A 144,179-nucleotide genomic window follows, 5' to 3' on the forward strand; every position below is an offset into this window, starting at 1 on the left:
TTTTGTTAGAATTTCTATACTTTCAAGATATTTCTTGACTCTATAGATTGTCACCAAAAATACTGGTCAATATTGCACAATGCAATATTATTGTACCACATTATATAGAAGGAAACAAAGTTATTTCCCTGCTTTTTTTGTTTGTTTGGTTGGTTGGTTTTGTTTTTCCTCACACTTATCAGTTCCTTTTTCACATTGGTCTTTCAGGGTTCTTTCTTCAACCCAATTTTCTACTCGACAAACTCATCCAGAGCAATGTATCTCAGTTTTCAAAATCCATCTCTCTGCTGATTAATCCCCCAATTTAGAACCATCCCACTTATCCAACAGTGGGGTTGCAGGCTCCCCCTGGACAGCCCCAGGCATTAGCTACTGATGAATTCATCCAGAGAAGTTTCACTTTTCTTTTTTTTTTTTTTTAATGTTTTTTATTTTCCCATCAGAACGTAACACTCCATATTAAGAAAAATAGGATATTATAGAAAAACAGAAGGAAAAAGGTAATCCATAATACCATTATCCAGAAGTAATGGGGTCCAAAGAAGGACCTAATTCTAATATGCCCCGTCTTTGCACAAAAGGCAATACAGCATAGTGTTGAAGAGCCTCAAGCACCAGCTTTGTTTGGTTTCACAATTCTGGTTCAGTTATTCTCTGACTGTGCAACCCTATTTGTGAAATGTGCATTGATTAAAATAATGCAAATAGCCTGGTGCACTGGCGCACATGCATAATCAACTCCAGGGAAGACTTGAGGCAGGATTCCAGGTTTCAGGCTAGCCTGGACAACTTAGCATGACCCTGTCTCAAAATACACAATAAAAAGGGCTGGTGATGTAGCTCATTGATAGAGCACCTGCCCACATGTGTGGGGCCTTGGATCCAATCCACAGTACCACCACCACCAACAGCAGCAACAATGACAAAAAGAATATAAAGTACCTGCCAGCAAGAAGGTGATACATGCTCATTCAAAATTCCTGCTTTAGGAGCAAAACAAGAAAAAAGCAAAGGCAGGCAAGGAGGATTTTTTAAATTCTTCTTTTGAAGGCTGATTGATCTTAGAATTTCCACCCTCTCCTGTTCTGAGGTCCCCTGGGTCTAGGCTCCTCCTGTCCCAACAACCAACTGAGCTAGAGACAGGGCAGTTTGTGGGTAAATGAGAATTCTTTGCCCCTTTAACTCAGAATTCCTAGGCTCATGGGTTTCCAGCCTTTTAACCACTAAAAACTCAGTTATTTTTTCCTCCCACTGTTATGGAAGATTTGTGTGCAAAACAAATCTATATTTTAAACTAATAATTGCTTCATTTTCCCTTAAAAATGGAATCTAATTGTATATAACAGACAATCCAAGTTTCTACCCCGCCTGAACCTACCAGCTTTGCGTCATTGCATGTAACAATTCCTGCTGAAAGCGAAGAAGGAGCCGTTAAGGACCCTGAGCAGGCTGAGGAAAGGAGAACCTTAACATGGGGACTTGGCCAATAATGGAACAATTCCAATGCCACTATCACTGTTGAGGACCTGGAGTTAAGGACCCCAAGTTGCAAACCATTCCTTCAATTGAGAGAAAGGCCTTAGAATAATGTCATTTTTAAAAAGTAAAGTAAACCAATAAAACAGAAGGCATACACACTGTAACTGTAAAATCCACCTTATTCACTTAGAAAATATGGGTGTTAGGCAGTGTTAGTAAATTGGAATTGTGCTACTATCTAAAAAATATTATGGTTGGGATAAAAATGTTTCTATATATTTATTATTACTTTTGAGGTACTAGGGATTGAACCTGGGGCCTAGCACATGATAAGCAAGCTCTCTACCACTGAGCTACATCCTCAGCACTGTCCCCCTTCCCTTTTTTTTTTTTTTTTTTTTTTTTGGCACTGGGGATTTAATCCAGAGCCACTTTACCATTGAGTCACATTCCCAGTCCTTTTTAAAATTTATTTTTATACAGGTTCTAAGTTGCTTAGGGCCTTGCTGAGTTGCTGAGGCTGGCGTTGAATATGGTATCCTCCTGTTTCAGTCTCCCAAGATGCTGAGGTTACAGGCATGCGCCACCAGTCCCTTTTACTTGAAGACAGAGTCTTGCTAAGTTAACCAGGCAGGCCTTGAATTTTATCCTCCTACCTCAGCATTTCAGGTAGCTGGGATTACCAGCACCATAGCACCCAACCTTATACATTTTTATCTATAAAAATATGATTTTTTAAAATATTTTTTAGTTTTAGATTAATACAACATCTTTGTTTTATTTATTTTTTACTGGTGCTGAAGATTGAACCCAGTGCCTCATACATGCTAGGCAAGTGCTCTGTCACTGAGCTACTGCCTCAGCCCCCAAAATCTAATTTTTGATTGAAGTGCCTGGTTGAATTACCCATCCCAAGTTAGACATTATCTCTACTAGGCAGCCCTTTTCCCTCTATCCTATAATTCCCCCATGCTTTCATCCACTGTGGCATTTAGCACTCTGTGGACTGTGGCAGTTTAGAGATGGCATCATTTTTACTGTTGTAAACTCTGTCCCAACAGGGTTGGCCCTGAGCAACTCATTGAATGGATGAGTGGATGAAAGAGGAGTACCAGGAAACAACAGGAGGAACACTTCTTAGTTCAAGGGCTCCCTATTGTGAGTTGGGGACCGCAGGAACCAATGTTTCCCTCTGAACCGTGCCCCCCAACGTGATGAGGGATGTGTCCCTCCTCCACTCCATGTCCTTACCTAGTCCTGCTCTTGATAGCTGCTCTCCTCAACAGAACTCCCACAATCTACCATCTGAGTCTTTCTCTCCTGCAAACTTCCCTGCCCTGACCCAGTCCCAGCTCATCATTTCCTTTGTCAAATTTCCCCCTCCCCCACCCTATGCCCTTCATCTGGCTGACTGCCCCCAACCCCATACACTCATTTGACCCTTGTCTGGTTCACATAGCAGGTGTGCTTCTCTCTACCAGGGCACCTTGCATCCCCAGTAGTTGTGACCCATGCTTACTTGTTCATCACCCCAGTAGATCACGAGCTCTTTCTAGACAGGGACTGGGTCACTCATCTCTGTCTAGCATTAACACAGTACTCAGCACTCAGCAGGTCCTCACTCAATATTTGTTAAATGGATTAATCTATACTGAATGTTCTTGTAAGGCCATGTTTTTTAGGGGTTTTTAGTACCAGAAATTGAACCCAGGGGTGCTTAGCCAGTAAGTCACATCCCCAGCCCTTCTTGTTTTTTATTTAGAGACAGGGTTTCACTAACTTGCTTAAGGCCTTACTAAATTGCTGAGGCTGGCCTTGAACTTGCAATTCTCTTGCCTCTGCCTCTCAAGTCACTAGGATAGAGGCCTGTATCACCACATCTGGCTTTTATGGAACTTAAGTTATAGTGTGGAGATAAACAATAAACGATCCATGTGCCATTGTGAGGTCCTATGCTCTGATTCCAGAGGAAACAGGAAAGACCTTATTTGAGAATTATTGAGTTCTCACCTGTCTGAAGGCTACCTAAAAGACTAAACAGAAGATGCTCATTTCCATTTTGCATCACTCAGAACCAGGACTAAAAAGCAGTGGGTATTGCTCAAAAACACTGCAAGGTGAACCTATTATCTACAGATTCCTCTAGAAAATGATTACAGGTGACATGCAACAGACTGTGAAGGCTTGGGAGGAAAGACTGGGGGAGATTCTTTGGGAAATTAAGACATTCAAAAATTCCTGTGCTCAGGGAAAATTTTAGAAAGCCACGCACATGCCCAGGGCAAGATGCTTACACAGAAAAGCCCAGAAGGACCCTAAGGTTTCACCTTGGGCTGATCCCTAGGCTCGGAGCAAGCCTAGCTAAATGTTGAGATCTCCAGCACAGAGCCAGTGGTCAAGAACTGGGAGAAGTGTTCATCTTATTTTCCCTCTCTTTTCTTTTTGTTTTCAACATGGTTTTAGAAGTTCTAGTCAAAGCAGTTAGACAAGAAAAAAATAAATAAATAAAAGTCATCCAAGTTGGAAAGGATATCTATGCACAGGTGACATGATTCTATGTATTAAAAAATCCCAAAGATTCCACAAGAAAGCTACTAGAGCTAATAAATGAATTCAGCAAAGTCAAGACAGTTGTGTTTCTATATACCAACAATGAGCAAACAAAAAGGAAATTAAAAAGCCATTCCATTAATAACAGTATCTAAAAGAATAAAATGTCTAGGAAAAAAATAAACAAAGAAGGTGAAAGTCCACAGGAACGAACTAATTCAAGACTTCTGGGATGGCATCAGAAGATCTAAAAAGTTACCATCTCTCAAATTAACAAGTAAATTACAACTCTGGATAGAGAACACCTGGAATGTAGCCTTTGAATCACCTCTTTAAAATCTCCCTGTTCCTCCTAGTGGGCAGAATCACATCATCTAGGATAGGAGTCCCATTTTTCTCCTTTGCTGGCAAAGCAGTAAAACTTAAAAAAAAAAAAAAAAAAGTGAAAGATTTGCAGAAGAAAACTACAAAATATTGCCTAAAGAAATTAAATTAGGGGCTGGGGATGTGGCCTCAAGTGTAGCACGCTTGCCTAGCATGCATGAGGCACTGGGTTTGATTCTCAGCACCACATAAAAATAAAATCAAGATATTGTGTCCACCTAAAACTAAAAAATAGTTATTAAAAAAATAAATTAAACTAAATAAGACCTAAATACTTGGAATGAGACATCTTGTGCTCATGAATAATAAGAATTAATACTGTTAAGATGTCAGTATAATGCAAAGCAAACTGCAAATTCAACATAATATCTATAAAACTTCAAGCAGTGTTTATTTTTTTAATGGACAAGTCAATTCTCAAATTCATACAGAATCATAAAGTGAACCAAACAGAATCCCCCAAAAAAAACTTGAAAAAAGAAGAAAGTTAAGAACTCACACTCCCAATTTCAGAATTTTTTACAAAGCTATAAAAATTCTTATGCTAGCATAAAGATAGAAATATAGACCAATGGAACAGAATTGAGTTCACTTAGTGAACAGATTCTGGCAAGGATGCCAAATTCATTCAATAAGGGGGAAATAGTTGCTTCAACAATTGGTGGTGGGACAATTGGATTATCACATGCAAAAGAATGAAGCTGGACCCCCTACCTCATACCATATACAAAAACTAACTTGAAATGGATTGATGAACTAAATCTCAGTTAAATCCACAAAACACTTAGAAGTAAATATATGGGTTAATCTTCAAGACCTTGGATTTGGAAATAGCCTCTTAGATATGATACCAAAAGCATAAACAACAAAAGAAAACATATATTGGACCTCAGCAAAATTAAAATTTTTGTGCACTGAAGGACATTATCAAGAAAGTGAAAATACAACCTATACAATAGATAAAATGCAACCAATTGTCATTATTCATAGTAATTCTGCCCTATAAAGGCCCAAATGCTCCTAGGGTCAGGGTCCTGGAAGCCCCTGCTCACAATATTTTCATCAATCAATATGTAATCTTGCTTTATGAATTTATGTTTATACACATTTTATTTCATATATACTATTGATTAATTAACATTGAACAGCATTATAACTCCTGCCTAAATAAAGCTTATCTAATCATGCATTTTCTCCATAGGACAAACAATTGTCTTCTTGCCTTTAGCAATACTAGGCAGCAATTTAGTACAAAACTTAAGGACTATTTTAAACAGTGAAATCACCAGCAAAAAGCACAAAAATATGGGAAACATAACACAAAATAGAAAGTTAAAAGGATGTTTCTTTACAATTTGAGAAACAAAAAGGCAGAGATTTCTTTGGTTGACCTCAGCTAGGATTGTGGGCATTTGGCAATTCAAAATTTTTTCCAATCTGTACATGTGCAGGAATGACCAAGAAGGTACCATTTGTACTGATTTTAAGCTTACAAATAAATTTTAGTGAGTAGGAAAATTTGCATATGCTGAATCCATGAATAATGAAGATGGATTATATTTGCCAATCATGTATCCAATAAGGCTGTAACATCTAGAATATAGAAAGCACTCCTATAACTCAACAACAAAGAAGCACCCAAAACTAAGCAAAGGACTCTCAGAGACATTTCTCCACGAAGGATAATCAAATGGTCAGTAACTGCATGACAGACAGTATCCTTAGAGCAATGCAAATCAAAACCACAATGAGATACCACTTCACACTTACTGAGGTTACTATAAGTTTTTGTCCCCTCCTCTCCATCCCCCTATGTTTACTATACAATGTAATAATTTATTTAAACTGAAAATAAAAGGTGTGGGCAAGGATGCAGAGAAACTGGAATCTCTGAACACTGATGGTAAAATGTAAAATACAGAGATGCTGTGGAAAACATTTTGGCACTGTGGGAAAGAGTTTAGTAGTTCCTCCAAAAGTTAAGCAAAATTACCATAGGGCTAAAGAGTTCCATTCTTAGATATATATCCAAAAGAAATGAAAACAGGAATTCAGATACTTGTGTGCCAAAGTTCACTGAAGCATTATTTACAACAGCCAAAGGGTGGAAACAACCTCAGTGTCCATCAACAGAGTGTGGACAGCCAAAGTATGTGTGCAAAATATGTGTGTGTGTGTGTATGTATGTGTGTGTGTGTGTGTGTGTGAGAGAGAGAGAGAGTGTGTGTGTGTGTGTGTGTGTGTGTGTGAGAGAGAGAGAGAGAGAGAGAGAGAGAGAGAGAATTCAGCCAAAGAAAGGAACAAAGTTCTGGTATATGCTACAACTATGGATAACCTTGAAAACATTATGCTAAAGGAAATAAGCCAGACACAAAAGGACAAATATTGGACAATTACATTTATCTGAAATATAAAAAATAGGCAAATCCACGGAGACACATTACTTACTATAGTCTACTAAGACGATACTTCTCAGAGGTTATAGGAGCCAGGGGGAATTAGGAGTTATTGCTTAATGGTTACAAGTTTCTGTTTAGGTTCATGAAAAAATATTGGAAATAGTGGTAATCATTGTGCAACACTGTGAAGATAATTCAATGAAACTGAATTGTACACTTAAATGTGGGCATAATGGCAAATTTTATCCATAATTTTTAAAAAAACTGATGTTGTTAAAATGGAAAAAAAAGTCACTGAAAACTACTAATCACTGCTAACTTTTATTTGTATTCAAGAACACAATCAACCAGGAGAGAAGAGTTCTTTTGCTCTGTCAAATAAATATATTTAAAAGCTAGCAAACATCAGAGCAGAATTTTATCAAGCCTATAAAAGAGATGGGAAATTTTTATTAATAGTTATTTACAGCTATATACAGAGTTAACATATTGCAAGGGAAACATAATATAAATATATTCAAAGGCTTCATTTCCAATACTTGACATTTCAAATTTTGAAAACATTAAAATTACTATCGAACAAAACTCAGACCACATTAGCAATGGTTTAAAAAAGGGAGCAATTTAATCATTATAATACAGAGTGCTTTAAGAAGTTTTAAACGTGTAAAAGAAAAAAAACAGTTTAGTGCATTCAATTGTTACAGTCTTTACATTGCTTCTTTTTAAAAAATGTTAACAGTAGTATGAAAAAAGCCACCCACAAAGCCAGCTGTCTGAGTGAAGAAATCAGCTAAATTGCAGCATTTTGGAATTACTAATAAAGCTATAGTTAAAAAATAAACAGTTTATAAAAATGAAAGCAGCATGCATATTCAAGGCTTTTTCATAACATTTCCATTAGCTGACACATTTAACCAAGAGCTTAATATTTATTATTCATTAAATTAGATAAAATAAACTGGCCAAGCCCACTACATGTGATCATTCAGAAAAACATTTTAAAATCCAAAGCTAATTAAACTGAACATTTCTTCCATGAAGAAACCACATTTTGAAAAATGGTCCTATGATCACAAAATAAAGGGTCCTCAACATGAATGAACAGCACCGGTCTTTACAAAGTTTATAAATCAGTATGAACTTTCAGTCTCCTGGTATGATAAGAGTTAACAGTTAACACTCCCATGATTCATAAGTGAAAAGCTAACTCTTAACTTATTAGGATCAGTTCAGAATTTTTTCTCTAGTCAACGAAATTGTTATACAATGTAGAATTTCACTGAAAGAAAATGAAAATTCTGATCTGACATCTGTAAGAACATTTCTGATTCCCACATGATTGTAAGAAAACACTACATATATTTTACATGATTCTGTTTCACATTTTTTTGGTACAACACTTATTTTAGAGTTTCACCCTATTCAACTTCTTACCAGTTTCTTTTCCTTCTTCGGTATTATCTTCTATTTAATAAAAAGCAAATTGGCTTCTAATGAGAAAAGTAACAGAAATATTACAAGTAGAGATTATGGCATCCTTGAGTGTGTTTAATTAAAGATCCGATCATTAAGGGCCAGCGATACCACAAAACTTATTGTTTCAACATGTGTATAGAGGCTATTTTAATACTTGAAGTTGTATAAGCCCACATACATCTTTTAATCTTGGCGCAGGGCCTGATACATAAGACACAAAATAAATCAGGTTTGGTTTTTCTGTTTTCCCATTCCTAACAATTTTTACTCTGTAAAATGTTTGGTCACTCAAAGCTATAAGCTTAATCACATATCAAAGAATACAGGCAATCCAGCCCTTCTTACCAGACACACAGTAGTAGTAAGCTGGACTAAATATGAGGACAAGCTCTAGTGGTCATTAAACTCCCTCAGAAAGTCCAAGATTCAGAATGTCTCTATCATATCAGAATAAAAATGTACTGTATTAAAATCTGAATTTTTACAAGTCGTTTTTTAATTAGTGTTCTATTTACATTGCAGAACTTCCACCAACTGCAGTAGTTTAACTTTGGCACAATATTAAGTTCCATTTCTTTTGGATATTGGATCCTGTTTTTTGAGAGCCCCAAAACATTTTCAGTGTCATCAAAGATTGGGCCCCTTCACAGTAAACCAGACATCTTGAGTTGAAGAACTGATTCTCCTTCAACATTTTAAGCAGCTATAAAAGAAAAACATAAAAAACTGAAACTTTAAGGAAAACCAAACTTTAATTTTACGACTTTTAGATCAAAATGACTATTAACCATGAAAATACATCCTCTGTGCCCTAACACTGAGCTCACCACACACATATCATATAATGCACTATACCTTGTTTGTACCTCATATAGCTATATTCTTCATATGCCAGATTTGCTTATAGACATTTATCACCTCTCTCTAGTCATTTATAAAAATTATGAATAGGAAGTCTATATATCATTATCAGTATCTATAATAAACAAGCTGTGAAATCTAAAGACCTATATTTTTCTGTTTATATACAAAATTGGCAGGTACAAATGTTATATATGTACTTCACTTTTTGCAAAAACTGTTCGAAAAAGTTTGAGTGACTTTTTTTTTGTAAATTGAACCATATTTAAATACAATAAAACTGTTTGTGAGAGAGAGAGCGAGAGAGAGAGAGAGAGAGAGAGAGATACTGCAGAGTGAATCAAGGAACATTTTAGTATATCTGAGCTATATCTCTTGCCCTTTTTAAAAAATATTTTTTTTAGTTGTATATGGACACAATACCTTTATTTTATTTATTTATTTTTATGTGGTGCTGAGGATCAAACCCAGTATGTCACACATGTTAGGCAAATGTTCCACCACTGAAATACTGAGCTACAATCCTAGCCCTTCAGCCATTTTTATCTTATTTTAAGACAAGTTTTTTGTTAAGATGCCCAGGCTGCACTCAAATCTGGCTGTCTTCCAGCCTCAGTCTCCAGAGTAGCTAGGGTCACAGGCATGAAACACACAACTTTTTAAAGGAAACCTAGAGTGACTTCTCTTATAAATGAACAATTATTTTATTAAAATAATAACCCAAATTAAGGTTTTATAATTGTAGACTTTTGTGCATTTGAAAAGAAAGGCATTCTTCTATACATACCATAAAAGTGCACATATCAAAGTTGCAATATAAATTTTTTAAAACTAGCTTTATGTGAATTTTCTGACCATAATACCAGTGTGAATATATAATATAAGAATTTTCCACACAAATTTAAAGTATGGTTAAAGTAAATCATACAGAAAAGTTCACATTATTTTTAGAAGATTATAACTTCCCAGAAAGTCGCTGCAGAGGCTGCAACAACAATTCACGGCAGCAACAAATTTGTTGATTTAATCTTGGCTGAGTGTGCACTCTTGTGTTTAGCAATAAAAAAAAGTGACTGTTAAAAATATTTTATGCATCTAGGTCAGAACAAAGCCTGTCCTGAAGCTTTCCAACAGGAGGAAGTGGAGGGCTACACTTCAGGGCAAAGCTGTACAAAATTTTTGAGCTTCTAGTGACTTAAAATGTGCTCTCTAACCTGGAACGAGATTTGTACAGCTTTGTAAAAGCATCAATATTTTCAGTTCATCTGCTTTTCTGCCTTAAAAAATGTTGATGAAAATAAAACCTGATAAAAAAAATTGCTAAGAAATAAGGACAGTATCTTGCATATACTGAGGTCTCAAAAATAATTGCTAAAATAAATAAATGAGAGAGAAAATATGGGAAAATTAAGGAAATTACGAGAAAGAGAGAGAAAGTAAGAGGGCATAAAAGTAAAGCCTGGGTTAGGGATGTAAAAAGCTATGGAAACAGGCAAGCATGTTCATACATAAAATAATAATGACGGTCTATGTCTCATTTCCTCCTTTACTGTTTGAGAACACTGCAATGATTTCTGATAGGAGATGCTATTTGTACTACAGACAGATATTTCATGACAACTACAATATTTTCTGAAAACAATATACTTTTATACTGGAACACTCCAAAACAGAATACAGAAAATAATAAATCCATGTTGCTGAATTGCAGAAGTAGTAAAACTTGAAGTCCTAACTCTGAATCAGATAAATGATTCGTAATAAAAGCAAAATTTTAATTAATCGAATTGATAAAGAATAAAGATTTAAAGAGCATGTCAAAATCTTTCAAATTTAATCCACATTTATTTGTACTCTTAAGACTATAAAGATATATATTTTAATCAAACACAGTACTTGTGCTGGTAGATTTGTTTTATATCAAAAAGATATTTTAAGTGACTGAGCTAATTTAATATCAAATATGTTATTTGCCTTTTGATCTCTAAAACAGAAATAATTTACATCACGGTTTTCAAAAACAGATGCCACCTAGGCAAACATGAAATTTATATAGGGTTGAGAATAGAACTTTGGCTTTTAATAGAAAAAGATACTAGAAGCTGGGGGTGGTGGCACCTGCCTGTAATCCCAGCAACTCAGGAGGTTGAGGATCACAAGTTCGAGGGCAGCTTCAGCAAATTAGTAAAACTCTGTCTCAAAATAAAAAATTTTTTAAAAAAGGCTCAGTGGTAAAGTGCCCCTGGGTTCAATCCCTAGTATGGGCAGACAAAAAAGATACTGAATGATTTTAATACAGAAAGCCACTTTAAACTCTAGCTAAAAATCTACTAAATTTAGAAAGCAATATGATGACAAGAAAAAAAAATCAGTTTTTACTTAGTTTCCTAAAACTGAGTAATCCTCACTCTTGTGGTAAGTCTTCCCTTTGATGTACTTCCCCCCTTCTTTTTAGTTTTAGTTTTTTAATTATTTCTTTGAATAGGCAAAAAGAAAAAAAATGAGGTTTTAGTGAAGGAGGGTTGCAGGAGAAGCATTTTCCTTAACTTTACTCTGTGTGTGTGTGTGTGTGTGAGAATCTCCTCTTCCCCTGGTCTGACAGAAAAGGTATCTTTCCTCAGAAAGAAACTTAAAATATTTCATACAGGGGCTAGGGATGTGGCTCAAGTGGTAGTGCACTCGCCTCGCATACTTGAGGCACTGGGTTCAATCCTCAGCACCACATAAAAATAAATAAGTGGAATAAAGGCATTAAAAAATATTTCATACAAAAAATAAAGCAACATTAAATTCTACATAATAATCATAGTAATCGAACAACATACATTAATCATCTATATTTTGACTCTATTAGTGGTACCTAGTCTTATTGGGGAAAAAGAAGTGTTTTGGAAAAAAAATTATCAAAATTATCAAAAGTGAAGATGACTGATACAACAAGATGGTTGTTAGAAATGCAAGTGGGAAAAAACTACCAGGTTAAAAACTTACATTTCAGTCATCTGATTTAGAAAGCTTCCGCTTCACATGTCGTGGGGGTTCCCAAGTATCACTATCATCTGTTTCTTCTTCATCTTCTTCCTGATCATCAATGACTTCCTCTTCCTCTTCATTTTCTTCAAATAATTCTATTCCTAACTCCGATCTTCTCTGTCTTTCTGCAAACCACTCTCTGACCTGCTCATAACCCATATGTGATCTGTTGACAAGTTCATCAAGGTCTTGCTCATTAAGAAACTTGTGCTTCAGGTAATAATCCTTCAGTATTGCAGTTCCAGTTTTAAATTTTATGAGTGATGGTGGCCTGTCCCAGTTGTTGATTCGTTTGCCTCCTCTAGGCCGTCCACGAGGTCTTCCTCGGCCCCGTCCTTTGGGTCTCCCTCTTCCTCTTTTCCTAAGGGATGACAGACCATTCATACTGCTCGAATTGGCGCTTTGATAGTAGTAGTACCATTTCAAGTTTCCATTCTTCCAAGCATAACGGGTGTCCCCAAACCAACTAACTATGTCTGTCCTAGCAAGCCCACTTTCTTCAGCCAACTTATCATACTCTTCTGGTGATGGCCACTGTGTTCTGACAAACGCACTTTTAAGCATGTGCAGCTGCTCAGGTGTCTTTTTACAAATCTTGCCTGTATTCCCGGATTTAGGTGGGGCAGATTCATCTCCAGGAGAAGTTTCTCCAGCTTCTTCTTTGGAACTACCTGCATTGCTTTCATCTACTTCGATTTTCTCTTCCTTTAAAGCTTTTGATTTCTTCTTCTCTGTAAACCATGCATCAATTTCCCTTCTAGTAAGTTTGGTTTGCGCTCTTAACCTATTCAATTCTTCCTCCGTAAGTACGGAGCTATTGAGAAAACTGGCCTGAAGGACCCGAAGTTGCTCGGCAGTTTTCTCTTTAAACTTCTGGGGAGTGAAGTCAGGAAAAGGATTCCAGGATGGCTTATGGTGTGAAGTAATCACAGTTGGGGATTCAGTGGTTTCGTCACTGGAGTCTATAATGATAGTGGTAGCGGAATCATTGTTGAGATGTAAGCACTGATTACTCTTTGAATTTCTCTGGTTGTACCTTGTGTCACTAAACCATTTTTTAATCTCACCTTTTGTCAGGCCTGTTATTTTCATAAGTCTGATAATTTCAGAGTCATGGGGAAACTGATTTTTAAGGTAGCTAACTTTTAATTCTGCCAGTTGCTCCTTAGTCTTTTTTGCTCGAATGCCAAATGAATCAGGGTTTACCAGTGCAGTTTCATGTTTGACATTTTGAGAAGGGGGAACTGCTGCTGTTGCTGGCTTTGTTTCTGCAACAGGCGGAGCAGCAGGCCCCTGACTTTTCTGTACATTTGTTTGGTTTGGAACCCCTGCCACGGTCAAGGCTATAGGTGCTGTTACTGGCAAAGTGTTTGTTCCGGCTACTTGAGTGAGAACCAGACCCGGCTGACCAACTATTTGGCATGTCTGTAAAATAGATGGTAAACCATTACTCCCTGTGGAAATGTGTGTAGGAATGACAGTTATGGTCTGAGGTACAGTATGTACTGTCCCATTGAATTGTTTCCTTCTTGCCTCTTCTACTTCCTCAGGAGTCCAGCTAACACCATGTTTAAGACGTTGGGCTGAAAACCATATCTTGATCTGTTCCTCTGTATATTTTGCTTGAGCAGAAAGAACTGTAATTTCTGACATTGTTGGATAAGGGAATTTGTTGTAGGTGTTAAGTAAAAGGGGATTGTTATCCAACGCAGCATTGTAGGTGGGAATGCTACTAACAGGGATTAAGACTTTGGGAATCAAGTTAGAGTTCTGCTGAGCAGACACTGCAGTTATCACCTGTGCTAGTCCAGGAAGAACAGCCGCGGGGGTCACTACTGTGCTGGCAGTATTGGGGTGCATTCTGTTTACAACAGAAGTACTTGTATTAGATTCTGAAGCTGAAGAATTTGCATTTTCCACATTTTCTTCACGGTCTGGCTTGATTTCATTCTCTTTCTCTTCAGGAACATCCTCAGCTGAGTTATGATGGACTGTGATCCGTTTGTTTTCTACTTTATTTTTCATCATTTTCATGATAGGAGTTTTACTGATAGAGATACCTGAAGAAGAAACTTCTATGGATTCTGCTTGCTCTGCATTTTCCTCTTTAACAAAACTACCATCAAAAGTCAGATCATTTATTGTTTGCTCAAAGATTGTCTGGTTATTCCGTTTCACCATAGTCAACTTGAAATTCTCTTCTCCTGGGTGATATTTCAGATTATGTTCAGAAAGTGCATCATACCTTTTGGTAAGAAAGTTGCATTCAACACAAACATACGATGAATTTAGCACTACATTGGGATGTTCTGAATCCACATGGAAAGTAAACATATTTAGATCTGGAGTTTGAAAAGTACAATATTTACATTCATAGCCACCTTCAACTTTTTTATTTTGCTGATTGTCAGAATCCAGAGATTCATGAACTTCTTCATCACTTGAGATACTCTCTGCCCTGGTGTTTTCTATGGGCGTAAGTACAGGAGGGCCTTCATCCAGATCTGATATTAACTCAAGGTCTGGATCCTGTTCACTGGCGAGGACCATGCAAGGTATTGTTGATTTTCTCCTGCTTGCCATGCTGATGTTACAGGGAAAATTTCAGTGGTGATTAAAAAGCATTGAAGCTTAAAAATGTTCAGGATTATTCATTTGAAAACAATGGCTTTTGGTTCTGCAAGTCCTCTTTTGTGCTCAACAAGTCTCATTAGCAGCTTTTTCATGGTTCAATCAAGTAAAGAGTTTATTGTTGGCAGATAAAATACCGCTGAACTGCTGAAATTTTTGAAGCACAACTCCAATCACCTACATTAAAATAAATTTAAAATGAGTGACTATGATCTTTTAAGCAAATTAGTTATATTTCACTTATATTGATGCATAGCTCAATTATAAAGATCTAGAATAAGGTAAGAATCAGGGAAAAAAAAAAGTCCTCTAAAGATGAAAATAGATACCTCCAAGCCAACTCACTGAAAGTTATGTACTATTCTTATCATCAGATCCAAACTTTTTTATTTCAATCTTATAGCCATTTGAATCCTATAAGAGAATGAAGAGTAGGTCTGCTTTTGTAAACATGCTACTATCAGTGTAAAATGACAATCTCTTAACAAGGTATGGATGGGGGTGTAGTGTAGCTCAGTGGTAGAGTGCTTGCTTAGAGTATGAAATTTGCTGGGTTCAATTCTCAGTGTGGCAAAAAACAAACCTAAAACTATAAAAAGCAATCACAGTTACTCAAAAATGATCACCATTACATCCATCAGTTATGTCCTCTTTTTCCTACAGGTCTGTCTCATTAGCCCAAAAAGGAAGTTCACACATGGCAAAAAATGGTAAAGATGAAAGATGAATGATCAAAGTTTCATAAACAATTATTCTTAATCATTCTATAAAATGCTATCAGGATTTATTAAATATATCTAATCATCTAAATCTGCTAATATGGGTCCCCAATGCTGGAAGAATAAGTTTGAGCCCCATAAGGTACATAATTCCCTTCACTGTGGCCCCAACCTTGCTTTTCTCCCTCAGCTCTGCCATCCTTCTCCTTCTTCCAATTTCCTTATGCTTTCCACACACCAGAAATGACTGCCATTCCAGGGACACTCAGTACACTTTCAGACCTTTGTCCATGCCATTCCTGATGTTATGATACTTGTCTGTGTACCTGCTATGATGATCTCTCTGTACCATAAGTTACTTTTTTCTCTTGTGTTTTTTTCTAGTCTGCAACTTACCATACAGCAGAGGCAACATTTCTGTTCCCACTCCCCATCTACATCTGTGGTCTTTATATTATACATAATGTATCCCATTCCTTTATAAGTAACAGCTTTATTGCTATAAAACAAAGTCTCCAAAACTCTAGATTGAACAAACAAGCAAAAGAGCTTTTTTTTTTTCTTTTTTCATTCTGTGTTCAGTGCTCAGAAGAAACCAACATGCTCTTTGCTAAGAGAGCTTGTAACAGCAGTTCTTTTTAAAAATATTTTTATTGGTGAATTATAATTATACATAATAGTAGCCTTCAGTGTGATTTATTCGTACCTGCACACATCATAATTTGGTCTATTTCATCCCCTGTACTTCCCCTTTAAGCAAAGAACCTTTATATCTCAAACGCATTCCCAGATGAGCTATTTTGGTTTATATCTCATTCATATTTGCATCTCTAGTGCACACAAGAAGCCTGTACTCGAGTAGGTAATCGCTAAATGTTTATTAATTTGAATTAATATGAATAGGAAAATAGTCCCGCAAAACTCAATGGAGCCTGAGGGCATCACCATAGAGAACAGAGGCTAAAATTCACAAGACTGAGTTTGAATATCAATAAAACATGAATTATACAGATTCATTTTAATAAATTTTGCAATCAAAATATTTCAAATAAAAATAAGATTCCAAATTAAGGTTTACATGTCTCTGAAATCTAAACCAAATGACAATGAATAAAATGAATAAGAGGTCTCCCATATTTGCCACTGTAATTTAGAATCTTTGCATTTATTAGCACCATCCTTATTACAGATGAAGTAAAGAGAAAAGAGTTTGCTAGATGGACATGATATCACATGCCTGTAATTCTAGCAACTGGGAAGGCTGAGGCAGGGGGATCACAAGTGTTTCAGCAACTTAGTGAAACACTTTCTCAGAATAAAAAAATTTAAAAGGGGTGGGGGGGCTGGGGATGTGGCTCAAGCGGTAGCTCGCCTGGCATGCGTGCCGCCCAGGTTCGATCCTCAGCACCACATACAAACAAAGATGTTGTGTCCTCCAAAAACTAAAAAATAAATATTAAAAATTCTTTCTCTCTCTCTCTTTAAAAAACATCTGTGTAACTCTTTAAAAAAATAAAAATAAAATAAAAAGGGGTGGGGATGTAGCTCAGTGGTATAGTGCCACGGAGTTAAATCCCCAATAGTAACAAAATAAAACAAAACAAAACAAAACAAAAAGTTTGCTTAAAAGATTATAAAGCGGGCTGGGGTTGCAGCTCAGTGGTTAGGCACATGCGTGAGGCACTGGGTTTGATCCTCAGCACCACATAAAAAAATAATAAAGATATTGTGTTCATCTACAACTAAAAAAGAATTATCAAGCAGAGTCTGGCCCCTATGAGAAGATATACAGACTCAGTAAAGGGAGATACATTTTTAGGAGACAGCTGTGCAAAGAGAAAATGCCTTAACTTGAAGGTGGTAAGATCCCCCGCACTACAATTACTCAAGTACAGACCACAGATCCATTTGATGGATTCAAGCAGCAGATGGAAGAGCTGGACTAAATGTCCCTATTCCCTGATTTCCCAAATTACAAAACAAAAAGTGCTTTGCTTAGTAATACCAATAGTATTGACAGTCCAAACCCCTACTCTTAAAGTTGTCCTACTTTTTTTTCCTACAAAATTCCTTTTAATTTCTAAAAGATTGTAAGGAAATGTAAAACTATTTTATAACTAAATGTTATAAACTAAGCTAATGTCATCTTCTAATCAAATAGAGGTCATCAATTTTTTTTCTTTTAAGTATCAACATTTCTGTTAGATCAATATTTGAACAGGAAATTCCTAGGAATGTAGCTCTGTGGTAAAGGTAAGGCCCTGCATTCAATCCCCTACGCACACACACCCACACCCACACCCACATACACACACAAATAAATAAGAAAGAAAGAAAGGGAATTCCCCAAATAGCTCTAAATGGATAGAAGAATAATAAATGAGCATCATTCACAATGTGGATAACAAAGAAAAACTGTTGAAAGGCAGGAGAGTTAGCTATCTTGACTCATTCTCCTGAAATTAGAGACATACTATATTAATTTGGGGGAAGCTAATAGCCAGATAGAGGGTTTCTGGGCACTTGCCAGTTACACACACTTGTAACCCCAACAGCTCTGGAGGCTGAGACAGGAGGATTGCAGTTTGAGGCCAGGCTCAGCAACTTAGTGTGGCCCTAAGCATCTTAGTGATACCTCATCTTAAAATAAATAATAAAAAAGGGTTAGGGATGTAACCCAATGATAAAGTGCCTATGGATTCAATCCTCAGTGTCTCTCCATCCTCAAAAAAAAAAAAAAAAAAAAAAAAAAAAGATGATGAATTTTTTCTGAAACAACCTATAAGTGATAGTTTAACAATTTGTTTTAAGCAAGGGAGACTTTAAAATAAAATTCTATGAGAAGCACCAGCTCCAGAGAACTCCAAAATATAGAAGAGTAGGTATCTGGTCAGAGAGGGTAGAGGCTGAACTACTCCCTGAGCCCTATGGATCCCACAACCCCATTTACATCTCCAAGGAGTTCCAAGATGTGTTTGAAAGACTGTCTTAAAAACTTAAATACTTTCAAGACACTATATAAATTCCAAAAATCCTTCTCACCTTGGCACTGCTAAAATTTTCAATGGAATTTTACAACTAATACACAGTAAACTGAATGTGCCTTCACTGGCCAAGGCAGGCCAGGGCTTCAGGATAGAGCAAAGTAGTCAGCAGAAATAAAAGACACAGAGGAAAAAGGGAGCAGCCTCAATCTCTTTATTCTAGGAGGAATAAAGAGATTGGCTTTCCAGCTCTCAAGGTTAAGCATTTTATGTTTTATCTGGCATATAAACAGTAATATGCCACCAAACTATTACTTTTATTTCTCCTCCTCCTATTTCACTAGTTCAGATTGCTCAGTTGATAAAAATTTAAGCAGATATAAGTGAATTTTAAAAGCTTATTTTTTTTGCTAAAGTCATGAAAAGCATAAAATACTCATATTCTATATTATGATCTTGTAATACATATCAAAAATTGTGCTTTTTCCTCTGAAAATACTGGTCTTGGCCATATAGTCAAGTTTTAAATAAAGTTACTTAAGAGATGTTTTTTAAAAAAAGACTTCAGTAATTGAAAAGCTGAACACCTGGGTGTTTCAGATTGCCTCAACATCTGGTTACTTCTATATCCAATACATAGACCCCCAAAATACTATTCTTTCCTCTTCTAAAACTTTTGCTACCACGACCTACCTTCAGGTTCTCCATGACTCTGCTAACAAAACCAGAGTCAGAGTATTAGTTAACATGCTCCTAAAGGAAATATGATATTCCCTGAAGAGCTGCAAGATTTGGCCCAATGGCTTAATTCTGCATAATACACATAGTCTAAAAAAGACCAAAGAGGGAAAAAGGAATGTTCAGGGTTCTTATTATAAAGTCATAATTTTGGAGGAAACAAGGACCTTAGAACAATTAACCTGTTCTGTGGAAGAAGAAACCTGGTCGAAAGTAATTAATTCTTAGAGGGGCTAAACTACAGGGGCTAGGTTCCCTTCTGTAAGATATCTGGTAAAGCCACTCAGTTTCAACCTGAGACTCCTCACGTATGAAACCAAAATTCTTCATCAAATTCATTGAACAACGACTTGTTGAATGTCGACCATGTGCCAAGTACTGTCCTAGAGACTAGGGAGGCACTAATGATCAAGACAGACTGCTCTATCAGGTATTAGCAAGGGAGCAAAGGAAGATAGGCAGCCAACAATTAGAATAACTATGACCAAAGCAATGAGAGAAACAAGTAGCACAGTGCAGGACGCTTCTAGAAAGAGAAGAAGTTTCCCTGGGGAAAACAGGAATAGTGATATCTTGCCCAGAGGCTGTACAAGTAAGAATACTTCCTTCACCCATTCTGATACACAATATGTGTTATCAGAATTAATGTTATTTTCCAGTCTTTGAAAAATTCTTTTGAGAGAATAAAAATACCATCTATTAAATATTATACACTTTACCACCTTATTTTTTTAAAGTAAATTAATCAGCTGACAAGACATACAAATTGAATGAAAAAGCAGAAGAAAAAATATAGAGTAAGAATTGCTATGATGTTGTTCCAATTAATCTCTCTTTTTCATTAATGTGCAATGGGGCCAGGACAGGAAAACTGTCATACAGAAATCACTATTAGCTGACAGGCATCTCATCCTCTAGTTGAAGGTCAACTCAAAACAGGGCTCAAAATCAATTTGGGGGACCTTGCACTATTCGCCTGTAAAAAAGGGGTTAGAGGTCAGTTGCACAACTAAGTGGTTAGGTGACTTTGCAATTAAAACACAATAAAAATATCATATAAATTCATCCAGCACTGTAAATACAATTACTCATAAAAACTATTTTTAGTTAACCTTTCCTTGGAGAAATACGTTAAAAATTTTTTAATTAAATCAATTGTTACACTATTGATTTTGTTATTATTTAAAATGCTAACCAAAAGGTGAAAAAATATTTACCTAAACTTTTTCAAATTAGAACAATTTTTTTGTATTAATTATAATAACTGGGAGGAAATATGTATGTACACGGACAAAGATTTGATGAGCAAAATTTTATAGACAGTGAGATTTTTATATGAGTTTATAGATGGGATTTTTATGTGTGACATTTACACAGTTTCTTTAATATTGTTATAACTTTGCTTTATTATAAAATACAATAAAAACAGTTACAAGTCCTTAAAATTGCAAATAGACTAAAATATTCCTATGGTCATTTGCCTCAAGCCGGAAACAAAGTTTCCTTTCTATTTTTAAGGCAAAAACCATGTGTTCTATAAAGGTTTTTCCACCAGGAGCAGGCATGTCTCGGTATGTATAGCCTTCAGGTATATTCCAGGAATTTTTTTGGAGGGGCCAGGTATATTCCAGGTATTTTTTTGGAGGGGCTGCTCCACACTTTAAGGAATCAAGCTGGTTCTAAAAACCCTCAAAATCACCCATATTCTCTAGGGTTTAAATCTGGCCAAGCCAATTTCTAGGGATCCATCTGCATCCTGGCTCCTCTCCTGAGAGGAGGATGCTCCTCCATATCATGATTCTGATATAATCAAAATAATTACAACAAAGTTTCTCTACAGAAAAGGACTTAATGAAAGCAAAATTTATTCATGATACTACAAAAATTCTGGCAATTCTTATACAAGTTATTTTTTTTTAGAGAGAGAGAGAGAGAATATTTTTAATATTTATTTTTTAGTTATCGGCGGACACAACATCTTTGTTTGTATGTCGTGCTGAGGATCGAACCCGGGCCGCACGCATGCCAGGCGAGCAAGCTACTGCTTGAGCCACATCCCCAGCCCTTATACAAGTTATTTTATGGTCAGAGGAATGTCTGCTTGGCTTTCCATTATATCCCTAGGGCCCAACAAAGTGCATATTAGGGCTTCAATAATATCTGTTGAAAAAAAATATATATATACATCCTGTGTATTATAATATGCATTTTATTTCATTAATCACTTATTTACAAAGGAATTAAATATAACCATGTTTGCTTTACAGATTATTTGTGATGGTAAAATCCTTACTGATAAAAAATCACCTTAGTCATTACAATATTAAAATACCCTGTGATCTAAAGCATTCAATTCACTAAAGTAGTGAACATTCTACAAACTCCAGTGACATTCAATAAACATTTGCTAACATCTAAAATTTGCTTGTAATAAATCAGTTTTGTGTATGAACAGTATATATCTAAATTTGTGGACTAAGAGTGAAACAAGGTAGATAAAAACATTCAAAGAATTATTCCTACAGGAAAATCAGGAAAAAAGGATATAGATCTTAAAAAGACAGTAAATACAAATTCATATTTAGAATCGCTACTTCTCTGTCCCATGAGAAAACTATATTTTAAGTGGTGTTCTATGACCTTTTTTAAAATTAAAAAGTAAGGTATCAATATAATACAGTACCAAAAAAAGCTAGTAGATGGTTTTAAATTCTACTTAGTACTAAAAAATGTATAATTAAGTAGCTATAACTGCACTGAATTTGTTAGCTTTTCTTTCTTTCTTGACTGTCTTGTACTTTAAATTAAATGATTAATGGATAACGTCATGTTGGCCTAGTTAGTCACAAAAGCATGATATTTTAGTTAAGATTTTAAGTGAACGAAAACAAACTTTGTTTTCTACACCAATTCTTGATCAAATAAGAAAATTTTAGAAGACACTACAATTTTTAAGGTTTGTGTTAATTTTGATCTAGCATCAACTAAACAAAACAGTTTACAAACCAAAAATACACACATTGAGAATTCTTAGGAATCTGCATTCATATATATTCCCTGAGAATTCTTAGGCTTTGTATTCAATTTAGTTTCAATTCTCTCTCAGAGTTCTGTTTAGCCAGCTGAAAATACTTATTATTACATGTTTGTATTCAAACTAAAAGTTAACAATCTACCAATATCATAGAATGCCTGAAATAAAGTAGGAACAAAGAATAATGTGGTCAAATTAAAATAAAGGGTATCCACTGTGTTTAGAGAGAGAGAGAAAAATAAGGTAGACTTTCCAAACTTAAGACATTCACATTTAAAATCTGACATATTTAAAAATCATAGTTAAGTGATAACTATGATAGCCATAGTTAATTTTCTTGAGAAAATTGTTAAAAATGGACAAGACAATAACAAATCAAGTATTAAAGTGAATTTGGAAAAATAAAAATACTTAAAATTTCTTTTTTAAATGTAGTGAATATAGACTGGACTGAATGTAATAAAAGTGAAAGCATCTAAGAAACTGTGGTTAAAGATAATCTAATTTCAGAGGATCCTTTTATTAATGCTAATTAATGCTGAAGGGTAAAGAAACTATCTTCTGTTTTTTGTTTTTTGCTGTGGGGGTGGGGGGGATCAGGGATTGAACTCAGGGGTGCTCAACCACTGAGTGACATCCCCAGCCCTTTTTTGTATTTTATTTAGAGACAGGGTCTCACTGAGTTGCTTAGCACCTCACTGTTAATGAAGCTAGCTTTGAACTCAGAATCCTCTCACTCTGGGTTTATAGGCCTTCAGCCAGGCACCCAGCCTTATTTGTTTTTGTCCACCTAAGAAATGATACTAAAGATTAAAAGAAGAAATTAAGATCTACAGATTTCTCCTGGTGGGGCTGGGGATGTAGCTCAGTTGGTAGAGTACATGCCTACCATGCACAAGGCCCAGTACCACACACACACACACACACACACAAAAAGCAGATTTCTCCTGGCAATCTCTGACCCCAGGTTTTAGGAGCAGAGAAAAATTTTGAGAGATTCTAGGACATTAACAACCTAATTTTCTTAGCCCTGCTGTAATGTAGGTAGGCACATAATTCACTGAGCAATATGTAAACTAGTACTATTGTAAAATTTTCTAGCTGGTTAATAGTTTTTGACTATTACAAAAGTAATTTTCTTCTGAAAAGAAATTTCTCTACTTTTCTGAAGGAGGTGGTACATCTTTCACAGCCAGTCTAACACAAGAATGCCATTCTTAGTTCCAAGAGAGATTTTCTATGAGACCATTCTTGTCCATTATAGTCCCTATTTATAAAACAAAGCAACTATTACATACTTCACTGAGGATATATTCATTCAATTTTTAAAAACACTTTGAAAGAAAGTAATGATTAGTATTGGTAGTATCAACTTGTATGACCTTTATAATTTTTTTTAAATATAAGCGATCATCACATTAATGGTTGTTGAATCTTTCCTAATACTGTAGACTCATTTAAATAACAATTATACTAAAATATAAATATTTCAAACACATAGTATGTAATCTAAATAGTACGTGAAAAATATACTATTTATTTAAAATATACAAGTATGTATTTTTTTTAAACTTTATTTAAAATATAAAAATATGTATTTGACTATACTTACAGTCAAGCATTTAAATATTGGTATGATTAATAAAAATATTTGTATCATAATTTTCATAACTATAATGAACTATTTCTAATAGCCTATACATTAAAAATATATTTTTAGAAATTGTTCTTGTAGCTGGGCACAGTGGGATTTGGGAGACTTAGGAGGATCTCAAATTCCAGGCCAGCCTCAGCAACTTAATGAGACCCTCAGCAACTTAGTGAGACTGTCTCAAAATAAAAAATTAAAAGGGTTAGGGATGTAGCTCAGCGGCAAAACACCCCTTGGTTAGATCCTTAGTATCCCACTCCACCCCCAAAATATGTTCTTGTAAGTCTTGAATCCTTTTTTGGATAGAAAGAAAAAACTAGTAAAATTTCTAGATCAATTTCCCCACACTAAAGGTACTGTCCCCGTGATTTTATTTGTCTTATTTACTTCTGTTATCACAGTATCTGGAATGGTGTCTCATGCTCTGCTGATTTTGGCAAATATTAATTGAAAAATCAATTATAAATAAACCACATAAGATTTATTAAGAAGTGTGATACTGTTTCCTTTGAAGTTAGTCAATTAAAAGTAGATAAATTTAAAGTAGTCAATTTAAAGTAGTTAAAGTTTAAAAGCACATATTTTTAAAAAGTATTAAGCATAAGTTTTTTAAGAAGAGCTTTTACAACATTAGTCAAATAAAGTATCATGGAATATAAAGTGAGTATATTGGCATCTTAGCTTTACATGCCCAAACAGTTAAACACATACTTGCCATAGCTTCCTCAGCATCCTGTTCTTTGAAACGGAAGGGTAACCCTTCAAATTAGGTGTGTAGCTCAGGCCATCATTACCAACAGGTCCAAAGTACTTATCAGTCTTCTCCTATAAAAAAAAAATTATCCTTTTATTATTCAAAACATGATCCTAGTCTTAGGAAATTTTACAGTTCATGCTATGACTTTTTAAAAATAAATGCAAATTTTTTTTTTTTTTTGTATGTGGTACTGGGGATTGAACACAGAGGTGCTTTACCACTGAACTACATTCCCAGTCCTTTTTGTTTTTTATTATGAGACAAGGTCTCACTAAGTTGCAGAGGCCACCCTCAAACTTGCAATCCTCTGGCCTCAGTCTCCTGAGGTGTGCACCACTATGTGCAGCTAAAAATAAATGCAATTTTGAAAAAAAACTGAAAAATTTTAAAATCATCTAAATGCCAACTCAAATATTGATAGAAAACACAAAATTCATAACTACACATTAACAGTTTTACTTATATAGAACAGCCAAGTAGCAGACTAGTTCAATAACATTTCAAAATGTGAATAGATGCAGTCTTTAATGTAAAAATAAGGATGTCAAAATTGGGAATTCTTTAAAATTAGTACATAAAGGTTATGAAAGACAACTTAGCCAAAGAAAGAATTGGGAGTAGGTGTATATATGTTTGTGTTTGCACATATACCTAAGTTAGGATATCTGCATCCTAAATATGTATTAACTGGAATGAAAGAAATATTAATGCTGGCCACACAAACCAACAAAGACTTGAATATATTAATGCTATTCTACCCTAACATAAGTCTGACAAAATGGCTAGAGTTTAACCATTTAGTTTTTATTAGAAAGCTACCATCAAATGGTATTATAATTATTGTGTTGTAAGCACTGGTACTGAATAATCAAAAAAAACTGAAAATCTTTCTCTGAAAATTCAGATTAATATACAAAAAAAGGTTTTGTATAGTACCCAGAGTAGTTAAACCAATCAGGAAATTTTAATAAAAACTATAATTGCCTCTCCTATGAGAATAACAATAAATAATGCTTTTGAAGGTGAAAGAATTTTTATTGTTCTTGAAGCACAGATACTCCATATATCACAGTAAATGGATAGTAAGGAAAATGATTTTCCTAAAATAGCTTATTTTTTAATATTTATTTTTTAGTCATAGTTGGACACAATATCTTTATTTATTTATTTTATGTGGTGCTGAGGATTGAACCCAGGGCTTCACATGTGTTAGGCAAGCGCTCTACCACTGAGCCACAACCCCAGCCCAAATAGCTTATCTTTTGATTCCTGCTAACATTATACAAGTTTATGAAGAATCCTATTAAGTAAAGAAATAACAAATATACAAAAACTTTGTCTAGTAAAATACTTTTGAATTAATGTTTAGGCTAAATAAGTACATTATTTTCATGGAAAGCAAGAGCATTTTCCTGCAGGGCCCAGTGGAGCATCTTGTTATCTCTCTAGCCTGGGATTCTTCAATTTCATTTCCTGCTATCTCCTTATTCAGCCACTCCTTAGCTATCCATCTATACAGGATGTGGACTAGAAAAGAAGATAGGAAACAGCTGCCAAAGAGGAGAGGTTATTTTCCGAAATGAATTATTAATACTGTAGGATATTAGTAACCTATTTCAATCCATTCTTGAATCACACAGAAAAAGCAAGATGTTTTGTGGACCCAAAGTCTCTTAAGAGCTACCAAGACATATAAAGGTGCAAGGCAACCAGAAAATGAATGAGCTCTTTGATACTTCTGAATTAAACCCTATTACTTTAGAATATTTCTACTTCAAAATATTTTTTTAAAATATAGCATGAGTAGATTTCAAAAATTAAGGAATCATCTCAACCATATATCTTATATTTATATATATTTTATAGTTGCTTAGGCTGACCTCGAACTTGTGATCCTCCTATTTCAACCTCTCAAATTGCTGAGATTATAGGCATGTGCTACCATGCCTCAGCAAGCAAACACAAAAAGCTGTTCTGGCAGTAGATAGATTAAAAAAAAAAAAAAGAAAAGAAAAAAGAAAGAAAGAAAAAAAAAGTGCCTGGGCTCTGGAACAGACCGAGTTCAAATATCAGCACTGTCACTAGCTGTGCAGCTCTAGAAAAGTGACTTAGCCTATCTGTGCCTCAGGCCTCTCATTTATAAAATGGAGCAAATAATAGTTTATTTATTTATTTTATTGGTTCTGAGGACTGAACCCAGGGCTTCGCCCGTGTTAGGCAAGCGCTCTACCGCTGAACCACAACCCCAGCCCAAATAGCTTTATTTAGTTAATAAAGCTTTGTGAGGATTGAAAGAAATAACACATGTAAAGTTTTTAGAATATTTCCTGGTACTTAGTAAGAACAAAAACAAGTGTTAGATTTTTCTGATTTTATTTAAGGTTTTAACTTCAAGTTACATAACAAAGGAATTCTTTGTTTAAAATTTGCCAAGTGTTGACAAACTGTAAAATATTTTAAAATCTGAGTAAATAACAACCAATACATTTTATTTTCCATTTCATACCTTTGAGCATATTAAATAATTCTGTAACAAGTTAGCTTTAACAGGTAGACATTAATCAATGATAATTTAATATCTTCTCTCTCCCCACTCTCTCTCTCTCTCTCTCACACACACACACACACACACACACACACACACACACACAACTTTCTTTGACCTCAGTTTCAAAATGAATAATTTTGAACCATTTTAACATGTATTTCTTGGGCTGGGGTTGTGGCCCAGTGGTAGAGCGCTTGCCTAGCACGTGCAAGGCCCTGGGTTCGATCCTCAGCACCACACAAAAATAAATAAAAGAAGGTATTGTGTCCAACCAAAAAAATAAATAAATAAAATATTAATTAAAAAATTTTAAATTAACAGGTATTTCTTAAAACAAATCTCTGATATAAATAATCTTATAGTAATGAAGAGAAATTGTTCTTTTCTCATCAACCCTCATACTCCCAAGCCCATGCCCAGTGATGTTCTAACAAACTTCTATTTGACAATATTGGGCTGTAAAAGGGAAGACACCGAATAAAAGAAAAACATAATTCTAAATGAAGTGCTCAGAAACATCAAACCTCCCATCTCTTTTCATTTCTAACAACAAACAGAAATGGGAAAGATCTTTAGGAAGGAGAAAATTGAAATCACTAAAATGTAATGACAGATATTTTACTCAAAATGATAAATGCATATGATATGGCTATGACAATATTTTAATTTTGGTAGATAAAATTTTTTAAATCTAAGAACTTCATAAAAATCCTGCATTAAAAATGACTTATTAAGTTAGACATGGTAGCACATGCCTATAATCCCAGCAATTTGAGAGGTTAAAGCAGGAGGATCACAAGTTCGAGATCAGCCTCAGCAACTTAGTGAGCCTTTGTCTCAAAAAATAAAAAGAACTGAGGATGTAATTTCAGTGGTAGAGTACCCCTAGGTTCGATCATTAATAATGCACCCCCCCACAAAAAAAGATTTATTCAGTTGACTCCCTTAAATAAATTTCATTCTGAAATTGCTTTTCCAAAGTTTATCATTGTATTTGTGTAGGCCAAAGCTATATATGCATCGATTATATAGCTTTATGTGTGTGTGCATATCTTTGTACTTCTTAAATTCATTATGGAGGGCTGGGGATATAGCTCAATTGGTAGAGTGCTTACCTCACAGGCATAAGGACCTGGGTTCAATCCCCAGCACCAAAAATAAAAAATTCAAAAATACTGCTTATATAAAATGCCAAGATTAAGTATCTTTTAAGACCAAAAGCGGGTAAAAAAAAAAAAATTACTTTTAAAATACATTGTATAAAATGCCTATCTCCAAAATGTCAACTCAAATTAATATCCTGACTAGTAATCTAAATCACCAACTTCATTATGCAAATATGGTTACTCACAACTATAGATATATCCGAGCAACAAAGATCCAATAATATATTTCAGTGATATTACAGAAACACTGGCTGTTATTCAAAGGGTAGTAATCAGTTTTCTAAAATAAATTTAAATTACTTTTGACATATATAGTATAATTTAAAAGAATTTTGTTACAAAATTTAGACTTCAAATTAAATATGCTTGCCATAATATAAATGAATAAAAAGATGTCTTAAAAATAGGCAATATGGGCTATTACTATGAGCAGTACAATAGTTAATTCTAGACAGCTCTCTGAATGATTGCATTGACTCTACTAGATTAAAAACTTGCTTAGGTATTTAACTTTCAACACTGTTAAAATTAAAATAATGGTCTTTTGAGCCCAAATCCATAATGCTGCAACATAAATAAAAAGATTACTTTTTCAACTACATTTGTGATCAATTTCATTATTTTAAAAGCACTTTAAGTATTAAGCCAGAATTTATGTCAAGCTAAGTCCAAATATCATATTTTATGCTCAATGTAAGAAAGAAAATATATAATATATCATACCATCACCTTTTCAATTTACTGTGAAATATAAAAAGGAGAAACTATGCAAGATTTACCACCACATATATGCTATTAATTTCATTAATAACTGTAAAATATTATTCACATTTATTGAAAAAAAGAACTTACAAGGACCATTAAAGGTAAAATCACTGCTACCTCATTCATGACCTACCCTCCAAATTAAGTGAAATAATAAGCTCAGCTATAAGGGGAATAAATCTACTAATGAGCATCTACCACACAGGCACATTTATGTTTTCAGCCTTAGCATATTTTCAAACCATCTGGCATCAATGCCTCTCTGGTTCACCCAGTCTAATCTGTTCAGAACTGAATATAAAACTAGAGTTACATGCACTTTGGGGAAACCAAAGAACAGCACACATGTATACTAATGTTCCAAATGTGAAGCTCAGAACTAGTTTATACTGTATCTTTAAAACATTTCCACTAAAGACATTAAAGCTCTTTTGAAAATGCAAGAATGGCTCAAGAAATCTGAATGAATCATAACTCTATCATCAGTTACCCAAGTCTTACTTTAATTTTTTCTCATTTTAATTACAACTGTTAAATAAATCATGTGAGATATACTTCTATAAAAAAATCATCAATGCAATCATTTTTATGTTGAAAGGATTCAAGGTTAGACATTTTATTTGCCTAAAATTAGTCTGCATAACCCTAAAATGCTTAGAGGAAGGAGAGAAACTAAAAGGAAAAAATATCATGAAAGCCTTTCTTTTTCTGACCTGTTACTGCTGTATTGTTGTTGGCAGCATTCTCAATTCTTTTGCTTAAGATCAGGAGTCACAATTGCTACTTTAGAAATTAAAAAATCTATGAATATACTAGTGCCAATATCCCCATTAAAACCAACTTTTTAATTCTCACTACAAGCTTAAAAACAAATGACTTTTTTAATATATATGTTTTTATGACTTTATTTTATTTATTCATTTTTTTATGTGGTGCTGGGTATCGAATCCAGTGCCTCACTCGTCCTAGGCAAGTGCTCTGCCACTGAGTGCTCTGCCACTGAGCTAAAGCCCCAGCCCCCCAAACAAATGACTTTTTGAGGGCAATTTTTTTCAGAAACAAAGATAATTCATGTAGCACCATATAACAAAACTAAAAGCTTTTAGACAAAGACAGAAATAATGACCAACATCAACAAATGTAAAGGTACACTTACACACACACACACACACACACACACAAACTCCAGTCCAAAACAGTCACTATTCCTGGGGCAGGGGGGGCTGCTTCATCCTAACTGTGAACTACTGTACATTTCATCTTGTGATTTTCCTTTTTTTTTAATAATATTACCCTCCAAGAGAATTTATCAAGTTACATTAAACCTCAACTTAATCACATCACAAGTTCCCTATCAGCCTTTTTAACATTTTTCTCTGAACGTGAAGCTCTTCTCATATGTCTGTCTTTTTAGAAAGCTGGGCTCATGACAGAAACGTGCTGTGGAATTTCTGCTCTACCCAACCTCTTCCCTGCATTCCTATCCTACCGTCCCCCTTCTCGCTTCCTAATTCCCCTGCCCTGGGTCTCGCTGATGCCTTCCCAGAGGCTTGATCGCTCGCTAAACTAAGCTGAACATATCAAACGGAATCTTTTCTTTCTCCGGGCTTTTTGCTCTTTCCTTACCGCTATCCACGGAGGGAAGAAGAGGGGGAAACATACTGAAACAAAGACTTTCAAGTCCCCTTGGAACTTTGGTGTAAATACATGGGGAAAGGGCATCTGCCAGACTCTACTTTCCGGCTACTAGACGCAGTTCCTCTCATTTCCCCTCCCCAGTCTTCAGATCCCCCTCAAGCAATCACCAGGTCGTTCCCTTTAGGCCTCAAAGATTGAGAGACTCCTCTGGGTCTGCCCCCCATCCCCTCATACGCTGGCTGATAGGGATAGATGGCATTTCCATGCTCTTTAATTAACTTATCTCCTAAATCTCAGGGTTTCCTCAAAATGGTAATATAGTTGTTAAGGACTCAGCTCCGAGTCCTTTCCCAACTGGGGGCGCGGCCTGGCCCCGAAATGGGTGGCAGCCTTCCTTCCAAGGGTCTCCTGGGGATCCCACCCCAAAGCCAGTGCGCTCAGTTCCAGCAGGAAAATCTTTTTACTTTCAGGGAAGCTGGGTCCCCACGAGGTGGCCACACGTCCCCGAGGGCAGAACTCCTGAAACCCCCACCCCAGGACCCGCAAAACTGCCAGCGTCCTCGAGCAGGCGGACCCAATCCCCACTCTCCTCAACAACCCCAAGTTGTCCAGACCTCTCCCAAGAAAGGGGCTGAGATTTTTCCTTCCCAGCGCCCCCGCCCCCAAGCTCCTTCCACGCTGCAGAAATCCCGAGCACGAAGGAGCTGTGGGTCTGTCCCCCAGCCGCAGCTCCCCAGCCGCAGGGCAGGCCAGGTCCCTCCCCTTCAGACGCCCCGCGTCGGGGCCGCCCCGCCACCAGCTGCCTCGGGCGGGCTCAGCCCCGAGTCTCTGCCCTGGGGCTGCCCTCCTCCGGCCGGCCCCCGCGCCGCTCCTCTTTGCCGGCGGGCCGCGGGCTCGGCGCTCCCTTCCCACTCGCAGACCGGGGCGTCAGGGCCCGCGTCGCGGAGCCGGCTCGCGCAGCTACCTGCTGGGGCCGCCGCGCCTCTCAGAGCCCCGCCGCCGCCATCTTGCATTTCAAACCGGCTGCACTTTTCAGGGAGTCAACTCTGACCTGTGAACCCTAAACCCGGAACCACTCCGCGGTCCCGCACTGGGGCCTCGGAGCTCGACGGCCAAGCAGAGAGCGGGGACCCGGGATAGGGGTGCCAGGAGAGACGCGCGCCCCAGCGGCTAGCCGGGGCGGAGGGGAGGGGAGTGAGCTGGCCGAGGCGGGGCCCTCCGTGCGCCCCAACCCCGCGCTGAGCCTGGCTGCCCACGCCTGGACCCTGCGGCTCCCCAGGGATCCGACCCCGGCCACTCTCCAGCATAGAAGAGCCGCGGGAGGTAGGGAGCTGCCCCGCCCCCCTGTCAACATAAGCCCCGCCTTCCCCGCTTTCACAGCGGCTCCGCCCCTTGCCGGCGCTAGCTCCGCCCGCTGTCGTCAGAAGCCGGTGCCCTCTCCGGCCAGAAGGCAGCCCTGCCTTCGGGGCGCTCCGCCCTCCTACGGCGATGGTCAGGCTGTGAGAAGTGGGCACGCTGTCTTCCGCTGAAATGCCGCTGTCACTGCAAACACCCATGTCCTGGTGGCAGGAATACCAAGCCACGCCCTTCTACATAAGCCCCGCCTACTGTCACTAGAAGCCCCGCCTTTCTGGGGCCCGTCTAGATTCCAGCCGCACGCCCCACCCGCTATCAACAGTCCCGCGCCCCGGGTCTGCGGCAGCTCCACCTCTTCTAGCCCCCACTCCACCTTCAGCCGCAGCTGCAACCGCTGACGCCAAAAGTTCAGTCCAACCTCACTTTAAATCGTCCTGCGAGACGAAGTCTTTCTCTGCTCCCTCTGCACCTCAAAAGCACTGCTACCCCCTCAGGAGCTCTTCTGGAGGGTTCTGCCCAAGCCCTGGTCTTCAAATCCCACTGCCTCAGTGTGAACCAGCCCCGCAGCGGACCAGCTGAGGACCCAGGCTTTCGGGAAAACCGGACGGCGTCACCGCCCCTCCCCTTCCCTTCAGCCTTCCCCCCACCCCATCATTGTTAAAATGAAGAATACAAACCAAAGCAAAAAGAAACGACTCACCCTCCGGGCAACTCGGCGCACATTCACGCAGCACATTCACCGCCCCGACGCGTGAGAGCTCTTTGGCGCCTCGATGTTCTTCCCCACCCCCATCCCAGTCGTGGACCCTTTGTGCTTTGACAGCAGCGCTCCACTGAGCCACATTAATCCTCAAATATGCAGTTACTTAAAGTGAAAGCCTGATTGTTGAAATCAATGTACACCAGCTTCTTGTAGGTTGCATCTTAGAATCCTAAAAACTTCGTATGCTGGAGCTTAATGATCTTTTAGTCAGAAGAGCTCAATCCTGCCCTGCTAAGCCCTGTACTTAAAAATAATTTTAACACCACTTCATTCTCCTGAATTAAATTCATAATATAAACTACTTACACAAATAATTTTAAGAAATCAGTATAATGTTCTAATCATATAAAGACAAAAAAGCCAGAGTAGTTTTTAGTAAAATGCTGTACTGATATCAATTTTAAAAAATAACTCAATAATAGGTTTTTCGTAATGTAAATGCTTTGGGCACCAGATAAGAGAATTACAAAGACAAAAACTGCCCCCACAAAATTTCAGTACACCCTCTAGAGACAGTACTGCACCCCATAACCTATACTTAGGGCTTACTCTGAGGTAAGATAAGAAAATACTTCAAATACATAAATTTTTTCTTTTATTTATGCAATTAGCCACTCGGATTTTAGCATCATGTATGTCAGGCACTGTGGGAGAGTCAAGCTCAGTTTAGCAGGAGATTAGTTCTACAACCTTTGAAGAGATCAAAATCTCAACAATGCTCAAGTGGCATGGTATTTGCATACGATCCACCCAGATCCTCACCATGCTTTAAATCATCTCTAGGTTATTTATAATATTTAATACAATGAAAATGTTATGCAAATAGACTATATCATTTGGGCAATAATGACAAGAAAAAAATTGGTAATGTTCAGTACAGATGCCTTTTTCTTTTTCTGGATTGTGATTGGTTGAATCACAGATATGAAGCCATCCAAATTGGAAAGATGACCGTATTCCTGTTTTCCAAGAGCTTATAATCTAGTAGCTGAGCAAAACGTGAGCATGAAAGTGTGAAAGGTGAGAAGAGATCCAGCAAAGATACAGAAAGAGACCCTTTAGATAGGCCTGATGAAAATCAGCTTCACTTTTCTCTTTTCCTTCCCTTCCTGCTCTCTTCCTATCCTTTTCTTATTCTACTTTTCCTCCTCTTTATAGAGTTTATAAGTCTCCTACTCTGTATAAGCTGTCTGCCTGGTTCACTGCTCAATGCCAGCAACCCAGAATCCTCCCAATTGCCACAGGGCAATTCTGTCCAGGAAAACAATTTCAATAGCACAGTGCTGAGAACAGTGTCTGTCCTTAGCTGGAGTGCTGCCAATTACTTAGTATCCTTGTACAAAGCAAGACTGTTACCACTTGAAAAATCCAGTTGCAGACTTAAGCAATATGCATATATGTTTAGCATAGCAGATTGTGCCAGCCCACATAAATCTGTTTAAAGATCCTGCTCACTGAGTGACTTGTTTTTATTAAAATAAACTCATTTATAAAAATTGTAAATATGACTGATTTTAACAGCTGCGTTGCTCCAGAAGTAAGTTTTTACCCTGGGATTAGCTCAGTTAAAAGAGTTTGCATTTCTTATGCATATGTTTTGTGGTTTGTCATACATAAACCGGTCTGGCAAAACTTCAGTACTGTTAGAGATGAGAAGTCGATCAGCAGGTTTTAAAAAGCACAGCACTTTGGCTTAGAGCCTCTTCTACCTTTGGAACAGTGAAAAAATATATATGTTTGTAGGAAATAAAGAGCTTTGAATAAAAAGTTCTAAGTGCTAGTATCATCTGAAGAACAGGCTTCCAGCAGCACTTTTTGTAGTAGTTTGCTTCTGTTATTATTTTTCCTTTTCTACCTTTTGTGAAAAAATTATATATATATATAGAATGCCATGAAACAGACCAGTCAAAAAGACATCAAACTAAGACACTTTAAACTTTTAACTATAGTTAGGTGAACTTGAGACTTCATCCCTAGTGAAGTGGTCCTACCATTTTCTCTAATGGCTACTTCAGAAGATGAACAAAAATGTTCCAGCTAAGGGTAGTTCAGGCTGAACAAGCTTTCAAAGTCAATCTTGGGTCAAGTCCTTTCTTATTCCTCTTAGTACTTGCTCTGTGAAAATAACAATGTTCTTGGTAACAACAGAAAAAAATAAGTCTATATTCTGCTACTTGTGAAATGCCCTCCCTATTCCACTTCTCCCCTCTTTCTACATCTGACATTGGGCCACATATAGAACTATAGGACAAGAAAAATACAGAGAAAAAAGGTATTTCCCAGTTTTAATCCAAGGAGTAACACTCTGATTCATATTCTTTCTCCTCTCTCTGTTTATGTATATGTATGTGTATGTATGTATATGTGTGTATATGTATGTGTGTGTATATGTATGTATGTGTGTGTATGTATATATGTGTGTGTGTGTGTGTGTGTGTGTGTGTGTATATATATATAAAATATATATATATATATATATATATAAAATAACCGGGATTGAACCCAGGGGTGCTTAACCACTGAATCATATCCCCAGGCCTTTTAATATTTTATTTTTGAGACAGGGTTTGACTTAGTTTTTAGAGCCTTGCTAAGGCTGACTGAGGCTTGCTGAGGGTGGCTTTGAACTTGCAATACTCCTGCCTCAGGCTCCTGAGCACCTGGGATTACAGGCATGAGCCACTGTACCCAGCTTCTGATACACTATTTCACCATCCTGTTATCTCAGTTCATTCACTCATTGCTAGGTAACTCTTTCTACCAGACATTTAGTGGACGTGTCAACACCATGCAGGTCTGAAAAAAGGTGGCAGTATATATTTTTTGGCAAAAATCTTAGATCACAAATAACCCTAGAAAAACATACAACTAAGAAAACATTACTACAGTGAGAAAACATGATTCATTGTGTTGAAAATTTTAGCTGAGGAACGGAAGTAGTAATCCTTCATTTTAACATCCATGAAAATCACTAGGGAATTTTGTTTAAGAATAGTTCTGAGGTCTGGGCTTGTAGCTCAGTGGTAGAGTGCTTGCCTATCACGTGCGAGGCACTGGGTTCAATCCTCAGCACCACATAAAAATAAACAAATAAAATAAAGACATTTAAAAAAAAAAAAAAAAAAGAATAGTTCTGAGACCCCACCCCTGGAAGAGTAAAATTCAGTGAGTCTGGGATAAGATGGTGAATCCACAATTGACATGCAGCTGATAATCTTTTTTTTTTTAGTTGTAGATGGACACAATACCTTTATTTTATTTATTTATTTTTATGTGGTGCTCACATGTGCTAGGCAAGTGCTCTACCACTGAGCTATAATGGCAGCCCCAATAGCTGATAATCTTTTTTAAAATTTTTGTTGTTGGTGGTGGTGTAGATGGATAGAATACTTGTTTATTTATATTTGGGGGATTGGTACTGGGGATTAAACTCAGAGGCACTTGACCACTGAGCCACATCCCCAACCCTATTTTGTATTTTATTTAGAGACAGGGTCTGACTGTGTTGCTCAGCCTTTTGCTTTTGCTGAGGCAGCTTTGAACTCATTATCCTCTGCCTCCGCCTTCCCAGCCACTGGGATTACAGGTATTTTATTTATTTTTATGTGCTACTGCTGAGGATTGAACCTGTGCTCCACACATGCCAGGCAAAGACTCTGCCACTGAGCTACGGCCCTGGCCCCCTGGTAATCTTCATGTAAGCAAGCTACAGGCCTCACTTTGAGAAATATCTATATAAATAGATGCTTATAATCAAGGAAAAACTTTTTTTCCCTTAATAAAATATTCACTGGCATTGAAATCAAATGATCAAATGGTTACTGTTCAAGTCTTGGATCCTCTGCCACTTGTTAACAGTATCAAGCATAACAAACCCACCAAAATGAGTTGGAAATGTGGTTCAGTGGTAGGGTGCTTATCTAGCATGCATGAGGCCCTGGGTTCAATTCCCAACACAGCCCACCAAAATTCAGCAGCTTAAAAGACTAAGCAGTTCTTTAGCTCTGGTATGCATGAGACCCTGGAATCAATCCCCCCCTGCCCTCCCCCACCCCCACCCCCGCCAAAAAAAAAAAAAAGTTTGGACCAAGCTACTGGGGCAGCAGGGGAGGGCAGGGCAGCCCTGTAAAGAAAGGACAGCAGAAGCTGTGAGAAAGGGCAGCTCATTCAGAAGGCGGCTGTGAGCCATGAAACAATGATAACACCTCTCCGGGAGTCTTCTCTCATATTTGAAATTACTTTTCCAATAATATCAAATTATTCAGCTTCAAGGACCTTATAAACAAATACCCATCTTCCCTCTGACTATTTCTTGATAAAATGGGGCAAGGTGACTTTTTTTCTTACCAAATACCCACCTGATGCTTTAGTTTTCACATTAAAAATGCCACAGGCTGGATGGCTTAACCACAGACATTTCTGTTTCTCCTAGTCATGGAGACTGAAAGTCTGAGATCAAGGTGTTAGCAGGGTTGGCTCCTTTGAAGGCAGTAAGGGAAGGATCTATTCCAGGCCTCTTTCTCTGACTTGTAGATGGCCATCTTCTAGGCCTTCACATTATCTCCCTTCTAGTTCTGTGTTCAAATTTCTTCTTCTAAGGATACCAGTCACATAGGATTAGAGTCTCCCGTAATGACGTCTTTTTGAACTAATTGTGTCTGCTAAGACCCTATCTCCAAACATAGTCACATGCTAAGGTCCTGGGGGTTAGGAAATCAACGTAGAATTCTGGGGGCAGTGTGGGTGGGGAGACACAGCACAGAACAGGAAGTCAGTCTTCTCTATAAACAATACTGGGCGATCTGAGCCTGTCCTTTCCACAGGGCAGCATCATGAGCTTATCTTCAGTCTGCCTGTGGGAGCAGCCTTCAGTCCCTGAGAGTATCCAGTACTACTTATTGACTCTTGTCTGTAATTTATTCATAAACCTTTCTTAAAGCTCTGCACCCATGAATAGCTAGCTAGTCATACTACTTTTGAAAGCTTTTTACATTATGAAAACTTTATTTTAAATAATGTATAATCAAATAGCATTTTATCTGTTTTCATATTCCTTAAGGGCGTGGGTTTTCAACCCTGGTTAGACAATAGAATCACCTGATGCTTTGAAAAAATATTTATACCTCAGTTCCATCCCCAAATAAATGAAATGTTCTCATTTATTTGGTTTAGGATGGGACACAGACACTGTGGGGTTTGTTTTGTTTTGTTTTAGAGCTTTCCAAATGATCTAAAATGCAGTCAGTTGTGGAACCACTGGCCTCAGGTAAAGGAGAGGGCAATGAAGCAGCTCTTATGAAGCAGCTCTACCTGCCAGGCTCTGAGGTCAGGCTTTGATATATGTAATTTTCAAAACAATCTATGAGTAGTTATACTCATCCCCCATTGATAGAAAACTGAGACTCAAGAAGCCTGGCTTGATCAAGTTCAAATACTGGGTGGCAGAAGCCTGGGCGAAGCTGGGCGTTGAACGGGACTTTTCCATTTGTTTGTAGAGGGAGGTGGCACAGAAAAAGGACACACCAATTTTTGACCATCTTTTTAAATGAATCTCAGTCTTGCCTTCCACCAACTTTCTATCACAGGGTCAACAACCATCATATGAATGTATCATCTGTTCTTGTGAGAGGAGAACAGGTTACGCTGTAACAAACCCTACATATCCAAGGCTGAACATATGATTTGCTTGTCTTTTGCCAAGGCTTCTTGGAGCGCCCAGTGACTCTCCAGGGCAACCCCTTTCAAGTGGTGACTCAGGGATCCAGGTTGCTTCCTCTTTTGAGCCATACACAGGAAACATGGGTGAACAAATGGACATTTTCGTGGAAGTAAATGTCTTTGCCATGTTACTTTGACCAAAACGCATTTTTGTAGAACGTGTCCAAAAAGATTGAAACCCATGTTTGACTCTAGAGGACCACCTTTTCCACAACATGGTGAAGATTATTCCACTTTTCTGTACCTTGAATAATAACCAAGGTTTGAGACAATGAATATTTACAGGTATGTGTAGATTTAGATGCAATTTGATGTATTTTTATTGTATTATAAACTCCTTAGGGAGAGGCAGAGATCAAATTTCATTCCTATTTGTAGATCTCCTAATGTGTTGCAAACAATTAAGTCTTCAATAGTACATATGTTCATATACACATAAATTCAGCAAGTATTTATTGAAAAAGACAGACGTAGTCCCTAACCTTGTGACTGTAATTAAAGTACCCCAATAATAACTTATGTTGGGTCTTGTCATTTGTAATGTGGTTTAGCTACCATAATTTCATTTTAATATTATGAATTTATACAAATTGCAAATATGGACCAGTTAGTTTGGACTTCTCATTGAGTTACTTTCTCAGTTTGGAATCCACTTACACATTTCTTTCCCTCTGTGTCACAGCTGGATGAGAGGCAAGCAGGTCCCAGTCAGCAAAGTAATGCTATGCTTATATTACACCTGTACCTGTGGTTGAACCCCTTCCTTCTTGATCATACAGCTAGATTTGCAGACTTTAAACAACTTTCTTTAAAAATATTTACCCTGGCCTGGTGTGTTGGTACATGCCTGTGATGCCAGCTATTCAGGAGGCTGAGGCAGGAGGATTGCAAGTTCCAGGCCAATCTCTGCACTTTAGCAAGACCCTGTCTTGAAATAAAAAAACCTGGGAATGGAGATCAGTTTTGAAGTGCCCCTGGGTTCAATCACCAATACCAACCAACCAACCAACCAACCAACCAACCAACCAACAACACTTCCCCAAAGACAGTTAAGCAACAATATGAAATATAAGAAATACATAATTTTCAGTTTGGATATACAAGGATTTTAATTTTTTTTGTCTTTGAGTACTTTAGATGTTTTTAACTACTAAAAGTGACTTTCAATCACTGTAGAAACAAACAAAAAAACAAAAAAATTGAGAAACAAACTCATCTATGTTTTTCCCTTCCTCGCTACCATTAAAATTTTAGTGTATTTGCAGATTAGCTATTTTTAGATGAAAGAAAATGTTAGGTTATCTCTGCTTCTTCTCCTGCAAGGTTATTTGGGCTGAGAATATTAGGAAACTTTTTGGATAGCTAGGATTTTGGTGATTATATTTCATGCCACAGCTGTGAGGTGAAGGTTCAGAAGAAACCAGGGAATTTGTTTGAGTGACGGTGGTAATTTACATTTTCTCCCTAGTGGGGTGGGGAAAGATCTTCAGAAAAATTTAAGGAAGAAACAGAAAAGACACATATGCTGTGGTCCTAAATATAAAACATGTAAACTGAATGAAAAAAAATTCACAGAACATAAGATTGGGGATAATTTATTTTTCTTCCAAAATAATTAAAGCAAAAAAAAAAAAAAAAAAAAAAAAAAGCTTGTCTGATTTTCCTAAATATTCACCACAGTAAATAGCTATAATTGGGATTCATCACACGTAATCAGTTTCCAAATTATTTCATGAATACATTATCTATTGCAATGAGCCCCCTTTTTTTTTTTCCTCCCCTAAGTCAATCTCCAAGCCAGTTCAAAGTTTCACAATGATCCTTTAAATCAATACTTGTAGCTCACAATGTCTGCATGTCCAGAGTAACCATGTCTGGGTCTCTTTGATCCACTAAGCGTTTTAGTCTCATATCTTTTGGACATTTAAATCATTTTGATTCGACATGTGTTCTGAAGATAGAAGTATTCCAAGAGCCCTCTCACTGCATGTTAAGTGCTGTTCTCTGACTCCCAGCCAGAGCTGGGATGTTGGCAGACTGGATTGCTCAAATGTAGTGATTTCATTTCCAACCTTTGTGCACTAAAATTACACAGCCTAAACACTTTCTCTTCTTAAAAACAGAAGAAAAACATAGCATTGCTACAAAATAAAACAATCTTTAAAATGGGAAAAAATTGAAAATAAATTGTTATGCTGTCACAATAAGCTGTTGAGGAAATTAATGCTGGTTTATGAGGATCGATAGCTGAGAAATCTTGCATAGTATTGCATGCCTGTAATCCCAGTAGCTCAGGGGGCTAAGGCACAACTAGAAGTTCAAAGCCAGCCTCAACAATTTAGAGAGCCTATAAGCAACTTAATGAGACCCAGTCTCAAAATTAAATATAAAAAAGGGCTGGGGATGGGTTCAGTGGCTAAGCGCCCCTGGGTTCCATCCCTAGTACAAAAAAAAAAAAAAAAAAAGTTAATTATTGTTGGAGCATTTTATATTTTTCTACTTTTATTTTACAAGGGAGTGAGTATCTTAGGTTGAGTTCCCCCTAAAGTATACCCTAAGAGATATGACAGGGAGTGGTTTATTTGGTAGGTGATACTATAAGGTGCTTGTAGGGAATCGGAGTGGGGGCGAGAAAGGGAAGGAAACTAACAAAGGGGAAAGCTTCAAGCAAAACAATGCTATGGGTCCTGCGCCTCAACCGCTGTGGAGAACCTACCATGCAGAACACACCACAGAGTTGTACCAAAGGGACAAGGAAATGGGCCTCTGCTACTCACAAGGGTGTGAACTCTGTCGCCCCAGCCCACCTCCAGTGGAACCATGAGCAAACCCCAGGTGGAGGTTATAGATGCTTACAGGAAGTTGCCATAGGCTCATACTAGAATGCTCAAAGCCACAGGGAGATGAGTCGGGATATAAAATGTCTGTTCGAGGAATGTGGTTAAAAGCCTGGGTTTTGCCAGGTGTGGTGGTGCACACACATAATCCCATCTCCCGGGGAAGATGAAGCAGGAAGGTGGCAAGTTCCAGACTAGCCTCAGCAAGAGACTGACCAGATTTTGTTTCAGATCTGTGGAGATGTAGCTAATTGGTAGAGTACTTGCATGAGGCCCTGGGTTAAATCCCTAGTACTCCCTGAAGCACATACACAAACATGGGTTCTGAATCATAGACCTAAGTCCTGCTTCTGCCACTTAACATGTGACACTGAATAAATTACTCAATCTGAGCCTCAGTTTAAGTGTAAAATAAAAATAATACAAAACCTACCTTCTAGGCCTTCTGGAGCCATTGGGAGGATTAAACAAGATACAGTAATAAACTGTACACAAGGCAAGAGGGTTCACCACGTGTATCAAAGAACTGGCACAAATGCACATTAGAGGTTATGATGGTGGATTGTGGTTTTGTTAACTTCATGACAGGCTGCTGGGCTTGCACCTCCTTATAATGTAAATTTCACATCATTGTCCAAATTATGTGACTCTGGCTCTTGGCCAGAGCTCTGTGGACATTAGGACTAGTCCAATTCTTTTTCTGGGGAGGGGAGTCGTTGAAATTTAGGACAGAGAATCACTGAGCCTGGATGATTTGGTTTTGCTGAGTCACATTTATGGCAACAATTTTGAGAACTCTTGCCAAGGGCTTGGTGCAGCTCTAGTTTTCTTTCATTGAGTTTTGGGTTTTCCGACCATCCACAAGGTAATTTATGTTCTTTCAAAAATGTACTGTTTTTCTTATGTTAGTAAGAGAGATTTTCTGTAATTTGCAACCCCAAAATCTTAAAAAAAAAAAAAAAAATTTTTTTTTTTTTTTTTAAAATATTTATTTAGTTGTAGATGAACACACAGTATCTGTTTTCATTTGTTTTTTATGTGGTGCTGAGGATTGAACCCCGGGCCTCATACATCTGAGGCAAGCACTTTACCACTGAGCTACAGCCTCAGCCCCCCATTTGTTAATCCAACAATTTAACTGATGACTGCTCTCTTCCTTCATCACTATTTACATATAAACATAGTATTTCTTGGTATTTTGTACTTGTTCCCAGTTAGTAAAAAAGAAAACCCTAACAACCTTCTAGTCACTTTGCTAAGTGACTGTGCAAATTTTCAACTACATAATTACTTAGATGGGTTTCAGTCTCATGAGGATGCCCAACATGTAAAAAATTAACAATAAGGAAACCAACTAAAATTTTTTCCTTTCACAGCCTTAAATCTAACTGAAGCAGCTTCTAAAAATATAATAAAGATAATCCTGTTTCTATTTTAAAACTAGATATTATTACCTAAATCCTACTCTGCTTCTCTAAAGTTTGGGCTTCCTTTCACAGAGCCCCCATTTCTTATTAATCATGTCTTACTTTTGTACTTTTTAATTTTAAAATTTGTTCTAATTAGTTCTACATGACAGTAGAATGCATTTCATTTTGTTGTACATAAACGGAGCACAACTTTTCATTTCTCTGGATGTACACAATGTAGAGTCTTACCATTTGTGCAACCATATATATACCTAGGGTAATGTCCTTCTCGGTCCACCATCTTTCTTACCCCCAAGCCAGCTCCCTATTTTTACTTTTAATCTTCTCTCCTTAAGGGAACTGACATTTAATGTCTACTATAAACCTATTATGGTAGTTGCTGGATAATTGTAAAACAAATAAACTTAACTTCTAACCTTAAAGAGGCAATGATCTTATGGTGAGACAAATATTAAAAATATTTTGGCTACTGGGTGAAGAATGGAGGGGAGTGGGCAAAAAAGACAAAAAAAGAAGCTTCCTGCAGTTTGTCTAGACCTGTGATGATAGTGGGTGGAGAGAGCAAGGTGGAGGAAATGGAGAGAATGGAGGTGGGGCATGTTGGAGGCAGAATAGTCAGGACATGGTGATTGACCCAAAGTTGAGGGAGAAGGTTTTAGGTTTCTGGCTTCAGCATTTCAAGGGATAGTGGTGGCATTTATTGACAGAAGGAACTTCATGGGGGTGGAAGGTTTCAGGGAAAAAATCAGTCTATAGTTTAGAACAGTGCGTGACCTGGAGATAGAAATTTGGAATACAGATGACATTTAAAGTCTTGAAAATAAGGAACAATAAATGTAAAGAGAACAGAAGAGAACCTAGGCTAAGCTCCAGACTACGTGAAGGCTAAGGGTATATGAGAGCGCCATAATTAAATTAAAAATAGGGCCAGGGAGCACTGGGGTTGTGACTCAGTGGTACAGTGCTTGCCTAGTACTGGGTTCAACTGATGATTTAAAAATAAAAGCATATTTAACATATAGCAAGAAAAAAACCAAACACTTGTATATTTCATGATAATAAAAATGTGTTGCCATAAAAATCTATAATAATAATTTTAGAGGAAACAGTATCAACATTGGGAAATATAGTTAATTAAATGACATTTTTATGCAAATATTTAATTGTATGTTACTACTAAGAATAAACAATTGATTCTGTGGCAAATGAGTCATTAAAGTGTGAATTTAATTTTAAAAACTAGAAATATCTTCACTTTATTTCCAGTTGAACATCTTACTGTTAATGGGCAAGTACACTGTTTCAGGTTTTGATGATTGTAAACACTGCCACTTAAAATATTCTTGTGTCTGTCACATGTTACAGTTCTACTTGGGAATTAGGGAAAAGCATTTAAAATAGGATAATTCAAGGGAAGATTATGGGTATAGGAGAGTGACAGCTTGTAACTTGGGGCTTGTTATCTCTACTCTTCATGCCTTTACTGGTTAAGAATTGCATTCCACTATCAATAACAGAGGCCCACCCAAGAATAGTTTAAACAAGGCAGTTTACTCCTCTTTCAAGAGGTCCAGATGCAGTTAAGTGTTTGAACAGCAATCCCCTGAAATTATCATAAGCACGAGTCCTTTCTGATTTCATGAAGTAGATCAGGATACCTCATAGTCCAAGACAGTTTCAGGAGTACAAGACATTATGTATGTGTGATGTAGATATCACACATGCTATCTGTCCTCCAGATAGCAGGAAAAGGAAGCACAGAAGGCAGAGATGCACTCACCCTTTACCATCCAAAGAGCTTTCCTAGAAACTGAGCACACTTCCTTTTGTACTTCATTGGCCAGTCCTGTCATGAGGCCACATTTTTTGCAATGGAAGAAATATTTCAAATTTCCAGGTGAAAACATTACTCAGCATTGTTACAGGGAACAATGGAGGAAAAAAAATGGGTATTTCAGGAGGCCAACTGGCAATATTTCTTTTTAAAAAAAATATTTATTTTTTAGTTGTAACTGAACACAATATTGGCAATATTTCTCATGAGTTTTTTAAAAATTTGTTCTAATTAGTTATACATGACAGCAGACCTAATGAATTTTTATGTTCACAATATCCAGCAGGAAGCAGAAATTACTCCCTTTCCCCATGCTCTTCTCTAGAAGTCAAGGCATAACCTAATTTTGTTTGTTTTGTTTCTGGTGCTGGGTATTGAACCCAGGGCCTTGTGCATGCAAGGCAAGCACTCTAACAACTGAGCTGTATCCCCAGCCCTCATAACCCACTTTTAACAAGTGGGGAATGTGCACTAGCTTTGCCTTTTGCTTTAATTCCATCAGGGCTATCTATAAGCATGCACTGTGGGATTAGGCTTATTCCAAGCTTCTGTCTTTGCTCCATCACACACAATATGCCGAGTATTCTGTTGCTCAAAAATTGTAATTTTTCAGTGGAGAAATCCTGGGAAACACATCAGCCAGTAATTAAGGTTAATCAACAACCCAAGTCAAATTTGATAGTATGCAACCATCACATGAACATTTTACCTGCAATCTTCCTCCACAAATTCTGTAATTCTGGTCTATTTACAAGAAATATATCAGAATAATGATTTAAAGAGAGGCATCTTTCAAACTATTTGACCAGTATTCCTAAAAACTATTAATGATGAGCAAAAATATCCATATCCATTGAGTTCTTTTTAAGAATCCTATATGGTACAGCAGTTTTTAAACTTTAAAGCACAAGATTTATTTTTTTAAATATTTATTAACTTTAGGTGGACATAATATCCTTACTTTATTTTTATGTGGTGCTGAGCTCGAACCCAGTGCCTCACACATGCCAGGTGAGCATGCTACTACTTGAGCCATATCCCCAGCTCCAAGATTTTAAATTTTTGACGAAGTCAAATCTTTTTTTAAATTCTAATGGATAAGTTTCTTAGACCCATTTTGTTAATTTTTACAATATGGTATGAAGTGAGAGGATCCAGCTTCATTCTTTTGATATATAGGCTTATTTCTGGACTTTCAGTTTTACTTGAGGGAGCTGTCATTATGCATGTACCACACTGCTTTAGAGCATAGTTTTTTTTTGTTTGTTTGTTTTTTTAAAGAGAGAGTGAGAGAGGAGAGAGAGAGAATTTTTTTTTTTGATATTTATTTTTTAGTTATTGGCGGACACAACAAACATCTTTGTTTGTACGTGGTGCTGAGAATCGAACCAGGGCCGCGCGCATGCCAGGCGAGCGCGCTACCACTTGAGCCACATAGTTTTGTGTTGTGTTTCAAAAGCAGCAAGAGTTTTTTTTTAAATAAAGTTCACCCCCATGTGGAGTACCTTGAAATTCCGTATGAATTCTAGGAGTGACTCATCCATTTTTCAAACAAGGCAACTAGGATTTTGATAGAGATCACACACTGAATATGTTGATTGCTTTGGATCACTGACAGCGACAAACAGCATCTTCTGCTTCATGAATACAGGGTGTCTTTGTTTATGTAGGTCTTCGTTCTTTCAGCAATTTTATAGTTATCAATGTACACAGGCTGGGACCTCCTGGGCTTAATTTATTTGTAGGTGTTAATACAAATGAAATTGCTTAATTTCCTTTTTGGACTTTTGTTATTGTTGATATATACAAATATAACTGATTTTTTTAACTCTAAAAATATTTTGTTGAATTTATTTATAGGGTCCACAGCTTAACAACTTTTTTGGGGATTCTTTAGAATTTTCTATACATAAGATGTAATTCTTGACTATAGATATTTCCACTTTTTCCTTTACAATTTGGATGACTGTCCCCCTCCCTCCTTTAAATTTAAATGCTGCAGATGGACAGTACTTTTAAGTAAAACCAAAAACAAAACAAAAAATCTAACCTTGTAGGGCTGGCTGGGGTTGTGGCTCAGCAGTAGAGTACTCACCTAGCTCGTGTGAGGCCCTGGGTTCAATCTTTAGCACCACATAGAAAATAGATCAAACAAAGGTATTGTGTCCTACTACAACTAAAAAGTAATTATTAAAAAAAAAATAAATAAATCTGGGGCTGGGGATGTGGCTCAGCGGTAGGGTACTCGCCTAACATATGGGAGACCCTGGGTTCCATCCTCACCACCACATAAAAATAAAGGTATTATGTCCAACTACAACTAAATATATATACACACACACATATATTAAAATATATATCTAACCTTGCAATTTCATCAGGGTTTTCAAACTCTACATAGGCATGTAGAACTATCACTTTCAAAATCTGCAAACAGTATGCCATGAAAAAAACAAGAACAATAAGCATTTTAGTCTTTCTAAAGAACACACATCATATTAACATTCTAGGCAGCATTTTATTGATTGATTGACACAGGATCTCACTGTGTTGCCCAGGTTTCTCTCCAACTCACAGGCTTACGTGATCCTCTTACCTCAGCTTCCTGAGTAGCTGGTGCTACAGGCAGGTGCTACCATTTTGGACAGATCAACAGTATTTTAAATTATGCACAGTAATATATGAAAGAATAGCTTTCTTCGTGTTTAGTACTGAATTATCTTTAATGTTTTAAAATACTGAAGAAACAGACAGATTTGGCAAGGACTTTTCACTTTTTAATTTATTGCACAAACTATACACACAAAATGAAATCCTAGAACTAAAAGATGCACCTGGAAAAGTTACAATAAACTTCAATAAAAATATGTATATGTGTATCTCCAGCAACACACACATATTTAAATATTCTCAGTGATTAGCATTTCTTTATCTACTAATTAAAGTATCTAACAAAAGTTTTTCTGCCCTATGCTCAGGGGCCCTCCACGACTGAACTATATCTCCAACCCTTCTTTAAAATTTTTAATTTTGACTCAGGTTCTCATCAGGTTGCCCAGGTTGGCCCCCAATTTGCAATCCTCCTGTCTTGGCCTCCCAAATAGATGGGATTACAGGTGTGTGCCACCATGCCTGGATAACTTACTTTGTTTTAGAGTACTTTAAATATCCAGAAAACAGTTAACAAGAGGCAGCTCAATTTTGAACTGTATTAAAATTCAGAATCTTGGGCTGGGAACATAGCTCAGTGGTAGAACTTATGCCAGAAATGCACAACGGCCTGGATTCATCCAGTACCACTCACCACCACCACCACCAAAAATCTAACATCTCTAATTGGAAGATTACTCTTCTTTTCTCCCATTGAACAGGGTTTAACAGAAACTATTTTATAAACTAACACTAGAATACTCATCTTCCAAAAAACGAATATGTATGGAGGTAAATAGTTTGAGCTTTAAGAAAGAAATGTATTTTTTGGTATCAGAAATATAAAATTTATATTTATATTCATATATTTGTACATAAAGGTATCTATAGAATATAAACTAAACGCAATTGTAGAAATATATAAAGCTTTCAAATATAAAAACTTTATGCTATCAAAAAAAATGTTCATCAGGTAGTTATTAATACATTTGTTATGTATATAATCATAAAACTAAACAAAAATATTTAAAATCTTTATTTATTAACTCAAATTAGAATTATCAAAATGCTATTCTAAAAAACAATAATTTTGATAGTCAAGTACAGAATCGTGGAGCAGCCTCCTTGCAAACAATGACTTGAGCTAAATGAACAATTGGGCAAAAAAAGCTAAAAGTAGAGAAGGGAAAACATAAAAAGAAAACAAATATAATAAGAAGCAAAGAAACAATGGATACTTTTCTAGTCTGATACAATAAACTATTTTTTAGGAAAGGTAAAAGTGCTTAATACAAAAAATTTCCATGTCACTATTTTAAGTGCCATAAAATGTATCAAAATAACTTTATTAAGAGTTGGCCAAACTTCAACTATTACTATTATTACAGTGCTTTGTTCAAACAAACTTCCAATATTCATTGGTTATCTTACACATGTACATAAATAGGAAAATTAAATATTTAACTATTTTAATCTTTTTCTTAAAGATGCAAAATGAAATCTTGCATCTGGACATGCAGATATGTCAAAAGTCTATTAAATAAGAACTGAATATAAAAAAAATACTTGATATGATGACATCATGATCTGGAACAACTGAAGTTTTCTACCTCTTGCTCCATTTTCTATATAAAGGGTAGGAAGGAAAAACAGTAAGTTTCAATACGAAAAAAGCTAAAACAATTTCATTGTTATTATTTTCAAACTCTTGAGATATTAATAACCACGTAATATCTGATAGTGTTATTAAAAATTTAATTTAGTATATAAAACTGTCACAAACTATTTTCATGGATTGGACTTCATGATTTAAATAAATGCCTTTGAAATGAGTCTAAGACAAGTTCATCTGACGTTATATTCAAAAATTACATGTAAGTACTATAAGATTGAGACAAGTAAATCTATCTTTAAATATCTTAAAAGGAGCCACATAACTTCATTAAAATACAACAAAATGTAATTTTCAGTTTTACTGATACTAAATTCATTGTTTATTGTTAAAAATAGTTAAATTCTTACAACCTGTTTAAAAAAAAAAGATGGCTAAAGATTTTACTTAAGAGAGAATTTTAATATTTATTTTTTAGTTTTTGGCAGACACAACATCTTTGTTTGTATGTGGTGCTGAGGATCGAACCTGGGCTGCATGCATGCCAGGCGAGCGCGCTACTGCTTGAGCCACATCCCCAGCCTCAAATCTTTAGCCATCTTATATATGGATTATATAACAAAAGGGCATTAAAAAAAACTTTGACTCAACAGTTTACCTGGATAAGTGTTGTTTTATCATAGTCTCTGCGATGCTGATAAATACACTGGCTGATTACTGCATACAAATTTTCCAGTTGAAATATATTGTACTCTTGACTTTTTTTAATGACAGTCTTCAAAAGATTCTAAATAAAAATATAAGTGTTTACATATAGGAGACATATTCTGAGATGAGATATTTAATTCTGAAGATTTTGGGAATTGTTATCATACAAGTCAGAGAAGGCAGATCAAGGTTTTTGAGAGATGGTAGCCTCTGGCACTGAAATTTGGCTGTATAACTCTATCACAATTCTGTGGTTCTGACCTTTACCCTGGGCAACTCCTATTCTATAGCTAAGGCTGCCAATTTCAATTCTAGTCATAAACCTCTACAGACATGTTTAAAAATTACCTCAAATTAATAATAATAGGAAAAAAGGTAACATTTTTGCAGCATATTTTATGGCAGTATAAGTACATCATAATTAATTCCATTATGAGAACCTAAACAAACAACCTATGTAAATGGTGACTGTTTTAACACTTTGGGGGATTGAAATGGTAGACTCACTGGATTTCTTTAATTCTTCAAGTGTGGTCCTACCAGGCTATGCCGTTATAATTAAGTAAATAAAAACTAACTGAAAAGGTCTTAAGTAATGGTCATAACAACAAGGTACGGGAACAATGATGTAGATAAGTATATAAAAAAAAAAAAACCCACAAAACTATAAATCAACACATTAGTCATCTTCAACCAATGTTTTCATTCAAAATATTCTATAATAAATTTATTTCTCATAAAGGTCATCATTTATTGCATGTCTAATAGATACACTGTATTATCAAACAATCCTTTTGGTGGAGTTATGTTACCAAAAAAAGTATGAATTGAAATAATCCCAATAAATGGCTGTCTGCAATTGAGTCTAAATGATATACCTATATGCAGAATAGAACAGTTATAAAATTTATGAAAATTAACTAGAACAATAATTGCTACTCATAACCCCAAACAACATGGTGAACTATACAAAATTCCTATTTTCATGTACATGAGATTTAGAAATGCTTTAATTTCACATATTTTTAAAGATATTTTTAATACAGACAAGATTTTTCCTTGGAGAAAGGGCTCCAGGAATGTATCACTGCTTCCTTCTCTAATAAGTAGAGAAATCAAGTTCTTAGAAGGTTTGCTATACTCAAAAGGGCTTTCCTGAGCTAATTATTACCTGCAGATTCACCTTGTACTTACAGCATCTTTGATATGTGCATATAGTTTAATACAACATAAAATCTCAATGTCCTCAGAGTTGAAATGTGGCCAAAATAATACATTAAGTTGGAACTGGGATGCACTTTTTTTTTTTTTTTGGGTCTTTTGAAGGGAAAGAGCAATAAACCAGCCTTATTTCAGATGTTAAGGCAACTGCAACCCACCCAGTTGTTAGTTGGGGAGGTAGGACTGCTGTTTTGGAATGTCAAGATAAAGCATTTGAGAGATATGATCACTCTTACAAAAGTGATGGTTAGGGTCTGAGGTTGTAGCTCAGTGGTGGAGCGCTTGCCTAGCACACGTGAGGTACTGGGTTTGATCCTCAGCACCACGTAAAAATAAATAAAAAACAAAGGTATAGAAAAAAAGTGATGGCCAATCCAAGAGTACAAAAAGGTAGGGAAAATAGTAAAGGTAAACTCTGAAAAACTCATAAAGAAGCTGAAGGTAAGGGTAGTTTAAGGACACACAGTAAAGGAAAGAGGGTTATCAATGGCATCAAATGTTACAGATGGGCAGGAAGAATTCAATTTAACAACAGCAAATATTATTCACCATGAGGATGTCATTTTATTAGAGCAGTGAATATGAAAACCCAATTGAGGGGAATAGATAGGGCAAAAGAAACAACAATGAATAACCTGAAATTATATCAGAATTTGGTAGTTGGAAAGGAAAAGAGCTGTAGCTAAATCAAAGAAAAGGTTTTAGTGGCTGGGCGCTGTGCTGCGCACCTGTTTCTAAATAAAATACAAAACAGGGCTGAGGATATGGCCCAGTGGCCTAGTGTTCCTGAGTTCAATCCCCTGTATCCAAAAAAGAAAAGGTTTTAGTTTCCCATGCTAATTCCTATTAGCCAGCTACTAGTCTACAATCTAGCATTTGGGGATTATTATGCACAATGAAAGGATTACATACTTTTAATCGCTCATGGTCCACAACAAGAGTCGGGGTAGGCTGAGAGAGAATTGCCAAAGCCTTTTCAACACTGATGAGCTGCTGTTGCTCTACTTGGGAACGTCTAGCTCGAGTCATTCGCAGCACACACATTTCTAGAATGAAAAAGTAAACAACTATTATTTGATCCACAGACATAATAATGCCTTAGATAAATATTGGATAGAGTAAATACACTATCTTCTGCTTGGGCACAGATATTTAAGAACTGGGAGGGACCTCAATAATCTAAAACAGGGATCTTAAACTACTACTCATGGGTCAAATTTAGCCTGCCACTGTAAATAAAAGTTTATTAAGCCAAAGCCATGCCCATTTTTTCCTACTATCAATGTCATTTTCCCAGAAGAGTTGAACAGTTGTGACCCAGAGATCAAGAGATCTCTACATAGCCTATAAAGTATTTATTAACTGGTATCAGGCTCTTTAAAAGTTTGCTGATCCTTGATCCAGAAAAATATACTCATTGATAGATGAGAAAAATGAGATCAAGAGTTTCGTGAAAAGACTTTTTTTTTTTTTTTTAAGGCCATATACCTAATTATTTTAAAAGTTAGCACAAGACCTAGATGTCCCGATACATAATATAAGCAAGTACCTTTTCCTTTGAATAGTGGCCTTTTAAAAAAATATGTTAGAAAAAAAAAAAAAACAACTTTGACCCAAAGCAAAATATTAAATTATATAACCCAAAGATTTAACATTTAAAGTACTCATATTAGGGATGGGGGATGTAGCTCAGGGTAGAGGAGTTGGCTAGCACATAAAAAGCCCTGGGTTTGATCCCAGCACCACATACAAAAAAATATCCTTGTCCACTGTTTCTATAATTACTCATATTAGAACTCATACTGAGGAAGCTCTTCAAAAGTAATAACCTTCTGTGTATAAGTCACTAATAAAAACCTTAATCCTATTACCTTAGTCAATTCTTGTTTTTGACCAAAATAAATTTTGACCCTTAACAAATTTTGGTTTTGTATCACTAAATGTTTAGGTTTCCAAAAAAATCAAACAAATCTACTGCCAAAAGCTCAAGAAGATTCAAGTGAAGACAATTCTAAATGGAAAATTTGGGAAGAACCATCAGAATAAATATAAATAATCTTGGTCTTTACAATAAGATAGAAAATGATGAGTATGGGTAAGAGTTATTTTATAACACTCTGAAAGAATCTTAGGAAAGTGCTCATCTTGCTTAAATGAAAGGGGTTCCTGACAGGATTTTAAAGCTGCATAGTCAGGCCTTGAGCTACATGCTTCAAATGAATTATTATTTTAAAAAAATATTTTTAAGGTATAGTTGGATACAATGCCTTTATTTTTTAAAAAATATTTATTTTTTAGTTTTAGGTGGATACAATACCTTTATTTTTACATTTATGTGGTGAAGTTCGAACCCAGTGCCTCGTGCATGCTAAGCGAGCGCTCTACCACTAAGCCACAACCCCAGCCCCCACACAAATGCCTTTATTTTATTTACTTATTTTTATGTGATGCTGAGGATTGAACCCAGGGCCTCATAGGTGCTAGGCAAGTGTTCTACCGCTAAGCTACAACCCCAGCCCCTGAATTAATTTTTTTGAACCTCAAAATATCTTACTACCCAGCAATTATCTACCCCAATTTTTCAGAGAAGCAATCAAATAAACAAAAAGTGTGCTGTTCCATGTCAAAGCTATCCTATAAGTAATAGACTGGAGGCTCAAATCCATGTCTGTTTGCTGTCAAAGTGCAGTAAAGACAGCATTTTTCTGTTAGCAGCTCAAAGGCAAGTAAAGACAGTATTTTTCTAACTAGCTTAATACCTGTACTATGAAAGACAAACAAAAAGCAATTGATATGTAACCGTCTGAGTAGGAACTTTGGGTGAAACATCTATTAATTGAGACTTACCTTTTCCCTCATTTTCATCAGAAATGCCTATTATCTGAGAGTTAGAAGGATCTCCATTGCAAACAACCTTATCTTTTCTCAATTCTGTAGATGGTGTAGCATTCTTAGATTCTTCAAGTTCTTTCTCAATATTGTAAGTACTTGAATTATTATTTCCAAATTCTCTTTTGCTTTCAGAGGCACTTTGCTGTTTCTCATTTTCTTCTATAGAAGACTCTCCTGTGTTTCCAGTCTCGTTATGATCTACACTTGTATCTTGAGTTTCCTCTATATCACTCTCAATTTTGTCATCTATAGCATTGTGGATATCATCCTTTGCCTGAGAAATCTTCCTTCTCTTTGTTATAGTGCCTAAGTACCACTTTGACTTTTTGCGAATTTTTCTCTTTAATTGAGCTTCAAAGAATAATTAAAAAAAAAGATAAAAGAACATTTAAAAAATTTTCTAATTTTAAGAAATGAAGAGAAACAACAACAACAACAAACCCACTGAGATGTTGTATGGTCTATAAAAAGTGGAGTACCGTGATAAGGTAGAGAAGTGTACAAGACCTAATCATAAGTGACCTGTCAGAAAGTCTAAGAAGTTTAGATTTTATCCTGAATCTATTAAGAATCTTGAATAAGTTTAAGGAGGGCAATGACATGACTCTCTGATATTATATATATATTAATTCATTGAAATTTCACTTTAACTCAATGAAGTTTGCTATATTTTTACAGATGAAGAAGCTGAAGTACAGAGAGGTTAAGTATTTTTCTAGACTAGATGCAGTATAATCACACTGTAATTGTCCAGGGGAGAAGAGATAAAAATTAGGTAGTAGAAATGATAAAGGAAAAATGGAGAATAAATTTGAAAGGTATTAGGGAAGTAGATTTCCTAGGACTTAGACGTTATCAAATGTTGGGAGGCAATAAAGATGCAGGAATTAAAAGTGACCCACAGAACTGGGTACAGTAGCACATGCCCAGTGACAGGGGTGGGGTGGGGGTGGGGTGAGACAGGAGGATCCAAGTTCAAGAGCAGTCTCAGCAACTTAGCAAGACTCTAAGCAACTTGGTAAGATCTTGTCTCTAAATAAAAAATAAAAAGGGCTCAGGATGTGCGTAGTGGTTAAGCAACACTGGGTTAAATCCCAGTAGCCAAAAACAAAAAACAAAACAACAAAAAAAGAAAATCCAAACAAGGGCTGGGATTGTGGCTCAGCGGTAGAGCACTCGCCTAGCATGGGTGGGACCTGGGTTCGATTTTCAGCACAACATAAAAATAAAGGCATTATGTTGTGTCCATCTAAACCTTAAAAAAAAGTATTTAAAAAAAATGAGTTTAATAAATCTCTTAAAAAAAAGAGAGAAAAGAAAAAGAAAATCCAAACAAAACAAAACAAAAAAACAACCCCAAGAGTAAATGTTGTCCAGTGATAACATACTCACCAAAATGTATATGGAAAAGATAGGATTATTTACATTTTAGATGGAAGTAAGTGATAAGGAGTCCAGAATTGGATACATGTATACCACATCAAGTTTAGAAAAGCAAATTTATAAGGGCTACACAGGTTTGTTTAGCTTGAGCTTCTAACATATAACAAGCATACATAAAGTACTCAAATATCCACAAACAGAATAAACCCATGTGACTGGTGCCTGCAATCTCAGTGGCTCGAGGCAGAAGGATCACAGGTCTGAAGCCAATCTCAGCAACTTAGCAAGACTTAGCAATTTAGTGAGACCCTGTCTCAAAATACAAAATAAAAAGGGCTAGGGGGCTGGGGTTGTAGCTCAGTGGTGGAGTGCTTGCCTAGCATGCATGAGGCACTGGATTCGATCCTCAACACCACATAAATATAAATAAAAGATATTGTGTCTACCTAAAACTAAAAAATAAATTTAAAAAGGGTGTGTGTGGGGGACTGGGGATGTGCTTTAGTGGTTAAATGCTCTTGGGTTCAATTCCTGGAACCAAAAAAAGAAGAAACATATCCATGTAACTAGCACTCGGATCAATTAACAGAATATGTGTCACCATTCCAGTTATACTCATTTTAGTTAAAGCACCCTAGGGTAAACAGTATCTTGAGTCCTAACACAATGAACTAATTTTGCCCATTTCTGAATATGAATATATATGTTTCTTAAAATCTGTGTCTAAAAGTTTAGGAGAGTCATCTGTACTGTTGAAACAGTTGAGGTTTAATCATTTTGTTACATAATAATCCATATATTTTCATTATCCTGTAGATAGGCATTTGAGTTATTTCTAGGATTGCTTCTTTGAACATTCTTGTATCTTTGGTAGAAGTAACATACATAATCCTATGGGATACACACTAGGGATTGACCACTTTAAGGGAAGGGAGCCAATTCCACGCCTTCAATTTCTATAAATGACTTGCTTAAAGTAGATATGACTGAGAGCCTTCTGGTAGTGGAAGTCTCTTGCTGATACTCCATTTTTATTCTCTTTCCCATTGCCAACCATTTAACAAAGAAGAGCTTACTCTGTATTTCAAATCAATTTCCCTCTGGTGGACAAACCCTCAACACAATAAGAGAAGGTCCTAACTCCAGTAAAACACACATGTGCACATGTGAAATCTAACAAGAAATTATGAGGTCAACATCTGGGAAAGCAAATGATATAGAGAGAGGCTAAAAAACTGAGCAGGGCCTAACATTCATAGGGCTTAATGAACAAAAAGTGGAGTTAAAAACCAGTCAAAGAGGTGAGCCTCAAAAAACCTCACAGACTTCTGGTTGGTGTCCTATGGAGTTACAGTCCAAGAATAAAAGGGAACAAAAACAGAAAACAGACCAGATTAATAGTAAATCAGTTGCAAATCAAGTTAATTCACAAGGAGATGGTGAAATTGGATTTTAAGTAGTATATTGTAAAACTGGATTTAAAACAAGAATGTGAAGTTGCCTTAATATTAGTAAAGCCAATATAATTTCCTGTATTAATAAATAAAACCAAGGAGAAAGTAAACAGCTTTAGAAGCTTATAAAGGTTTCAATTGCATAAATGAAAATTACCTGAGAGTACTTACCAGGTGTGCTGCAAGCTACAGGAATACTGGATGCCTTTAGCTTTTCATTTTGCTCTACATCTGATCTTTTATCACCAGCAAGAGTGGAATTTTGCTTTGGCATCACGTGGTAGTAAGATGGAGCATATTTGGAGGAGCTACAACCTTATAAACAAATGAAATTTCAAAAAATTTCCAGATTTCAAAATTACATGAAGGATTAATTAAACGTCTTTTTCTGGTGTCAAATCATTTTCCTACCTCTTTTCTTTCTAGATTCTTGAATTTCTTCACAAAGCTGCTCAAAGTCTTCATCAAGTTCTTCTTTAATGATTGCATAGGCAGTATCTCTTAAAGCACAGGCTCTATGCCTAATAAGACGATCTGAGAATTGAATGATAACAAATTCTTAAATTTTCCCATTTAAAAAAAAAAAAAGCAAAACAAAAATCTCAACATTTTTGGCTTAGGACCTATTATTTTATTTATTTATTTATTTATTTATTTTTTATTGGTTGTTCAAAACATTATAAAGCTCTTGACATATCATATTTCATACATTAGATTCAAGATGTTTATGAACTCCCAATTTTACCCCAAATACAGATTGCAGAATCACATAGGTTACACATCCACATTTTTACATAATGCCCTATTAGTGATTGTTGTATTCTGCTACCTTTCCTATCCTCTACTATCCCCCCTCCCCTCCCCTCCCATCTTCTCTCTCTACCCCATCTACTGTAATTCATTTCTCTCCTTGTTAATTTTCCCATTCCCCTCACAACCTCTTATATGTAATTTTGTATAACAATGAGGGTCTCCCTCCATTACCTTGCAATTTCCTTTTTTTCCTCCCTTTCCCTCCCACCTCATGTATCTGTTTGTGTTAATCTTTTCTTCCTGCTCTTCCTCCCTGCTCTGTTCTTAGTTGCTCTCATTATATCAAGGAAGACATTTGGTATTTGTTTTTTAGGGATTGGCTAGCTTCACTAAGCATAATCTGCTCTAGTGCCATCCATTTCCCTGCAAATTCCATGATTTTGTCATTTTTTAGTGTTGCATAATACTCCATGGTGTATAAATGCCACATTTTGAAATAGCAACTCTAACTCAGGAAACACTGAAACAGAAATTCTAAGCTCAGAGTATAAGCACCATAAACTTGACTAAGCTTTGAGGCAGAAGGCAGAAAGCAGAATACAAGGTACTTGACTTGAACTGCCAGGATCAAAATTTCTCCCAGGGCAATAGGCTACACTATTCCCTTTATGAACGATAGGAATAACGTTATAAAGAATATTGTCTCAGCCTTCTAATGTGGCTTTTGGGCCTGAAAAAAGGGCAATCTGTGCAGTGCTTCCCAAATTATGGTTTCTGGATCCATCATCATCATCACATTGTAACTTGTTAGAAATGCAAACACTTAGGCCCATATCCTATATATACTTAAACAATCAAAAACCACCCAGGTGAAGGTACCCATCAATCTGTATGTTAAGAAGTCGTTTAGGAGACTGTGATGCCCACTAAAGTTTGAACAATACTGGTGTAAAATAATTTTTAGAGTGCCACAAGAGACACGGAAGCAGCAGCAATATGACTGCAGTGAAAGAGAAAAGCCCCCCACCTCCAGCGTAACTTCTTCCTACAATTGGGGGTTTCCCAGCTTGCTAGCTTGTTCCCCCCTACTTACCTCCAAGATCTGAACTACAAGGAAAAGCCTAAGGATGGCAGGGTAGATGATTGAAAGAGGAAGAAGAGTGAGCTTTCCAATTATATAGGGAACTATCAGTAGTTTTCTATACCAAAGAATTTATTATGAGCACCACCAATTAGAATTCTGACAGACATCTACAGTTTGACAGATCCACATTTGGATAAAGAAAACATGGGGCCTAGATTTTTAAAAATATTACTGTCAATAAGTATTATACCATGCTACTTTTCAAATAAAAATTAAAAGAGCTTTAAAAAGATATTTTGAAATCTATTTTATTCTAAAGTATTTTTCTACTTTGAGAAAGAAAACTGATGCAAAAAATAAAAAGGCAATTTTGTTGTCTCATTAGAGGATATATAGCAGGTAATTATTAAGTGCATTCAAATTCTGTGGGGGGGGGGGGGGTTGGGGATATAGCTCAGTGGTAAAATGCTTGCCTAGCAGACACAAAGCCCCAGTCAATCCCCAGACAGCAAAGAAACTCCCTCAATCTATCTCTGCTCTTTCTGGCAGTTGTGACCTTGAGCAATGTTTTTAACGTTTCTAAACCTCACCTTCTTCAATTATAGAATGGTGTAAATCCATGGTGAGGATTAAATGGCATTTTGAATGTAAAAAATTTATAATATAGTGGCAGCTCGGGAGGCGAAGAAAGGAGGATCCCAAGTTCAAAGCCAGCCTCAGCAATTTAACACACCTGGGTTCAATCCCCAGTACCAAAAACCAAATAATAAATAAAATACAAATATAAATAGCATCTGACAACTCTTGGTAACTGTTAGTAGCCCCACCCTCTTAAAAAGAATTCACTAATGCTCACCTCCAGGATCTCTATCTGGATTATATTCTAAAGCATTACTACAGATTAAATCAATATCTCTCAAATAGTCCTTCACGGTCAGATACTTGTGTAGATCGATTTTACTGATTACAGATGAAAGGTCCATTGGTTGCTTAATTACTGTGATATAATCAGGAACCTAAAATTCAAGCAAATGAAGAAATCACTAAATTAACTCTAAACAGAGTTTTCTCTTCTCAGCAAGGTGATACAGGGGACAGAAAATAAGACATAAGAGTAATACACTAATGTGATGAAACCTTTGACTCCAAGGCTGGCTGTGTTTGTACTTACTCCTATTCTCAGGCAATGATATTCCCCAGTAACACCCTATACCTCTTTATTCATCCAACCATCATTCATACTTCAATGACAACTTAAGATCTTACTCTTCAGTTCACTTTCACCCTTGTAGGTCACAGCAATAGTTGGCATTTAGACATTTTTCAAATTGTTTTCAGAACATTTGGGTTGGATGAAAAAAGTTAACTGCCTGTTTTCTGCAGAAAAATGTATAACAGCCCTTAAAAGTCTTTGTGCTTATAATACTTAGTATATGTTTCCACATAGAGATGACAAGTACAGGGTGTAGCAGGAGACTAAATGAATGCCACACAATGAAGCATTATAGAGTAGAAAACATTTGGTCCAAAGATCCAACTAATACCTCATCAGGGTCAACAGGCTTGGTAAATACTCGGAATCGTTTATCAATAGCAAGCCTATGTGTGACGTTTCTTAAGAAAATTCTCAGTTCTCTAAATGTATCTTCTTCTTGTTCTTCAAGTCGTTTCACTTCATCTGCTGTCAATGGTCTTGGCTCAGGTGGTGGTGCTACTGGGAGTACCTCCAAGGCCTGCAAAACTTCACAGGAATGGAAGATTTTAGTTACTACTCCTTTACAATACTGATGGTGACAAATAATTCAGTGCAAGTGGTGCCAGGCTTTGGGGAGTTATCTTTCTTACATCTGTCAGGAATCTAGGAATTTGGAATACAAAAGTATGCCATAATCTCTACTATATCTTCTTTAGAATAACTGGTAATTTGCAATGCTAATTTGTAAAAGTCATTATCAATGTTCCATTTGAAGATAATTTAAGAGGCTATTAAATGAACTTTGAAAAAGCATTATTTCCCAAGAATAATATTCTAACTATAAAAAATCTGATTAGCTTATAATATTAATAAGTTAAATTTTGAACTTATGAAATATATTTCATATATAACAAAAGTTTAAACAGGTAAACAATGAATACTTGGGATTAAAAAAAAAAGGTTTGCCCCCAATAAGCTGGCAATTTATTAAAGAAGTAAGAGACATAATTACATTATTGTAATGTTGTATTAGTGGTATAAAAAAAGAACAATTAATTTTGCCTAGATAAATTAGGGAAGGTCTAATAACAACAACAACGTGTAGCTCTATAGACTGAAATGAGACAGAAGCATTACTAACATTAAGCATGAGTGAAATAATGAATAGGCAGGAATATATTTTGTGTATAGTTTCAAGACAAGATGTTTTATAACAAGAAAAGGTAGTGGTATATGTGGGGAGGAACATTAGTACCAGAAATGAACTCTGAAGCAGACTGGGTATATATACTATGGAACACCCTGGAGGCTTAAGAACTTTAGTTCATTTTAGCAGGTAGATTTTTTTTTTTGGTACCAGGAATTGAACTCAGGGGCACTTGACCACAGAGCCACATCCCCAGCCCTATTTTGTATTTTATTTAGAGACAGGGTCTCACTGAGTTGCTTAGAATCTCATTTTTGCTGAGGCTGGCTTTGAATTTGAGATCCTCCTGCCTCAGCCTCTCAAATGGCTGGGATTACAGGTGTATGCCACCTCACCTGGCTAAAAACAGGTTTTTAAGCAGTAGATCCATCAATTTCATGACTGAGATTTTGAGCTTGAGCTATTAGATAGACATCAATGACCATTAATTGATTTTATTCCCACTTTCTCAAAATTATAAATTAACTCTAACCTGCTTTCTTTTTTGATACAGGAGGCTTAGCAGCTTGTTTTAAGATTAAATCTTCAAAAAATGCTCTCCGTTCTTCTTTACCTGGTAACTGGACATTAAAAATCTCTCCATAATCATGGATAAATAATTCTTGCACCTTAAAAAGAAAATAAACGCAATATATACAAAATATACATATATGCACCATATACAATGCACGTAATGATTGTTTAATACCCATTTTAGTTAAAACTTAAGTATAAAAATGATTTTTTAAAACAAGTCGTTCCAATTATACTGAATTTATGTATAAACCGTGTTTGCAACAGATTAGGAACTAAGAAACACAGGATCTTCTTTAAAATTCAAGAATCCAAACTACAATTTATATAGTAACTGACATGATAATATTTTAAAAGTTCTAGTGAAATCAATTAATTTACTTTCACAACTCAAAGTGAGAACTAAGAATTGAGTGGTTGTTTACTAAGAATAAAGGCTAAAAAATAACAAGTGTTGGTGAGGACATGGAAACTTATGTATTGAAGGATACAAATGGTATAACCACTATGGAGAAGAATATGATAGTTTCTCATAAAGTTAAAACAGAATTATGATATGACCCAACAATTCCCCTAGGGATATATATTAAAAAAATATTCCAACAGACACTTGTACACCAATAATCATAAGAGCATTATCATCTGTAAAACCAAGAGGTGGAGATAACCCAAAATGTCCACCATCAGATAAATGGAATAACAGAACATATACAATGTAATATTATTCATCCTTAATAATTTGGACACATGGTACAACATAGACAAACCTTGAAAACATTATACTAAGTGAATTAAGACAGAAACAGATAAATATTGTATTTGATATTCTACTTATATAAACTACCTAGAATAAATAAATAAAGTATGAGAAAAATAGAGGCAGAAAGTATAACAAGTTACCAGGGGTACAGAAAGGAAGGAATGAGGACTTTAAAAGGTACGGTTTCTACTTGAGATGATGAAAAATTACCAAGTATGTGAATTTATCATTATACCAATGTTTTAAACACCATGCAAACCAATTTTGTCAAAGGTATGGAAAAAAATGCTTAATAAATTCATTAAAGAAAAAAAAAATACAAGCCAGGCATGGTGGCACATGCCCATAGTTCCAGCTATCTGGGAGGCTGAGACAGGAGGATCGTTTGAGCCAAGTTTGGGGCTCACCTGGGCAACACAATGAGTTCCATTTTTAAATATAAATAAATAACATAAAAGAGGAAAATGCTAGCATTACTTAAAAATAAATACAGACACCTATAACATATTATATGCTCTGTAGATATACAGGTAGAAAAAAGTCCCTGACGTCAATGCACTGTAATGTCTAGTAGGATAGTCAAACAGATTAAAATTTAATGGCAGATAAGGATTAAAATAAAGCAGGGAAATAGACAAGTGAATAATATGCAGAAAAACTACTATTATAATTGAGAAAGCCTGATCAAGGAAGACGTCAGAGATGATATTTAAGCAGAGACCTGAGAAAAATAAAGGACCATATCATGCAAATAGGAGAGTATTCCGGGCAGAAAAATCATATATTTTGTTCACTATGTGAGTGTTCCAATTGGCAAATACATGGAGGATAATTTGGTACTGTAAAAAAATTTAAGTGTAAATACTTTCACTTAGCCATAATTATTCCACTTCTATGAATTGATGCTAAAAACAAACAAACAAAATCCCACATTGTAATGCTCATGCAAATTAAAATGCAAGAATATTCACCCAAAGTTAAATTTTAAAAACTCCAGATATTAGTCAAAATACATATCAACAGGAATCTAGATTAATATGCCATAGTACATCAAGAAAATGAAAAAGCCATGCAGCTTTTTTGCAGGTAGAGGACGGACAAGGGATTTAACCCAGGGATACTTTTTACCCACTGAGATATATCTCAGCCCTTTTTATTTTTATGTATACATACACATATAAATTTTAGTTTTAGGTGGAAAAAATGCCTTTATTTTGTTATTTTTACATAATGCTGAGGATCAAAACCAGTGCCTCATACATGCCAGGCGAGCGCTCTATCACTGAGCCCCAGCTCCAGCCCTTTTAATTTTTTTGAGACAGGCTCTCACTAAGTTGCTTAGGGCCTGGCTAAATTGTTGAGGTATGCTTTGAATTTATGATCCTCCTGCCTTAGCTATGCTTACAGATGTGTGCTACTCATTGTGTCCAGCCCCATAATCCCAGTTACTAAGGAGGTTGAGGCAGCAGGATCACAGGTTCAAGTCCAGTCTAGCATGTAGCAAGACCTGATCTTAAAATAAAACCTGTCAGGGCGGTGATGCATGAATCAGGAGGCTTAAATAGGAGTATTGCGATTCCAAAGCCAGCGTCAGCAATAGCAAAGGTGCTAAGTAACTCAGTGAGACCCTGTCTCTAAATAAAATACAAATTAGGGCTGGGGATTTGGCTCAGTGGTTGAGTGCCCCTGAGTTCAATCGCTGGTACCAAATAAATAAATAAATAAAACAAAACTCAAGATTAGGCATGTAGCTCAGCAGCTGAGTGTTTGGCATGTGTGAGGCTCTGGGTATGATTTCTACCACCACCACCAAACAAACAAACAAACCCACCCTAAAAGCGGGTAAGAAAAAAAAAGGAGGCTGGGGCTGTAGCTCAGTGGCAGAGCGCTTCTCTAGCATGGGTGAGGCACTGGGTTCAATCCTTAGCAACACATAAAAATAAGTAAAATAAAGTCATTCTGTCTACAACTACAAAAAAAAAAAAAAAAAAAAAAAAAGTAAAAATAAAAATAAAAAATGACTGGGAGTGTAGCTCAGTGATAGAACACTTGTCTAGCTTAGTATGCACATGGCCCTGGGTTCAATCCAGTTATGGGGTGGGAGGTACAGTAAGAGAAAGGCTTAAGTATTAAATATAGAAACTATACTGATAGATGAATAAAGCAGAATATTATGATCATGTAACATCATTTTTGTAAGAGAACAAATTTATAATGTTTCCTTATTACACACATATACCATTCCATTCTATTAGCACAGAGGCCAAACAGAAAATTTTTTCTTATCATTTATTTCTATAGCACTTGGAATTTTACAATAAATTGTTATTTGGTACTAACAACTCTCTTTTAAAGGATAATTCTTTCCCCCAAATTACCTCTTCTGGTAGAGCAGAATGGGACTTGTCAGAAGTTGCAAGCAGTAAAACTGGAGCAAATGAAGGAATATTCTGTAATAATGTGGTAAATGTGGCTTTAAGTGTTGGTCCAACTATTTCCCACCACAGGTGAATATGTGGTACATATATTATACTTGGTGCTGTTCTCTTAGCTTCACGAATCAACTAATAGGAGAAAAATTATATTCAGTATGAGAGTTGGCACATTAGCAATGCTAGCTCCATTAGCCTGAAATAATGTTAAACTTCCCAGAATCAGCATATAAAAACTCAAAGTTTTTAAAATGCTTCATCTCCTAAATCCTACAATCTTGTTTCTAAGTATTTTACAAAAAAAGTCTCATATTTTGGAAACAATTGCTTCAAGCAACTAGAAAACAGCAAGATATCTTTTAAGTCTTTTCTCTTACGGTAATGAAGGTTAAACAAAGAATATAAAATACCACCCCCCCATTAGGGATTCAGCACAGGGGTTGAGTACAGGATATACTGAGGTATACCCCCAGATTCCACCCTTTTTTTCTCATCCACATGCATATTTCCTATATTTTATTTGTTTTTTTTAATTGATTCTTTTTAGGTATACATGAAGCAGAATTAATTTTGACTTAATTACAAAAGCATGGAATATAATTTGTTATAATTCAGTCCCTAGAACTCTCCCTGCTTCCTCTCATCCCTTTTCCTTTCCTTGCCCTTTTTAGTTTTTGAGACAGGGTCTCCTTAAGTTGTCAAGTCAGGTCTGGAAGTTGCAATCCTTCTGCCTCAGCCGTCAGAGTGTGAGTACCACTGTGCCCCACAACATAAAATACTTTTATATTAAAAAGTTAAATATAGGGGCTGAGGCTATAGCTCAGTGGCAGAGCACTTGCCTAGCAGGTGTGAGGCCCTGGGTTCAATCCTCAGCACCACATAAAAATAAAGATTATGTCCATCTACAACTAAAAAAATATTTAAACAATGAATAAAAATAGCAAAAACTTCAGAATAGAAGTACTAAGAAATAGTCGTTTTTAATATTTTGTAATTATTTTATTTTCACAATATTAATTGAAGTTTCATAATTCTCCAAATGGGGAAAACAAGGCAAAAAGAGCTAATTACTTTTCTAAAATCACAAAGATAATAAATGGTAAAACTGATATTTAAACCTATATTCTTTAATAACTGAGCAACAGGCACAATTTTATTTCATAAACATGAAGATAGAAATCAGAGAGATGAAAAAGAAAAAAGAAACCCGGGCTGGGGATGTGGCTCAAGCGGTGGCACGCTCACATGGCATGCGTGCGGCCCGGGTTCGATCCTCAGCACCACATACAAACAAAGATGTTGTGTCCGCCGAGACTTAAAAAAAATATTTAAAAAATCTCTCTCTTTAAAAAAAAAAAAAAGAAAAAAGAAACCCCACAAAGCAAAAAGAATGAGGTGATTCTAAATTTTGTTTCTAGAAGACTGCTTTATCTTTATAGCTTATTTGCTTGGGCAACAACAAATTACCTGTGCACATGTTTCTTCAGGGGATGTAGCACTGACTCCAAAAAGAACAGGAATGTCTAATGTATATACAGTAAATTTTTCCAAAGCATGGATGACAGCTGGTGCTAAGTGAGAACCCTGCCCAAATCCTGGTTCTCCTACTATCAGTATTCTTGGTCGAAAAGACATAGGTTGGTAACAAGCATTTCTGAAAGAATGATTAATAAGCTGTGTTTCAGAAAAAAACAATAGTTTAAATATTTCCCCCAATATACTAATTATAAACTTTCACAAGTGTTGCCTATATGTCCAATCTCAGGTACATGCTTCACACAGTTTCTGATAACAACCAAATCATAGATTTTTAGGAATATAGTGACAGAGGTAGCAATACAAAAACTTCTGATATTTTAAATAAAATAAAAAACAGACTAGTTAGTATCTTTTGTCAACCAAATCTATTTTTAGAGAATTCATATAAAAATATTGACTTGAAAGGAAAATATACCTATTCAAATGAAGAAAATTAAAATTTTCTTTTGCCTTATTAGATTTTTGAGAAAGTCCATTTTCATATACTGATGGAATGTCATCATCACTGTATGCCAAGTCACTTTCTAGCAGAGGATAAGAAATATCTATAAAACAAAAAACCTGGATGTTAGTAAATTTTCACTACATAATGCTACAGTTAGTAAATCAGCATAACTTCAAGGAAATCTTTTAGTTGTGTAGTTATGAACACAAAGTAAATAAAAATGCACTATAAACTTAAAATAGGTTAATCTGTGAAGTAAATTTTCTTCAAATAGGTAAAGTTCAACCAAATTTTTTTCAAGACTCTTACAAAGAGACATTTATGGATGTACGAAATACATTAGTTTTACTAATTATGAAAACTAACTTTTAATGGTCCACCAAGTTTTATACCTGAATCTAATGCTTTACTTGTTCTCATATCCACATGTGGAAATACTCTCTGTAGGGCTTCTAAGATCTTTTGAACAGTACTTTGAAGGAGTGGTTTCACAATGGCAGACAGTGCCTGTCCAGGTGATGTCACAGCTCTCTGGGAGGCTGGTATCATCTTTTGCATAGCTACCTCAAAATCCTTAGCTGAGATATTAATGGAAGAGAGATCCAACTGCAACTTCTCACTAGTGGTATAAATCTGTGGGTAACGTCGTCTTAGAGCACATAAAGCAGCTTCAGCACATACTGACTTAATATCTGCACCACAGTATCCTATTCAAAACAATCAGGAAAAAATAGACAAACAAGAAAGAAAGCAAACAAACTCAAAACTCTATTAGCACGGTCATGGTTAAAAGAAAATTAAAAATCAGGCTAGGCATATACCAGCAAACTATTTAAGAATAATAAAACTAAAATTGCTCATTCATGCAGTGACCTTATATGGCGGTAATAACCATCAACGAATCAATCAACTTCTGAGTGAAATATACATGCACTAAGTAAAGCTAAGAGTTAAGAGAAAGAATCTTAAAATCAGACTAGGTTCAAATTCTACTTTTATTATTTACTAGCTGTGTGATCTTTGAAGAATCATGCTCTGCAAATACTTTTCTTCTGTAAAATGAAGACAATACTTCTTTATTCACAGGACTAATGTGGAAATTACATAAAATTTCATATATATATGAAAATATACAATGTGTGTGGAGATGAGAGAAAGAGAGAGAGCACGCGCGAGTACGCGCTTAACAGGATGACTAGAAAATGTAAATGGTCAGTAAAGTACAGCTATTATTATTGTCAACTACACTCTCAAACTTCCCCAAGGTCCATTTGTGAAGTATCATTCAGGACCTTAGAGATGAAAACATGCCACAAATGAGAGATGAGGAACAAACAAAATTTTGTTTTTTAAAAATATAACTTTGCAAGACCACAACTTGTTCCATCCTTTTAATGAAAGTAACATTTCTTGTAATAGCTAAAAACAATGTTTACCAACACAGTTTTCTGCTAATTCTTCTAGAAATACGTCCAGTGGTTTGGGATTCCAATCCCTTGTGTGAATCTTTAGAATCTCTTTTCGAGCCTATGAATAAGAATAGTTTAATTATCTACAAATATAATAATGAATTGCTATTCAGGTTAAAATAATTTCAATCTAAATCCCCTTTTATTTATCAAAAACTTTAAAGCAATCACTACTTGGTATAAACAGATATATGAAACAGTGAAAGTGAGAAAAAAGATGCATTTGTAAGAGCTTAGGAAATCAGTTTCTTTGTTAAACAGATAGGCATACATAGTGCCCAAATTATAGTCATCACAAATGTAAATGAGAGAAATTAAATAAGTACCAGTATTGTTCACCTTAGTACACATTAAGAACTGTCTTTGAGAGCACTGAGAGCTCTACCCATATTTTCTTATGTGGTCTTAAAAGCTTTCAGTGGCTTTCAAATAACTGGTTAGGATTCCAATTATATGATAGTGTTCCAGAAAAAGCCAAGGTTAATGAATTAAGTAAAGACAACAGCTCATTAAGCCAATAAAACAAAACCACACCCAAAGGTGATGCTAAAATAAAAATTATTTATTTGTTTGTTTGCTTATTTATTTATTGGTGCTGAGGACTGAACCCAGGGCCTTGTGAATGCAAAGCAAGCACTCTACCAACTGAGCTACATTCCCAGCCCTAAATTTAAAAAATTTTAATAAGAATTTTAGAGGGTCCACGTTATACTTAAACGAATACAAAATTATCCCCACTTGAGTTCTTTTAAAATATCATTTGATAATATCATGATATGCAACTCAGGAACCTTCAGATTTTTACTGTATCAGAAAACAGTTAAGAAGCAACATATTTTGTCAAAATCTGAGTGACTTAAACTCTTACATCTTTATCAGGTAGGCTAAAAAGAAATTCTCTGTCAAAGCGACCAGGTCTTCGTAAAGCTGGGTCTATGGAATCTAGTCTGTTGGTAGCACCAATGACTACAATTTCTCCTCTGCTGTCCAAACCATCCATAAGAGCTAGCAGGGTGGAAACAATTGAACTAAATTTAAAAATAAGAGAGAAGGTATCAATACTATGAACACAGAATATATATCGTTCAATAATATTTCTTCTTTTGATAAGACTTAATGCATTAAACAGTAACAAATTTTCTCAGGGCACCTAGTTACTTTTTTCTTTTCTTTCTTTTTTTGGGGGGGGTGCTGGGGATTGAACCCAGGGCCTTATACATGCAAGGCAAGCACTATACCAACTGAGCTATACCTGTAAAATAACATAATAAATGGCACAAAGGAACTGAAATTAATAGATGGTCTTTAGAGCACTACAAATGAATCCTAGAAGTCATTTCATGAAGCCTAATTTCACCAAAGAACTTGAGAGTACTAGTTATTCCATGCAGAACAAATATTATCTAAAAACATACCCTTTTACACACACACACACGTGATCAAAAGACACCAAAATAAAGGAGAATATAGAAAAAAAGCATAAAAAAAATAAGACGTTAACACAATAATCTCCATGTCTTCATCTTCTAGCATGAACAATAACCACCAGTATTCCTTATCTCCACCTAAGAGTTTTTAAAAAAGAAAAAAATATCTGTTGGCTGCATGCCTATAATTTCAATAACTCAGGAGGCTGAGGTAGGAGGATCCCAAGTTCGAGGCCAGTCTGGATATGTCTCAAAGTGAAATATAAAAAGGGAATGTAGCTTTTTATATTTCACTTTGAGACATATCCAGACTCAGCTCGTAGTAGAGCTCACTGAGTTTGATCCCCAGTGTTGCAAACAAAACAAAAACAAAAAAACCCACCAAGAGATAAAAACTTAAAACATCCCACAATATCATTACCCTAAAATGACAATAATTCTTTAATATCATCTAATATTCAATTTTCTCGAATTATCTCAGTTAAGTATCTCTTTTTTTGTGGTGCTGGGGAAATCCAAGGCCAGGTGAATGTTAGGAAAGTACCACTGATCTACCTCAGTCCCTCCTAAGTATCTTCTTCTTTTTGATTTATTTAACACAGGATCTACAAACATTCCATTATTAAACCCTCAAATCCTTAATAGTTTCCATTATACCCCTCACCTTTTTTCCCCTCTAAGACATTTAGTTGCTGAAGACACCAGGTCATGTGTCTTGCAGAATTTCCTTCCCAAATTCTAGATTGGGCTAATTGCTTCCTGAAGGGGTCCATTTAACTTGTCTTTTTGATTTTCATATTTTTTGTAAACTGTATAGTTGTATTTGGAAGATTAATACACTGAGGTTAAACTATAAGTGAGAACATATTTCATAGGAAGATTCCATGTGATTTCTATCAAATCATTGTGGGAGGCACATGATACCAGCTTCCCACCTATGATCAACCAGTGAATTTGATATTAGATGAGTTGTTACTAGCTTCCTCTATCCAACATAATTTTTCCTAGCAACTTTTTTTTTTTCCTTAGACATTTACAACCATGTATTTTTCTTAGAAGACCAAGAGAACTGGTGTAGAATGAGACAAAAAGAAAATACATTAAATTTTTGAATAGAGACTAAAGAAATTGGCCAATATTAAAAAGTAAACTCCCTTCCTCATACTCATTATAAAACAGAATCAGGCAACATAAGTATAGGAAGGTACACAATTACAAAAACTCATTTGGAAAATACAACTTTTTAATGGAATTATTTAGGGCTTACTCTAGAAGAATTTAACATAGGAATAGTAGCTGACATAGCTATTTTACAAGTTCATGTAAATGTAATGATAATTGTCAAGCTTTCAAAATAGAGAAAAAATATCTCCACTTTTTTTATTAATTATTATCCTTCTAGCTGTTAATAATTATTGTGTAGATCAAGATTTCTCAACCTTAGTACTACTGATGTTTTCAGCCACAAAATTATTAGCTATGGAGAGCTGTCCTGTAAACTGCAGAATTTTTTAAAAATTTTTTTTTTAGTTGTAGCTGGACACAATACTTTTATTTCATTTATTTATTTTTATGTGGTGCTGAGGCTCAAACCCAGGGTCTCGCATGTGTGAGGCAAGCGCTCTACCACTGAGTCACAACTCCAGCCCCAAACTGTAGAATTTTTAACAGCATCTTTGGTCTTCAGCTACTAGATGCTAATAATCAATCCCAACCAACTATGACAATAAAAAAAAAATGTCTCCAGACATTTGTTCTCTAGAAAGGGAAGAAAAAAAAACTCCCCCTAGTTAAAAATCAGAGGTCTGAATGCACTATTTTATAATAAGCAGCAAAATGATTTTCTAATTTAATTATTCCTTTCCCATTTATTAGCTGTGACTTTCCTATTAAAAAAACCTGTTACTTTGCTAACTGTTAAATTATCTTGAATTATGATCTACATAGGACAGGAAAAAGAAATGTTTACTTTTATCAATTTTCAGAGGAAAATTGATCATTAAAAATTAATGATTTTCTGTAATTGATGTGTTTCAATCTGTTATAATTATTTTTAAAATATTTTTTTAAGTGTTGATGGACCTTTATTTATATTTATATGTAGTGCTGAGAATCGAACCCAATGCCTCACATGTGGGAGGCAAGCACTCTGCCAATGAGCCACAACCCAGCCCATAGTTACTACTTTTGATACTCAAATTGTCCCATGTTTGGCAAATTAGAGATCCTACAAAATTGATTACTATATCATTCTTATATAATCTAAATATTCTTCAATTGTTTTCTTGCTTTTAGGGATTACAAGATGTTCTAGGTTTGTCTTGGTTATTTCCTGGTTCAGTACTGTAATCTGCTATCTCTTCTGAGTCCTAGTATTTAGAGATATTTAATTGATACTGGACTGTGATTGCTTCTAGGGCTCCTTTTTATTAAAAAATGCTTATAGTGGGCTGTGGTTGTAACTCAGTGCTAGACTGCTTACCCAGCTTGTGTGAGGCGCTGGGTTTGATCCTCAGCAACACATAAAAATAAATAAAACTTTGGATTATGCAGAGGGGAATGAGGGAAAGGGAGGGGGTGTGGGGGGAGAAGGACAGTGGAATGAGATAGATATCATTATCCTATATACATGTATGATTACACTACACCACATTCAGCCAGAGGAAGAAGTTGTGCTCCATTTATGTACAATGCGTAAAAATGCATTCTACACTCATGTACAACTAACTGAAAAGGTAAATAAACAAAGGTATGTGTACACTTACAGATAGAAATATTTTTTTAAAAAGTTCATCTTATGCCTGGCATGGTGTGCATACCCCTAACCAACTACTCAGGAAGCAGAGACAAGAGGACTGCAGCTTAAGACCAGTCTGGGCAACTTAGTAAGACCCTGTCTAAAGTATTCTCTCTGTTAGGCTGATCTTACTTTCTAAAGACATTCACATAATTACTAAGTAGAGTTACTCTACAAAATCATTACTAAGATATAAAATATAATTTAATTATCTTTAATGTGCTAAATTCTAAAAAAAAAAAAAAGCTTAATTTAACAAAACATTTACTCTATATTTTAAATCTTCAGGAAAAAAGTATACTAAATTTCTTTAAAAATTTTTTAATTTATTTGTTCTTTTTAGATATATTTGACAGTATTTTTTTTAATATTTTATTTTTTAGCTGTAGTTGGACACAATTTCTTTCTTTATTTTTTATGTGGTGCTGAAGATCAAATGCAGGATCTCGCATGTGCTAAGCGAGTGCTCTACCGCTGAGCCACAACCCCAGCCAGACAGTATTTTCACATATTATACATACATGGAGTATAACTTATCCTAATTAGGAATCCATTCTTTCATTTTGTACATAATGTGACATTTCTTTAGTCATGTATTCATATATGAACATAGGAAAGTTATATCCAATTCAATCTACTATCTTTCTTATTTTAATCCCCCTTCCTTCCCTTCATTCTCCTTTGTCCAATCCAATGAACTTCTATTCCCTCTCCCTCCACTCCTAATTGTGTGTCAGCATCCACATATCAGAGAGAACATTCAACTTTGGTTTTTTAGGATTGGCTTACTTCATTAGCATGAGAGTCTCTAGTTCCATCAATTTACCGGCAAATGTCAACTAAATTTCTCTTAAAATGAGAAATTTTCCCTTAAAAGCATGTTTTTGGGCAAGGGTTATAGCTCAGTGATAGAATGCTTGCCTAGCACATGTGAGGCACTGGGCTTGATACTCGGCATCATAAATAAATGAAATAAAGGTTCATCGACAACTAAAAAAAGCATGTTTTTGCTTGTTAAAATTCCTTTAGAACTGTCCCAAAATATATCACACAGTCAATCTACTTGATTGTAAAATGATGGTAGCATTTTAAAATGTTTCTCCCTATTAACACAACGAAGATAGTATGGCTGATAATGAAGTGTATCATATATAAAAAGATTTATTGATTACTAAAGGACATGAATAGATAAAACTTTATTCTACTTCCTTCCTCCAGTACTGGGGGGTTTAATCCAGGGGCACTCTGCCACTGAACTACATCCTAGTGCCCTCCCGCCCCCTTTTTAATTTTGAGACAGGGTCTCACTAAACTGCCCAAGCTTTCCTCGAACTTGCAATTCTCCGGCCCTAGCCTCCCAAGTAGCTGGGATTATTGACATGTACAACTGACTGCACTTGGCAGGTAACTATTTTTACCATGCTACTAGACATTTTAATCTACTCAACAATAAATGAAATTGTCTATCATCAAGAAAGTATAAGGTCATCAGATTAGAATACATATTTTTGATGTTAGTAAAGTAAAAAAAGATAAAACCTACCTATCAATCACATTACTATGTCTTGTTCATCTTCTCTATTATGTATGTAAAACACTGGCATATTTGAATATATGCCAATATGTTCTTTAGGAAAACCCAAATTAAGCATGAGATCATTTGAAAAGAAGCTCTGAAAAACTAAAAATAAATTGGGACTAATTTAGATTCAAGGTGGGGCCGTGGCTTTAGAAAAGTGTTCTTTTAGATAAGTACCTAATCATGGGGGAAAAGGTCCAGTTTTCTCATCTTTAAAATGATGTATTAGAATCTTGAACAAGTAATAATGCCCTGAGGCATATTTTGTTTGGCCCAGGCAGTGTCTTAAAAGCAGCTGAATTAATTGGCAACATTTTAAGATGTTTAAAATTTTTAATGTAAAGTTAAATAAAGAAAATCTATTTCTCAAGTCTCAAATACTACAGACCAATTAGGTTGGAGCTAAAAATAAGTGGTTATGCTCTTGTGCTCAACATTCAACCACATTTCCCAACATAGTCAGAATCTTACCTCTAGCCAATCTTGCTTCATGCACCTTATCTTACTGGCCTATATCATGAGTTAAATCTTTTGTAGCTATGACTTACATATTATAATTAGAACACCCTGACACTCAGAACAGGTTTACTTTCTTTGTACTATATATTAGGTTTTATTACCAAAAAGGGAAATTATTGATCTGTAAAGTTCCTTATCATTTAACATTCTCTTTCTCATATCACATCAATACAACTCAGAATATAGTAAGAAAGGTAGAAATGCCATCAAGAAACTTTTACCTGTGAATTTGATCCTGCCTACTTGACCGAACTGGAGCCAGACCATCGATCTCATCAAAGAAAATAATTGATGGACGCATCTGATAGGCCTAAAAGTAGGTCCAGAGGTCACATGTTACCATAAAAAGCCTCAAATACGTAGATTTAATATAAAGCATTTTAATTCATTACATTCAAATGTATTCACCAGAATTTATTTATAATTACTTATAATTTATAAATCTAAATGCAATTTCCAAGGACTATGATTCAAGGACTCAGCCTAAATCATAATAACATTTAAGTTTACTTTTACTAGTGTTTTCAACTGGAAACACTTAAAATACATTCACCACTGGTTATATATCCTAGATTTCAAAAAGCTGTAGTTACTGGAACACACATAAAAATATCTATTAAAGATTAATTGTTGAGGCAGAGTAGAGGACAGTGACATAGTCTTCCTCCATGTCAGGAGGAAAAACAGAATAGAAAAACATTATTTAGTAAGATGTCACCATTTAAAAAATCTACTTCAGTAAAGATAAAGAAAAACAACTTTTTTTCTTTGTAATTATAGGTAGACACAATAGCTTTCTTTCTTTATATTTGTGGTGCTGAGGATTGAACCAGTGCCTCACACATGCCAGGCAGGTGCTCTATCACTGAGCCATACCCTAGTCCCCTCAGAGACTTTTTTTTTTAAAAAAAAAAAACAAGATTTTTAAAAGTTTGTAGTCATGTCTCAGAGCAGAAAATATTATCTCACAATGTGCTTTTGATACATTCTTAAGTATGAAACTGAAAAGTCACTCTAGGGCAGAACTGTCTTCACATCCTGTACTGATACATACCTCAATACTACAGTCTCTAAGTGATTAAACAAAAAGTTTATCTAATCTTTAAACTTATTACATTTGCATAGATTATAGAACTATGTAGGCAAATTTCAATATCATACCTGATCAAATAGCAATCGTAGCTGTCTTTCAGATTCCCCTACCCATTTACTCAGACAATCAGCACCTTTCCTCATGAAAAATGCTACTCTTTTATCCCCTTGACTGCATTCATTGGCAAGTGCTCTAGCAACCAGAGTTTTTCCAGTTCCAGGTGGACCATAAAACAAACAACCTCTGTAAAATAATATGTTAAACATTTAAGTACTACATTAAAAAGTAGACTATTGAAACAAAAATTAGGAACCAAGATCATGAGTCCATAATTAGTGAATAAAACAATACAAGATAAATGTAATATAGTTTCAATCCACAAAGCACAACTTAAAACCTGGGAGTTATTATTGATACTATAAAAATACATATAGACAATAAAAATAAAGCCCTTTATTTTAAATATTTCATTTCATTCATTCATGATTTTCTGTAGTTGGAAGATATTCATCATATTCTCTTACCTTCACATGCAGTCATATAATTTAAATGTATGTTCAAATGTATGTTTTTAAGAAAGGAGAGATATAGAGAAAAGTTGAGTTGTTTGTTGTTTCTTTTTGAATTCACTAAATTACTTAACTAGGCACTTCCAAAATGTCCTGTAAGAAGTCATAAATTTTTTTTTGTAGGAAGTATTGGGGATTGAACTGAGGGATGCACTACCACTGAGCTACATTCCCAACCTTTTTGTTTTTAAGACAGTGTCTCACTAAGTTGCTGAAGCTGGCATTGAAGTAGTAATCCTCCTGCCTCAGCCTCCTGAATCTCTGGAATTAGAGATGCACGTTACTGAGCCCAGCTTTTAATTTCTTAAACTATAAAATTTATTTTAAAATGCACCAATGTTTAACTGATTGATTTATGACACATTACTAGGAAAAAAAAAAAAAAAAAACACAGTTTCTATGCTGGGTTATTCAGGAAGAAACATTACATAAGGAAAAAAAATCAGGAACCAGTATTTAAAATTAAGGTGTAAAAATTAAACAATAATAGTATTTAGCAGATTATGTCTAAAATCAAAAGCATAATTTAATTACCTTGGGGGTTGAATTTTGAATTTTTCAAAGACCTCTGGATAAAGCAATGGAAACACCACCATCTCTTTTAGAGCTGCAATATGTTTGGACAGGCCACCAACACTATCAAATCGTACCTGGCAATGGAAGAGAAAAGTGACAATTTTAGACTTAAGAGTCAAAATTAAAATGTTGCCCCTAATATTCCTCCTACTAAGCTATATTTACCTGCACAGTCAACTCAGTAACAGTATCTTTTTTTTTTTTTTAAAGACAGAGAGAGAGAGAGATTTTTTTTAACATTTATTTTTTAGTTTTCGGCGGACACAACATCTTTGTTTTTGTATGTGGTGCTGAGGATCGAACCCAGGCCTCATGCATGCCAGGTGAGCATGCTACTGCTTGAGCCACATCCCCAGCCCCAGTAACAGTATTTTAATTGTGACTGAAAGATTTTCTTTTTAAATGTATATAAAGATTAAAATTTCTGATAAAAAATTTTTTTTTTTCTTAACTTTAAAACTAATCTACAATACTGGAGCATAGTGATGCATGCCTTTAATCTAAGCTACTCAGAAGACTGAGGCAAAAGCATCACAAATTTGAGGTAAGCCTCAGCAACTTAGCGAGAACCTGTCTGGGGGGAAATGTGAAGGGCAGTAGCTATAACTTGGTGGTAGAATGCTTGCCTACTATGTGCTCTTGGTTCAATCCCCAGCACTGCAAACAAAACTTAAAAACTATATTAAAGAACAACATTATAGTTCAAGTCGAGTACACATTTCAAAATATAGTACTCACTGAAGAATCTAGTTGCATTGGATCAACATCAGCAAGGCTAGCTCCAATTTTCATTCGATCTTTATAAATTCCCCTTAATTCATCTTTCCGAAAATTTAGTGGGAGGCACCTATGAAAAAAGATTTTTAAAAGCACAGACTTATCAATTCTCTCTTCTCCCCATATACAATGTTAGAATATTATCATTTTTCTTAATATTTGTGGGGACCCACACCTGTAATCACAGCAATTTGGGAGACTGAGGAAGGAGGATTGAAAGTTTGGGGCCAGCCATGGCAACTTAGTGAGATCCTGTCTCAAAAAGTAAAAAATAAAAAGGATTGGGATGTGGCTTAGTGGTAGAATACCCCTGGGTTCAATGCCCTTAACTAAAAAAAAAAAAAAAAAAAAAATTCAACTGAAAAAAATCTAACAATTTAAGTATTTAAATTTCCTCATTTTCTTTAGAACTTAAGTTAGAAACATTTGTATCCAAAGTTTTATTATTAAAGACATATGACCTAATGAAAAACATTAAGTAATCAAGAGGTCATAGAACCTCAAAGTCATGGTGGAGAATTTAGAAAGTAACAATACACATTGTAGTGGCTGGGTCTAACATACAGAGTATTTACCATTTACCAGATACTGTTTTAGGTGCTTTACATTAAATCCTTGCAACATTCTAATGAGGTAGGCTATTATTATTTTCCTCATTTTAGAAGAAAACTGAGGCATAGAAAGGGTAATTAATTTGCCCAAAGTCGTCCAACTAGTAAATGGTAAAGCCAAGAATCAAATGCAAGTAGTCTATTAATCTATAGATCTATAATAACTCTGGTATACTATAATACCTCTCAGCAAAATATTCATAGTCAACTAGCACGTGGATTCATATCAATCTTCTCAAGCAAGATAGTATCACTAGTTTCATATAGGAACCCTGCTCATTTTATAGATTGAAAAATGAAGATTGCTTATGTAAAAGGAAGATACTTACATGAGAATTAACCTACGTCAAGCATACCAGACTCACTCCAAGTGACAGTTTTTGTTAAGCTCAACTCCAGAAGGAACTTATTTTTTTATCATTTTTAAATGACACATAATAATTACATGTTCATGTGGTACAGTGTGATGTTTAGGTACATATATAATATTCAAACCAAGGCATTCAGAAAATTCATCACCTCATACATTTATCATTTCTTTGTGGTAAGAACATTCAAAATCCTCTTTTCTAGCTATTTCAAAATAGTCAATATAATATTGTTAACTACCTTCAACAGAACTATACAAGAGAACAGTGCCATAAGGAATTTACACTGTGAAATCTAAGATAAACAAATTTTCAATCGTAGCTTTTTAAAGAATATTTCTTTTTGTTTTTAATTGGCACATATTAATTATACAGAATAGTGAGCTTCATTTTAGCATATTTGTACATGATTAATTTAATTCCCTAAGAAATCCCTTTGTCCTTCCCCATTCCTTTCCTCTCTATTAATGGTCTCCTTTCTATATTCATGAGGTCTTACATCTGTCTCCCCACTCCCAACTTTAAAAAAGGGTGTATTTTTTGGCGGGGGAGGATGTGCTGGAGATTGAACTCATTGGCTTAACCACTGTGTCACATCCCCAGCCTTTTTTCATATTTATTTGAAGATAAGAGCTCGCTAAGTACCTGAGGCTGGCTTTGAACTCATGATCTTCCTGTCTCAGTCTCCTGAGTTGCCAGGATTATAGGCGTATGCCACTGTGCCCAGCTAAAAGGTTTTTTTTTTTTTTTAAACATATTACTACATAGGGGATTCAATTAGCATTTCCATGAATGAAAGCAAAGAAAAATTCAAGTAGTCAAATATAGTTTTCGAATGATCTAACTCATTGCTGTCCAACAGACACGAAATGCAAGCCACAAACTACACTTTTAAATTTTCTGTTAATCTTACTAAAACAAAGAAAAAAAGTGCTGGGGCTGGAGTTGTGGCTCAGCAGTAGAGCACTTGCCTAGCACGCTCGAGGTACCAAGTTCAATCCTCAGCCACATAAAAATAAATAAATAAAACAAAAGTACTGTGCCCAACTATTAAACAAAACAAAACTAAAAAATATTTTAAAAAAGGAAAACAATGCAAGTAATTTTAATAATATATCTTATTTATCCTTATATATCCAAAATATCATTTCTACAATCATTTTAAAAACTGAGATGTTACACTTTTTGTAGTAAGTCTTTGAAATCTAAGCATATATTTTATAAAAACATGAACTCTGTCCCATTTAGACAAATCACATTTCAAGTGCTCCGCCACATGTGACAAGTGTCGGCCTGGGTTCGATCCTCAGCACCACATACAAAGATGTTGTGTCCGCCGAAAACTAAAAAATAAATATTAAAAAATTCTCTCTCTCTCTTTCTTAAAAAAAAAAAAAAAAAAAAGAATAAAGAATACAAAAATGATATATAAAGATAAATATCTCATGGAGTTTTGAGGTTAGCAAGAATTGTCACTTGTGGCTCAGTGGTAGAGTATTTGCATATGAGACACTGGGTTTGATCCTCAGCACCACGTAATAAATAAAATAATTGTGTTAAAAATAATCCACAATTAAAAAAGAAAAAAAAAAAAAAAAAAAGAATACAAAGAATGCTGGATGCAATGGTACATGCCAGTAATCCCAGTGTCCCAGGAGGCTGAGGCAGGAGGATCACAAGTTCAAAATCATCCTCAGCAATTTAGCGAGACTTTGTCTCTAAATTAAAAAAATAAAGTAAAATAAAATAAATGGTTGCTTTGTATGCCCCTCCTATTATTATACTCAGATTATTTTGTTTAGCATTATTTTCTACTCTAATGGTATTTTACTACTGGAGTCCAAGCAGTACATTCTCATTTATCCAACCAGATCTGTAAAATGAGAATAATCCTTGACCTTTCTACTTCATATAATTAGTGTGAAAGTCCAATAAGCTGGTGGAGTTATACTACAGAGTTATGTAATGAATAAATCTTCCAATTTTCCTTAAGAGTTTCAAATAAGAATGTACTATAAGCAAAAAAAAAAAAAAGGAATATTCCCTCAAGTGACTGTTCACTAAGTACCACTATGGGCTACCTAACAGTTCAGCAAAAAAAAAAAAAAATCATAACTCTATGTTCTAACTTATTATTTGATTCAATTATAGATGGTTCTAAGACAGTATTCTGGTTTAGATACATTAAGATGTGATGCAAATTTTTAATCAACTAAGATATACCCGTTCCCAAATTCTTCTATGTTCTCACTACTTCTTGAAAAAAAACATCAGGCAGTTCAAAAAGTCATCAATATGGCAACTCACCTATTGATGGCTCTATTACGGCTCCTTTTTCTTCTCCTCTCAAAGTGTTGTTCATCTTCAGAAGAGGAAGATGAAGTAGAGTCACTACTATGGATTGCATGTCTTCTCCTTAAGTAAAGAGGAAACGTGATATCATAATAAGGAGGGCAGGGGAAAAGGCATAGGATTTTAGCATTAGAAATACCTTATGGAGCTAAGGATATAGCTCAGTGGTAAGGTACCTGCCTAGAAATACCCAATGAACCAAAAAGGTTTATCATAAAATATTTGCTGAACCACTGAAGTAATAAGCTTTGTTGATTAATATTTGAAGGTAATAAAAGACTTGGATAACTGAAGAAGGGGAAAAAAAGAAAAAGAGGCTATGGTTGAACTGACCATCAAATATTCATTAAGAGATAGTTTGGGCAAAGTGACGTCTTTTTTTTTTCTCATTTATTTTTTAGCTATAGGTGGACACAATATCTTTATTTTATTTTACGTAGTGCTGAGGATCAAACCCAAGGCCTCATGCATGCTAGGCAAGTGCTATACCTCTGAGCCACAACCCCAGCCCGATGTCTTAGTGTTGATACAGTCAGTTATTTTAAAAAGAAAGATGAGATAGAGTATGACTGTAATTTGAAAAGGCATTTTCAATAGTATATTATATATAATTTCCCATTAGGGAGAAAATCACCTATTTCGAGAGATCAAGTAACACTGAAAAAAGAGTTTTTTCTTTACGTAGATAAAAAAACTGGGAGGGCTAGAGGTATAGCTCAGTGATAGAGCAATTGTCTACCATGCATGAGGTTCTCCATTTAATCCCCAACACTGCCAAAAACAAAAACTAAAAAGCTATAATGAATAATAAGGCCTTTTATCTATAGTATACCATCAATGTAAATTCACAACTCAATCACTTAACAACTGTGTATACAGATAAGCTACCAAGTCCATATGAGTTTTCAAGAAAAATAAGATAAAAATACTATCAAATTCTTAGCTGGTTGGCAAGAACAAATAAGATGCCAAATGCTACAAATATACAAAATATGTTTTAATCACTTCTACCTTTGGACAATTACAAAAGACTCACATAAAAAACAAAAACACCCACAAAGAATCTAGCCAAGCATACTGGTGCACATCTGAAACCCCCCATAGTGGTGCACATAGTGGTGCAACTGGGGAGGCTGAGACAAGAGAATTGCAAGTTTGAGGTCAGGCTGGGCAACTTGCCAAAGCAACTTAGGGAGACCCTGTCTCAAAATTAAAAAACAAAACAAAAAACCCTCTGGCTACATATTCTTTAATTATGCCATTGAGTTAGGTCTAGAATTTTTTCCTGAATCAAGAAAACAATCATGGAAAATAGGTATCTTCATCTATTACCTTCATAATGCATGTCCAAAATCTTCCATCCAAAAAAAAAAAAAATCTATAACTAGTTCTAGTTTTACTTAGCTCTAGAATATATGACCTGAACTAACACCAGGCAATTTATAGTCTCAATTTGTCCCAGTTGCCACCATTATTTAAAATTTTATTACTACAGAATTATATAGTAATGCAGTAATTATATGCAGTGCTGGCTCAGACACCTCTAGAGATGTTAATGTTACATACTACATATGTTGTATGCTGTAAATACACCCCCAAAATCTGAATTCTGAAACACAAATGGTTCCAATGGTTTTTCATAAGGATCTATGAAAACCCAGAAATAAATGAGAAAATAATTCTCCAATCATCCACATTAAGACTATTAAAAGCATATATTTACTAACACCTTTCTGATCCTGCTTGACAAGTTATCTCATTTAATTTTAATTAAATTTTTGGACAAGCACATCATTTTACAGTTGGGGTCAACATGGCTCATAGAATAAATTTCGGTGCCAGAATTCAAAACTATATCTATTTCAAAAATCCACATTGTAAACATTAAAACACTGGTGAATTCTAGTTTTTTCAAAAACCAGTAGTTAGAAGCAAACAACAAAAAATCTTATGGCTCAACATAAAGTTTTCAATGTTTGATTTGCAAAGTAGAAATTAATTTTAAACATCAGGCTAAGTGCAGGGAAGTGCACCTATAATCCAGCAATTCTGGAGTCTGAGGGAAGAAGATCAAGTTTGAAGCCAGACTCAGCAACTTAGTAAGTTCTAAGCAACTATCCAGACCTTGTATATAATTCCCAATAGAAAAACAAAATGAAACAAAACAAAATCCACAAAAACAAAAGAAACATAAAAGTACAGTTAAAATAGCAAACTAATTAGCACTTAATATATGCCACACTATTTTAAAGGCTTTGTGTGTATTAATTCTAAGTCTTACAATACTATGGGATAGGTGCTATTGTCCCCATTCTACAGGTCAAAAAACAGAATCATAGAGAGGTTAAATAACTTGACAAAGGTCACTAACAAGTGGTAGAGCTGAGCTCCAAACCCAAAGAGTCCGAGTTACGAGTGCAGGTTCTTAGTGATCATTCTATATTGTAGAAAGACCATTATTTCAACTTTAAAAATATGTGAAACACAAATACCCATGTCCACTTACTTTTTTCCACCACCCTACAAAAAACAAGGAAAAACCTGGCATAGACAAGTACTGGACCAGCACTTTGAACCTAGCCAGAGCTTTGACTTCTTGCCAGTTCTAGTTCTTTAACAGGTAAGTATGATTTTGAAATACTCACGAAGCAACTGGCTATTATGCTACCTTATGATTCTAAGGGGTGAGCTTTGTTCCAGAAACTAGAGTGAAAAAAATAAAACTTAAATTACTAGATGTTAACCCTCATAAGGAAGAGACTCCTTTTTCAAGGCAGCATTCTTAAAGCTCCACTATGGCAAGTGTACCTAGAGACCCTTGGAAGATCCTGAATTATGGCTACAAGGTTTGTTTTCTTCTTTTAATTTGTTCTAATTAGTTACACATGACAGTAAAATACATTTTGACACATTGAATATTTGAAGGTAATAAAAGACTTGGATAGCTGAAGAAGGGAAGAAAAGAGGCTATGGTAGAGCTGACCATCAAATGTTCATTAAGAGATGCAGCATACTACAGTGACACAGCCACATCCATGTTTATAGCAGCACAATTCACAAGACCTAAATTGTGGAATCAACCTAGATGCCCTTCAACAGATGAATAGATAAAGAAACTTTGGTGTATATACACAATGGGGTATTACTCAGCATTAAAAGAGAATAAAATCATGGCATTTGTAGGTAAATGGGTGGACTTGGAGAATATCGTGCTAAGTGAAGTAAGCCAATTCCAAAAAAGCAAAGGCTAAATGTATTCTCTGATATGTGGATGCTGATCCATAATGGGGGTGGAGGGGGAACATGGGAGGAATGGAGGAAATTTAGATAGGGCAAAGGGAGAGAGGGAAAGGGAGGGGGCCTGAGGGCAGGAAGGATGGTGAAATGAGATAAACATCATTATCCTAAGTATATGTATGAGGACACGAATGGTGTGACTCCATTTTGCATACCACCAGAGAAATGAAAAATTGTGCTCTATATGTGTACTATGAATTGAAATGCATTCTGCTGTCATGTATAACAAATTAGAATACATAAGTTTAAAAAAAAGATGGTTTGAAGTATAATTTCTTCTGGTGCTGCAAGGTTTCTTAACCACTGGTAGATACTAACAGCAATGTTCAAATGCTGCTTTGGAGATGTGCTTTACTTTTATGCCTCAGTAGCTGAAGTAGTACATGAGATATAAACAAGCTAGTATCTTCAAGTAAAAAGGATGAGCAAAATGACTACACATCATCAAGGCTGTTAGAAGATATGAGATCCTTACATCAGCTTAATAAGAAAGTTAAAGAAAAGGTTTAAAGGGCTACATTCAATAGCTCATGTAATAACAAAGTGTTGACAAGGATATAGAGAATTTGGAACCCTCCTAAACTGCTTGTGGGAATATAAAATGGAGTAACCACTTTGGAGAACAATATAGCAGTTCCTCAAACATTAAATATAGTTAGCATTTGACTCAGCAATTCCACTCCAATGGAATTATATTCCAAAAAAAGTGAAAACATATGTTCACACAAAAACTTGCACATGAATGTTTATAATAGAATTATTCATGACAGCCAAAGTGAAACACACATTTATCAACCGATATAGGATAAACATAACATGCTATGTCCATATAATGAAATCTTACTTGACATTAAAATATTTTAAAGAATGAAGTATTGATACATGGAGAAACATGGATGAACCTTGAAAAGGTTAAACCATGTGAAAGAAACTAGTGACAAGATATTCCACTTATGAGAAATACACAAAACATAATAGAGATAGAAATTAGATTTGTGGTTGGTTAGGGCTGGGGGAATGAAGAGACTGGAGGGTGATCATTAAAGAATCCAGGGCTCTTTTTGAAGTGATGAAAATGTTTTAAAAACAGACTGGTGACAGATGCACAACTCTGAACATATTAAAAGTCACAGAGTTGTACAATTTAAATGAGCAAACTGTATAATATATATTTCAATAAAGCTATTAATACAAAAATAAGTTTAAAGAGGTTATTGAAACCACCAAGAAAGTCAGCAAGTCAACTAATATGACTCAAGACAGCTTAACTCTATTAAGTTCATCCTCTAACTTAAATGTTTAAGAATCCTCCATTAGTCTATGAGAGCCAGAGGCAGGAATTCTGCCTAAGTCATTTTTACTGTTTTGCTTGGCACTCAAACATTCGTTAAATAATTGGAGAGGAAGAATATATCTATAGCAAGGAACTACTCAACAATACAAAACATTTTTCACAGGCAAAGACTAGACCCCAGGAACCAAATATGGAAACACATGAGACCAAATGTTTTTAAAAAACGAAACAAAACAAAAACTTTCTTGCGTTTGATCTTCAGCACCAAGTAAAAAATAAAGGTATTGTGTCAAACTACAATACATATATATATATATATATATATATATATATATATAAAACTTTCTCTAAAATACACTATAGGTGTTAACTGTAGAGATAGATAGTTTATCAACAAATGTTACTTCCAGAATCATAAATCCATTCAAAACATAAGAAGAAATTGAATCTCAAGGTAACTGCTAGTCTTGTTCTTCTGCTGGATCAAGTACAGGCCTGCCCCTTGAGTTGGATAGTTGCTATCCTAACTCGGAAGCTTTGTGGTGGTAGGGATTCCAGTAAATATTATACCTTCTCTTTTCCTAATGACCATTATATTTCACTATCAAAACGAGTCTTCAACAATATTCTTGGGGGCCCATCAAGATACGGAAATGAAGCCTCCCTTCAAGTACAATTATCATAAGAAACCGACAGGTTGAGTTTGCCTTCTGATCCTCTATCCTTCTGAGCCCTAATCAGGCAAAAGGGATGATGGAAAAAGAAACCTAAAAATGTAAAATGTAGCTTGTGATTCTGATAATGAATTGAAATGTCTCAGACACAAGTATATTTCTTATTTTTCCTAAAAGATGTCTCTTCAGTACTTACTAAGGTGCTTGCTATCTTCCATGACAACATAGTCAATTTGTTTTGATGAGACTTCTCAGAACTGTTCAAATAATTGAAATCTACAAAGATTTCAGTCTTACTTTGGAATAAATTAATGCTCCATTTAATGAAGGAAAAGTACCAACTTTAAATTTTTTTTTTTTTTAGTTGTAGACAGACACAATACCTTTATTTTTACATGGTGCTAAGGATCAAAACCCAGTGCCTTATATGTGAGAGGCAAGCTCTACTACTGAGCTACAATCCCAGCCCCTCTACACAAACTTTCACCCGCCACCATTTTAGTCTTTTCTCTCACTGATAAACCACCATAATGCTACTATAACCCCAATTGTTCCAATCCATCAGGGAACGTTCATTACTTAGCAGAATAAAACCTCTCATAGCCTCTTTGGACTTAAATTTGATAGATTAGCAACAATTATTAAAATGCGGAAGAAAAACACACAAATAATTTTAATAATTAAAGAAAATAAATGTTTCTTAAAATACAAAGGAAACAAATACACCCAGAAAAAAACCATAATAAGTCTAGAAGATATATAACTTAGAACATTTTCATGGTGGGAAAATATATCTGTAATACTATGTGAAGATTAAACCTATCCTCTAAATGTGAAGATTAAATAAAATAATCTATATAAAATGCTTAACACAGCTGGGAATATAATGGTAACTTCTTATTCAAGTACAGAACAGTGGTATAGAATACCTTATCAAGATGACCATTAACACTTCCCATTAGTGGAAGCAAAAACAAAAACTAGTCAGTGGTACTAGGGAGTAGAGTGCTAAAAAGTACTATTCCAAATATGCAGTTCTAGAATTCTGTTCTAATACACTCAATCCAAAGACTCTAGAATCCTACCCTAACAATCACATTATCATTAATTGTTGATTAATTCAGAACCACACCTGTTCATTCGTTTACAGTAAGGACTTCTTGGTCCTGCAGAAGATAATCTATATCTTGGTCTTGCAGGAGAAGCTGGGCCACTATAAAATATGTTGGGCTTTCTCTGGTGACGAGGTTCTGGGGGAAAATAAAATTAAAATTAAAAGTATATATAAATAAAATATACATATAAATGAAGATAACTTTACTCTTCATTAAAATACTTACAAAGGTGCTATTTTCTATGAAAGTACTAACAAATATCTACTATAGAATATATATCTTATATCATTTATGTCTGCAGGGTTGCTGCTGAAAATATGCATAACACAGACACCAACCAACTAAAACAAATAATGGCCATAAACAGCCATTGTTATGCAGATACATAACAGGTAAATCATCCGCACTGCACATGAACACTTACAAAATACTAAGGTTAAATAAACTGACAAATTAAGAAGAAAGGTATGAACCTGAAAGATATGAAAATTCAAAATAGCTCAATTATTTGCTTCGTGCAAGGCTAAAATTAACTTTCTTTGGAAAAAAATGGTTTCTTAAAAAATTTGGATAGTTTAACATAACAGTCATGAATATTCAGTAAAATGAAAATATGGGAAAAACAAAAACAAAGAAGGAACAGTAAAGAAAAAGCTGATACAAATCATCTCCTGCAAAAAGTATGAATGACACTAACTTTCCAATGGAGCCTGGTAGTAAACAGTTGCTTTTCTCTGTCTAAGATAATATCGTTTCTGATTATCTTCTTCTCCATCCTCTTCATCTTCATCATCCTCTTCATCTTCATCATCATCATCTTCATCTTCACCATCATCTTCATCTTCTTGGTCTTCACCCTCTTCAGATGATTCTATAATTAAGAAACACTTCTAGAAGGATACTCACCAATGTGTTAACAAGTTTTAACATAGCAAGTTAGGAGACACCCTTTTAAAAATTATCTACACTGAGACTGGTCATAGAAAGAACCTGTGATTCTTTTGCAACATTAAAGATTTCTTTTTAAGGAAGTAAAAAATTCTAGAATTAAAATCATCAGAGGAAGGGAAAAAAGTAAAGAAAAAAGTGTGAAGACTTCTATTAATAAGCACCAAATTGAAGTTTACAATGTTATTGCAAATTTTATTAACATAGGCAATTATACTTAAGCTTCCAAGATAATGTAGCAATTGATAAGTCTTAACATCTCCTCACTTACTTTTGCCTTTAAAACTTAAATTTGATATTCTATCTAGCCCTCCTGGCTGCCACTGAATTACATGTAGCACAAATCAAATAATTTACTTATGATAATGATAAAACATCCTCAGCAAAATTTAAAATGCATTTCAGAAAACTGGAGTGCACTCATTAAAAAATACAGATTATGCTAGTAAGTTCTAAACGGAATAGCAAAACTTAACTTTTATAATCTTTTAATTAAAATAGATGTGTTGTCTATAAATATATTATGAAAGCAAAATAACATTGTCTTAGAATTACTGCTTTCAGTTACTTTCTGAAACAAAACACTCTCCTTTTAAGCTCTCCCTTGTCCCTACTTCTTTTAAGTTACAACCAATCCTATGACCCTCAGGAACTACCATAAATGTCAGTTTCTGAATAAAAGGGCTATTTCCTACTAAATAAAAAGTACTTAAATTCAAAACCAGAAAATGGAATAAGAGAAAAAACTAACCCACACTGCCTTCTTGATTATCAGTTGTTTCTTCATCAGTTCTTTGAATACCTTTCTGTTTTCCTCTCGTGTACATATTAAGATTGCCCTATAAATGTTTAAATGAAAGCCATTAATGTAAAACACTTATAAAAAATTCATTAAGACTCCCCCAATCTTTCTTTCTTTTTGGTAGTAGGGATTAAACCCAGGGGTGTTATACCATTGAGCTACATTCACAGCCCTTTTTTGTTCTTTTTTTTTTTTTTTTTTTTTTAATTTTGAGACAGTGTCTCACTAAGTTCCTTAGGGCCTAAGTAGCTGAGGCTGGACTTAACTTGTGATTCTCCTGCCTTAGCCTCCTGAGTCACTAGAATTACAGGTGTGCACCACTATACCGGCACCCAATTTTTCTTTCTTACTTTTAAATATTTTCTTCCTTTAGATGGACCTTTATTTTATTTATTTATAAGATATTTAGAGCTATAAACTCTTAGACCTCTAGTCATAAGTGACTGATCAAACAAATGCTATACAAAATGATGACTAATTTTTAACCATAAATGGATTATATACTACAGAAAAAAATTAAATAGATTAAGTCACACCCTTAATGAAAGAATGTTTACTTTTTCCGTCTCATTAAACACTCCCAAGTCTTCAAGTTCTCTCATTCGCTGTCTACGCATCTTCTTCATGTCATCCATTTTTTGAAGTACAGCTTCAGCAGTGCTTTAAAAATTTTAATAAATATATTTCAGTAAAAACCAAATCACTTGCATAAAAACATTTTTAAATTTCTAAAAATTTAAACACATATATAGTTATTACAAAGGCTTCTAATATCTAATCTCCTTTATGCTTTATAAAAACCAAAGGTATTAAATGTTTAAGATGACCAAAAATTCACGATCTTTCTTTAATAAAAAGTTTCTTTTGTATAGTTTAACAAGGTGTTACCATTTTATTTGAAAACGCACATCACCTTCAACATTTTGGAGAATGCATATTTTAGAAGCAAAATTCCGTGTGGGTCTATCCCATAATGGAGGGAAATGGGAAAAAACAGCACTTCTATACCCCTTAAAATATTAAGTGCATTAAATCTATTTCTGAAGGAGTTCGAGTTTTGATCATGTTAGGTAAAGTAATTTGGATTTACACCCCAACTGAAAAATTAGAAAAACTGGATAAAACATAAAAGATATGTATTCAGTGTATCTAAATATTAATAAGGTGGAGAGATGAGTATGGGCTTTTCAGACCACTCTTTCCCTGAGTAGCATGTGCTGATTCTGAGAAAGGCTGATAAGAAGTACAACAGAGCTTTTGATGGACACTTAAGGGTAGAGAAGCAAAAAAAAATTTTAATGAAAAGTTTTTGCCTGATAAATCATCTCGATCTGAGGAATTTCCACTTACTTTGTTATAAGTTTGTCAAATAGCACAGACTGGTTCACAGTGCTATAACGACTTCTAATCCTACAACTGCGACGAACTTCAACATCACCATTCTCTTCGTGCAAATGTTCTGTAGTTTGAACAATGTTTCTAGTCCTCAATGAACGAGTAACTGGAATCACTTTGTCTTCACATATGCATAAAAATAAATAGATTCTAACTTAAAAAAAGAATTTAAAATAAATCAACAGAATAACTAAACTTTCATCTGGCAAATTATAGTATCTTTTCTTTTTTGTGGTGCTGGGGATTGAACCCAAGGCCTTGTGTGAGGCAAGCACTCTACCAACTGAGCTATATCCCAGGCCCAAATTATAGTATCTTGAACTTACCTTTCTTAAAAATATCAGAAAACAAAAGTAAAGTTACAGCATATACCAACTATATAATGCAGTCCTTCCATTCCCAAGAGAAGAAAGAGATGCGACAATTTGTAATAGCCCACAAACTGGAAACAACTCAAGCTCATCAAAAGATGCAGAGATAAATTATGGTATATGTATATAATGTACTATACCCAGCAAGAAAAAGCAAAAACATGGGGTGCTACTCAAAGTAATTATGCTGAGTGAAAGAAACCAAATAGCAAGACATGGTCATGTAGACCTATAATTCCAATGGCTGGGGGGCTAAGGCAGGAGGATTGCAGGTTTGAAGCCAGCTTTATCAACTTAGCAAGGCCCTTAGAAACTTTGTGAGACCCTGCCTCAAAATTAAAAAAAAAAAAAAAAATGTTTAAAGGGTGGGGATGTAGTTCAGTGGTGAAGCACCTCTGCGTTTGATTCCCAATTCCAAAACAAAATAATCCACAAAGAAACCAAATACAAAATAATACATGCTGTGTGACTCCATTTCTATAAAACTCTAAATTATACAAACTAATCTATAGTGACAGAAAGCAGATTTATAGTGACAAAAAACTGCTTTGGAATGGGGATGGGTTATGAAGAGAGGAACTGAAAGAAAGAGGGTCCTCAAAACACTTCTTGGGGGGTCATGTTATCTTCATTATCTTATTGTGGTGAAGGCTTCAAAACCTAACACACTGTACATTTTAAATACATACACGTTATTGTATATAACTCAATAAGCCTGTAAACAAAATATTAATTACATATTTAAAAAATCTGAAATGTCATTAACATTACTTACCTTCTTTGCACTCTTCTTTTTTTTTATTAGCCTGCTGTCTGGCCAACTGTCTATATGAAAAAATATATGAAATAATTCAAAATAGTTGACATAACTATGAATTCTATATTCTGCAGCACTATAAAATTAGAAGTTAAATCTGCCTGGAGAGTAAATATTCAGATATGTAAAATCTCAAAAAAAAAATAGTTTGAAAATACCTATGCTTATGTAAGTTATGGCTAAATAACATCTAACATCCCATTTTTAAATTCAACAATAAATGCATTAGCTTTTAAACAGAATTATTCAAAGCAAAGTTACTTACTTGAAACAAGAATTGAAATCCTTCATCAAGTATTTAACTAGGTGAACTATGCACTGTGCAAAAACAATACCATGTGTTTTATACCACAGGAATATACTAGTCCCGTATCTTTGAGGAATTTATAAGTATAAATAGAACTAATGCTCCTAGTGATGTATCAACTGCTTTCCAAGAACATTTGCTGACTACTGTCTTTACACAACATCCATTATTGTCATTCACATGTAGAAACAGTTCCATTTGTGAACCAGATATCACACCTGTAAAATGGCTGGCAGAATCTACTGAACTGGAATGAATATTTTCCAATTTTTGTTTTTTAAGTTGTAGATGGACACAATATCTTTTATTTATTTATTTTATGTAGTGCTGAGGATTGAACCCAGTGCCTCACACTTAGTAGGCAAGGACTCCATCACTGAGCCACAACCCCTGCCCAACTTTCCAAATTAAAAAAGAAAAAAAAAAAAGAAAAAAAAAGAAAAAGAAAAATAGTATTCATCTTTATCTTTTTTAAAAAATTCACTGAGCAAATGAAATACCATATCTCATTAACCTATTTTTGGTGACTCAATTTTCTATACATGGACAGGATGTATTTGTTAATCAACCGATATATAAGCTATTGGCAAGTGGGTTAAGTTTATACATGTGGAATTTTAAATATTATACTTTAAGATAAAAATGAAACCATCTTATCCCTGAGTCAATTCATATATTTTCATAACAATGTAAATCATCATTAATTCTGTACCTCTCTTACCAAAATACTCTGGGGCAATTCAAAGGCTTAGTTCATTCACAGGCTCATGGACTTTTCTCCTAAAGGAGCCCCTCCCTCCATTTCATATAAGAAGCTGGAAACACAATGATTAAAGCAGTATATTAACTTTTTCTTTTTTCTGTTGGCCTACAGGGGAAGGGAAATGCTTCTATCCTTGTAGGAACTGGTGAACTTTTTGTTACATTGTGAGATAGTAATATTTTTGGCTTACTAGCCACACAGTCTCTGTCACAACTACTTGACATTATAGCAGGAAAGCAGCCATAGATAAGATGAACAGACACAGCTGTGTTCCAATGAATTATTTACAAAGTCAAGTGGTTGGATTTTGTCAACTCCTGCAAATCTGATGAAAGCCATGGATCACTGGACTCTAGTTAAGAACCTCAGGATCAAAGAAATATATACATCCCATTTTCATGGTATAGTTATTCAAATATTTCTGTATTTTTCTAACCATCTTGGTTCTCTGATCTTTGGGCAAAGGGGAAGGAAGGAAGTGAATAGATAAGCAGAGTGTAGAATGTTGGCAAAAGTAAAAAGGGTAAGAAACTGGAAAAGTGCAAGAGGAGAATTCAATAAACAATATTTGTAATAATGATCTGAATATAGGAAGATGAAAGATGACCTATATATAGGAATTCTTAACAGAAGACATGTAAATGGACAATAAACAAACACTTCAATATTATTTAGCCACCAGGAAAATCCAAATCAGAATCCTTAGAATAGCTTAACACCAAAGACAGACTATGATAAGCATTGGCAATGATAGAGAAATAGGAACCCTCAAATATTATTGGCACAGCTGCCTTGGAATATAGTTAAGTAGTTCCTCAAAATGTTAGGATTACCATTTGACCCAGAAGTCCCATTTCCAGGTATATTCTCAGAAGAACTGATAACCTATATCGATCCCAAAATTGGTATATCAATATTTATATCATTATTCAAAACAGTCAAAAATGGAAATAAATCGATGCCCATTAACTGGTAAATGAATAAACAAAAACATGGCATATATGCATACAATGGGATCTTGTTCAGCAATTGAAAACATTAAATACAGATAAATACCACATATATAAAAACACTATACCAAACGAAAGAAGCTAGACATAAAAGGTCATATTGTATAATCCCATTTATATAAATGACCAGAATAGTCGATCTACACAGAAAGTAGATCATGCTTCCCAAGAGATTAGAGACAGACAGGTGTTAAGGGGGTCTAATAGACACAAAATGTCTTTTGGGGTTGATGAAATGTTCTGAAATTAGATAATGATAATTGCATACTATTGTCTGTGTACTAAAACCACTGTTTTCATACTTCACAATCATTAATTTTCTGGTATGTGAACTATATCTCAATAAAAATTTTAAAAATAGAATTTTAAGATATTTTAGAAGGGGCTAGGGATGTGGCTCAAGTGGTAGTGCACTTGCCTAGCATGAGTGGGGCACTGGGTTTGATTCTCAGCACCACATAAAAATAAAAGATATTGTGTCCACCTAAAACTAAAAAATAAATATTAAAAATGTGGATCCTGACGACTCAACTCATCCACTGCTCTACTTGAAGTGCTCCAAATGTTCATTTACATATCATGTCATGACACCATATCAGGTGGTCTTCCTTGGAAGCAAATGAATCATTTACGGTATTAAGGTCAGACTCTTAACTCATAAATCTGAGATAACTAAGGCAGTAGTATTTGATGCCAACTCACTATAAAACACAAATACAGGGCCTAGGATTTTATGGCCATTCTCTATATGAGCACTTTCAATAATCCAGAATGTTTATATTTTTCTTGAGATTATAAAAAATAATTACTCAAAGAGAATTCATAGACCACTTCATCAGCTTCAAGAATAGAAGATTTCAAGATTCAGAAATACTGGGCTTTATAGTATATTTTATGGATTCTAAAAGTTGCAATTCCCTTCCCCTATTTTATTTTACCTTTTAGGTACTTGGGAATGAAACCAGGGCACTTAAGCCACATCCCATTTTGAGGCATGGTCTTGCTAAGTTGCTGAGATAATAGATGTATACCACCACCATGCCAACTCCCTCTCCCCATTTTAATATCTCTGAAACTGGAATGTGTTTTACAACTGATGGTATGTATGGCTGATAATGTGGATTCCATAAATACAGTAGTAAACACTCCACAAATAATGAATGAAATAAAGCAAATTTAAAAATACACAATTAAGTGAAAAAATAACAAAAGCTCAAAAACTCAAAAAAGCATAACATCATTTATCTGAAAAACATATTACATAAAATAAGAAAATTCCAGGCTGGAACTATGGCTAGCAATAGCGTGCTTACAGGTGAGGCACTGGATTCCAGCCCCAGCACCACATAAAAATGAATAAAATAAAAGTATTGTGTCTACCTACAACTAAAAAAATTTAAAATGAAGCTTTGAAATTAGAAAATTCGATTTCAGAGCAGGAGGATTCATGTTTTGTAAATCATTAGAAATTAATTATGAGAAGACCATGTAAAAACAAGCATTTCATTAAACAAATTTTACTGTAATTGGAGGATCCCCCCCATTTATGTTAACCACACCAATATTTTTTTTAAGTGAATTTTCTAAACTAAACTTAGCTTTAAATTCCCTGTACCAAATTCACTCCGATTCCACGAATGTCACACTACCTAATTCACTGAAATTGATTCCTGAAGATGGGATTTAAATGGGATTTATGCCAACTACTCAGGGTTTTAGAGAAATAAAATATAAATATATACAAAGTATCTAGTCCCATCAAACTAATAAAACAACAAAACAAAAAGAATTTTGCCTCCTTTATGAAATAAGGCTGCTTTAGAAACACACAAACATACAGAAATGTACAACTGATGAAAAACTTGAAAGCAAGCAATCAGAAATAGAACTATTTTCAATGAAGGCTTTGTTTGAACTGAAGCAGAACTACAAATCATGAGCAAGTTATAATCACTAAGTTTTAACTACTTGTCATCTTCACTCATATATCACAAATGCCATTTTTGAACAAGAAAACAAAAAATAAAACTGTATAATCAACTTTTAGTCCATTAACATTCACTTGTGGCAATTTCATTTTAAATAAATAATGCTGGAATATTGATGACTGGTCAAAAACATTTTAAAAATTAAATGTAAATCTTTAATTACTACTTTAAAACTATTTTGAATTACTAGTCAATCATTTTTGTATTACCTTGTAAAATGCCTGCCATTAGCATGCTTCTCTGTTATTTCCATATTCTTATCAAAACTAGAATCTGAAGAAGTCTGGGCATTTTTTCTCAACGACTTTAAAGCACGTGTCCGGTGGTAGGTTTCAACTTCCTTAACTGAAGACCCATCCTTTAAAAAAAAATTAAGAAAGCCATCTAAGTTTTTCTTTAGGCAAAATCCCCAATTCAAATTCTGAAGTGTTTTTTCCGATTACAACTGTTACGACTACTGTCAGTGTAGGATCACTTTCATATCTAAACTAAAAATTTCCTGATAAACAAATATCAGCAATGTCTATGAAATAGTTAATATAAGATTTATTCCTGGCTTATGGCTCTATTTCATAACAAGTAGTCCAGATAGTGGAGTTCCACAACTGATTTTTTTTTTTTTTTTAAATGAGCCCCTGCCCCACACCCCCTTCCCAGCTTTACTCTGTTGTTAAATTTTATCAGGGCATTTAATTTTGTTTGGGGCAGAAATATTTGGTTGGTTCACAGCTAAAGTAAGGATTTTTATGCCACAAGAATTTTTCTAAAAATTAGACTGGAGTTCGTAAAATATTAAATGATTCATATGATTTGTTAGCACTGTTATCAGTGTGCTCATTTTAAGGATATTTGAAAAAAAGAATATCTACACCTTCATCAAGTGTTCCAAACCTTCACTTAAAACAACAAGACAAGATATCACATCACGAGGCTTTTCTACAGGTGGCTGTTATTACCTATAACTTTAGCTTTCCATGGAATATCTTCAGGGAATCCATTTCCAGATTCTCAACTTCCCTATGTACTTTTTCTTAAAACCAATTTGCCTGAGAAAGCACAAGGCACCCCATTCATTTGTCTTTCTTCCACTTTACAAAATAAAGTCCTATCACTCACCCATTCAGAATCCAACTCATTCAGATTCAGGACTGCCTCAAGGCATTAAAAACTTTCATAAAGCCAAAGGGAAAAAAAAATACTGAGGTAAGGTGTTTGGAAACTGAGTGACTGAGTAGCAAGCCACCTGGCAAATCCTTTCACTTATTAGGTAGTTTTTTTTCATTTTTTTTTTTTCTTTTTTGTGCCAGGGATTGAACCTAGGGGCACTTAACCACTAAGTCACACCCTCAGTCCTTTTTATTTCATTTATTTATTTATTTATGAGAGAGAAAGAGAGAATTTTAATATTTATTTTTTAGTTTTCGGCGGACACAACATCTTTGTTTGTATGTGGTGCTGAGGATCAAACCTGGGCGGCACGCATGCCAGGCGAGCGTGCTACCGGTTAAGCCACATCCCCAGCCCAGTCCTTTTTATTTTGAGACAGGGTCTTGTTAAGTTGCTGAGGCTGGCTTTGAACTTATGATCCTTCTGTCTCAGCCTCCCTAGTTGCTGGGATTACAGGTGTGTACCACCACACCTAGCTTTTTCTTAGAAAGTTTCTAATACTTGCTTTCAACAAAATTGACAGGAGACCTAATAAAGCTAAGAGACAAAAATAAATTTTTGAAAGTGATTTTTGAAATATTAAGCCAGAAAAACTGAGTGATGCTATCAAACAAAACTCCTTTCATTAATATCTACTTAATTATATGTACAAAAAACACTCATATTTCAACAACAAAAAATAAAGCAACCAATTAAAAAGCAAAGGATGAATTAAAAAAGTGGCATATATACACAATGGAATATTACTCAGCAATAAGAGTATAAAATCATGGCATTTGTAGGTAAATAGATGGAGTTAGAGAAGATATTAGTAAGTGGTTAGCCAATCCCAAAAAAACAAATGTTGAATGTTTTCTCTGATATAAGGAGGCTGATTTATAATGGGATAGGGAGAGGGAGCATGGGAGGAATAGACAAACTCTTAGATAGGCAGAGTTGTAGGAGAAGGCATGGGGTTAGAAATGATGGTGGAATGTGATGATCATTATTATCCAAAGTACATGTATAAAAATACTAACTGGTGTAAATATACTTTGTATACAACCAGGATATGAAAAATTGTGCTCTATATGTATAATAAGAATTGTATTGCATTCTGATGTCATATATAAATGAATGAATGAATGAATGAATGAATGAATATGCAATGGACAAGAGAAAGACACACACACAGACAGACAGACACACAGAGGTAAGTGGTGGGGGAATAAGGTTGAGGCAGGAGGATCACAAGTTTGAAGCCATCATCAGAAATTAGTGAGGCCCTCAACTGATTCTGTCTCAAATTTTTGAAAAACTGGACTGGAGATGGAGCTCCGTGGTAAAGTGCCCCTAGGTTCAGTCTCCAGTCTCTCTGTCTCTGACTCTCTCTCTCTCTCTCACACACACACACACACACACAAACACACACGACTGGTTGGGGGGGGGGGAGAAAGGAGAACAGCAGAAAAAAGGTAGGGCAGGGGAGAAAACAAGTACTGGTAGGGATATAGAGAAACTGGGACCCTTCTGAACTGCTGATGGGAATATAAAATGGTATGGCAATATCTCAAAAAAAAAAAATAGACACAAAATTACCATATGATTCATTTTCTGTATGATACCACTTCTGGGTATGTGCCCAAAGAAGTGAAAGCAGACTCTTGAATATCCATGTTCAAAGCACTTATTCAATAGTCAAAAAGTGGAAGTTCTCAAAAGAATGGATAAACAAAATGTGGTACATACAATGGAATATTATTCTGCCTTAAGAATGGAAATTTTAATACATGCTACAACACTAATTCTAAAGATACTAAAATAGCATGTCACAAAAAGTCAAATACTGTATGATTCCCCTTATATGAGATTCCTATAGTAGTCAAATTCAGAGAAACAAAGTTGAAAAAGTTATAGAGAAGGATAATGGTGATGGTTACAGAAAAAAAAATTTAAGTTTTAAGTTACAGAATTGTAATTTAAGAATGGTAAAGTTCATGCTATATGTATTTTGTTACATAAGAAAGTAAACACCACCATATTCTGAGGGATTAAAAAAGATTTGTTTCCATAGGAAAAAAGAAAAGGGGGTGGTGATAATACTGAGGGGGAAAAAAATTCCAAATCACTGGGATTACAGGCATGTAATCCCAGTGACTTGGGAGGCTGAGGCAAGAGAATTGCAAGTTTGAAGCCAGCAATATAATGAGTCCCTAAGCAACTCAACCAGACCCTAACTCAAACAAACAAACAAACAAACAGGGCTGGGGATGCAGAATACTAGTACAGCACCCTCAGGTTCAATCTCCAACACCACAGAAAAAAGAGATTCCCAGAAAAACTTGGAAAACTTATCTTCTAAGAAGTACAAAAAAACCCTTTGATTTGCATTGTGAATGGCTTGAGTTCATCCTCTCTAAACAAAACACTAGGCAGTAAAGAAGGTTTTCCTTAAAGGTGTATAGAAAAAACCAAAACAGACTTTTGGCAGTCTCCTACAAAGAAGTACACGCTGGGGACTTTGAAACTCTCAGTAACTTTCAAAGATATTTCTTATGGCTGAGGATACAACTCAGTGGTAGAGTACCTACCTGAGTAGCATGTGCAAAGTCCCAAGTTTGATTCCCAGAACTACCAAAACAAAAACAAAACAAAAAGACCCCACAAGTAAACATGCCCATTATAATTCGAAAAATGCACAAAGATGAAATTGTCACCCTTAATTCCAGCCATCCACAGAAAACCACTGTTAATCTTTTGATGCATAAACCAGTCTTTTCCTATGCCAACATATTCACATCACTTTTTTTTTTAAATTGTACTAGAGGCAGAACCTATAGCCATAGCATACCTTCTACCACTGTACTACAAGATTTTTAATTAATATTTTTAAAAATATTGTTTAGTTGTAGTTGGACACAATGCCTTTATTTTATTTACTTATTCTTTATGTGGTGATTAGGATCGAACCCAGCACCTCGAATGTGCTAGACGAGCGCTGTACCATTAAGCCACAATCCCAGCCCTAAAACTAATAATTATAATGTTTAATAACTTTTTCCTAAAAATACAAATATTTTTCCATGTCATTACATGTTATTCTAAAACGAATCAACATTTTCAGTCATTACATGAATCTACTTAAACATCCTGCTTGGCTGTGAGAGTACAGTTAAATAGGAGAAATAATTTTTTTAAAAAAATATTTTTTAGTGTTGACGGACCTTTATTTTATTCATTTATTTATATGTGGTGCTGAGAACTGAACCCAGTGTTTCACACATGTGAGGCAAGCACTCTACCACTGAGCCACAACTCCAGTCCCAAGAAATGATTTCTAATGACCTATATAGCACAGTAGGATAACTATGGTTGACAAAAATAAATTGAACATTTTAAAATAATTAAGAGAAAATTTTCAATGTTCCTAACACAAAAAAATGATATGTATCTGAGATGAGATATACTAATTACCTTATCTCACACTTTGTATAAATGTACTGAAAGGTCATACTATACCCCATAAATATGTACAATTAATTTGGTCAATTAAAAATAAATTTTAAGCCAGGCACAATGGTGCACTCCTATAGTCCCAGCAGTTTGGGAGGCTGAGACAGGAGGACTGTGAGTTCAAAGCTAGCCTCAGTGAGGCTCTAAGAAAGTTCGTGAAACTCTGTCTCTAAATAAAATATAAAAGCAGGCTAGGGATATGGCTCAGTGGTTGAGTGCTCCTGGATTCAAAAAAGGGGGGATTTTTTCCCCCTCAGTATTATCACCACCCCCTTTTTAAATAAATAAATAAATTTTAAAACTTCAAATTGCTTTATGTATTATTGCAATTTTTTAAAAAATGGTTTTTAGCTGTAGTTGACACAATACCTTTATTTTATTTATTTTTATGTGGTACTGAGAATGGAATCCAGTCTCGAATGTGCTAGGCGAGCGCTCTACTGCTGAGCCACAACCCCAGCCCCAATTTTTTTAAAAAAAGTTCTTTTAGTTGTCAGTGGACCTTTATTTTATTTATTTGTGGTGTGGAGACTTGAACCAAGTTCCTTACACATGCTACGCAAGTGCTCTACCACTGAGCCACAACTCCAACCCTATTATTGTAATTTTTGATGTAATAAATGCCTCTAAATGAATAACTGTGTACAACTGATCTTTAAAGGGAAATTAGCAGTTATTGAATCAAAAATCATAGTTTAATATGGTTAATTAAACTAATACCTAAGAGATAAGTTAAACATCAACTGTTAAGAGTTATTAACACTAGATGTCAGAACTAGGGGGACTTTCACTTTCTACTTTACAGCATGTATTACTAGAAAAAAATTTCTAAAAAGTTCAAACAGAGAAAGCAATCTGAAAACTAAACTGGATGTCCTTTTTTATTCTTTTGCTGAAATCTACTTAGATGTTGAGAGCACAGATAGTTCTTTTTTCTTTTTTTGGGGTACCGAGGATTGACGTCAGGGCACTCAACCACTGAGCAACATCCCCAGCCCTATTTTGTATTTTACTTAGACAGGGTCTCACTGAGTTGCTTAGCGCCTTGCTTTTGCTGAGGCTGGCTTTGAACTCATGATCCTCCTGCCACAGCCTCCCAAGCTGCTGAGATCACAGGTGTGCGCGACCATAATGGCAAGCATGACCACATCCGGCAAGCACCGATAGCGCTTTAAACAAAATTCTTTGTTTTTAAACGTTACCAGCATCCCCCCCCCCCCCCCCCCCGTGGTACTGGGGATTGGATTGAATTCAGGGCCTCACACATGCTAGGCAAACACTCTACCACTGAGCTACATTCTGAGCCCAAAAGCGAAGTTTTAAGAGACAGAAGAGCAGGGCATGGTATTGCACACCCGTAATCTCAGAGGCTCAGGAAGCTGAGACGAGAGATCATGAGTTCAAAGCCAGCCTCAGCAACTTGGCAAGGTTCTAGGCAATTCAGTGAGACCCTGTCTCTAAATAAAATACAAAAATGGGCTAGGGATGTGACTCAGTGGTTGAGTGCCCCTCGGTTCAATCCCCAGCACCAAAAAAAAAAAAGAAAATATATTTTGTTTAAATTAAGTCTGTTATGACCTTGTAGAATAACAAAAAACTTCCCTAAAGTAGACCCAACTGCACACTAGAAATACTGTTATTTTTCACAAGATCAAGTTGATTAACACTTTCAATTCATGACAAAAGTGGGAGGGGCCAAATCAAATGTAAATTCAACAAATGAGGCTTAAACAGATTTTAAAGTCATTTGCAATACTGACATAAAATGTCTCATCCTAACTTTCCTTGAAAGCCTGAATAGCAGCATATCTATACCACAATGGTATTCCTATTATACCAAATATAGTTGATATTCTCGTTTGCTTCATCTTTAAAAATAAGAATGGGCTGCATGTGGTGGTGCATACCTGTAATCCCAGAGACTGAGGCAGGAGGATTGCAAGTTTAAAGCCAGCCTCAGCAACTTAGGCCCTAAGCAACTTAGTTAGACCCTGTCTGGAGGTGAGGGGAGGGGGGGAGTAGGTGGAGATGGAGATGTAGTTCAGTGGTTAAACACTTCTGAGTTCAATTCCCTAAATCCCCTAAATAAATAAGAATGGATCAATTCCTCACCATTCACAAACTCCAGCAATTTGGTTTTTACTTCTACACCACTTACCATGAATGCACAACTATCTCCCAATAGCTGAGTTCAATGGCTTTTTCTCTACCTCACTGGCTTCTTTGGAGTTACTCTGGCCCTTCTTTAAATGCTTTGCTCTCTTGATTTATAGAAAATGCTTGGTTACAAAGTTCAACCTTTTCTCACCTTTAAAATATACCCATTGCTCACACTTCTTCTTTTTGTTTTGCTGTTTTTTTATTTATTCTCAAGGATATGTAATCCTAACCTTTTCTCAGACTCTGGCACTAATATACCCAAGGTCTACCTTTCACCTCTTCTGCTGGAAATAAGTCTTCCCCCTTCCTGTGTCCTAACAACACTTGGTTCCTGTGTTGTATTATTTGGCATTTTCTCTCCAGTTCTACTATTACCACCTTAAATTAAATTCTAGTTTTCTGTTTTGGTCTAGTGCAATAATGGTGTATTAAGGACCAAACTCTGGAGAATACCTACATTTGATTCTTTGCATGTCACTTACAGATGTATAAATCTTTATAAGGTATCTGAGCCTGTTTGTATATATTGGGTATTATGCCTAGCTCAAAGCAACTATAATCCAAGTGGTAGCTATTACCATCATAATCTTTTAACTCTCATTTACTGTCTGTAATCCATGTTAAACTCTATTGCACCAGATCCCTTTTCTACTTCCTTACTGCTTCCTAAATAAAGGATCTTCTAAATCTAAAATCAAGAGTCTTTCAAGCTTATGCATGAATGCAAAGCTGCCATGTCATCCAACTCCAGGAAGAACTACTCACTGTCCCATATCAAAATCTCCCTATCCATGCTTTGTGGATACTTCATTGAGTTGCATACTTTCATTTTCCTATGTTGTTATGCTTCAAGTTAAAAATTTCCCATATGTTGTACACAGATTAGTGCTAAGTTCGGAATATCTTTCCAGACTTCAAATAAATATACATTTAAGAAAAATTAGTACTTTCTACATGCTGCAACATGTTTTATCTAACAACATACTGAAGGGTAAAAGTATAGGTAAATACATCCCAATCATCAACCCCCACACACTATCCATCCTTAAGTCTCTCTTCAAAATAGAAAACAACCCTAAAATCAAAGCATTTTACACTTGTGAAAGTACAGAAATAGACAATGGACAGTCTTGACTCTGGAGGAAAAAGCAACTGCAGACAAGGCTCTAGCTCATAAGGTTGGTAAGATGAAAATAAAAGTTCAAAAATAAAGTCAAAAAAATAATACAATATTCAGGAAACTTACACAGGAAAAAACCAAAACACAAGTCTCAATAGAGTGAGACAATATTCAAAATGTAGAAGTAGAATGTATTTTAATAAATAGGTGTAGACACTTTCACAACTTGGAGACAAGGTCAGCCTCTATAGACCAAGAAAAATTCAAATTGTTGAATTAGTATGAATAAATTTAACCATCTGTAAAAGTAACCTATCCTAAGAAATGTCAATAAAATATAGCTGAAGGGACTAGGAAATGTATGAACATAAGCAGAGTGATCAGAGAGCTATCTCTGAAATACATGCTTGATGCTAAAAAAAAAAAAAAGGCAAGGTATAATCCATTCAAATGTTCTGGATGTAAAGCCCCCAAATTAGAATATCTTCCAACCACAAAGGTATTTTTCATTTTTGACATTGTTGAGTTTTTGTAAGTATAAATTTATCACCCTTCAACACTATCCATTTATTTTAATCTAATCCCATACACACCAAGTAACCTCTGATTATAATTTGGTGCCTTGATTTATAAAAGGGAAGGGGTACTTGTCTCCAAAAAGTATTAAAAAAAAAAATGTATAATCCTGGCCTGGAAAGAAAAATCCTCCACCCTATAACACTCAGGTGAGTGCATTTTAATTACTCAATCACCATGTGGCATTTATGGCAAAATCTCTGTACACTGCTGTTAGGTCTCCTCTCCTAGACTAAGTTCCTTTTAAGCAAAGACAATCAAAAACCAGTATTTATTACTGATCAACAACATGCTAAGTTTTGTTCTAGGTTCTGGAAATACATTGCTCAATAACAAGTCAAAATCCAAGTTCCTATGGAGTTACATTCTGATTTGGGGAGAGAAAAATACTTAGAAAAATAGGAAACTAAGGAATAGGCAGAATGTGATTTTAGAACATAAAAGGAAAAAAGGGCATGTCAAGGGGAATAGTTTGTAATTTTGAATAGGGCGTTTAGGGTAAGCACTATTGAAAAGATGAAATTTTAGCAAACACTTGAGAGACAGACTCCAAATCTGAATCAAGAGTTCTACAACTTGCTGTAAAGTGACTCTGAGAAAGTTATTTAAGTCTCTTATGCCTCATCTGCAAAACAAAGATAACCATCTCATAGGGTTGTGAGGATCAATTTATTATTTCTACAAGTCTTGGAACACATGAAGCTCTCTGACAGATTTATTTTTAGTTCAAAAAATATAAAGGAAGATAAAAGAATGGGTTATGTGTTACTCCACGTTGAAGCAGAACAAGGGCAAAGGTCTTGGTATTCAAGGGGCAGCTAAACCAGTGGCTAGAAAGGGAGTGAGTTTTGTAAAGGGAAGGAAGAGCATATCATTAAAAAGGGAAGATGGTAATGGGATGCAGAAATGCTTCCAAACTTTTAAACTTTTAATCTCAGGTGGGGAGTCCCTAGAGGGTTTTGAGCAAAGGAATAAACAACTATTTTTTACTTTTTAGAAAAACCACTGCACTGAGAACTGTTGGAGAAGCACAATATGCATAATGGCAGAAAACAGAGAGACCAAATTAAAATCTATTTTAATAATTCAGGCAAGAGATAATGACTTGAGAAATGGTCCGACTCTGAATGTTTCAAAAATAAAATCAACAGATATGCTAATGTATTAAATATGAGTAAAGTCAAGGTTGATCCTAAGATTTTTGGCCTAAGGAACTGGAAAGTGAAGTGGCTATTGACTAAAACCAACTATGGTCTTATAACTAACAATATGTCAAGAGCTCATTTTAATGTCTTCACATACACAAACACATTTAATCCACACTACCCATGTGGTGGGTAATCGCCCTACTTAACAAGTACATAAAACCGATTATTAGTAAACTTGGTAATCTGTGATTTTAAACTAACAGTTGTCTTAAGAGCCTATGTACAATGGCAGGTATAGTGGCACATGCCTGTAATCCCTGCAACTTGGGAGACTGAGGCAGGAGGATTACAAGTTCAAGACCAGCCTCAGCAACTTAGGAAGACCCTGTTTCAAAATAAAAAATAAAAGGGCTGAAGATGTAACTCAATCATCCAGTGCCTCTGGGTTCAATCCTCAGTACAAAAAAAAAGGAGCCTATTACTTAACCAGAATTCAATATGTCATTAGGGTCACAGGATCTAGCATTATCCTGAAAATAACATTCAATAAATATTTATTGAAACAATTAGCTTTTCTGATCACAGATTAATAGGTCAAGTGACCTGAATTCAGTGCAGAAGTGTTTCCAGTTCAGAAATGTTCAGATTCCTCAGATCTCTGCCAATTCCTGCACTTAAATGAGAAACACAGAAAGTCAGGAAATTATTTGTTTTCTCAATTTCAGAGACTGAAGGGAATGCCCCTCAGAAGAGGGGCAACCAATATGTGCCATCCATAAAAAGATATTAATTTCATAGTTATCTTACAAACGATCCTAAAGAAAACTCAGTACAAGACTGAGTCTGAACTAAAAAGGATTATGCTTTGTCACTCTGGTTACACACCTCCTCTAAGCCTCTCATTCTGACTTCCAAGTTCCTAACCTTCCTATTTTTCCCACTTCCACACTTACCCTCACTCCAACTCCAGTATGCTACCTGCTGCCTTAACTTTAGTATTGCTTCCTCAGCTTCTCCAATCTTTTTGTGAATGCTGTCCCTTCCACCTACCTCTTTCAGCAGCTGGGGTGAGAGGTGCATGCGAGATTCTTTCCCTGTTTTAACTCTGCCCATTAAAAAAATCTCATTTGTACATGAGACCTATAAGAAGCAATTCTTTCAAGAGGACTCCATCACATTACAAATCTCCCCTGTAGATATGTAACTGCAGCATAATATAACAAAAAAGGGAAGATACGGGAGGCAAAGAACCTAAGTTCCAATTTTAGATCCGCCACTCAGTGGTTACCTTTTCGAGTCTGTTTCTTCATCTGTCACAGATCATTCCTACACATTATGCAACCTGATATTCATTACGCTCTTATTCCGGAACCCCTCCGGATCCTAAACGGAGGTCCGGAAACCTGAATTACTGTGTATCCCTGGGGCCCCTAAAATGTTTATCATGCATACAGCAAGCAGTCAGCACATGCGTGTTGCTCTCTACTGACTGTTGCGAACCCCGGGCAGGAGCCGGGGGGAGGATGGCCCAGGAGGTGGGGGAGGGCGCGAACCACCGCAGCTCGGCCCCACACTGCACTTCAGCTCCGGCGGGCTTCGGCTTCCTCTTGCGTAAAAGTAGGAGGTAACCAACAGTTCGGCCCTCTTCCAGCCAGCTCCAGCGCGGCGACCCGACCCGCACCCCGTGAGGCTCGAATCACGAGAACCCTTCCATTTCGCACGTCCTCGACCACACTCCTCCCCCCACCAACTGACACCCCCACCAGCGCATCGCACCGCGGTCTCCTCCTGGGGCCCGGCCCGCCCGCAGTCCCCCCAGGCCGGGCCCGAGGGTCCCGAACCCAGGCCGGTCCCACCCCAGGCCAGTACTCACGCCCGAAGGGGCCGAAGTGACGGCGGCTTTCTCCGCGGCGCCGGCCGAGCGAAGCCGCCTCCGTCCCATCTGCTCCAGGCTAAGGAACTCGCTGGACAGGTCCAGGGAGTCCGTGGCCGATGCGGTGGAGCGGCTGTGCAGCTCTAGACTGCTGCGGAGAACCACCATCGTCTCTGCCTGCAGGTCCAGGCGTCGCTGTGGTAGAGGGTCCGAGCTCGAAAAAGCAGCCGCTCAGGCGCTTCCGCGCTCCGAATTCTGGCGCCACTAGCCCCGCGCCGACGGCCGCTGCGTGCGCGCCCGGAACCCTTCCGCCGTCTGCCCCGCCCACTCCGCCTCCGTGGAACCGCAACCTCGAAACTCCGCTATTTGAAAAGCACAGGAGGCGAGGCCCAAGTGGACCGCCACACACACTGACGGTGAGGAGCACCTGAGTCGATTCTGGCAGGACGACGATTGACTTCTTTTTTCCTTATGTAGTCCCGGCTCGATGAGCTGGGCGGAGGGAGACAGCGTGAGCGGTGCGCAGTCCCGTTTGGAATTTTGGCGCGTGCAGCCCGCAGGGGGAAGGGAAGCCGCCGCCCGTTCTCATTGGCTGGCGGCGCCTGGCGGCCCCACCCCGCCCCTGCCGACACCTGCCTTGCCGTTTCCCGCCATCTAAGATTCAAACGCAAGATGTGGGTCCTGGAGCCCTGAGAAATAAAGCCCTCAGCGTTGACAGCTTTCGACTCTGAGCCTCACAAGCTCTTTACTGCTGATTTAACCACAGGCTGACTACCAAAAGGACAAAACGAAAGGAGCTTCAAGAGCCAGTAAAGCCCAGTAGTTAAGGACGCAGGCTCTGTTACAAATTATTCACCTCCGGGTCCTAATTTCCTCAGGCGGAAAATAACTATAATAATACTTGAGAGCCTAAGGTATTATTATTATGTCTTACTATTGTGTCTGCACGTACTAAGTGCTAAATAAATCTTGGTTGCTGTCACAGAATTACAGTAAATGGCTTCTGTAAGATGACAAGAATTACTTGACAACTTTGAAATAAATAACAACATGCTGGACGTTCAGAATGAAAGAGGAGTCCAATTACGAAAGAAAAAATCCATTTATTGATCTGGATAACTACAGTTTATTATTCAACGTGTTAAATATTCATTGAGCACCTAGTATTTGTCAAGCATTATCCTAAACACTGGGATGCAGCAATGAATGAAGGATCAAAAATGCCCCCACAAACTGGGGCGGTGGCCCATGCCTGGAATCCCAGTGACTGGGTAGACTGAGGCAGGAGGATCCCAAGTTGGAGGCCAGCCTCAGCAATTTATTGAAACCCTGACTCAAAATAAAAATTAAAAAGGATTGGGATTGTAGCTTGGTGGTAAAGAGACCCAGGTTAAGTCCTCAGTACAAAAAAAAAAAAAAAATGCTGTCATAGTATTTAGATTCTAATTGAAGAATCTAAATCTAGTGGGTATAGACAATACGCTCAATACACTAGATATATTTGTTTTAAAGTGGTGTTACACTTTAAAATATGAAGTAGAGAAGGGAAGAGTGCAATTTTCTTTTTCTTTTTTTTCTTTGTTTAATTAGTTATACATGATAGCAGAATGCATTTTGATTCATTATACACAGTGGAGTACAACTTTTCATTTCTCTGGCTGTACACCATGTAGAGTCGCACCACATGTGCAGTCATACATGTAACTAAGGTAATGATGTTCATCTCATTCCACCATTCATTCCTGCCCCCATCCCCACCTCCCCACTCTCCCTGCCCTTTGCCCAAAGTTCCTCCATTCTCCCCACACACTCCTCCCCATTATGGATCAGCATCCACTTATCAGAGAAAACATTTAGCCTTTGGTTTTGGGGGTAAAGAACTCAAAAAACTTAACACCAAATAAATAAATAAATAAATAACCCAATAAATGGGATAAAGAACTGAACAGACACTTCTAAGAAGATATACAATCGATCAACAAATATATGAAAAAAACAAGTTTCAACTTCTCTAGTAATTAGAGACTATGCTAAGATTTTATCTCACTCCAGCCAGAATGGCAGTTATCAAGAAAACAAGCAATAATAAGTGTTGACGAGGATGTTGGGGGAAAGGCACACTCATACATTGCTGGTGGGACTGCAAATTGGTGCAACCACTAAGGAAAGCAGTATGGAGATTTCTTAGAAAACTTGAAATGGAACCACAATTTGACCCAGCTATTCCACTCCTCAGTCTTTTTATATTCTTCTTAAACAAATAATTCATGATTATGGTTTTAAATTTATTGCTAAACCCAAAAGTTAACAAAGCATCTTGCTCATTTGCTCTCTCTCTGTTTCTTTTTGCTTTGTTCTTAATTTGCAACATTATTTAACTGATGTTAGAAAATGTGGCCTGTGAAATTTCTAACATAAAATTATATTGTTTTCTGTTACATAATCAGTTTTTTTAATTAATTTTTATTGTTGGTTGTTCAAAACATTACATAGTTATTGATATATCATATTTCACACTTTGATTCAAGTGGGATATTAACTCCCATTTTTACCCCATATACAGATTGCAGAATCACATCAGTTGCACATCCATTGATTTACATATTGCCATCCTAGTGTCTGTTGTATTCTGCTGCCTTTCCTATCCTCTACTATCCCCCCTCCAACCCTCCCCTCCCCTCTTCTCTCTCTACCCCCTCTACTGTAATTCATTTCTCCCCCTTATATTTTTCCCCCTTTCCCCTCACTTCCTCTTGTATGTAATTTTGTATACCCCTGAGGGTCTCCTTCCATTTCCATACAATTTCCCTTCTCTCTCCCTTTCCCTCTCACCTCTCATCCCTGTTTAATGTTAATCTTCTTCTCATGCTCTTCATCCCTACTCTATTCTTAATTACTCTCCTTATATCAAAGAAGACATTTGGCATTTGTTTTTAAGGGACTGGCTAGCTTCACTTAGCATAATCTGCTCTAATGTCATCCATTTCCCTGCAAATTCTATGATTTTGTCATTTTTTAATGCAGAGTAATACTCCATTGTGTATAAATGCCACATTTTTTTTTATCCATTCGTCTATTGAAGGGCATCTAGGTTGGTTCCACAGTCTTGCTATTGTGAATTGTGCTGCTATGAACATCGATGTAGCAATGTACCTATAGTGTGCTTTTTTTAGGTCTTTAGGGAATACACCGAGTAGGGGAATAGCTGGGTCAAATGGTGGTTCCATTCCCAGCTTTCCAAGAAATCTCCATAATGCTTTCCAAATTGGCCGCACCAATTTGCAGTCCCACCAGCAATGTACAAGTGAACCCTTTTCCCCACATCCTCGCCAGCACTTGTTGTTGTTTGACTTCCTAATGGCTGCCAATCTTACTGGAGTGAGATGGTATCTTAGGGTGGTTTTGATTTGCATTTCTCTGACTGCTAGAGATGGTGAGCATTTTTTCATGTACATGTTGATTGATTGTATGTCCTCCTCTGAGAAATGTCTGTTCAGGTCCTTGGCCCATTTGTTGATTGGGTTATTTGTTATCTTATTGTCTAATATTTTGAGTTCTTTGTATATTCTGGATATTAGGGCTCTGTCTGAAGTGTGAGGAGTAAAGATTTGTTCCCAGGACGTAGGCTCCCTATTTACCTCTCTTATTGTTTCTTTTGGTGAGAAAAAACTTTTTAGTTTGAGTAAATCCCATTTGTTGATTCTAGTTATTAACTCTTGTGCTATGGGTGTCCTATTGAGGAATTTGGAGCCCAACCCCACAGTATGTAGATCATAGCCAACTTTTTCTTCTATCAGATGCCGTGTCTCTGATTTGATATCCAGTTCCTTGATCCACTTTGAGTTAACTTTTGTGCATGGTGAGAGAAAGGGATTCACTTTCATTTTGTTGCATATGGATTTCCAGTTTTCCCAGCACCATTTGTTGAAGATGCTATCCTTCCTCCATTGCATGCTTTTAGCCCCTTTATCAAATATAAGATAGTTGTAATTTTGTGGATTGGTTTCTGTGTCCTCTATTCTGTACCATTGTTCCACCCACCTGTTTTGGTACCAGTACCATGCTGTTTTTGTTACTATTGCTCTGTAGTATAGTTTGAAGTCTGGTATCGCTATACCGCCCGATTCACACTTCCTGCTTAGCATTGTTTCTGATATTCTGGGTCTTTTATTTTTCCATATGAATTTCATGATTGTTTTCTCTATTTCTACAAGAAATGCCGTTGGGATTTTGATTGGCATTGCATTAAATCTATAGAAAACTTTTGGTAATATCGCCATTTTGATGATGTTAGTTCTACCTATCCATGAACAGGGTATATTTTTCCATCTTCTAAGATCTTCTTCTATTTCTCTCTTTAGGGTTCTGTAGTTTTCATTGTATAAGTCTTTCACCTCTTTTGTTAGGTTGATTCCCAAGTATTTTTTTTTTTTGAGGATATTGTGAATGGAGTGGTTGTCCTCATTTCCATTTCAGAGGATTTGTCGCTGATATACAGGAATGCCTTTGATTTATGTGTGTTGATTTTATATGCTGCCACTTTGCTGAATTCATTTATTAGCTCTAATAGTTTCTTTGTAGACCCTTTTGGGTCTGCTAGGTATAGAATCATGTCATCTGCAAATAGTGATAATTTAAGTTCTTTTTTTCCTATTTTTATGCCTTTAATTTCTTTCGTCTGTCTAATTGCCCTGGCCAGTGATTCGAGAACTATGTTGAACAGAAGTGGTGAGAGAGGGCATCCCTGTCTTGTTCCAGATTTTAGAGGGAATGCCTTCAGTTTTTCTCCATTCAGAATGATGCTAGCCTGAGGCTTAGCATAGATTGCTTTTACAATATTGAGGTATGTTCCTGTTATCCCTAGTTTTTCTAGAGTTTTGAGCATAAAGGGATGCTGTACTTTGTCAAATGCTTTTTCTGCATCTATCAAGATGATCATATGGTTCTTATTTTTAAGCCTATTGATGTGGTGAATAACATTTATTGATTTCCGTATATTGAACCAACCTTGCATCCCAGGGATAAATCCTACCTGATCATGGTGCACAATTTTTTTGATATGTTTTTGTATCCGATTTGCCAGAATTTTATTGAGGATTTTTGCATCTAGGTTCATTAGAGATATTGGTCTATAATTTTCTTTCTTTGAAGTGTCTTTGTCTGGTTTAGGAATCAGGGTGATGTTGGCCTCGTAGAATGAATTTGGAAGTTCTCCCTCTTTTTCTATTTCCTGAAATAGCTTGAAAAGTATTGGTATTAGTTGTTCTTTAAAGGTTTTGTAAAACTCTGCTGTATACCCATCCGGTCCTGGGCTTTTCTTAGTTGGTAGTCTTTTGATGGTTTCTTCTATTTCCTCAATTGATATTGGTCTGTTTAGGTTGTCAATATCCTCCTGACTCAATCTGTGCAGATCATATGACTTAAGAAATTTATCGATGCCTTCACTATCTTCTATTTTATTGGAGTATAAGGATTCAAAATAATTTCTGATAATCTTCTGTATTTCTGAAGTGTCTGTTGTGATATTGCATTTTTCATCCCGTATGCTAGTAATTTGAGTTCTCTCCCTTCTTCTCTTCGTTAGAGTGGCTAAGGGTCTGTCGATTTTATTTATTTTTTCAAAGAACCAACTTTTAGTTTTGTCAATTTTTTCAATTGTTTCTTTTGTTTCGATTTCATTAATTTCAGCTCTGATTTTAATTATTTCTTGCCTTCTATTTCTTTTGCTGTTGTTTTGCTCTTCTTTTTCTAGGATTTTGAGATGAAGTATTAGATCATTTATTTGTTGGTTTTTTCTTTTTTTAAGGAATGAACTCCAAGCAATAAATTTTCCTCTTAGAACTGCTTTCAATGTGTCCCATAGATTCCGACATGTTGTGTCTGTGTTTTCATTTATCTCTAAGAATTTTTTAATTTCCTCCTTGATGTCTTCTATAACCCATTGATCATTCAGTAACCTATTGTTCATTGTCCAAGTGATGCATGATTTTTCCTTACTTCTTTTATCGTTGATTTTCAATTTCATTCCATTATGATCAGATAAGATGCATGGTATTATCTCCTCTCCTTTATATTGTCTAAGAGTTGCCCTGTGACATAATATATGATCTATTTTTGAGAATGATCCATGTGCTGCTGAGAAAAAAGTGTAACTGCTTGATCTTGGGTGGTATATTCTATATATGTCAATTAAGTCCAGGTTATTAATTATGTTATTGATTTCCATAATTTCCTTATTCAACTTTTGTTTGGAAGATCTGTCCAGTGGTGAGAGAGGTGTGTTGAAGTCTCCCATGATTATTGTATGGTGGTCTATTAGACTCTTGAACTTGAGAAGAGTTTGTTTGATGAACATAGCTGCACCATTGTTTGGGGCATATATATTTATGATTGTTATGTCTTGTTGGTGTATGGTTCCCTTGAGCAGTATGTAGTGTCCCTCTTTATCCCTTTTGATTAACTTTGGCTTGAAATCTATTTTATTTGATATGAGTATGGACACTCATGCTTGTTTCCGAAGTCCGTATGAGTGATATGATTTTTCCCAACCTTTCACCTTCAGTCTATGTATGTCTTTTCCTATCAAATGCGTCTCCTGAAGGCAGCATATTGTTGGGTCTTGTTTTGTGATCCATTCTACTAGCCTGTGTCTCTTAATTGGTGAGTTTAAGCCATTAACATTTAGGGTTATTATTGAGATATGGGTTGTTCTGCAGCCATATTTGTTTATTTATGTTACTAAACATGGTTTGTTTTCCTCTTTGATTATTTCCCCTCCCCCTTACTGTACTACCTCCCATTGTTGGTTTTCATTGATATTTTCCATTTCCTCTTCCTGTAATATTTTGCCGATGATGTTTTGAAGAGATGGTTTTCTAGCTGCAAATTCTTTTAACTTTTGTTTATCATGGAAGGTTTTAATTTCATCTTCCATCCTGAAGCTTAATTTCGCTGGATACACAATTCTTGGTTGGAACCCTTTTTCTTTCAGTGTTTGAAATATGTTATTCCAGGATCTTCTAGCTTTCAGAGTCTGTGTTGAAAGATCAGCTGTTATCCTGATTGGTTTACCCCTAAATGTAATCTGCTTCCTTTCTCTTGTAGCTTTTAAAATTCTCTCCTTATTCTGTATGTTGGGCATCTTCATTATAATGTGTCTAGGTATGGATCTCTTATGATTATGTACATTCGGCGTCCTGTAGGCTTCTAGGATTTGGGATTCTGTCTCATTATTCAAGTCTGGGAAGTTTTCTCGTATTATTTCATTGAATAGATTGCTCATTCCTTTGGTTTGGACCTCTATACCTTCCTGTATCCCAATGACTCTTAAGTTTGGTCTCTTTATGTTATCCCATATTTCTTGAATATTCTGCTCATGGTTTCTTAACAGTTTTGCTGAGCTGTCTATGTTCTTCTCCAGTTGAAATACTTTGTCTTCATTGTCTGATGTTCTATCTTCTAAGTGTTCTACTCTGCTGGTAGTATTCTCAATTGAGTTTTTAAGTTGGTTTATTGCTTCCTGCATTTCTAGGATTTCTGTTTGTTTGTTTTTTATAACCTCTATCTCCCTGTATAATTGATCTTTTGCCTCTTGGATTTGTTTATGTAATTCATTGTCAAAGTGGTCGAAGTCGTCTTTCATTGTCTGATTTTGATGTCTAATGTCTTCCTTGAGACTCCAGATCATCTGAAGCATGTATATCCTGAATTCTTTATCTGACATTCCATCTGCTGCAGATATTACCTCTTCTAAAGTTGAGTTGACCTGCATTGCTTGTGGTCCTTTCTTTCCTTGTCTTTTCATACTGATTGCGTTTCTTTCTGCTTGGTGAAACTGTTGTGTTATTGATTTTCCCCCTATATATTTATATTGCTCTTGTATAGTTGCAAAGTCTCCCTTGCAGGCTTTGGCGGTGGTTCTGCCCCTCCTCCAATTGGGGCAATATGCCTACCACCCCGGCAGGCCGCTGGGCCTGTACTTTCGGTGGGCCTGTTCTTTCGGTGGTCGCAGGTCCGCCTACCTTGCAGGCGCGAGGAGCAGCTCTGCCACTCCGCTGGCCGCTAGGCCTGTTCTGTCTGTTGGTTGCAAGTCTGTCTACCTAGCAGGCGCTGGTGGTGGCTCTGCCCCTCCCCCAACCGGGGCGATATGTCTGGCGGGCCACTGGGCCTGTTCTGTCGGTGGTCACGGTTCTGCCTACCTTGCAGGTGAGTGGGGCAGTTGTGTCCCTCCCAGGTTTCTGGGCCTGACCTGCTGGTGGGTCGCAGGTCCACCTACCTTTCAGGCGCGGGGGTGGGGGGGGGAAGGGGGGGCTCTGCCACTCTGCGGATTGCTGTGCCTGTTCTGCTGGTGGGTCGCGGGTCTTCCTACCTTGCAGGCGCCCAGCGGCTCTGCCCCTCCCTCAACCGGGGCGATGTGTCTGGCGGGCCACTGGGCCTGTTTTGTCGGTGGTCATGGTTCGGCCTATCTTGGAGGCACGTGTAGCAGCTGTGCCCCTCCCAGGGTTACTGGGCCTGACCTGCCGGTGGGTGGCAGGTCCACCTACCTTGCAGGTGCGGGGGGTGTCTCTGCTGCTCCGAGGGTTGCTGGGCCTGATCTGCTGGTGGGTCACAGGTCTGCCTACCTTGCAGGGTCACGGCGGCTCTGCCCCTCCCCCAACCGGGGCGATGTGTCTGGTGGGCCACTGGGCCTGTTCTGTCGGTGGTTACGGTTCTGCCTACCTTGCACACACGTGGAGTAGCTGGGTCCCTCTGCGGATTGCTGGGCCTGACCTGCCGGTGTGTGGCAGGTGCACCTACCTTGCAGGCGTTGGGGGTGGCTCTGCCGCTCCTAGGGTTGCTGGGCCTGATGTGCTGGTGAGTCGCAGGTCTGCCAAGAGTGCAATTTTAAAGGTGATAAGAGATGGTATCCCAGAGAAGTCTGAAGGAAAACTGAGAGGAGTTTGGGCATGCACGCGCACACACACACACACACACACACACACATACACTTACTCACATGTATGTATCTACATTTTGGATGGCATGAAATATGAGAAGGAGTCAGTCATTCAAATATTTTGGCAGAATTTTTCAAGCAATCGGAAAGCAAGCACAAAGTTACTGAGGTAGAAAGGCCAGAATAGCTTAAAGCATTTTCAGAGATCATGAGAATATCCAAGAGTTTATTAAATGCACTACCCAACAGTTTCAGATAATTTTCCCCAAAAGTCTGATTTCCTAGGCATGAAGTAGAGCTTGTAAGCTTCCAGTTTTTGTTTTTGTTTTTCCAAGTATCTGGGTGATTCTTTTACAAGCATGGTTTGTGATGCACTGGGCTGGAATGTAGTAAGCAGAGTGGACTGATAGAAGAGTACCTGTTGAGATTAGAAAGGTAGGTGCAGGCCACTCAGTGCAGTGTCTTAATGAGCATAATAGGGAGTTTGGCTTTAGCTTTAATACAGTTGCAATTCGAGGGCCCGAAAGCGAGGGATAACAATTAAGTACCGTGACCTGGCTGCTTGTTGAGTGAAGAGGTTACAAGAGTAATGTGGAGGGAAACGTTAAGAGGTCTCTGCACTGTGTCCATGCAGGAAGATGGTCACTGGATTGGTAGCAGCAACCCAAGCAGAGTGGACAGTTGGAGATCTTGGATCAGAGCCTACAGAAGAATCCAGCTCATGCTTCAGGTCAGTGACATGGTCTAGGTGTGCTGTTGACCTCAATATGAACTTGCGGGCTCATCTGCAGCAGGCCACACCAGCAGAAGGAACTGTTTTAGCTCATCAGAACTGACTAAGAGCAGACGAAAAATACAACATATGATTGGTGATGGTTTTAGATACCTGCTATCAGCAGAAGTGACTCCTGTAGCTGGGTTAAGCTATTCATTTTTCTATTCACATTTTATTTATTTTTCAAGAAGTAGTATATTCATGTGGTTCAAATTTCAGTAGTTTCAAGAGAACATATAGTTTTTTGGTACTGGGATCAAATGCAAGGCCTCACACATTCTAATCATGTGTTCACCACTGAGCTAGATGATCGCTGGACTCCAGAAGAGTATATGGGTAAAGCCTCCTTCACACTGTGGTTTGCCAGTCCTCTTGTTCCCTTTCCATCTGAACCAAAGCAATCAGTTTCTGGAGTATCCTTCCAGATAACTGATGCCAAGAATATTAGTTTTCTAAGACCATTACAACAAATTACCATATACTTAAAGGCTTAAAACAACAGAAGTCCTTGGTAGTTTTTTCTGAGGCTTTGAGAGAAAATTTGTTCCATGCTTCCCTGAGTGTCTGGTGTCTGCTGGAAACTGTGGTATTAGTTGACTTTTGGAATATTATTGGAATATGATTCCAATCTCTGCTTCCATCTATCTCCACATGTCCTTTTACCCCCTGTGTGTTTCTGTGTTTGTATCTCAAATCTCAACTTTTCTCTTGTAAGGACACCAATCTTTGGATCAGTTAGGGAATACCCTCAATCTAGGATGACATTGTCTTATATCTGCAAAAACTCTATTTCCAAATCAGATCATATGCACAGTTAAAAGCACTCTCTACCACTGGGCTAACTCCATATCTTCTTGGAGCTGCTATTCAATACATCTCACAGTAGAAGCTGGAAAACTTCTTCTTCTTCTTCTTTTTTTGTAAAATTTCTAGGCTTTGTGGACCACTTCTCAATTCTATCATTGTAGAGTAAAAGCAGCCACCCATAATGTAGAAATGAGAGACATGATTGTATTCCAATGAAACTTTGTTTAGGAAAATAGGTGGTAGACTGTATTTGATCTATAGATCACAGTTTTTAAAATTTTTTAAATTTGTTTTAATTAGTTATACATGACAGTAGAATGCATGTAGGTACTTTGGTATGTCATAGATGGGAAATGATTTCTCATTTTTCTAGTGTACATGTTGTAGAATCATATTGGTCATACATTCACATATATACATAAAGTAATAATGTCTGTTTCATTCTGCTATCTTTCCTATCCCCACATCCCCTCTCCTCCCTTCCCTTCCTTTCCCTCTATCTAATCTAAGGTAATGCTATTCTTCCCTAGTGCCCCCCTTGCCTTATTGTGAATTAGCATCCACATATTAGAAAAAACATTTTGTTTTGTTGGGGATTGGCTTATTTTGCTTAGCATGATATTCTCCAACTCCATTCATTTACTGGCAAATGACATAATTTCACTCTTCTTTAAAGCTGAGTAATATTCTGTTGAGTATATATGCCACATTTTCTTTATCTGTTCATCTATTGAAGGACACCTAGATTGGTTCCATAGTTTAGCTATTGTGAATTGAGCTGCTATAAAAAATTATGTGCTGAATTACTGTAGTATGCTAATTTTAAGTCCTTTGGGTATAAACCAAGGAGTGAGATAGCTGAGTCAAATGGTGGTTCCATTCCAAGATTTCTGAGGAATCTCCATACTGCTTTCCATAGTGATTGTACCAATTTGCAGTCCCACCAGCAATGTATGAGTGTACCTTTTCCCCCACATCCTCGCCAACATTTATTGTTGTCTATGTTCTTTTTTAAAAAATATTTTTAGTCATCAATGGATCTTTATTTTTTATTTATTTGTATGAAGTGCTTAGAATTGAACTCAGTACCTTGCACATGCTAGGCAAGTGCTCTTCCACTGCACTACAACCCCAGCCCTGTTGCCTGTATTCTTGATGATTGCCATTTTGACAGGCGTAGATCACAGGTTTTTAATCTCTGATCATACTATAATACTACAGTGTGTGTTTATGTGTGTGTGTATTCATTTCCCACTTATTGACATGTAAGGTAACATACTGTCCATCCTGTTCTATACTGTGCTTTTGCATCTCTGACTAAGTCTAGCAATCTTTCCATTTGAGTTCAGAATGACAACTCTCCCTTTTTGCAGTAATATACTAGTCCATTTTGTGGACCTACCATAATTTATTTAACTAGATAAACATTTGCTTCCATTGTCTTGCATAATTGCTGTGAATAAATTGGCCCAAATGCCATTTCAAAAATATGGCATTATGTATGTTGAATAAATTCCTAGAAGTGGAATGACCAGGCTAAAAATCACATATAACAGCTACATGCAATAACATAGATGAATCTTATGAACGACATCAGGCAAAAGAAAAGCAGACATGGAAAATGTACAATTTCTTGAAGAAGAAAAACTGACAAAACTTTTTCTGTCATTGGTTATCCTTGGGATAGTAAAACATGAAGGGAACTTGAACTGGACTATGGTTTGTCAAGTGCATTCAAGCTGTGAGAGTTAATAGAGCTGAACTTTTTGGCTATTCACATGTTCCTCTGTGTATATTATACAGCAATAAAAAAGTTATAAGAAGGACTTCCACTACAAAACCATATACATTTATGATTTTGCTAGAGATGACCAACTTGCCCTCTGCAGTAGTTTTCTGTTGTATGTGATTTTTGGTCTGACCATTCCACTTATAGCAGTCATTTGGGTTCTTTTAAAATTTCAGAATGCCAAAAGACAGAGACAGCAAAAGATTTTCTCTCTTCCTTTATTCTCCCCCAACAGTAGTAAACAGTACCATTTACCACACTGGCTGTAGCCTTTGTTTGGTGCAGTGGGTTGAACTCTGTTCTCACAAAAAGGTATATCCAAGATCTAAACACCAGTACTTGTGACATGATCTGATTTAGAAAGAAGGTCTTTGCAGATGTATTAATATCTTGAGATGAGATCATCCTGCTTTAGGGTAGGCCCTAAACCCAATGACCGCTATTCTTTTAAGACAAAAGAGAGAGATTTGGCACATAGAGATACACGGAGAAAGTGGTGAGGTGAAGATAGAGGCAGAGGTTGTAGTGATGTGTCTACAAGCCACGAAACTGCAAGATACCAGCAACCACCAAAAGCTGGGAGAGAGGCAAGGAACAGATTCTCCCTTGGATTCTCCAGAAGAATATAACCTGGCTCATGCTTTGACTTCTGGACTGTGAAAGAATAAGAGTGTGTGTATGTGTGTGTGTATTAAAACTATTACCACTGTGTGGTCTTTGGGTACATCTGGCAGCCCGTGGAAAAGGAACATAGCTGGTCTGGGATTGGTCTTCTGTTGCTGAGATTTCTTTCCTTTTCTATCTAGTCTTAGTCACTTAAGATGGAAGTGACTTGACTTAGGAAAACAAGAGGCAATAGAAACTGAAGATCTTGCCCACACCACATGACTGCATTAAAAAGGTCCAAGTGTTCTCACTTGATATGTAATGTGAAAGAGGCTGAACTAAGATCTGGTAGCAATGGTAGGTAGCAAAGTTAGAAGATGAAGATCAATTCAGACAGGGCTTTCTTTCAGGAGTGTTGTAAAAGTGACCTTAGTTAAATTCAATAGCTAATCTCATTGATCTCCCACAAAAGAGGGAAACATGAAGGTAATGGGACTCGCAGATGACAGCTGCTCTTTTTTAAGTTACTCTGGGAACCCAGGGCTCCATGCTTGCTAGGCGAGTACTCTATTATTTTTGAGAAAGAGTCTTGCTAAACTGCCCAGGTTGGCCTTGAACTTGCAATCCTTCTGCCTCAGCCTCCTGAGCAGCTGGGATTTCAGGCATGTACCACCAAGCCAGGTTGGTTTGTTTATACTTTTTGTGGTGCTAGGAAGTGAACCCAGGGCCTCACATGCTAGGCAAACACTACCACTGATCTCTACCCTTAACCCCTTACTTTGAATTTAAATAATATGTAAATAATTTATTTAAATAATAGTCTATCTCTCCAGAAGATTTTCTTTTTGAGTTATTTTTGGCTTTGGCAGGACCCAGCCTTCTTCTGTGAAAATCCTGCAGGGAGGTGTACTTTGTTTCATTGGTAATTTGGCAATTAGTGTTCAGGAATGTGACTTTGGCTTAACCATCTGGAACATTTATTGCCTCTTGTAGGAATGGTCCAAAGATGCAGGGGCAGATATTATTTAGATTATTTGTGTTGACAAAGCAGATTAAATAGAGATAATTGTTTTTATTTATTTATATTTTGTCAGTACTGGGAGTTGAACCCCAAGGCCTCTACCACTGGGCAGTACCCCTACCCCTTTTAATTTTTTTTTTTTTAATTTTGAGTCAGAGTCTTACTGCCTTTGAACTCAGAATCCTCCTGCCTCAGCCTTCTGAGTGATTGAGATTACAGACATGTACTGTGGTGCCCCACTAGAAGAAATATTCTTTTGTGGCTTTTCAGGCCTTATTCCTTATTTGCCTCCTTTGAATATACTTCAATTTGTCAAATTTCCCATGTAAAGTGTGGGTACACAGCAGTGAGTCTAAAGCATAGGTATGGCCTGATGCAGAGAAACATGGACTGTGCCTCCTTCTCCCCAACCTAAGTCAGAGAGGTCTATTGTGCTCTAGCCCCAGCAACTTCACACCCCAATGGTGAGGTTCCCTCTCACCCCATCCCCACAGCCAGCTTCACACAGTACATTGTTATTTTAGCTCTATTGCTTTGTATGGAAATTATATCTTTAAGGTGGGAAAATGATAAGAAAATAAGTTCAAATTAAAATAAAATGGGAATTTCAGAGTTTTGTTTATTGTTTTGCCTGTTTGTTTTTTAAAATACTTTTTAGTTGTCAATGGACCTTTATTTTTTTTTCTTATTTGTATGCAGTGCTGAGAATTGAACCCAGTGCTTCACATCACACGATAGGCAAGTGCTCTACCACTGAGTCACAACCCCAGCCCTGTTTGTTTTGTTTTTAAATAAAAATCTTCAATGTAGTATTGGGGGATGGGCCCATTTCTTTTTCTTTTTTTGGGGGGTGGGGGTGTGACTGGGGACTGAACCCAAGGGCGCTTAACCACTGAGCCACATCCCCAGTCCTTTTTAATATTTTATTTAGAGACAGGATCTTAGTAAGTTGCTCAGTTCTTGCTAAGTTTCTGAGGCTGGCTTTGAACTTGTGATCCTCTAGGATTATAGGTGTGTGCCACCATGTCCAGCTATGGGCCCATTTCTTGAAAACAATAAAGCAACATGTATCAGGAGTCCTGAAAAATGTTTAAACCTTTGGATCAGGAATCCCACTTTTAGCACGCCAAAGGTAATAATCATAGGTATGGACTAGATTTATGTACAAAGATGTTGATTACAGCTTTACTTATAATAGTATACTATATATTGAAAACAAACTAAATGCCCAACAGTAGGGAAAATTAAGTGAAAAATAGTCTACCCACACAGAGTTATTTATTTAATGTCCATAAATTTGTTTCTTTAGAAGCATTTTACTTTTAACGTTTATTACAAAGTTATACATGGAAAAAGTACAGGCAGCACAGAAGTAAAAAATGAAGGCACAAGTCATTCCATATGGTTGCTAGAATGAAAAAGAAGCTTTCTCTTTCCACTGTGGTTGCTGAGCCTGGAAAATATGCATACTGGGCTGCCAGTGGCTGCCACAGGGCAGAAGTGAAAAGTTGATCTCAGAATGAAGCCAAGCATTGAGAAGCAGAGAGATGGGGAGAAAAAAGGGCTGAGATGTGATCCTGATTAGGATCCCTTGAGACCCTGTAGCTCATCCTTTGTGTCTGAGAGCCATTTCAGTGTTGTTCTCGTTACAAGAGATAATAACAGCCTTGACTTTGAACTGGACATGAATCAGGACTAGTGTAGCAGAGCCAGGTGCTTTGTTGGAATCAAGGTATACTCTAAGCCACAATGCTTTTCTAATAATCAGTTCTTTAAAAAAATCATTATTTCAACAAGGATTTATGCCCTTCACTTTTAAAACAAAATAGTCACAAATGACCATGGGAATAGATATCAAGCTCATCAATGTAATGGGATGACGGGAATATCTCTTTTTCCTTTTATGAAACTCAAGACAGCAAACATTCATATTTAATTTTGTGTCATCTCCTCCATCATATTTTCTTAAAGAGCTGTAAGAGAGTCTTCGGAGGGTGTAACCTAAAGCTTTTTCAGTATTCTGGAATATAACTCTGGGTCTGAAGATTTTCAGTCCACTTAAGATAATTTATGCTTTCTATCATTGTCCCTATCTTGGCCTTTAATTTCCTTTTAGTGCTAATTTCCTTATTCTTTATAGCTTGAGGATCATTTTTCCTTGTTAGAGAAAATGCAAGCAAAATGGGCACTGAGTATTTCTGTTCCTTTCAGTTGTCTGATCACAGCAAACCATATGGTCTCAAGCCATGGGATTATCTCTTTCTTTTACTTCATGCTTTTAATACTAAGCATTAAAAATACACCTTCTCAATAAAAAAAGCCTCTTTTGATTTTTAAAGTATTGTATGCTGCAGACTTCCTGAATCTCCTTTCCATGCCTGTGGCCTTTCTTACATTTTCCTTTGTCAAATGTCCCTCCTCTAAATCCCTGCCCTTTAATATCCTAATTTCATGGGCTGTCGTCTTCCATGAGTGCATCTCTTATTTCTTCCTAATCAGGGTTATTGGAATTTGTGGTCAGAGTCTGGTTGGAAGCCATATCCTCATTTTTTTAATTAGCAGTGTGTGATAATTTTACATAATAGTGGGATTCATTGTTATATACTCATGCATGCACACAGTATAACAATATAATTTGGTTGTTTTTGTTCTCCAGTACCTCCCCTTTCCTTCTTTTCCTCCCATCCCTGGTCTTCCTTCCCTTTTTATAGTCTCTACTATAGGATCACATGTATTTTTCTATGATCTATTTTTTTTTTTTTTGGTACTGAGGATTGAACCCAGAGGTAATTAACCACTAAGCCACATCCCAGCCCTTTTAAATATTTTATTTAGATATAGGGTCTTGCTGAGTTGCTAAGTGTGTTGCTAAGTTGCTGAGGCTGGCTTTGAACTCGTCATCCTCCTGCCTCAGTCTCCTGAGTCATTGTGATTACAAGTATGTGCCTGTGACTGACTTCTATGATTTGTTTTTTTTTCCAATTAAAAAAAAATAACTCCTGCTTATGAGAAAGTTTAGAAGGAAAAAAAAAAGAAAAGGAAACAAAGTAAGTACAATATGGCAGAGACTGCTGGCTCTCTCTCAAAATCCATGCCCTCTTTTTTCTTTGAGAAACTCATAGGTTAGCTGGATTGCCCAGAAAAAACCCATGTTTCCTAATCTCCTTTGCACCTGGGTGTGACTTTATGAGTATCTTTTCACCTGTGAACTGTGAGCAGAAGTGATTTTGTCCTTAAATCTTCCACTTATGCTTTCTTCCTGGTTTTGCTAGCCAGAATGCAATTGCAGCAGATGGGGTGGTGATCCATCCTCAACCATGCTGACCAGGGCAAGGCTCCATGCCCTTAGCATAAAATACCAGGAGCCTGGGTAGTGGGCTAAAGAGATAAGATATCAGTGCTCAGAGTGTTCTATGAGAAAAACATTTGTATCTCAAATTTAAGTTGCTACATTTTGGGGTTTCTTAGTTACGGAAAAACCATATGTATCTTAACTAACAAAATATAATTAATTCAAGAACCATTTATGCCAGTCATAATGCTGGCATACTGCTCAAAGATATAAAATGTTAATGATCATAACTGCAAAGCTATGCAGTTTTATTACATAGATTGCTGAGAATTCTCCGAACAGGACTACTCCACCCAAATCTCTGTTCTAAGAGACTTGAGCACACATTACTAAGGTTTTTAGCAGCATAGGCTGTGTCCGTAGGATGACCTCAGCTCCTCCCCACCTCCCATTAAAATGCTTTCAAGAGAAAGCCAAACCCTGCCAGGGAAATTTACTGTTTGTTCTCACCAACACCTAATGATAGGCCCCTGATCTCCTTTTTCTTAGAGCATTAAAGAGCTTAGAAGTGTCAATTTGTCTTTTTAGCAATTCAAAGGTATCTTTTAAGATCTGAGAGCCATTTCTTTGAAATGTAATCATCAGGAAGGCTAGGGCCTCCATCTCAGTCTGTGGGAGGAGAGAACCCGGACTTAGATAACTGCCAGCCAGTAGACACAGCTGGCCTCCTGTATTTACACCCTGGGTAATTTTCACTTCTTTTTACTGAACTCCCACATTCCCTCTCCCTTTTAATTTTTGATTTAGATGTAAATCACCTCTGCACAAATCAGAATGGAGTTCAGTTCTGTTCCCTAAGTTCAGTACTCATGGAATAAAACCTATTTTACTGCTTTAACTATGTCTGACTTTATCTTTGATAGTACCTATGTTGTGCCAGGCACTATGCTGCCCCCCAACCCAGTAGATTACTGGATTTAATCTGCACTAAGCATCATGAGGTGAAGCTATTAAAGCCACAGAGGGACTACATTATGAGCCTGTGGCTGGAGCCGACTCCACTTGAGGTACTCATGATCACACCCCCAACTCTGGTCTCTGTCCTTCCCCCAAAAAGCAGAGAGCTTCTTCCCCCTGCAGTATCCCTCCCACACTCTGCTGAGGACACTGAACCTTATCCTTACTTTAAAGGAGGAAGATCTAATGAAATTTTGTTATTTAGAATAACAGAATAAGTGAGTATAAAGAACTGAGGCAATAAATGATAATGGACATTAAGGACTTATGTTCAAAGTCTTTATGACTTTGATTTATGAGCTTTGGAACTTTTTTTTTTTAATTTTATTTTTTTTATTGGTTATTCAAAACATTACAAAGATTGCAGAATCACATCGGTTACACATCCACATTTGAGCTTTGGAACTCTTAAAAGTCTGAGAATCTGACGTGGGTGGTCTATAACCAACCTAAGAATTTCACTTTTTATAATATGAAGTTCCCTGATCAGTTACATATGTCCACTGCAAATTCAGACTAGTCAAAGTCCTCGACATCCTTTATTCACCAGAGATGCACAACGGTTTTCTGCTTTTTTTTTTTTTTTGTACCACGAATTGAACCCAGGTTAGCTTAACCACTGAGCTACGACCCCAGCCCAGTTCTTCCTATTTTCTATTTTGAGACAAGGTCTTGCTAAGTTGCTGAGGCTGGCCTGGAATTTGCGAGGCTTCTGCCTCAGCCTCCGGAGCTGCTGGGATTACAGGCCGTTCCTCAGGGCGCCCGCTAAGCACTGTTCTAATATTTGGCGTCTTTCTTTTATATTGCCAGCAAATTATATGGTTAATACAAAACCAGATACACAACCTTTTCTTTTATTATATCAAGAAATCAATATATCTTCCTGAGCCAACATATAATGATCTCCGAATTTTAAAAATTTACAATATGGTGAAATTTGGGGTGCGATCCCTCAATCAGGTCATATTTGGAATTAAGCTCTCCCTCCCTCCTCTTCCGGGATCCTGCGGACTCCACGCTGAGCGCCAACACTTTGATTTGCACATGCAAGCGTCTTATTTCAGCGTCTAATCTGGCACTTCCACAGGTGGCAACCTCAGCCCGGGATGGAGGTGTCTCCAGGAACTCTCACCCAAGTGTTGCTGAGGCCGGCGCTTCAGCGGCCCGCGACAGCTCTACTCCCCACCTGACTGGTCTTCGCGGTTACGGCCTCTGTCGCTCAGTGAGCCGGGCTCAGGCCCTGCCCCTGAGAACGCGCGCGGTCTTCTGGCCCCGTCTAGGCTCCACCCACTCGGTTAGTCTCCACCTACTCGGAACGCGCAAAGTTCCCGGCTCCGCCCACCAGAGCTCGCGCTTCGGACCCTCCCCGTCTGAGTCCACGCACCAGGGCCCAGCCCATCCGGAACCACGCAGGTCTTCTCATCCCAAGATCCGCCCACTGGGAAATCTCGCTGCATGCCCCACCCCGGTCCCGCCCACTTAGTCCTGCCCCCTTGGTAGCACCTCCCTTTTCCCAGCTCCCTACACTGAGAGGTCCGCCTGCTCTGTCCCAGGCTTCGCGCGCGGGGACTCTGAGCCGCTGGTTCCGCCCAGGCCCCGCCCACTGGCCGCAGGTTCCACCGGCCGGAAACTGCCTGGGCCTCCCCAGTCTCCTCTCACTCTGCTCGATTACTGGCGCCAGCTGCTGCGCACTGGCGGATTCCTTGGTGCGTCCTGTCCGTGAGCCCCAGGCCCGGGCTATGGAGGGGGATGTCGCCGCCGCCACCCTCTACCAGCCAGCCAGCCCCCCGCGGGACGCCTGTGTCTACAGCAGCTGCTACTGGTGAGGCGGGTGCAGGCGCTGCACCCGGGGTCTGGCCCAGCGCGCCGCCGTGGACCACCGATTCCTTCCTGCTCCTTTGGGCGCGCGGGGCCTAGATTGGAAGGTTCTATTGTTTTGCCGGGTGGAGGGAGAGGGAACGCGAGCCCTGCCTCTGGAGCAGAGCGTGGGCAGTGGGATGGGATGGGAGTGGTGCGTTGAATGGTGCATTACCTCTGTCTGGCGCTTTTTGGATGGACAAGCTCAGCAGATCTCAGTGGTTGGGGGCGCGGAAGGGGAGTGAGGGTGGAGCGTCGCTTTGGAAGTTATCTGCAGAAGCCTGTGTGGTGTCAGACTGAGGTGCAGGTGATTTTAAATTTGGAAGAGAATTGGGGCCCAGAGAATCTGAAATATTTTTCCAAGGTCACCCAGCTAACAGCTAGGAATTACTGTCATTATAATAATGATCATATTTGCATCGCGCTTGGCAAATGCCGAGCATTGTTACTGGTGGATATGTGGACTAACTCGTTTCAGCCCCATTGTAACCCAAGAGAGTTAGTATTGTAGTGATCTACATTTCAAAGAACAGTGAAGCACAGAGGGGTGCGAATAATTTGCCTGATTCTCACAGTTTCTGAGTGAAAAATGGGGATTTGCAGGCGGGAGTCTGGCTCTGGAGTCAAGGCACTGTACATCTTACCTAGGCTATCAGCAGCTGAAGCATCACCCCTACCTTGGTCTCAACTCCTCTTTGCCTTTCCTCAGTAAGAAACGTTAGGACCATAAAATTACCCATTCCTCCTTGAGCTGGTCATTGAACCAATACCACCAAGAGTTTAACATTAATTCAGTTCTGACCATGTTAGGCCCAATGCCAACTGTTTCTATCCATGCCTCGGAGATTGATTCTATGATTATATTATCCTCATTTTGCTTTCTGAGCCACAGAAAGACTGTTTATCCAAGATCACCCCTCTACTAAGTGATGGTACTGAGCCTGGAACCTCTGTGTGATGCTGGAGTTCTGCTTCTCAATTGCTGCAGTGTATTTTTGCTCTGTCTCCTAAATCGTATTCTCACTCCTAGCAGACATTCATTGTTTCATTCATTCATTCAATAAATGTTTATTAGGCACTTGGAATATGTGATGTGTGATTCTAGGCACTGGGGAGGTAGCAGTGAACAAAATTGATAATTTCCTTGGTGACATCTCCTGGTTCTTACATTTTGATGGGGGAAAGCAACAAGGACAAGTGATTCATGTTTGGGTAGTGGTAATGCTATGAGAAAAATAGGAAAAAGCAAAAGGTGATGACTAATACCATTTTTGGGGGAGTAACGAAGGATTAAATTCAGGGACACTCCACCACTGAGCCACATCCCCAATCCTATTTTACATTTTATTTAGAGGCAGGGTCTCACTGAATTGCTTAGCACCTTGCTTTTGCTGAGACTGGCTTTGGACTCGTGATCTTCTGTCTCAGCATCCCAAGATGCTGGAATTACAGGTCTGTGCCACCCTGCCTGGCGACTAATATTATTTTTATGTTAGGATACTTAAGGAAGATATTGTTGATAAGGTGATATTGAACAGAGATCTGTGGAAAAGAGGGCAAGTGCTTTGTGGCTAATGGGGGAAGATCATTTCAGGCAGGGAGAACAGCAGGTGCAAAGGCCCTGAGAAGGAAGCATGCAGTCAGTATTCGAGAAACAGGAGGGAGATTGATACAATTTTGGGAGAGTGATCTGGTTGGAGAATGGCAAGAGATAAATGTCTCCTGAGAAGATGTTTTTTTTTTTTTTTTTTTGAATAGAATGTGTAGCAGCATCTCTGGCCTCTACCCACTAGATGCTGTTAGCAACCTCCTCTCAGTTGTGACAACCAAACATGTCTCCAGACATTGCTAAATGTCCTCTTGGGTTCATGATCACCTGTGCTTGGGAAACAGTGCTCTATGCTGTCTGAGCACATCAATTGGTGCACTTTGCTTCTGCTCTATTAGGTTCTTCTAATTTGAAATAAACACTTTTTCTTCTGTTAGTTTCTGTCAGATGTTACTTGTATTCACAACCCCATTTAATGATAAGAGTGGTGGCCATTGTTTGTATGGGACTATATGGTTTGCACAGCAATATTTATCCCCCCCCCCCAGTGTAGGGATCAACCTACTGCCTTGTGCTTGCCCAGCATGCCACTGAGCTACACCCCGAGCCCCTAGGGTATTTCTGATTCTGTTTTAATTGTTTAGTTTTTTCCCAAACATTTGTGTAGTACCTGTTGTGTGTCAGGAATGTCCACTCAGCTTGCTTCTCTGGCCTCAGCCCATTATGGGTAATCCTTGCAGTCTCAGTCCTTATGCTGCTTTATTAGGCTATTGTCTATTAGAATGATCACTTGACAGCTTAGGGACAGTATCATCACCCTTTTTGTTTGTTCTATTCTAACTGTGATTTCCTGCATTTTCAAATATAAGCACCTCTTTTTTTTTAGCATCAAAAATTTCATGAGATTTTTCTGCATATTATGATCTTGATGATAAAAAGGGAATGAATAAAATTCAGAAACTCTATGTTCAAATTTTTTTCTCTCTGTAATATTCACACTGTATTAAAAATTAATAGTACTGGCTGGGCGCTATGGTGCACCCCTGTAATCCCAGTGGCTCAGGAGGCTGAGGCAGGAGGATTGTGAATTCACAGTCAGCCTCAGCAACTTAGTGAGGCACTTAACAACTCAGCAAGACCCTGTCTTTAAATTTAAAAAAAGGGGGGTGGGTGGCTCAGTGGTTAAGCACCTCAGGGTTCAATCCCTGGTTTAAAAAAAAAAAAAAATTCAGTCTACAAGTAATACTTGTCAATTCATGAATTCTGTTCCCACCTGTAAGATGAGGGATAGGGGAACAGACAAGGAGAAACTGCTGTCCTGTATCTCTTGCATCTTCCCATATCTTTCCAAATAATGACTTCCGCCTCTGGGCTTTTGGTATGCATCATTTTGACTTTCTGTGCTGCTTGCTATTTATTGATCTTTATATCTCCTCTCAGCATATCTAAGCTTTAATTTATCATCATATCCTCCAAGCACTTAATTTAGTGTTTTGTACCTCACAGGCTCTTGAAAATGTTTTGGTTAAACTCTTCAAAAATTTCTGTGGGCCAGACAGATAAATGTCTTCTCAAAACTTGGATTTGAAAAGTTTGAGCTACTGCTCAAAGCTACTGCATGCCATTTGTCGTATGGAAACTGTCAGTGAATTTTTGTTATCTATTATATAGATCATGTTGAAGGAGTCATTGCAAGCTTCCTTTTGTTGCCACCAATATCACTTTCTCCTCAAGATTTCCTTGTTATTTTAGAGAAAAACAAAACCACAGGAGAAAAATACAGATGTCAGATTTTGGTGTTTTAAATTGTGTGGAGCATTGAGACAGGTAGACAAGGCCAAGATGTGTGAATTGAAAGGGTGTGTATTTGTATGAAATGGAGAGAGTGTTGTTTGTGTCTTGCTTCGTTTTCAGGTAGTCTCGTGTAGATGACTGGAAATTCATCCTTGACAGATTGAGTCATGTGCTCTGAGCAGAGCATCGGTGTAGCTCATTTTTTCCCTAGTTTTCTTAATTAGTGCATTATACATAGTTATGGGTGTATCTCATTTTGAGCAAAGGTACTGTGTGGTTCATTAGATAAGAGGCTGAGCTCAGAGGCTGAGCGGCGGCCATATTTGCCCGTGCTTGGGAGTGTGGCTTAGTTACTGCCTGTGTGTGCTTAGTTACTCTGGAGTGTGGTTCAGTTGCTTATTTGATGCACTAGGCACCAATTTATTTAGGTTGTTCTGGTTACTGTTTCGGATCACTCAAGGCTTGTCATAGAGAAGAGAGATTGATCCAGGGTAGATATGTAGGAAGGTGGGTTTTAGTTCAGTATGAGTAAGGGCTTTCTAAAAGTCAAGACCTCCTCCTTACTAGAGGGGCTCAGGGAATCCCACTCACAGGGACTCTCTCCTGGACCTATCATGGAACTGTTCCCGATCCTTGCCAGCCAGGAGCCTTGTTCCCCAAAACACCCAACCTTCCCTTTATTTAAGGCAAGCAGGGAACCAGTGTTAACTAAGATTTATTGAGTATTTACAATATGATATGATTATGTGCATTTTACAGATGAGCAAAGGAGATTCTCAGATCAAGAGGGTCAATGCTTCTTACCTTGTAATTGGCTCAGTTGGAATTCTAGCTGCATTGCAAGTCTCTCAACCAGACACTTATGGAATTGTGACATAGCATTTTATTGGTTGTAAACTTTCTCCATAGGCAAGTAGTGCTATGGGGTAATGAGCCCTGTGTCTACAGAGGTGCCACCTCAGCGCAGGTTGGACAGCAGCTTGTTGGTGATGTTTAGAGGACATTTATTTATTAATGTATTTATACATGTGTTCATACCAGAGATTGAATTCAAGGATGCTTAACCACTGAGCCACAGCCCTAGTTCTTATTTATTTTTATTTTTTTATTTTGAGATAGAGTCTTGCGAAGTGACCTAGGGTCTCACTAAGTTGCTGAGGCTGGCTTTGAATTTACCAACCTCCTGCCTCAGTCTCCTAAGTCATTGGGATTACAGGTGTGTGCCACTGTGCCTGTACAGAAGGAGATTTAAATGTTAGTTAGTTGTTGGATTAGAAAGTGTTTAAAGTCTCTTCCAATTTTTTTATGTCATCATCAGTCTTTAATTAAAATTTGAATAACAAAGAGAGTTCGCTTTTAATTATATTGATTAACCAGTTGTTTTATTTCAGTGAAGAAAATATTTGGAAACTCTGTGAATACATCAAAAACCACAACCAGTATCCTTTGGAAGAGTGTTATGCTGTCTTCATATCAAATGAGAGGAAGATGGTAAGTTGGTTAGTGATTGAAGAAAGGAAATGAGATTTAGGATGAGCTTAGAAGTTGAATGCAGCATGGGTTCAGTCAGTACTATTCTAAGATGTGCTTTATAAAATACAGGAACATTTTAAAGTGTTTTTGAATGAGATTTTTTTTTTTTTCTCTTAAAGGACACAGTTGAGTTAGAAAAGTTTTGTTCCTTACTTAAATAGTAGGTGAGGGAGTAAGTATATTATGGCACACTCATACAGATTAAATCCCTTTAGGTATTAATTTAGAGCTTTAAGTGCTTATACGGAAACCACATAATTCTTAGGTTTGAAGAAAAGATTTGTCTCTGGAGTTTTGAATAGAATCATAACGAACCTATAGAAAGTATTAGAAAAGTGAACCCTTCTTTTTATAACATACTCTTGTAGGCATCATTTCATTAGATGCCAATGGAAGCAAAGTTTGGACAGCTTTCTCCATTTTAGAGGAGAGTAAATAATGACTCAGAGTGGACCTGTGAATAATACAATGGGAAATCAAGACTTGAATCTGAACCTGCCAAGTGTTCTTTTTTATTTTTCTTTTTGGTACCAGAGGTTGAACTTGGCTGTTTAACCACTGAGCTGCATCCCTAGCCCTTTGTTTTAAAATTTTGAGATGAGATCTTGCTAAGTTGCTTAGGGCCTTGCAAAATTGCTAAGCCTCAGCCTCATGAGGTGCTGGGATTACAGGCCTGTGCCACTGTGCTCATATTCTGCCAGGTGTTCTGAGTCCTAGTCCAGATACTTTTTCACTCCAAAGAAGACTTTACAATAACTTGAGCTCTTATGAGCTTTCATTATTGAGGATACTAAGAAGGAGTTGAATTTATTCTTATTCATTAACTTATTCTTTTACCTTGATTTTTGGTTGCTCAGAAATATTTTTTTTTTTCTTATTTATATACTGCTTTAAATGATCTAGTAGTGGTTTAACTGAAACTATGGGATATACTATATTTTATAGATACCTATCTGGAAACAGCAGGCGAGACCTGGAAATGGACCCGTGATCTGGGTAAGATGTCCATTCGGAGAGCCTTCAGTGTTTCTTGTGACCCCTGAGTGGTCTGTACACTTTGGGAAAACAGAATTGAGAGGGACAGGAGAAAAGGCTATGGCAATTACTAATAAATAGACTTTTTTTGGGGGGGTACTGGGGATTGAACTCAGGGGCACTTGACCACTAAGCCTCATCCTCAGCCTTATTTTGTATTTTATTTAGAGACATGGTCTCACTGAGTTGCTTAGCACCTTGCTTTTGCTGAGGCTGTCTTTGAACTTGTGATCCTCCTGTCTCAGCCTCTCAAGCCGCTGGGATTACAGGCGTGTGCCACCTCACCCAGCTATAAATGGTATTTACTTAATATATTTATTAAATGGCGCGCGCGCGCGCGCGCGCGTGTGTGTGTGTGTGTGTGTGTGTATATATAAATGATATTTTAAAATTTATATATTTATTTATATAAATGGTATTTATTCTCACCCTTTTGAGAATAGATGTTATTTGGTCTAAGGTAGAAGTACTACAGGCATATTTTAATTTTTATTTTGGCATTATTATAGGAATGATTTTATTGTTTATGCTTTTATTTGCATTTATTTTATACTAAATTTATTCTGGTGTAATAAATTTTGTTTCTTCAGGGATATCTTTTTCTTTGCAGACTCTTCTTCTGGTTTAGGAATAATTTCTTCTTTCTAATAATGATTACCTCAGGTGGCAGAGGAAGCATACATGCTGGTTCATCTGGCCAGGGGCTGTATAAACATCGTGGGTGCTTTATTCACCCGGATATGTTCAATGACCAGAGAATCCACATCTAAACCCTTAAGTTCAGCATAATTCTCTGCATTTTTAAGCATGTGCACAAAAATTCAGCACTCTTTTTGGGCCCCTGACCTTGTGTCCAGACCCAGTTGGGCCTTAGCATAACTACCTGTTTCATCATGCTAGAATCGTGCACCTTGCTTCTTTAGAGGGATATCTTTCAGATATGTATGTCTTTTCAGATACACACACCTGTGATGGCCTGGGCAGTTTCACAGACGTGTATAAAGTGAACACGAAGATTTGAACCTCTTGATTTGCATGATTTTTGTGGGATTTTCTGAGTTAAGAGAGTAGCAAACCATTTTCACAGATTGTCTCAGGCTGCTTCCAGGAAGAGAGCTCTACGAATGATTTTTAAATGGCCAGTGTAGGAGACATATTTGTGATCTTCTGGACTTATCCTTTTAGCACTGAAAGGAACTTTAGAAAAAATTTTTTTTTTTAAATTCTAGATGGACACAACACCTTTATTTTGTTTATTTATTTTTTATGTGGTGCTGAGGATTGAACCCAGGACCTCACATGTGCCAGGCAAGTGCTCTACCACTGAGCTACAACCTCAGCCCCTGAAAGGAACTTTTATCAGTATGCAGTCCAGCTGCATATTAGAGCTATCTGGAGACTAGTTAAAATTATAGATTCCTGGGTTGGTTCATCTAGAAAGAGGTTCATAAATAGTGTTCTTAATACACTCCTGGCTGAACATGATCTCCATTTGAAAGACATGGGTCTAAAACAAAAGACAAAGCACATGTGCATGCACCCACACAGAGATATGCACTCCAATGCCTTCATTTTTCAGATGATAAAACAACCACAGAAAGGCATAGTGAGTGAGTAGCTCAAGGTCAGTGGCAGAACTGGGTCTTAGACCTGGGTTCTTTCCTGTTCACCTCTGTGTGTCATTTTAACCTGTCTTCCTGAAGAATGGAATTGTTTATTAGTAAAATAGAGAAAAAGTTAAAGAAGAATTTTATAAATAATAACGTAACAAACTCCTAATTTCTAGATACCTACTCAAGATTATGATGTATCATTTGAATTGTCTCCATTTATTTCACTTAGGTTAATTGGTGCCTTTTATATAGCAGTCACAAAGCAGGCTAAAACCTAGGGACTCACAGAATTTCTATCTCTATCTTGATCTTTTATAACAACATCAAAGCCCAAACCTAGCACTGTTGTGGTTAGGAGCAGGAGTTTAAGTCTCAGTCTGTGGGACTTGGACTAGTTATATAGCCTGTCTCTTAGGTGTTAGTGAGGTTGTAATGTTTAAATGAAGTAACGTAGAGGACACCTAAGAAGAGGTGGGCTGGGTGTGGTGGCACATGCCTGTAATCCCAGTAACTTGGGAGGCTGAGGCAGGAGGATCACAAACTTGAGATCAGTCTCAGTAACTTAATGAGATCCTATCTCAAAATAAAAAAATAAAAAGGGCTGGAGATGTAGCTTGGTGATGAAGCACCCTGGATGCAATCTTCAATATGAAAAAAAAATTTTTAAAGTTGGTGTTTGGTAGCTATTGTTAGCAATGCTACATAACTCCTATTGCAGGCTGTCCACCTTCTCTAGGAGTTCAACCCTGCTGCTGAACTGCTCAGCTGCTCCCCATCTGCGGAGGCCTCCTGGGAAAGGACCTGTGGACACATCCCTTCCACCACATCTCATGGCAGCTCAGGGTGCACAGTCCTGCTGCAGGAAGTCTCCCCACAGCCTGGCAGATTTATCTTTGCCTCAGTGCTGTCCTCTTATAGGAAATGGGTTGGCCTTGCTGAGCAGGTAGGGCAATCCAGCCTCCAGGAGCAGATCCCCTCCCAGAGGGGTATCCTGCTTCCAGCCCAGTGGGTTATTTCCTGGCAGCTGGGCAAACACTGAACCGCCTGTTTGTTTCATGACTCCACATGTACACTGTGAGACCTCTTCCCTGCAAGCCCAGCAGCCACGTGCTGAGTAGGAATATGGGCCTGACTGGGGTGTGGTTGGTCATTGCTCTCGGTTTTCCACAGACTATCTTCTTTCTGGAAAGCTCTCAAGCAGGATTTGAGTGATGCTGTCCTGGGCAGGTGGACCCCAGTCCCCTCTGTTTCTTGATTGGCTTTTGAAAAGGATGAGCATTGACATACTCCCTGTCCCATTAACTCTACAAGGTAGACACTCCAGTTATCTCCAGTTTATAAGAGGAAGCTGAGGCTGGGAAATGGAGGGGCTGAGCTTTGGGCAGGCTCTTCCCCGTTCAAGCTGTGTGTGCTCCTGTTCTTTCTCTTTATCACGCGGTACTGCATCCATTCTCTTCTGATTACCCTACATTTCTCTACTGACCCTTGAGGGTAAGACTTATTTTTTTCACCCTTGTGAAAACTAATGATAGGAATTGAAGATGTTAACAGAAATAGATTTTGGGTAAGGCAGAGATTACTTCTGGCAGGGGTTAGGAAAGACGAAAAGCACATTCCTGAGAGAGAAAGCCTTTGAGCCAGAGCTTGTTTGGTGGAGAGAGGTGGAGAAGGTTGCTGCTGCGGTGGGGGAATGTGTAACACGAGCAAGCCCAGCGGAAGGAAGTGGTGGGCCAGAAGGGGCTGCAGCTTTTAGTCCATTTATCTTGAAGGATAAAAGGAATGCAGGGAGGAAGCATCCATTTCTGATGTTATTTCTGCTCTACTAGGGATGGAGTTGGAGCCAAGGGAAGCTTTCATGCTGATGGTATGTTTCCAGTCTCAATTAACTTTCCCACCTCACAGGGACTTTGCAGGGCTCAGATGGAATAAGTGCCTTGTGAACTCTAAAGTACTGCAGGAATAAAAGATGTTATTACTAATGTTGTTATATTGAGATTTATTTTGGTGTGCTGTTGTCTGTGGAGAGCATTTTTTTTCCTGAGGGGCCAAAGCACCAGTCTACTCATATTCCCCTGATAATCCTGAAACCCTTTTGGCCCTTATTAGCTGGTGTTGGTAGTGCCTTGTGTCTGGGAGTGAGAGTAGAAAGTAATATCTGCTCTGTAACAAAATTGGGTGGCATAACTTTTATCCTTCTCCCTTCATGGCTACAGATGAGGGCATGGCTGACTTTTTTTTAAAGTACTTTTTTTCTTTGTTTTAATTAGAAAAGTAGTACAAAACTGGATATATAAGTCCTTTAGACTCTTTCCACACTAAACTCAAGAAGTCCCCTTTGTTAAAAATTTGGAGGGTATTAGCTTTCTGTCACTTTAACAAACACCTAAGATAAATCAACTTATAAAGAGCAAAGGTTTATTGTGTCTCTCAGTTTTAGAGGTTTTGGTTCATGATCAGTTGCTTTTGGGGCTGTGGTGAGGCAGCACGTCAAGGCGGGAGTGCATGGTGGGGCAAAGCTGCTTACCTCATTGGTGAGGGGAGAAAGAAAAAGAAGGCCTGGGGTCCCATGGTCTCCATGAAAGGCATATCTCCAGTGCCTAGAAGACTTCCCACTAGGTCTTGCCTCTAAAGGTTTCATCACCTCCTCATAGTGCCATTCTGGGGTCTAAGCCTTTAACATATGGTATTTTGGGGGGCATTTAATATCCAGACTGTAGCAGAGGGTATCCTTGTAGAGTTTTCTCTCTACTTCACATGCATGTGTATATACTTCCAAGTGCACATGTGTGTCCTAATATACATATAGCTTTAATAATAGTAGGTAATAATAGATAATGGATATTTTTCAGTTTTCCATATAAATTTGCCTATTTGTTTCAGTGGTTGCATAGTATGCTAATATGTGGCTGTATCATAGTTTGTTAACCATTCTTTTATCGAAGGACTTGGGGATGTTTCACAATTTTCATTGTTATTAACAATGCTGCAGAGATTTTCTTGGTACATACACCTTTGCCCGCTTATGACCATTTCCCTGTAAGACAGTTTACTAGAGGTAGTATTGTTGGATCGAAGGATATGCATTTAACATATATGAACATTTCCTTTATTTCTTAGCCATTTCCCTGTCAGTGGACACTTAGTCTATTTTTAGGGCTTTTTGTTTGCTTTTTAAAAATTTTGCTGTTTTTAAGGAGGGTTGTATTCGTCTTGTATCTGTTTTTGGGATAATATATGTGCATTGCTCATGGGACCTTGCAATTTGTCATCCTAGAGTAACTTGGTTAACATCAGCAATTTTTACTTCTAGGATTACCATGTTGTTTTGCTTCATGTGTCAAGTGGAGGACAGAGCTTCATTTATGATCTCGATACTGTCTTGCCATTTCCCTGCCCCTTTGACACTTACGTAGAAGAGGCCTTTAAGTCTGACGATGACATTCATCCACAGTTTAGGAGGTGAGGACATTCAGGATGAATTAGTGTCTGACATAAGGCCTTGGCAATTGCACAGAGGTTCTTTCTTTTTTCTTCCCTTCTTTTGTATTTGTTTTGTAAAGATCACTTACCTTGCTTGGCCTCAGTACTGAGTTGATACTTGAGAATGATGTGCTTGCTACACAGGAGAGTAAAAACAATATGTTAGAGCTTTGAAGGTTATACATCATATTAAAGGTTGGCAGTCTTAAAAATTTGTGATGAGATCTCAAACATGTTTTGGGGGGCACCCTGGGAGGTTCTCTCATACTCTCCTTTGATGGGTAGGGGTGGGGATTCTCATGCTGCCGAAATTAAGAGAACTGTGAGGCCAACTCCAGAAGATCATGCCCTTTGCCTGAATCACAATTGAGTAAATAAAGGCAACTAGGTAGGTATATTTCTGTACCTTCATATCTTTAGACTTCAGTCATTTCCCATAGAGTATTTTGATAGGTAATAAAGCTTTATATTACTAACAGGATAAAAATGCATGAGTAGTTTTGTGCATGTCATAGAAGATGAGTCTATATAAAAGCTGAGTTAGAATTCCCAATGTGACATCTCCCTAACATAAGTTCTGTTGATTGATTTGCAGGAAATTTAGAGTGATCCGTGCAGATTCCTACCTGAAAAACTTTGCTTCCGACCGATCTCACATGAAAGACTCCAGTGGGAACTGGAGAGAGCCTCCTCCACCCTACCCCTGCATTGAAACTGGAGGTGAGCCAAGAGTGCCTTTCCCAGGGGTTTGAGTGGTGAGGAAGGAAGAGGAAGTGCTAGTTCCTGTGTATTTCTTAGGTTGGGAAGTCGAGGCACAGAGGACAGGTCTGGAAGGTGTAAGAACTCCTGGGAGAGGAAAGCTGTTAAGGAGCAGAGCCATGCACGTGCACTCTGCCAGATTAGTGGATGTTCCTACTGTGGGACGCTGGGTGCCAAAGGTCTGCATGCTTGTGTCACTTAACAGTGGGATGAGTAGCATTTGCCATGGTAGCGTTTCACGTTATGGTGAAAGAAATCCCCAGTGCATCCTCAGCATGTGTGAAATGTCATTTCAGTGACTTTGTGATGAACCCTGCACTGGAGGGAGGTGAGAGCCAGCAGGGTGTAGTGTGCCACTTGTTTCATTTATGGGCTTCTAGGCAGCAGTCCAGTTGATAATTTCCTGAGATTTAAGAAGATGGAGGGTTGTTCTCCTTATTGTTATTGTCTGGCATTCATATGCATTTGAAACACTGTTTATGACTGGAAGTCACTCACAACATTCTTGCTTGTTGGTGAGGTCATCCCAGCACATGGCTAATACAGTCTGCATGAAAGTGCTCGAAAGCTGTGCAGGATGCTGGGAAGACAGGATAGTCATATAAATAGTTCATCAAGGAAGAAAGGAAAAAAATTATTTGGGGGCTGGGGTTGTGGCTCAGTGGTAGAGTGCTTGCCTAGCATGTGTGGCACTGGGTTCGATTCTCAGCACCACATATAAATAAATAAAGGTCCATCAATAATTAATAAAAATATTTTAAAAAATTATTTGTCATGTTTGAAGGCAGAGCACACTTAAAGAAGGTTCAGACTCTGGCTTTTGAGGCTGTGAAAAGCTCTTATAATTAAAAATAAAGGAAAAAAAAGTGCTGGGTGCATGCCTGTGATCCCAGTGGCTCAGGAGACTGAGTCAGGAGGATCACAAATTCAAAGCCAGCCTCAGCAAATTAGTGAGACCCTGTCTCAAAATCCTACCTCAAAATAAAAAATAACAAGGGCTGGGGATGTGGCTCAGTGGTTAAGCACCCCTGGATTCAATCCCTGGTACAAAAAAAAAAAAAAAAAAATGTGGAATTGCTTATTGGTATACCAACCTGCTTCCCATCCTGGGTGTTAGAACTGGGCAGGCTCCTAAGTTAGCAGACTACTCTCTGCTGCATGGGGTCTGGTCTGGGCATATTGTGCCTTCAGCAACTATTCATTTTTCTTTTAGATGTGGGCACCTAAGGGCCTAGCACATGACAGGCAATTAGTAAACCCCACCTGGTCAGCCCTGATCCTATTTGGGCCATTCTTTGGTTTAGAGGACGAGGACTCCTTTTCATTAGGTGCCATTTTGTGCCAGGCTTTGGCCAGCCCATTAATATATTAGTTCAATTTAATTTTCACTAAAACCCAATGAGCCAAGTGTGATTTCCTCATTGGCTAGATGGATAGAGAGAAGTGCATGAGATTCAGCCCTTTGTGTAAGTGTACACAGCTGGAGAGCAGCAGGGCTGGTTACAGGTTAGTGCACAGTGCTTGAGGAGGGATTTCTTCAAGAGGAGTCTTGGGCTTCATTTGTAGTTAACTTATCAGGGGCCTTCTGAATTTGAGATTGAATTAAAAAAAAGGAATCTAGCTGGGCATGGTGGCACACACCTGTAATCCCAGCAATTTGGGAGGCTGAGGCAGGAGGATTGCAAGTTCAAAGCCAGCCTCAGCAACTTAGTGAGTTCCTGAGCATCTCAGGAAGACCATGTCTCAAAATAAAAAAAATAAAAAGGGCTGGGGGGCTGGGCATATAGCTCAGTTGGTGGAGTGCTTGCCTTGCATGCACAAAGCCCTGGGTTCAAACCCCAGCACCACAAACAACAACAACAAAAACAAAATAAAACCTTATAATTTTGGGACTGGGGATATAACTCAGTTGGTAGAGTGCTTACCTCCCATGCACAAGGGCCTAGGTTCAATCCCCAGCACCCCAAAAAGAAAAAAAAAAGGGGGGCTGGGGGTGTAGCTCAGTGATAGAGCACCTCTGGAGCCCCAGGACCAAATCAATAACAACAATAAAGAAATAAAAACCAACAAAAGAGATCTGTGGCGCATGAGGTAAATGTGTTTGTTTCTCATGTAATTATGTAACTGAATTAAAATGTTCTGTCATGTGGTGAATTTATCAAAAGGGTGTATTAGAGAGCTGGGGTTGTGGCTCAGTGGTAGAGTGCTTGCCTAGCATATGTGAGGCACTGGGTGTGATTCTCAGCACCACATATAAATAAATGAATAAAATAAAGGCCCATCAATATCTAAAAAAATTTTTTTTTAAAGGATGTATTAGAAGTTAGGATAAATGTGATTTACTTTTAGCTAATGAGTAGTGTTTTGTGAAAAATAAAGAAGGTTTAAAAAAATTATTCCAGAAGTCAAATTTTACATGAAAGCATGTCTAAACACATGCATTAAGAAGAGTAGTTGTATGCAGCTTTTTGCACATAATTTTGGAAGTGATGCTTTTTAAAAATTTTTTTTTAGTTGTTGATGGACCTTTATTTTATTTATTGATTTTTATGTGGGTGCTAAAAATTGAACCCAGTGCCTCCCGCAATAGGCAAGTGCTGTACCACTGAGCTACAACTCCAATCAGAAGTGACTCTTATGACTGAAAATTTATTATTTTTGACATGTTGTAAGCTATGATTAAGCATATGCATTAATAAATTTCAGTGGCTACCTGACTGTCTGGAGGATCACCACTATTTCCCACTTTGCATTTAGTGGTTTTAAAGAAAAGAGCCTTTTTTTCCCATGGTAAGGAAACTGAGGGATGCGAATTGTCACTGTGGAAATTCTGGAAATTGTCAGACTTTCTGCTTCCTGTTGCTTCTCTCCCTGTCCTCACGTGTTTCTCCCAGTATGAAAGAGAAGCTCAGTACTTGTCCAAAGACACAGGGGGTCCCTCTGCAGCTCCCCCGGGCTCTGATGCTCTCCCTCCTAGCTCCTGGGGGCCTTCCTGAACTTCAGCCTCTGTCTTCTCACGCAGGGAGACTGCCAGACTGTTTGTGTGTCCCTTCTAGGCTGTTTGTGAGTCTCTTTTCGGCCTCTCCTTATTTGTTTCTGATCCTTGAAATTCATGGTCATGTGCTACCATTGTCTACTCGCTGCCCATTGTCCAGTCCCTTTGCATCTTTTGTCCAGTTTTCTGGTGGTTTGTGATAGAAATGCAGTTCCTATAACAGTTCTTTGAGGGACAGAAGCAGGAAGCTGCATGAACTTTAAAAAGTTTTTTTTTTTTTTTTTTTTGGTGGGGGTGCTAGGGGTTAAACTCAGGGCCCCACACATGGTAGGAAAACTCTCTACCACTGAGCTATACCCCTAGTCCAAAAAGGCTTTTTATGTGGAAAATTTAAATCACATACAAAACCAGACATAATAGTTTATCCGATTTCCAACACCAACAGCTCATGGCTGCTGGATTTGTTTATATCTCAGCCACTTTCTGCCACCTGCATTACTCTGAAGTGAGATAGTGTGTCCATTTAACTCTGGCTATTTTAGTGTATATTTCTAAAATATAAGGGTTTACTTTCTTTAAAACAATGGCCATAATACCATTATTATATGTGGAAAATTATCATATGTTATGTAGTCTGTTTTCACATTTATAGTTATTTCATGAAGTCATAATTGTTTTTTTCTTCCAATTTGTTTGAAACTTAGTATTTAGTTGTCATGTCTCCTCCAATCTGTGACAGGCAGGAATAAATGACCTTGAACACAGAAATGACCTTGAACCACAGAAATGACCTTGAACCTTATCCATTTGAATAATATCTCTGCTTTTTGGTCTCTGGATTTTATTGCTTCTATGCCAAAATTGTGTTTTCATCAGACGTTTCTTTCATATATTTTTCTAGACTCCAAAATGAACTTGAATGATTTCATCAGCATGGATCCTGAAGTAGGATGGGGTGCTGTCTACACGCTGTCTGAATTTGTACATCGGTTTAGCAGTAACTGCTGAATTTGACATCAGGATGTGGAACTGTGCAGAAATTCTAGGACATGGACAAGCCATTCTTTCATTTAGGACAGCAAACATTATGGTACAGTTGGCTTGGAGTTACATTTTTCTTTTGATTCAATTGAGGGGAAACACGAGTGAGCATAAATATCTGTGAACTGAATAAAACCTTTTTTGGGCTGGGGCTGTAGCTCAGTGGTAGAATGTGTGCTTAGCATATGTGAGACTTTGGGTCCCATCCCCAGCAACTCAGAAATATAAAATAAAATGTAGTCTTTTTTAACAAAATGTCAAGTTGAAACTTGATGTAGCACGTAATTGCTAGGTTATTCCTGTGGCTTATTTGCCAAAACATGTGATGACTTATGTGGGTGATAGCTCTTGTTAAGATAGAGGTGTGGACTGGAGCCAGCTCCGTTTGTCTGATCTGTATGTTTCCTGTCTCTCTGGCTACACTAAGCTTCTTGTGGGCAAGGCCATGACTGTGGCTGTGGAAATCTCTGATGCCCATAGAAGGTGCCCATAAAATATTTCTAGAGACGGTGCTGCTGCCTGGGAAGGGATAATACTGTGAGCTGAATCAGCAGTAAGTATTAGTCTTTTTGGACTATGATGTTGTTAAAAAGGTTGAAGTTCTCTTAGGCTGAGTGATATTTGGCCTATTTGTAAATTGTTTTAAATAAAATAGATTTAAAACTAGTTTTGTTTTGAAGATTTTGTGTTGCTCTTGGTGATCCAAAACACCTAAGAATGTCTTAATCATTGATGAGAACCATTGCTTTAAAACACATTGATCATGTCTGCCTTTTTGAAGATGCCTTAGAAATGTGGCTTTAATTGTAAAATTCCAAATAAAAGGTATTTATAATTACACTGGCATATAGTATTGGCTCTTGTTCATGTTCTCATTGTGTTACTGTGAAGACGAACAACTTCTTATGGAAGGGTTTCCAAACTTATCCTCAGATGAGTTTTCTTATTAAGGAACTTACTCAACATGAGTGTTGTGCATTCAAGGGTAAAACTGGTCATCTACCTAAGAATCAGTAAGTTTAAGGAAAAGTCGCTTGGTTCAGCCAATCAGGAAGATTTCGGGAGAGAGTAGGTGAACTTTTGGTAAAAATAATGCAAATAGAACTTCTTAGGTTATTTTTTGATTTAAAGGTAAATGTGGCCGGGCACAGTGGCACAGGCCTATCATCACAGCGACTCTGGAGGCTGAGATAGGAGGATCAGAAACAAAAGTCCAGCTTCAGCAA

At 36.9% G+C, this 144,179-nt stretch overlaps 3 protein-coding genes across 7 annotated transcripts; 1 reads left to right on the forward strand and 2 right to left on the reverse strand.

Moving 5' to 3' along the window:
- Nucleotides 1-7,120: 7,120 nt before the first annotated feature.
- Nucleotides 7,121-32,654, reverse strand: Zhx1 (zinc fingers and homeoboxes 1). Of its 2 annotated transcripts, none has more exons than XM_076835458.2 (4): nt 32,591-32,654; nt 24,654-24,767; nt 12,144-14,993; nt 7,121-8,994 (listed from the first exon to the last, which is right to left on the reverse strand). In XM_076835458.2, the coding sequence occupies exon 3, from the start codon at nt 14,766-14,768 to the stop codon at nt 12,147-12,149; it is 2,622 nt and encodes an 873-aa protein (XP_076691573.1). In that variant the 5' UTR covers nt 14,769-14,993; nt 24,654-24,767; nt 32,591-32,654; the 3' UTR covers nt 7,121-8,994; nt 12,144-12,146. The 2 variants fall into 2 exon arrangements, with proteins under 2 accessions (XP_076691573.1, XP_076691572.1); XM_076835457.2 differs by lacking the exon at nt 32,591-32,654 and adding an exon at nt 31,781-32,078.
- Nucleotides 32,655-48,378: 15,724 nt separating this feature from the next.
- Nucleotides 48,379-107,309, reverse strand: Atad2 (ATPase family AAA domain containing 2). Of its 2 annotated transcripts, XM_076835607.2 has the most exons (28): nt 107,056-107,309; nt 95,729-95,877; nt 91,410-91,459; nt 90,219-90,384; nt 89,426-89,528; nt 88,818-88,905; nt 87,816-87,989; nt 87,136-87,253; nt 80,694-80,801; nt 77,369-77,477; nt 76,589-76,704; nt 75,554-75,728; nt 74,614-74,702; nt 68,939-69,098; nt 68,038-68,128; nt 66,994-67,308; nt 66,572-66,701; nt 66,085-66,271; nt 64,564-64,749; nt 61,385-61,520; nt 60,055-60,251; nt 59,367-59,526; nt 57,085-57,207; nt 56,845-56,988; nt 53,792-54,187; nt 51,857-51,990; nt 49,674-49,802; nt 48,379-49,028 (listed from the first exon to the last, which is right to left on the reverse strand). In XM_076835607.2, the coding sequence occupies exons 1-28, from the start codon at nt 107,221-107,223 to the stop codon at nt 48,984-48,986; spliced, it is 4,146 nt and encodes a 1,381-aa protein (XP_076691722.2). In that variant the 5' UTR covers nt 107,224-107,309; the 3' UTR covers nt 48,379-48,983. The 2 variants fall into 2 exon arrangements, with proteins under 2 accessions (XP_076691722.2, XP_076691723.2); XM_076835608.2 differs by lacking the exon at nt 66,994-67,308.
- Nucleotides 107,310-126,852: 19,543 nt separating this feature from the next.
- Nucleotides 126,853-143,744, forward strand: Ntaq1 (N-terminal glutamine amidase 1). Of its 3 annotated transcripts, XR_013088928.1 has the most exons (7): nt 126,853-127,119; nt 131,889-131,988; nt 132,976-133,026; nt 137,989-138,137; nt 138,754-138,878; nt 141,624-141,707; nt 142,814-142,884. XR_013088928.1 is itself a non-coding variant. In XM_076835937.1 (6 exons), exons 1-6 carry the CDS (start codon nt 127,037-127,039, stop codon nt 142,918-142,920), a joined length of 615 nt encoding a protein of 204 aa, XP_076692052.1. In that variant the 5' UTR covers nt 126,853-127,036; the 3' UTR covers nt 142,921-143,744. The 3 variants fall into 3 exon arrangements, 2 of the variants coding, with proteins under 2 accessions (XP_076692052.1, XP_076692053.1); XM_076835937.1 differs by lacking the exon at nt 141,624-141,707 and having other exon boundaries at nt 142,814-143,744; XM_076835938.1 differs by lacking the exon at nt 141,624-141,707 and having other exon boundaries at nt 131,894-131,988; nt 142,814-143,744.
- The last annotated feature ends 435 nt before the right edge of the window (nt 143,745-144,179 follow it).

This window comes from Callospermophilus lateralis, chromosome 16 (assembly GCF_048772815.1).
Source record: "Callospermophilus lateralis isolate mCalLat2 chromosome 16, mCalLat2.hap1, whole genome shotgun sequence".
Lineage (NCBI taxonomy): Eukaryota > Metazoa > Chordata > Mammalia > Rodentia > Sciuridae > Callospermophilus > Callospermophilus lateralis.

Excerpts from the sequence above, each read along its gene's own strand:
- Atad2 (XM_076835607.2), bottom strand. The coding sequence starts at position 107,223 with ATGGTGGTTCTCCGCAGCAGTCTAGAGCTGCACAGCCGCTCCACCGCA. Across the intron at positions 76,705-77,368 it reads CAATGCAACTAGATTCTTCA|GTACGATTTGATAGTGTTGG; the intron begins GTGAGTACTATA and ends TTCCATTGCCAG. Across the intron at positions 67,309-68,037 it reads ATTAGCAGAAAACTGTGTTG|GATACTGTGGTGCAGATATT; the intron begins GTAAACATTGTT and ends TGTTTTGAATAG.
- Ntaq1 (XM_076835937.1), top strand. The coding sequence starts at position 127,037 with ATGGAGGGGGATGTCGCCGCCGCCACCCTCTACCAGCCAGCCAGCCCC. Across the intron at positions 127,120-131,888 it reads GTCTACAGCAGCTGCTACTG|TGAAGAAAATATTTGGAAAC; the intron begins GTGAGGCGGGTG and ends GTTTTATTTCAG. Across the intron at positions 138,879-142,813 it reads CCCCTGCATTGAAACTGGAG|ACTCCAAAATGAACTTGAAT; the intron begins GTGAGCCAAGAG and ends ATATTTTTCTAG.
- Zhx1 (XM_076835458.2), bottom strand. The coding sequence starts at position 14,768 with ATGGCAAGCAGGAGAAAATCAACAATACCTTGCATGGTCCTCGCCAGT.